General features: G+C 44.7%; 2 protein-coding genes across 6 annotated transcripts; one reads left to right on the top strand and one right to left on the bottom strand.

Annotated features, from left to right (window-relative positions):
• Positions 1–21,728: 21,728 nt before the first annotated feature.
• acadsb (acyl-CoA dehydrogenase short/branched chain) lies at positions 21,729–97,362 on the bottom strand. Of its 3 annotated transcripts, XM_085994606.1 has the most exons (11): positions 97,061–97,301; positions 54,324–54,492; positions 49,369–49,469; positions 40,538–40,744; positions 36,956–37,126; positions 29,485–29,610; positions 26,195–26,287; positions 25,654–25,743; positions 23,111–23,248; positions 22,481–22,580; positions 21,729–21,958 (listed from the first exon to the last, which is right to left on the bottom strand). In XM_085994606.1, the coding sequence occupies exons 1-11, from the start codon at positions 97,085–97,087 to the stop codon at positions 21,888–21,890; spliced, it is 1,293 nt and encodes a 430-aa protein (XP_085850732.1). In that variant the 5' UTR covers positions 97,088–97,301; the 3' UTR covers positions 21,729–21,887. The 3 variants fall into 3 exon arrangements, with proteins under 3 accessions (XP_085850732.1, XP_085850733.1, XP_085850734.1); XM_085994607.1 differs by lacking the exon at positions 26,195–26,287 and having other exon boundaries at positions 97,061–97,362; XM_085994608.1 differs by lacking the exon at positions 54,324–54,492 and having other exon boundaries at positions 97,061–97,287.
• A 166-nt stretch (positions 97,363–97,528) lies between these two features.
• On the top strand, positions 97,529–118,022 carry LOC147113470 (zinc finger protein Pegasus-like). Of its 3 annotated transcripts, none has more exons than XM_085994604.1 (4): positions 97,529–97,780; positions 100,338–100,502; positions 108,998–109,180; positions 117,051–118,022. In XM_085994604.1, the coding sequence occupies exons 2-4, from the start codon at positions 100,370–100,372 to the stop codon at positions 117,977–117,979; spliced, it is 1,245 nt and encodes a 414-aa protein (XP_085850730.1). In that variant the 5' UTR covers positions 97,529–97,780; positions 100,338–100,369; the 3' UTR covers positions 117,980–118,022. The 3 variants fall into 3 exon arrangements, with proteins under 3 accessions (XP_085850730.1, XP_085850728.1, XP_085850729.1); XM_085994602.1 differs by lacking the exon at positions 97,529–97,780 and adding an exon at positions 98,213–98,317; XM_085994603.1 differs by lacking the exon at positions 97,529–97,780 and adding an exon at positions 98,333–98,622.
• The last annotated feature ends 417 nt before the right edge of the window (positions 118,023–118,439 follow it).

Genomic DNA, 118,439 nt, shown 5'->3' with positions numbered 1-118,439 from the left:
GCCTCGGAAATCGCGGGGGGGGAGAACCTCGGGAAATCGCGGGGGGGGGAGAGCCTCGGGAAATCGCGGGGGGGGGAGAGCTCGGGAAATCGCTGGGGGGGAGAGCCTCGGGAAATCGCGGGGGGGGAGAGCCTCGGGAAATCGCGGGGGGGAGAGCCTCGGGAAACCGCGGGGGGGGTGGGAGAGCCTCGGGAAATCGCGGGGGGGGGAGAGCCTCGGGAAATCGCGGGGGGGGGGCGAGCCTCGGGAAATCGCGGGGGGCTCGCGCTGACCGCGCATGCGCCGCCCGCACTGACCGCGCATGCGCCGCCCGCCCGCCCACAGCGGCCGTTCATCAGCCGCGCGATACGCGGGGGACCTTAGCTCCGGACCTCAGGCGCTAGGCAGGGGGAGGGGCCGGAGAGAGGGACAGAGGGAGTGGGGAGGGGAGTGGGGGGGAGGGGAGTGGGGGGGGTGGGGAATGGGGTGGGGTGGGGGTGGGGAATGGGGTGGGGGTGGGGAATGGGGTGGGGGGGGTGGGCAATGGGGTGGGGGGGGAATGGGGTGGGGGGGAGGGGAGAATGGGGTGGGGGTGGGGAGGGGAGGGGTGGGGGTGGGCAAGGGAGGGAGACAGGGGAGGGTGCGGGTGGGCGAGGGGAGGGAGACAGGGGGAGGGGGACAGGGGAGGGGGGACAGGGGAAAGGGGGACAGGGGGAGGGGGACAGGGGGAGGGAGAGGGGGAGGGGGGACAGGGGGAGGGAGAGGGGAAGACGGGAGGGGGAGAGGGAGACAGGGGGAGGGAGACAGGGGGAGAGGGGAGGGAGACAGGGGGAGAGGGGGAGGGAGACAGGGGGAGGGGGGGAGGGAGACAGGGGAGGGGGGAGGGAGACAGGGGAGGGGGAAAGGGGGAGGGAGAGGGGGAGGAGAGGGGGAGACGGGGAGGGGGAGGGAGACAGGGGAGGGAGACAGGGGGAGGAGACAGGGGGAGAGGGGGAGGGAGACAGGGGGAGGGGGGGAGGGAGACAGGGGAGGGGGGAGGGAGACAGGGGGAGGGGAGGGAGACAGGGGGGGAGGGAGGGAGGGAGACAGGGGGAGGGAGGGAGGGAGACGGGGGAGGGAGGGAGAGGGGAGGGAGGGAGGGAGACGGGGAGGGAGGGGAGGGAGACAGGGGGAGGGAGGGAGACAGGGGAGGGAGGGAGGGAGAGGGGAGGGAGGGAGGGAGAGGGGAGGGAGGGAGACGGGGAGGGAGGGAGGGAGACGGGGAGGGAGGGAGGGAGACGGGGGGAGGGAGGGAGACGGGGGAGGGAGACGAGGGGGAGGGGGGGAGGGAGACAGGGAGACAGGGGGAGGGAGGGAGGGAGACGGGGGGAGGGAGGGAGGGAGACGGGGGGGAGGGAGGGAGGGAGGGAGACAGGGGGAGGGAGGGAGGGAGACGGGGTGGAGGGAGGGAGGAGACAGGGGGGAGGGAGGGAGGGAGACGGGGGGGAGGGAGGGAGACGGGGAGGGAGGGAGGGAGGGAGACGGGAGGAGGGAGGGAGGGAGACGGGGGGAGGGAGGGAGGGAGACAGGGAGGAGGGAGGGAGGGAGGGAGACAGGGGGGAGGAGGGAGGGAGACGGGGAGGGAGGGAGGGAGGGGAGAGACAGTGGGGAGGGAGGGAGGGAGGGAGACAGGGGGAGGGAGACAGGGGGGAGGGAGGGAGGGAGACAGGGGGGAGGGAGGGAGACAGGGGGAGGGAGGGAGACAGGGGGGAGACAGACAGGGGGGAGGGAGGGAGGGAGACAGGGGGGAGACAGACAGGGGGAGGGAGGGAGGGAGACGGGGGAGGGAGGGAGACAGGGGGGAGGGAGGGAGGGAGACAGGGGGGAGGGAGACAGGGGGGAGGAGACGGGGGAGGGAGACAGGGGGGAGGGAGACGGGGAAGGGAGACAGGGGGGAGGAGGGAGGGAGACGGGGGGAGGGAGGGAGGAGACAGGGAGACGGGGAGGGAGGGAGGGAGACAGGGAGACGGGGGAGGGAGGAGGAGCCAGGGAGACGGGGGAGGGAGGGAGGGAGACAGGGGGGAGGGAGGGAGGGAGACAGGGGGAGGGAGGGAGGGAGGGAGACGGGGGAGGGAGGGAGGGAGACAGGGGGAGGGAGGGAGACAGGGGAGGGAGGGAGGGAGAGGGGAGGGAGGGAGGGAGAGGGGGAGGAGGGAGACGGGGAGGGAGGGAGGGAGACGGGGAGGGAGGGAGGAGACGGGGGGAGGAGGGAGACGGGGGGAGGGAGACGAGGGGGAGGGGGAGGGAGACAGGGAGACAGGGGGAGGGAGGGAGGGAGACGGGGGGAGGGAGGGAGGGAGACGGGGGGAGGGAGGGAGGGAGGGAGACAGGGGAGGGAGGGAGGGAGACGGGGTGGAGGGAGGGAGGGAGACAGGGGGGAGGGAGGGAGGGAGACGGGGGGAGGGAGGGAGACGGGGGGAGGGAGGGAGGGAGGGAGACGGGAGGGAGGGAGGGAGGGAGACGGGGGGAGGGAGGGAGGGAGACAGGGAGGAGGGAGGGAGGGAGGGAGACAGGGGGGAGGGAGGAGGGAGACGGGGAGGGAGGGAGGGAGGGAGGGAGACAGTGGGGAGGGAGGGAGGGAGGGAGACAGGGGGGAGGGAGACAGGGGGGAGGGAGGGAGGGAGACAGGGGGAGGGAGGGAGACAGGGGGGAGGGAGGGAGACAGGGGGAGACAGACAGGGGGGAGGGAGGGAGGGAGACAGGGGGAGACAGACAGGGGGAGGGAGGGAGGGAGACGGGGGAGGGAGGGAGACAGGGGGAGGGAGGGAGGGAGACAGGGGGGAGGAGACAGGGGGGGAGGGAGACGGGGAGGGAGACAGGGGGGGAGGGAGACGGGGGAGGGAGACAGGGGGGAGGGAGGGAGGGAGACGGGGGGAGGGAGGGAGGGAGACAGGGAGACGGGGGAGGGAGGGAGGGAGACAGGGAGACGGGGAGGGAGGGAGGGAGCCAGGGAGACGGGGGAGGGAGGGAGGGAGACAGGGGGGAGGGAGGGAGGGAGACAGGGGGAGGGAGAGGGGAGGGAGACGGGGGAGGGAGGGAGGGAGGGAGGGAGGGAGGGAGACAGGGGGGAGGGAGGGAGGGAGACAGGGGGAAGGGAGGGAGGGAGACAGGGGAAGGGAGGGAGGGGAGACAGGGGAAGGGAGGGAGGGAGACAGGGGAAGGGAGGGAGGGAGACAGGGGAGGGGAGGGAGGGAGAGGAGGGAGGGGAGGGAGAGGAGGGGAGGGGAGGGAGGGATAGGACAGGGAGAGGACATGACAGGGAGAGGGGGACACACAGGGGCAGGGAGACCAAGTGCCCCAAAATTGCCCTCGCAACGCGGGGCTCCCAGCTAGTATATATATATATACTTTTATACTTTGTTTGAAATTTGGCTTGGAAATCAAGTTGATATTTTGAAACAGACACCAATTACTATGATGACATAATAAAACCAGATTAAGTACCGCAGACAATAATTAAACATCATATAACCTTTGAGCAATGTTTTCCTGTCCCCCACCCACCAAACAGAACCTTTATAGGTGAAATATTAAAAGATATTGGTATTATTGAACTAGAGATTTAAAAAAAATTTAAATAGGTGCCCTTCATTTCATGGATTTTTTATCACTCAAAATGGAGATGTAGATATGATACGGCATATGAGTGAATGTAGTTTAATCACTCAAAGGACACAATTTCATAATAAATTCTCTAAAAAATAAATCACTATCATTGGTTGTAGGGGAATGCTTCCTGTGACAAAAGCTAGCTCAGATCAATAGTGGGAAGAAAATGAGATGCATAAATTAAATTTTAGAAGCTAATTGAACCAGCCTGATCAAACATATCAGTAAAGCTTCTCCTAAAACCAGTCTAAGACTGTTAACATTATTGTTGAAATTAAAATATCACCATCTGACTGACACCATAGTTTTCAATGATTAAGTTGGTCATATAGCACAGAAAGAAAAACACTTGTATTTTTAAACATCATCATGTGTTTCAGGATGCCCCAAAATGCTTCATAGCCAATTAATGACTTTTTAAGTGCTGTTGTTATGTGGATAAATGTGGCAGATAGTTTGTACACAGCAAGATCCACAAACAGCAAATGTGATGAATGACTGGCCAATCGGAATTCCTGGTTATAGAGTCACCAGCAGTCTGGTTTTATACTGAAGCTGCAGCTGTTTCAAACAAACAAAATACAAGCAGTGAGCAATCAAGATTAATTTAATTGGCTGGGACTGTAAAGTAAACAAGTCCGCCTTCCATTACCAGATATGACTCAAAAGTTTGAATTATGTTTGCATGTAATTGTTAAATTTAACTTTCCACTGGTTTTTGTGTCCTCCTGTAAAATCATTTTGTTTGTTTTGGTTTTTGTAATCTATGCTTTATTGGAGTTTGTACCTTCAGTAATGTACAACACAGAGCTATCAATACACAGTCATCAGAAGCAGTACTGCTTGAGGGAGAAGGTGCCATTTAAACACTAAGGGAGATTGAATTCAGTTCAGATCAATAGGTCCAAACTGAATTCAATCACCTGTGTAAACTGGGTTAAAAATGCTTATATTGGTTTTAGTTAGAAACATCCTGTTTACTTTTGAAATACAGATTATCCCCTAGACTGAATGATTATTATAAATAATTAATTAAAATCCTATGGCGGCAAATATTAGGAAAGAATATGATTCTGTTTAGTTTCTAATTCACATTGGAAAGAGTGAAAAATGACTCAAGTTGAAAGTACTACAGGTAGACTATCCTTTATCCGAACTTCCGAAAACCTCTAAAAACCGAAAGTTTTTTCGTTCAGCGTAAGTTGTGCGCACGACCCCGACCCCCGCCGACCCCCCCGCCGACGCCGACCCCCGCCGACCCCCACCCCCGACCCCCCGACAACCCCCCCGCCGACCCCCCCGCCGACCCCGACCCCCACCCCCGAAACCCCGCCGACCCCGACCCCGACCCCCCGCCGACCCCCACCCCCGACAAATTTCCCAGTCTTATAAAATACCTTCTGAAATCCGAAATTTTCCAAAAACCGAAACACGGCTGGTCCCGAGGTTTTCGGATAAAGGATAGTCTACCTGTAGTTTATTATTACATTGTCATTGTCAAGTTATGTATTCTGCAAAGAATCTTAGTTTCATAACACTTTTCAGAGAAAGCTCAACGTAAGCTCGAGGAACAGCACCTCATCTTTCAATTGGGCACTTTGCAGTCTGCCGGACTCAACATTGAGTTCAACAATTTCAGATAATAATCCCTGCCCCCATTTTTCATGCAGTATGATTTTTGCCATTCCCATTTGCAACATTTTATCTTTCCTGCCTCTTACAAAAGTACAGGATGTTCTTTCTATTCCTTCCTCCCCTCCTAACCCCCCCCCCCCCCCCACCCCTGTCTCTGCACCTGCTTAATATCTGTTACATCTCCAGCTTTTTCCAGTTCTGATGAAGGGTCCCAGACCTGAAACGTTAACTCTGTTTCTCTCTCCACAGATGCTGCCTGGCCTGCTGAGTATTTCCAGCATTTTCTGTTGTTATTTCAGATTTCCAGCATCCGCAGTATTTTGCAATTATATATTATAGCCCTTGGTAGTGATTTGAAGAATTCCCATCCAAGTCTATGGCTTTTGGTAAGATACCAATCATTGAATCAGGAAATCGTAAATCAGTTCAAAGCTTTATAATTATCTGTTAATGTATTAAAATTTGAGGACCTGTGTTCTACTGTTAAATTGAGGCAAGACCAATGAGCTGATGGCTGAAGCATCAGCTTCATTCTTTTAAACTTTATATTTACTAACTGTGCCATTCTCATCTCAGGGTGAGAACACTGCAGAGTCATGTTCAATTGTACCGTTATGTGATGGTGTTGTCAAGATATCCTCAGTTGTGTGTGATAGGATGACCTGGACCCAGGCAAACCATAGGATCGTCTGCAAATCTGACAGAATAGCACTTTTCGAGCCCTACACATCCCATCATGGGTCACGTTGGAGTCACCACTGTTCAGAATTCTGCTATATACACGTAGTGCAACTCCAATCACCATTGAGCGCATGTAGAAAATGATATATAAATAATATATAAAATTGCAATTTAAATGACAGGACTGAAAGATTGTTGAACACAAAGATTATTTTGGACATAAATGATCTACCGCAATAGAGTTAAGCCATAGATTCACATCTTGACAATGGCCATTACAGAATTTCTACACTCTTGCTTGCCAAAAAAAGAGAGATCCTTCAAAGAAACGAATTTGTTTTTTGGAAGACATTTGTATATTAATAGTCAGCATAAGAACTTACCCAAGTCTTGCACATTTACAATAAATGTAAATGGTTCACTAAGATAAATCTTTATTTGCTTTTACAGAAGTGAAATTACAGTGCTCTATATATCACCTTTCCATCAGTTCAGTTTTATTAGTTAAAAGATATGGTGCATATTGGAAAGCTGAGAGTGATTACAAAATAACAATCTAGTTGAGTGGTTCAGGTGATATCATAAACCACAATACCAAAATCAGAGTGGTTTATATAATATATATCTACACTAAGATTAGATTACAGATTTTAATTCACACCCAGCCATCTTTTTTAAATCATACTGTATATACGTACTTTTATGGGTAGTTTTTAATTCCTTGTGTGTATTGTCACCAACAGCCAGTGTGCTCCATGTAGGGTTGCCAATCTTCCTGGATTATCCTTCAAAGAACTTTGCTCTTTAAATTTCCCACCGCAACCCCTACCCCCTCAGTGAAGTCCAAGCACAGATCAGCTCTGACTAAGGCTCCCAGTTCAGAGTTGTCACCTTCACACAGAACCTGAGTCCAAACCAGGGTCCAAGGAGATAGGGGGACAGATGGGGCGTGTTAAAAGTGGCATTGACCTTGTGCAGTGATGGAGGATTCTGGTTATAGTTACAGGGTGAATATCAGTGGATTATAGGATTACTACTAGTTACAGGCAGGATATTGAGGCGATACACTTATTGCTACCAGTTACTTATAGACTATCAGTGAGTTATTGTATTACAGTTGGTTATGAGGGGAATCTGAGTGTTATCAGTATTACTAGTTATCAGTGCAATTTCAGTGAGCTACTATTAGTTACTAGTGGAGTCAAAGTTCCTCCCATCTCTGATTTCCCGCATTTCCCCCTTGCGAATCGCTCTTCCACATTCGGTCTCCCCTCTTCCCTGCACTCAGTTTGTCTGCTTCAGCTGCTCGTGGGTGGTTTTCTGGTTCTTGGAACTTCCTGTACAACAGCTTCAACTGTACACAAGCAAAGGTATTCAGCTACAGGGGACCCGAACGTTAGACGGTAAATGCAATAACATTTGCAGATATCATGTGATCAGATGACACATGGCCAAACCTCCAGAAACATCTCCAACTAGAGTTGGCAACCCTAGCTCCATATCAATGATATATAAGGATATTCACATCAAAGGATGATACAATACTACAAATCTATTGACAGATAATTTGTAGTTACCAGGACATTCTATGTCCAATCTATACTGCATGAAGGATGCTCAGTGGGTAATTGTGAAATACTGTTTTTATTCTACTAACATGAAGGACTGTCGAGTTCACTCCTTTGTAACCCAGGAGAAGCCAGTAAATCAGAAAGTAAATATTGAAAATTATGCAAATTACTGATAGGAATATCTTTTTAAGTCATTGTGACATTTACTAAAGAAAATTATATAAGGCAAGAAGTTTCAGCCCTTTAGAGAATAAACCTTTCTGCCAGTCTTTAGTTGGCACCACTGCTGTATTTCCAATTTTCTTTAGCTGCCTCAGATTTTACACTGCCATTCATCTCATTGTGCTCCACTGTCACAGCACTAAGGTGCAGTATGTCTCACCTTTTTTATTGGACAGCCAGGTTCTCTTGTGAATTGTTTGGCTAGAGGCCAATTTTTGGCTTACAGTCCTGATGTTATCCCAATATGGACTCAGGACAATATCCAAATTTAGAATTCCAGTGTACTAAATCCAGCATTCCTGTTGGACCAAACTGATCCCTGTCAATAAGTAAAGCAATCGAGCAATTTAATCAAAGATAATAGCTGAAATGCCAGTCTGCTACAATTGTCATTATGGCTAGATTTTAGGGAGTTTTAAAGGAGCAAGGATGAATGAAAACAGCATGTGGCAAACTTTATTTCTCATCATTTTCTCCCCTTTCCTTCATTTCTTTCCTAAAGATGTTGGATGGAACTTTGAACTTTGGCTGGGGGTGTAAAACTGGTGGCATCGGACCACCCACCCGTTATACACCCCCACCTCATTTTCCATTCCAGTGACTATATGGAAGCGACAATCAGGTGGGGTGTGTAACGGGTGGGCGATCAGATACCACCTGTTTTGCCCCCCCTGCCAAAGTTGAAGGTTCCGTCCGTTGACTCCTTGTTGAGCTATAATACTAGGGTGCTAGTCATACGTGAGCCTTAACAGTGAGTGTCAACAAGCTATTCTATCACAGGGCACATCACTCCCACGCTCAACACTATCCTCACCAAATATCCGCACGTGCACTTTCCAATAGCAGTCACCGATTAGCAATCAGGAGTGAGGCACTTGGGCTAGTTGTAATTCTCCTACCACCACCTGAGTTAAGTCAAATAATTCAACACAGGTCAGGGATTGAACGCAGTCGGCATGGCTCACTTATTGTTGCTTTTAGAAGAATAGTCAGAAAAGACACCTATCATTTTACCATATGAATCATGACATTGTGCACAAGTTGTCGACAGCAGAACTGCATCAGAAAAACATTTTATGTGAAAAATCAGGGGTGAGAAAAGCCCAATCAAGTTGTCAAGCTCATTCTACGAGTGCACTAAAATGGCAATTGCACTGTCCCACTAGAATTTTGATACAAAATGGTTTCGAGTGCAGATTGCCATGATAGTGGCAGTATGACTCAAGAATAAAGTCCTAAACCAACACTTGAGGACACTAAAGCCAAGCAGTAACAGACCACCACCAGAAGGTCATCACACACCACGTTGTACTCTGTGGAATATAACTCTAGTCTAGCGTGACACCAGTTTTAAAAAGCACGGAGCTGTTTGTTGAAACTTCTATAAACTTAGTCCTGAGTCTTTAACTTTCTGAGAAAAAGGATGCTCCTGTCTGCACTTTCCCAACATTAAAATGACCCCTCTCTTCTGACAGAGTGTGAGTCAGAGCTTGTAGTATTACAGAACATGCATTTACACTGCAAGTTCAGCATTGGTGTAAAGCAATTTCAGGTTTGCACTAACAATAGTGTAACTTGGGCATTGAAGCTTGAACTGACTCTGAAGTGGAGTCAGAGTCCCTTCACACAAGACAGTTTTCGATGTTGGTTCAGGGATAAATGTTGACCAGATAAACATCCCTGCTCTTCTTCAAATTATGCCAAGGGATCTGTAAACCCATCTGCTGGAGCAGACTGGGTGGTTGATAATGAAGAAGCAAGCTGCAGACTGCAGGAAGATATCAATGAACTGGTCAGGTGGGCAGAACAGTGGCAAATGGAATTCAATCTGGAGAAGTGTGAAGTAATGCATTTGGGGAGGGCTAACAAGGCAAGGGAATACACAATAAATGGTAGGATAGTGAGAAATGTAAAGAAACAGAGAGGCCTTGGAGTGCATGTCCACATATCCCTGAAGGTAGCAGGATAGGTGGTTAAGAAGGCATACAGGATACTTGCCTTTATTAGCCGAGGCATAGAATATAAGAGCAGGGAAGTTATGCTTGAACTGTATAAAACACTAGTTAGGCCGCAGCTAGAATACTGCGTGCAGTTCTGGTCACCACATTACAGGAAGGATGTGATTGCACTGGAGGAGATTTACGAGAATGTTGCCTGGGCTAAGGGATTCTAGCTATGAGGAAAGATTGGATAGACTGGGGTTGTTTTCTTTGGAACAGAGGAGGCTGAGGGGAGACCTAATTGAGGTGTATAAAATTATGAGGAGACTAGAAGGATCTATTTCCTTTAGCAGAGGGGTCAATAACCAGGGGGCATAGATTTAAAGTAATTGGTTGGAGGTTTAGAGGAGAAATGTTTTCACCCAAAGGGTGATAGAGGCAAAAACCCCTCATGGCATTTAAAAAGTACTTGGACATGCACTTGAAGTGCCGTAAACTGCAAGGCTACGGACCAAGAGCTGGAAAGTGGGATTAGGGTGGATAGCTCTTTGTCAGCCGGCAGGGACAAGATGGGCCGAATGGCCTCCTTCTGTGCTGTAAATTTCTAGATTCTATGATTCAGTTAACATCTCATTCCAAAGAGGGCACTTCTGACCATATAGCACTCCCTCGGTATTGCACTGAAATATCAGCCTAAGTTTAGATGTTCAAATCCTGCAGTGGGGCTTAACAGTCACATACGTCTGATTTGCAGTGTAACGATGCATTCGGACTCCAATAATTTAACATCGGTGCAAAGCCTAGGCCTGAACCGATCTAAAGAAAGCAAAGCAGAGTGAGACTCGCACCGCTAGGGTCAAACGCGGACACCAGATTCACTGCCTTCACATTGTAACCGCGCCCTCGGTCTCAGAGCCACAATGTCATAAACGGTCCCTCACTCTTAATTACAAACAAGGTGTGCTCCATTCACAGGAGAGTGAGCTTTTGATTCGGGCTTGTTTAATTGCTAATATGCTCGTTAAATGGGATGAAATGATAAACGAAAGGCAGTTTGTCGAAGAACAGAGACTGGACGAAACAAACGTTTCTCCATCTAATGCAGAAGCATAAAGCAGAACAATTCGCAATCTGTTTCACAATAAGGCGATCTAGAAGTGTCACATCTCACAACCAGATCGCTCTGAGCCGGGGGATGCTCTATTTAAAGCGAGAAAATCGCTTCACTTTTGCGGAAATTAATCAGGGGAATGGGCTTTGTCGAGCGTGTAGCAAATCTAATCTCTCTTTTGTGTAAATTTGGCTTGCTTGAATTCGCAGTAATTGTGAACACCGTCTCTCTTTTGTTGAGGTGCCACTTAGTCCATGCATAATTAGAGATCGCAGTGGCTGTGTTTAAAAAAAACGTTTCGCATGTTCTGTGTGATCTAGATAATGGTATTTTCATCAAAGGTAGCAATTACATTCATTACCAAATCCGCGTGGCAATCAGGAAATTAAGTGGTAGCGAATGAAAAGCTTCTTATTCTTTTTATCTCTCCCTTTACGCTTTGAAATGCACCATGTTGAGCTGAAATGGGGGAAATAAATACTGAATCTGAAAAATAAAGTCTTCTTAACCTTTCGGTGTAATGAAGTAGCAGAAATCCCAGGGACAACCACTATTATGTACTTTTCAAAATGAATGGTTTAATTCCGAGTAATTTCTTATGCAAGTTTTGAATTAGCCCAACATATGATTCAAGTCTTTAAAAGCTGCAGGGCCCGCCGGATTAGTGCACTGTTCTTTTCACACGTAAATTAATTGTTTTGTGTCCTATAAATTGCAAACACCGCATAAATCAACCCGTTTACAGGAGACGTGATTCTTATTTCCTTCTAATTACCCCTTTAAATTTGAATTAGGGTAAGTGAATAACTCTACGACTTCCTGAGCAAACAGGTGTACAACAGGACTATTAATATTCAGAGCTGCACACCACAGAAGACACTCTCTCAAATCTGATCCAATTACTCATTTCAGACATACAGCCACAAGTATGAATCCAGACAAGATTTACTTGGTATTTGTTTCGTTAGGTGACAATTTAAATCGACCTGTCCCCCTCAATTTGCTACAGTTTCCTTAAATACACGCTATATGTAGAGGATATACAATGGAGACCAGTAGCGTACCACGCCTAGTTTGTGATTAAGGAAAACCCGAAAGATATGTCCTTGGTTGGAATGATAGGATATTCTACTATTCTCTATAGATCACAGATAACCAACCAAATTACTTCAGTCTATCCGAGTGAAGATTCCCCCCTTCTGCGGGTCCCATTCTCCAGCTCAATCTCTCGCTGTGTGAATACATTAAAATGAAAACTCCCTTCATTCCTTCCATATTCTTTGATAAACTCTTGATTTATTGTACCTTTGTTTCTGCCTTTTGATGTGTTAGACATTTGTCTCCCGGTATCTTCTTACTCTTATTTCTCCACCCTTGTTTCTCTCTCTAGTTTGCTTACATACCCACTGGTAAAGTTTTCACATCTGCCCTAATGAATGGTCTGACTTCCTCTGTCAATGTTCCTTTATTTTATTTCTTCCTCTGATTTCCATACCACTTTCACTATTACTTCTCTATCTTTTTCTTTTTAATTTTCCTATTTTCCCTTCTCTGATATACATTATTTTGACCTGTTTATTTTTATTTTATCGGTTATTTACTTGTTCTGTATTTTTAAACTTGCTCTTTTCCTCACTCTTTCATTTTCTTGCTTCTTTAACTTGCTGTATCTGGGTTAAAATGCCTAAATTCCCAAGAATTGTTTCCCTGAACCAAACATTTTCTGACTCCGTTAACCCATCTCTGAGCCAGACAGTGTCAATAAGTCTGGAGCATCTGTGACAAAAAATGTTTGTACTGTCCATCCAGGAAACATAGCGGTTCCAAGTGTGCAGAAACACAGTTCTCTCAGTCTCCACACATTGAGAATAGCAACCTTGGGTGCAGCCAAAATGCCATTTCACATTTCATTTTTATTATAAATTTTTAAAAAGTAGTTTAAAATCTGTAACATTATTTGGCAATCTATTGAGCAACATCATAATACAAGGCTGCAGCTATACCCCATCACTGGTCTGAGACCAGTAACTGTTGAGTGTGAAGCACAGGTGATAAGACTGAATTATACCGCAGGCTTTGCCTCATACTTTCTCACCAGGGGAGAGATCTGTGCGTGCCAGCCCCACCCCCACTCCAATGGCTATTAATGTTAGTGGTGGGGGGAGAGTGAGCCAACAGCAGCATTTGCTTTCTCATGATATTTAAAAGACTCAAATACTAAGTTAATAATTGCCCGAGAGACCCAACAGACTTGCCAGGGCATTTTTAAACCCAGCTTTACAGCAAACTGGAGTTATACTTTACTTGATGTAAAAGAGAAATACATACCAGTGTCTCTCAATCACCTTTTGCTACCCAGTTTTTATGCTCTAGAACTGATGGAAGGAAGTAGCATTGAAGCAGTACTGTCCCAATTCACGGCCCCCTATCTTGATATCAGCACGAGACAGCAGTATTGAGAAGTATTGGGGGTCAATTTATTTTTTAACAGTTCCTTTATCCGTAGGTCAAAGATGGTGGAACAAAACTAATTTTTACCAAAATAGTTTTTCCAGGGAGCTATAACTGAAGAAATAGAGAACAATGTATTATTGATCTGTTTAACATCTGAATTATGATGTTGTGCTATCCTTTTATTGAAAAATGTATAAGTATCTCCCTATGAAGAAATATATAGAGCTTTAAAGAATGTTATATTAGGGTGAGTTCTTTTAAAATGTAAACATTTTAACTCCCTCACGTACCAGAAAATGAAATATCTGACACTGCTGTTCTACTGTGTGTGAGGAAAGAATAAAAGTGAGAACTCCCCCAATTAATGTTCTGATTTGTTATGATGGAAGGGTACACATGGCTGAAGATTTTTAATTGATATATGGAAACAATTATCAGCTTGAGTAAATCTTCACTGGAATGAATGATTACTTGTTTCCTCATATATAAAATAATAATTCACACCCACAACATTTTTAAAAAGCTCTTTGCTGAAGCCATTCTTTAGATATAATATTTAGATCTTTGCATCATACATGGCTGAGAAATTAATCCATTTCACTTCTGGAGCAAAGGACAGAAAGTGTGTATAATGAAGGAACCTACCAGGTGATATGCAACTAGCCTGTGACCAAAAGCATGCTCCGTCTACAGTGACTGAGCGTGCGTTAATGTAATCGTATCCCTTGTATTTAATAAATTGTTTTTAACATTTGAAGTCGGTCAACTTTTTACAAAATTGACCTAATAATGTTGTGACATTTTGTACTAAATGATTACAGCACAGGCACTGTACTATCAGGATTCACAGGACACCACTGCATGTGAAATTGTGACATTTTAGGATTATCTATCTGTTTCCCTTGTTTATTTGCTAACAATTTGAAGTCAACTATGATACTTTTTTCATTTTATCTTCAAATACCACCACATAAAAGCTGTTTATACCATGGATAGCAAATCTGCCAGTTGTCACAAATTCATGGTACAGCAGCCACAGAGGTGGTGGAGATATAAAGGTGGCTGTCATTAGCATAGATGTTGAAGCTGACCCCATGTCTTTAGAAGATGTTACTAAGGGGCAGCATGTAGATAAGGGGAACTCTGGAGGTAACTGTGTGGGGGCAGGTAGAGAAGGCACTGCTGGAGATGCTCTGGATTTGACTGGATAGGCAAGAGTGAAACCAAGTGAGGGTAGTCCCACTGTGTTGGACAAAAGAGAGGTGTTGGAGATGGATGGCGTGGTCAACTGTATCAAAGGCTACAGAGAGGCTGAGTAGGGCCAGTGAAGTAAAGGGAGCAACCAAGATGAGATTGTTGATAAGAGCCACACTGGCACCATAGTGGTTTGGCAGGGCAGGTAGTGGAAAGTATAGTCAGGTGGAGAAACGTCATTAAGGGGCAAGGTGCTGTCACCTGTGAGGCAAGTTTAAATCAAAGCCATGATGTCCACAATGAGGTCAACAAGTATCTTGTTCACGAGTGAATGGACATTCTGGAAAGAAATGTGGAAAAGGGTGGTAATTAGAAAGTCCAAAGGGGCAGTGGTGTGTGGAATGAGTGGGACGGGAAAGAGGTTGCAGGGATTAGCCCCCAATAGGCACTCTGTACAACATGTTTGACAAGAGAGGAAAATGGGACAGTTGGGGTTGCTGCTCATAAGTCAGTGACAGGAGCTTTGATAGGCCCTTCAGAGAATGCCAAGGGGGTTACAGAGCATAGTTATGTGTTTATCCAAGAGGGGTTCATGGCTGGGATGGTGGCAGGTGAGTCAGTCTGCAAAGTGATAGTTATGAGTTGGGGTGAAATCAATGATGGCATGATTGGGTGACAGGAAGGGGAGGGTACAGGAGACAAGAACCTGAGGGGGGCCAAGAGAAAAAGCAATAGAAATAATAGGCTTGGGTACAGAGTGGTAGCCAAAATGTGCACACAAATGGAGGCAGAAATAATTCAGGTTACATAAGGCAAGGCAGGGATTAGGAGAAATATGTCCTGGTCATATATAAAGTACAAGGAGATGACGACAATAGAGAATGCAAAGTTAATGTCGAAGATCCAGATTTGCAGATAGGGTGGACTCAGCTTAGTGCATTGATGAATCAATCCAGGTCCAGGTTCGCAGACAGTTGTGGAGAGGCAGTGAATCCAGGAGGTGTTCAAGAGTTAGAATATCAGTGGACACAATGCTGGTGGTTATCCACTGGGAAGAAAATGGAGATTTGACCATGAGCCAGCAAAGGTTGATTCAGGGGTTCGCAGACGTGCTTGGTAACCTCAGGTGTTAGTGGTGTGCCACAATGGATCCAGTAGAACAGCAGAGGAATGAGGAGCAGGGGACGTGAAACCTATGAATCAATGCAGTGAAATCAAGGGAGCCAGGCACCTCCTTTCAAAGCATGTATCAAAGCATTTGTTGAATGTGAAGGAATAGAAAATTATCCATCCTCTTCTTCTGCATCTTATAAAGATGTGAATATAGCAACATAAATTGATGATACCATGCTGTATGCATCCACATCACATATATACTTAAATATATTTATGTCAGATTGGTATTTGATTTCCATTGGTTGAATTACCTTAATGTCATAAAGCATACACTGAACGTAATTCCTGGAGAGTTTCACAAACCAGTTCAGGTAAGCTGAACATTTTAATTAGTGCCACAATCATACTTTGATTTTGACTGTGCTAACTTTGTGGCTGGCTGTGAGAATTGTTGATATTAACTGGCATAACAGAGTGCAGCTAAATCAACTGTAAAGATCATAGATCTCCTATGAAAAAGAGATTTCCTGTGGTGCATTCAGAAAACTGAAACTTGTTTTAGTTGGAATTCCCCTTTAAGTTCTTTCTTTAAAAGAAGGAAAAAACTGGTAGCAGAGCTCTACCTACTTGTCACTGTGGTTGTGATGATTTGGCATTGAAGTCAGATTGTAAATTTCCACTACTCCCTAGGTCCTAAACATTAGACAGATTAATATATTACTTTACTTGCTAGTTGGATCAGTGTAATGGTGGCTCATGTATTTACTGTATTCTCCCATTGAATAGATGTACCGCTCATGTGCCTAGAAATTGTATCTTCCCTAGGACATGAATTTTGTTATGCTTTTGCAATTGTAGAACTAGAGTATAATTTAAGGGAAAGAATGGGGTTCAATTGAAAGGATCACTTGATATTAGAAATCCAAAAGGTATCCATGATTAAAAAAGGTGAGGGGTAAGGAATTTATTCATAGAACCCAGTGAGTCCTGTTGCTTTCCATAAAAGATCACTAATCTTAGAAATTAACTTCCTTCTATCAAGGTACCACTTTCATTGCCCATCTCAAGCAGTGACCAGCTGGGAATAACTGTGGCCAACATGTTCAAGTGAGACTCAAAATCCTGACAATACTGGTTATAAAGAAATGAGTTTTACCATTCTTCCAGGCTGGTATTCATTTTCTGCCTTGTTTTGTTTAGCTAAAGCACAGATAACAGTGCCATCTAGTGTTCAACTGCAGTCAAGAGACATAATTTCCAATATGAACTCAGTTACAAATTGATCAACCAACTACTGTGTACATAGAGCAGCGTATTGAACATGCTATTTACTGCCCTTTGTCATGATACTACTCACTTAATAGCACACACAGCGTATTGTAGTACTAAAATTAGTTCAGCTAATACCTGTACTGTCCAGAAAATGATTTTTTTTTTTTTAAAAAAAGGTAAAATTCCTGTTGATTCCCTGAAGAATTAACCTTAAGTTATGGACATTTAACCAAGATACTTTCTGTTTCTAAGGTACTCCTAATTTTGCATTTCTACTGTATATTAGATCTAGTTAATATCTTGACAGGCTATGGAAAACCAATCATTACAAAAACTGAAATCCCTCATTGTTTCAAGACATAGAGAAGAGTGGGATGCAAGGAGTTTAAAGAGTTACGGTCTTGCACTTCAATATAGAACCTAAGAGCAGTAATCTCAGAATTACTCCCAGCGTATGTTGGACCAGGTAGGCAGCAACAGCTTAGATAGGTTAACAGGTGAAGGCGATATAGAGGATCAGTTTTAAATTCCTCAGACATTGGAATACTGTTCAGACAGGTTCCATGCTACAGACAGGTTCCATGCTAGCTGTTATTGTTAACAGTTCCTCTCCTTTGGTACTATCTCCTCCCTTTCAAATCTGCCATTATCACCCGCATCCTCAAAAAACCAACCTTGACCTCTCTGTCCTTGCAAACTACTGTCCCATCTCCAACTTCCCTTTCCTCTCAAGTCCTTCAATGTGTTGTCGCTTCCTAAATCCATGTGCATCTCTCCTGCAAATCCATGTTTGAACCTTTCCAATCAGGTTTCCACCCCTGCCACAGCACTGTAACAGTCCTTATCAGTCACAAATTACATCCTATGTGATAGTGACTGTGGAGTACTATCCCTCATCTTTCTTGACCTCGTCTGCAGCCTTTGACACGATTCACCACAAGATCCTCCTCCAAAGCCGCCTCTCCGTTGTTCAGCTGAGTAGAACCTCACCTGGTTCCATTCTTATCTATCCAGTTGTAACCAGAGAATCACCTGCAATGGCATCTCTTCCCACTCCCGCACCGTTACCTCTGGAATCCCCCAAACGATCTATCCTTGGCCCCATTCTATATCTCAACTACATGTGGTCCTTTGACATCATTCGAAAACAAGTCAGATTTCACATGTACACTGACGACACCCAACTCTACCTCACCACCACCTCTCCAGATCCCGTCACTGCATGTGATTTGTCACGCTGCTTGTCCAACATCTAATATTGGAGGAGCAGAAATTTCCTGCACTACCAAAGCCATTTAATTCGACCCCCACCACAAATTCCATCCCCTAGTCACCGATTCCATCCCCCTCCCAGGCCACGGTGAGGCTGTACCAGACTGTTCACAACCTCGGCGTTCTATTTGACCAAGCTGAGCTTCTGATGCCATATTCTCTCCATCATCAAGAATGCCTACTTCCACCTCCATAATATCACCTGTCTCTGCCCCTGCCTCAGCCCATTTACTGCTGAAACTCTTATGCTTTTGTTTCCTCCAGACTCGACTATTCCAATGCTCTCATGGCCAGCCTCCCCTCTTCCACTCTGCATAAACGTCACTTCATCCAAAACTCTGCTGTCCATATCCTAAACCACACCAAATCCCGTTCACCCATCACCTCTGTGCTCACCGACCTACACTGGCGCCCAGTCCAGCAACGCCTCAAGTTTAACATTTTCATCCTAGTGTCCAAATCTATCCATTGCCTGGCCCCTCCCGCTCTCTCTAATCTCCTCCAGCCAAACAACCCTTCGAGAACATGGATTTCCTCTAAATTTGGCCTCTTAAGCACCCCTGATTTCCTTCGCTCCCACCATTGGCGGCTATGCCTCCAGCTGTCTAGGCCCCAAGCTCTGGAATTCCTTCCAGAAATCCCTCCATTTAGATGCTCCTTAAAAACCTACATCTTTTACCAAGCCTTTGGTTACCTGTCCTAAAATCTCCTCATGAGACTCTGTCAAATTTTGTCTGATAGTGCTCCTGTGAAGCGCCTTGAGAAGTTCTACGATGTTAAAAGGCGCTAAATAAATGTTAGTTGTTTTTTATTGTCTGGCTTTACCTAAACTAGGTTGGTACCCAGTGATAAAATAGGGAAATTGGGGAGGATTTTAACTAGTACAGCAGGAGAAAGGGGCAGGGAGGAGGAGAGAAAAACAGATCAAAAAGAAAGAAAATTAACAAAAGGTGAAATAAGGGGAAAAAAGAGCTTCGGTGCATATATCAGAGGCTAGGTATTCTGCAGCAAGTGTCTCACTTCCAGATCCCCAAAGCCTTTCCACCATCTACAAGGCACAAGTAAGGAGTGTGATGGAATACTCTCCACTTGCCTGGGTGAGTGCAGCTCCAAAAACACACCATCCAGGACAAAGTAGCCCGCTTGATTGGCAACCTATCCACCACCTTAAACATTCACTCCCTCCACCACCGGCGTACCGTGGCTGCAGTGTGTACCATCTACAAGATGCACTGCAGCACCTCCCAAACCCGCGACCTCTTCTACCTAGAAGGACAAGGGCATCAGGCGCATGGGAACACCACCACCTCCAAGTTCCCCTCCAAGTCACACACCATTCCGCCTTAGAAGTGTATCGCTGATCCTTCATCGTCGCTGGGTCAAAATCCAGGAACTCCCTACCTAACAGCACTGTGGGAGTACCTTCACCAAACGGACCACCACCTTCTCAAGGGCAATTAGGGATGGGCAATAAATGCTGGCCTTGCCAGCAATGCCCACATCCCATAAATTTTTTAAAAAATGAATGCTAGAATTGGCAATCAGATGACTGAACTCAACTGAAGTGTACCAATTGGAAACTACAAAGTAATACGATCGCAGAACATGTTTAATCTTTAGTGATGAAGACAATCACAACTACGAGGTTAGAAGAGTGTTCAGGAAGGACAGACTAAATAGGAAAGCAGGTGGAATAGCTCTAAACATTAGACCTTGGAGGTAAAGGAAGTATAACCATTGGTACATGATACATTTGCCAAATAGATAATCCAGCTGGAAGAATGTAGTCCGAAAGGAGCAAAGATCTGCTTTAGAACCACGGAGTGAAAACAAAAACAGGTTGCTCTACGAAAAGGTATGGAAGATGTGCGAACACAGGACCATTCTAATAGAGACTTTAACCAATCAAATATAAACTGGTTTAGAATCTGAGCTGGTAAATGTAATGCATGGCTGCTTTCTGACCCAGTGCATTAAGGATGCCATAAGAGAATTTGCATATTGACCTGGTAAAGGCAAGTGATTCAGATACCACAGTGACAATGGAAGAAATGGCACCCTAGACAACAGTGACCATAAACATGATCAAATTTGACAGTCTGGTATAAATACAGGAAACCAATGCTCAGGCATACAACTTTAAAGGATCCAACTATGTAGTAAGTGCTTAAACAAATCAACTGGGGACATGTAACAAAGAAAACTTCAGTGGAGGACAAATGAAATACCTTAAAAAGGACATAGTACTAAGCATGCAAGACAAGTGCACATCAAAAGCTAGTGAAGTGCAGATCAAAGCAACAAAACCTTAAATGTTAAATGAACATATATGAAGTGAAATAAATAAGAAAACTAAACTCTCAAAGCCTATAGGACAAAAGGACACAGGAATCTTCTAAAAAATGTAAAAAATATGGTCAGAGTGAAAAAGAGGGAACCAGAAATGTGTACAGCTTTAGAAACAATAATATTTTTTCCAGTATTACAACAGCAAGAGAGTTATCAAAGAAGAATTGAGATCCCTTAGGAAAGTAAATGGGTTTGAAATGGAGGATGAACTAAAGAGTGGAGTCTTTAACCTTACTCAAGGCGTATAAATTTTGTACTTGTGTCCTTTAGTCCTAGAGGCCCTCTGGTACCTCACTAATAGTCCATTCTTGATGGGAGAGTCTAAACAGGAAGTGTTGGCAGGCTGATCGATTGTCCTCTCCGGACTTCTACACAAGCACATTTTCCAGCCAGTCACTGAACAGCTAGTTCCCCTAGCCGAGGAGCTGCGGCCAAGAGCAGCACCCTGTCACCGTCATGACCAAGGCCAACTAATTCAGCACCAATTGGGGATTGAACTTGGAAACTTCTTGGCCTGTATGGCTTAATAGCAGTTTGTGCGCACCTACCCTTCTAACCGCCAGGGAGCTGCAGCACAATATTTATTCATCTTTTAATTTAAGTAGTTAGAATCATAGAATCTTACAGCACAGAAGGAGGCCATTCGGCCTGGGCCGACTCTTTGAAAGAGCTTCCAATTTAGTCCCACAACCCAGCTTTTTCCCCCATAACCCTGGAATCTGATTCCACCACCCTTTCAGGAAGTGTGTTCCAGATCTTACCAACTCTGGGCAAAAAAAAAAAAAATTCTCATTTCCTCCTTAGTTCTTTTGCCAATTATTTTAACCTATGACCTCTGGTTACCAATCCACTTGCCAGAGGAAACCCACTCATTTGAACCCAAAAGTGTATTTATTGCATCACTTTAGCATGAAAAATATTGACAGCTTTTATACAGATTGTAAATTGTCTCCACTTTGTGATTTTCTATCACTTTCAATTTGCCAAAGAGATGACAAAAACATATCAATAACCTCAAAAGTGACTTGATTTTGAGAACCATTCATGTGGACTGCAAAAAAAGTAATGCTTTTCTAATTTTCTATTATTACTAATTGCTGTTTATATAAGTACAGGTACTACCATAAATTATTTACAACATATATACTACAGATATTTCGTAAAATAAATAATTTATTGACAATCTCCATTCATGCAGGAACGGTAATGTCAAAAAACTCAGTGCACAACTATTCAAGGAGGAGCTTAGGGAATTGATCTTAAAATAACTCGACCAAAATGGTATTTGATTTTACCAGTGAAGCTTTATTTTAATGAAAAAACATTCTATACAGGAGGGAAAAATCAGTTTATGAAGCTGGACTTGTGCTTCCTTGTTGATGTGCAGTAAACTGTACGACATTAAGAAGGCATCAAAGGGACTGTTGATGACATACAGCAACATTAGAACCCTTGATCTATCAATTTTGCAATTGTATTCAGCTGAATGTTTGAGGTTCCTTCATATATTGAACCTGGAAAAGGACAATAAATAGGGTTACAGTTCATAAAGATAAAAACAATTCAAAAGCACAGACCAGATTAATATAAAAACTAGTTTTGGTGGTTGGTTTGGCTCATCGTAGCATTGTACTGAATACAACTGCATGACTATGAATTGAAGCTAGATAGGGCTAGCCAAGTCAATCTCAAAAAGTCAAAGTAAAATGATAATGATAGATATCCTAACCCATTACTATCAAACTGCTTTAATCAATCACTTACAAGGTCAATTTTTACTGAAAGTGAATTACCACTTAAGTCAGGGATTTGCCTATTGGACTTCATCTGCTGTCCCTCCCCTCCTCCCTGTGCCACCCTCTAAAAAGAAAATACAAAAAATACTACTCCATTTATGAAATTTCATGCAGTAGTTGGTAAGAGAACTCAAAATTCTTTACCACTTTGATGGTCAACATTCAATTTCAAGTCTTGAATGTACATTATGAGTATTCATGCAAATCATAAACATGAAAAGCAGTATAATTTGATTTTACCTATTTTACTATCTCGATAGTATTTTTCTATGGGATAATCTTTGGTAAAGCCAACTCCTCCCATCCACTCAATACATTTGGCAGAAGTCAAGGCTGCTATCTGTAAGAAAGAGATATAAATAGAGAAGTAGGTCTCATCACTTTAAAATAAGCTAGATCATATATACAGTATATGCAACTCTTCACTTGTGCATCCACAATAACTACATTGTTTAATATGCTTTGCTTTCTGTCATTAAGTTGAGCAAGCAGCCTATTGTCAGGCCCTCTAATGATGATGCCCTTTAAATTAACCACTGCAGAATGGTTGTCAAATGTGATGCCCCTTGTGATTTTTATTCCTCTCCCCCACCTGCCCCTAAAGGGAAATACCCAGCCTCTTTTCAGCATCACTCAAGTCCAAAGCTGAAAACTAGGTATGTTGAGAAATTAGGCATACAAACTTCTGTTCTTCTACTCTGTGGATAAGTGTATTGGAGCTCAAATGTTCTTCATCATAGTGTTGTCTTTGCTTTGCATATTTAGAACTACTGAAGGAAACATTCATTCAGTGTTAGATACATATACATCAACCTTACATTACCCGAGTGCTATTCCTCAATTCACCCGGTTCTATATTCAGTTTCTTACCTCAGAAGTGTAATATTTTGCCATGCACGCTTCCTTAATAAAGGGTCTCCCTGCTTCTTTTAGTCGAGCAGCATTGTATGTAAGCAGTCGTGCAGCTTCCAACTGGGTTGCAATCTGAGAAATCTGGTGTTGCATGCCCTGTACCAATGAGATTGGATGAATTTTTTTTTTTTTTTTTTTTTTTTTTTTAAAGCATTCTTTTGCTACTTGCAACACTACAGACATGTATTACTCAACTCTACATTTTAAGATTAGATGTGATTATCATCTTTATAAAAGTATTCCAAATCACATTCAATAACTTCCACCATTCTAATCTGTGCCCATTAATAACCCAGTGCATTAAGCAACTTGTTACAAAGTGTATCTTTTAAAAAATGAATGGCCTGGATTTTGTGGTCAGCGGCAAACGAACGGCGCTAGCCATTCATTACACTTACACTTGCCACAGACTTTCTATGGCCTTTTGCACTGGAACTTGCTCGATTAGAAATCCAAAACAGAGTGGCGCCCTCTACAGGCAATCTGGGACCTGTGTGAACAGGGCAAGCAACTGTGTAAACTCCTAAAGCAATCAGATTGAAGAATCCTTACTGAGACACGTAGTCTGAACCAGGAAGTGTAAGTTAGAATAGTTAATTCAATGCCAAATCATTACCGAAAGTGAAATAGAGAGAGGGGGAGAGAGAGATGGGATTAAGAGAGATAAAAGACAAACAAAAAGTGAAATGATTTTTATTTAAATTTTAAATAATTTCCAGCAATAATTAAAATCTGAAAGAATGAGAATCCACACTTGTAAAAGTTAATTTTCAGTGCCGGATAAGTTGTTTGGCAGTGAGCAAGACTTATCACACCATTAAAAATTCACTTACACTTGAATGGACAAGCCCCAACTTTTTCTGCTGTGTTTAGTGGGTATTTAACACGCAAGTACCCCAACTTCACGCCCTACCATGTATTTGAATGCTCAGTCTCTCGTTGTGATACCAGTATAGTGCAGCTGCTGGAGGAGCAGGGCAACTCAGAGTAACTTCCCGATTTCCGCATTTAACTGTGCATGTGCAGTCGCCAGAAGTTGCTGTCCGATTTACTCTCTAATAAAAGTTAGCCTCACTGCTATATTTAACCACAAAATCTGGGCCAATGTTCATCATAATTTGCTAGAGAACTAAGCAACAAATCTGTAAAGCATTAATGGTTGAACAACACTGCATTATAAATTGGTGGCAAGGGTCCTACATGAAATGACTCCTAAAGCAGGATTTATGTTCACCTAATAGATTTTAAATAGCCTCCACTATATTTGAAATGTTCATCTTCTGTAGCATGTTTTGCTTTGTTTGTTCCTCCCCTTCTCTCCCATTGTCTTCTTGTACAACTGACTATATTCAGCCAAGAACAGAGGCTAGCATCCTATCGTGAAGCCCTGATCAATGCTGTTCTCATCAGTAAACAGCTTCTCTGACTTTCTGTCCCATGTGTAGGAAAAAAGATGGCCTCCATCAGTGCCTTCCTGCAACTGAGATCACAAGTTCACCATATAGGCAATTATACAAAAATTCTTGTCCATCCAGCCTGTTCCACACAATTATGACACCTTGTGTATCACAATATATACACTCTCCACCAATGTTCTCTAATTTGTTTTTGGGGTGTGTGGCTCATTCAAAATACTGCATACGAGTGGTTTCCCCTATTTAATAGCCGGTGAGCGAGCTGCAGAGCGCTGTGCGGCCTAAAGGGAACATTGCTCTCCACCCTATCCAAAACCATGTGATCTCCTGGCAGAGGAGAAAAGATAAAAACCCAGGCCAATTTAGGGGGGAAAAAATCTGAGAAATTCCTCTCCAACCCACCTAGGCGATCGAAACTAGTGCAGATCACTCTGGTCCTGAATTCCCTGCAGTACCTACCTTTTGTAAGAGGTGATCTCTGCCTCAGCCAGAAATAGGTCCAGCCCTCGTTTGAAGGAATTCAGTGAATCAGCGCCCACTGCACAAGCTGGCAGCCTGCTCCAAAGGTCCACTATTCTCTGGGAAACAAACCATCTCCTATATCTAGCCTTATAGAATGTAAAATAGTGACCCAGTCCTGCCTAATTTATTGGAACAAACTTTCAACTCAAACACCATCTATTCCCTTCAACATCTTATAAACCTCCATCAAATCACCCCATAGATGTAAATCTATGATCTGTCGCTTAACCCAGCGAGTGCAATTCACAGCACAAAATTGCTCATCAACACTAAATTGTACATTATCTCTTTCAGGAAGACTTCAAAGATGACGATCACAGGAAGCTGAAATGTCACATGAGCTCAACAGTGGTCCTTTCTGGAGATCGACTTTCTACTCTACTAGAGCAGTACTCGATTTCCTGACTCATGACAGACTTCACCTTGATGAAGGCAGAAAAGTTAGGAATTGCTTTCAAAAAGGACAAAGAGGAAGGAAAGCTGAAGATGGTTTTACTTGGAACATACGATATTTGAGAGAAAATAAATCCCAGAATTATAGGAAAGCAGGTTTGACCAATGTACCTGGAAATCATAAATCCTTTTTCCAAATTGAACTCGCTGCTTCAAGTAAGGAATAGTGTTATCAAAGCATCCCTGTGCCAACCCAAGCATCTGTAGAAAACAGAATTAGAAACAAATATTATCTCCTAAAAGAGAAAGGAAAATTTAGGATGAGTACTTTTCATTTCCTATTTTATAGTTCAAAAAAGAAACAAAGTCTGGGTTCTACAATAGGAATGGTGACCAATTTTACGGGGTGGTTAGGCCTATTGACACCCCAACCAAGATCACGTAGCACAGCACAGACCAGGATTGATCCTGGAACTTTCCGGGTTGGATCAGCTACTCAATTCTTTAACTAGCAGAGCATTCACATTTTGTTTTGAGTATTTTTTTAAAAACTTATCATATGCTATAAAGTTCCTAGCAAGTACTTGCAGCTCAGCTCCCACAGCAGTCTGAAGTTGTAGCACCAATGTAGCCACTCTAGGAATGCTCTCCATCAGATGTCTGATAAAGGTTTATACAACTGCAAAAATTCTTGATGTATAGTTCCACAAACCTGTGCAGCAATCCCAATCCTGCCTTCATTCAGCATTCCAATGGCATATTTATACCCATGACCCAGCTGTCCCAAAATATTACTCTCTGGAACCTGCAACAGAAGTAGAATATGATCGAATCCAGAAGAGAAGAAAAATACATACTAATAAAGTAATACAGAAATACCAATCACATATAGTCACAACAATTAAAATATAGACTACTGATATTTGCAGATCTCCTGTGACATTGCTCACAGACAGTTAAGAAAGAAAGCCTTGCATTTATATAGCACCTTTCACAACCTCAGGACCTCTCAAAGCCCTTTACAGTCAATGAAGTACTTTTGAAATGTAGTCACTGTTGTAATGTAGGAAATGCAGCGGCCAATTTGCGTACAGCAAGCTCCCACAAACAGAAATCTGATAATGACCAGATAATCTGTTTTAGTGATGTTGATTGAGGGACAAATATTGGACAGGACACCGGGGATAACTCCCCTGCTCTTCTTTGAAATAGAGCCATGAGATTTTTTATGTCCACCCGAGAGAGCAAACGGGGCCTCGGTTTAATGTCTCATCTGAAAGACGACATCTCAAATAGTGCAGCACTCCTTCAGTACTGTACTGGAGTGTCAGCCTAGATTTTTGTGCTCAAGTATCTGGAGTGGGAATTGAACCTAGACAAGGCTGCCCTTTGACACTGTTAAGCTGTTGGAAGGGGGAGTGCTTTGATGGGGTTTGGATGAGCGAGCAGTGCACAATGAAGAATGCGAGAGGTGCGTTCATAGACCATATGACAGCATATTTCTTTTGTGCAATAGTGAAGGAGATGGGGGCCCAGTGGCAATGTGCTCAACGGATGATCAAGTTTACTAACATTTCAGGGCACCCTAGACACCTAAACCCAGTAAAAAGCAAACCCGAGCAATATTCCTCAGAATGGCGAGTGACAGAGGATTGAGAGGAATCAGTCTCTATGACACTGTTTTAATAAAAAAAAAAATTAAAAAAAAATTAATAAATAAACAGTCCATTAAATTCTATTGGAGGGGGGGGGGTGCAGTAAGAGATAAGAATATAGGCCAGAACCCAGAATCGCTGAGGTTCCACTCCATCACTAATACTGGCACATTTGGGGGCAGGCACATAATACGCCCTCCTGCAAATGGGATGCAAACAAGGATAACACATCAGATGACTTATTTTCCTCAGTTACATACTTAGCAATTCTGGACACCTACGAGTCTCTGGCACACAGCGTTACTAAGGCTATGTGGAGGGACGGGGAAAAGAGGGGAAATTCAAAATTTGAGAGTCTGTTCTTGCAATGCAGTGGTCACAGATTGGATTACCTAGACTGGAAGAAGAGGACAGCCACACTTTAATAAAAACCTAGAAAGTTCTTGACACTATGGCAAAGTGCCGCAACAAAGCTCCCCCGCTTCTGAGGAGGTCATGGTCACTGGTAGTGGGTGGGCAGGTTCTGTTCTCTCCCCACCCCCCCAGGAATTTCAGGGTTAAATTGTATAAAGAAACCCTTATGTATACATTATATTATACCTATCAAAAATTACCTCAAAAAAATGTGCTTTACATTTTGATGTTTAAATACAAAAAAATCATATTTCCTTTCGAAGCCATATCTCAATTCCAAAGTAAAGAACACATAACAACAAAATGGTTTATACCATTCGGTTTTCATTCTTGTCTTTTTTGAACTGTCAACAAAGATTGTTTATCTTTCCTCAAAAGGTTGAAAATTTGGTTAAAAAAAAAAAATCACTCCTGAACCATTTTTGGGGTCAAGGGAATTTTCTTTTATCAAAAAACTGAGAAACTGCATAAATAAACAAACTTCTGAACATTTGGGGTAATTTGTTTCTGGAATTTTTTTTTATTAAACAATGTATAGGTCAGTAAACTCACTAATAGTGCATTAGCTGCTTCAAGATAAAACATAAAAGACAGAAATTAGCAGACAACAGGGAAAGCAGTGAAGAGGGGTAAAATATGCCTGATGTGCAAAAGGATCAGGGAGAAGGCCGACAGGTGGGACTGCGGTTATGAGGTTGGGGCTTGATAATCTGTTCAGTTCCATTTTCCGGGTCCCCGTAGGCTGCTAAACGTTGGCTCCTCAATTAGTGTCAGATCCCAGAAATATCCAATTATGCCAAACTTAACCCCCCCGCCACCAAAAGATCCCAAAACCCCTCCCCAATCCCACCGTACCCCAGCAAACCATCTCCAGGACTCGACTGATTACACTCTTACCTCTCCAACCTAGCCAGAGTGTCGCTAACATTGCCTTCTCTTCCCGCCCCCAGTTACATCTGGAGTCCCCCAAGGGTTCATTCTTGGCACCCCTTCTTGCTCATCTATATGCTGTCTGTTGGTGACACCACCTGCAGAGATGGGGTCACCTTTCACATCATAGTCTGATGACCAGCAGCTTTACTTCACCACCTCTCTCAATTCTCCATTGTCAGACTGCTCGTCAGACATCCAGTCATGGATAATCCTCAATTTCATCCAGCAAAACCATCATCTTTGCCCCTGCCACACTCCTGCCACGGATTCTGGCTCTTGCGCAAAGGGATTGCACATAACCTCAATAGTTTATAAGTGGCTATAATTACCTGGATTTTCCTATTTAGAGTAGTGGCCTTAAGGCACAGACCAGGTTAACACCTGTGCTCTAGACAGGAGTTTACTTGTAAAAGTCACAGGAGATCAAATTTATAATTAAAGACAATTTAATATATATAAATTTAACATAATAAACACACATTAGATTACAAGGCTACTAAATAATAACCATATGCATTGCAAGATACAATACATTCAAGTATATAACCAAGTTCTCCCAATGGCTCAGTCGATAAGCTGAGCAGCAGTGCCATACAAACCAGAAGGTCCCAGGATCGATTTCTGGTCTATGCTGGGAATTGGCATGTGTTCACTTGTTGGAGGAGGATGGGGAAATTACCCAAGATTCTTGCTCACAATTGCTATCTACTGACCTTTGTTGGAAAAGTGAATGCATAGATGTCAGATGAAAATAGGATTAGGCTTGGTTGTGGTACCCCATGGTCAAACAGCCTAACAGTAAGGGTGTAGGCTCGTGCTGAAGAATGGCCACTTAGGCAAGATACCAGCGGGTGATTGGTATTCATGGAACTATATCTGAGCAGGAGTCAATCCCTCCAGCAAAGGACAGACGGAAATGGGCAAAACCAAAGTTTATAGCCAAGATTTCTTATACATAACACATTACAGCGTGTTAAATACGCATTTAAAAAATACATACCTTGACATTATCAAAATTGACTGCACAAGTAGATGATGCACGGATTCCAAGTTTATCTTCTTTTTTCCCCACTTGCAGGCCTTCGGTGTCTTTATCTACTATGAAGCACGTGATCCCCCTATAGCCCTGGAAATACAAGACAATAACCTAGGAGTATCAAACTGATTTAAGAATACTTGCAAGAATGAAAAACTGTAAGAGTGGTTAGTTTTGTTGTTTCACAAAATGCAGTTTCAAAAGGATAGCTGCACAAATGGTCATACATTTTTAAACGAGTACCTTTATTTGCCACACCATTTAAGGGCTGGGGGGTGGGGGATGGGGGCTGCTGTCTCGGTTTGAGCAATACATCATCAAAAAAACTTCATAAGAACAGAACTACAGCTTAACTTTTAGAATTAAAAGCAGCAATTCAATGCAAGGCAAAGACTGGTATTCAGTTTGTTTCTCCTAGTCATATTACTGTGCATGCATGCCATTGTTTAGTGGTTCAAAGTGGAGGGATAGATAGCAAAGGAAAACCTAGACATATTGCACTGCCAAGATGATGTAAATTTAATTTCTTTTAGTTGCAGTTTGGTTCATGCTCAGTAAGCCCCGGATGGAGGTTGAGTATTGCACTTACTACCCATTCTTGCAATGTTGTTGCAACCACTGAATCACAAGTAAAGTCCTCAAGCTGCAACCTTACCATGAATTGGAAGCTACAAATAATGCAGTGAAATGAATGACAGAAAATGGACTAACAGTCCAATTTAGGTTGTTACATGATTCAAAGAAATTACAACATGGAAACAGATCATTTAGCCCAACCAGTCCATGTTGGTGCTTATCTTCCACATGAGCAGTTGTCCTAATCCCATGAGCCTGCCGCATTTTCATATCCCTTTCTCCTTTCCTTCAACCACCTATCTAACTTATTCTTAAATGTTGACATGGTCTCTGCTTCAATCACATACTCTGCTGGTGCATTCCAGTCTCGCAACCTTCTGTGCAACAAAGAACATATTTTCTAAATTTCTTGCATTTAATCTTGTACCCATGTCCCACATTATTGGAAACAATCTATTTCTATCCAACCTGTCATAAGAATAGAACATAAGAAATAGGAGGTGTAGGCTAATTGGCCCTTTGAGCCTGCTCTGCCATTCAATAAGGTCATCTGTCCTCAGTGTGGAGCGATTCGATGCACAAGAGATATTCTGAAGCTGAATTTGGAGGCTGGTTGCAAAGGGTACAGTAGCTTTATACTTGTTGCATGGGGGCCGGGAAGAGAAGTTGAGTGGCCAGCAGCTTAGTGGACAAGGGGATGCAGCAGAGAAAGCTGAACAGGTGGTCTCAGTCTTGGCGACAAAGAATTCCACAAGTTCCTCGCACTTGTTGGTGGTGAGGGTGGAGGCAGCAGGGTAGAGGGGTTTAAGAAGACAGTTGGTAGTGGAGAAAAGAAGCCAGGGGTTAGCTTTGCAATCAAAAAGTGATGCCAATAGGATTTTGAAAAACATTTCTGCCAATGGGAGCTAAATAGTTAATTTAGTTCCTATAACAAACCCCCGCCCCCCCCAGTATATACTCAGTTATTGTCAGTTTTTTGGGTGGAATTTGAGGAGGACAAAGAGCTTGTGGAATTCTTTGTCACCAAGATTGAGACCATCTGTTCAGCCGCCTCTGCTGCTTTCCCCCTTCCCCACGAAGCTGATTTTGAGGGGCCCTTCAGATTTTGCAACGTTTTCAGCGGCCTGCACGCCTCTCCTGCAACACGGCAGCTAAATCTGGCGGTTTCACTGGCGGCCGCCTTCCTGACTGCTGCAGCTCCACCATAAAAGCGGAACTTTCACCAAGGATCACTTACAGATTGCATAACGTTGTATTTTCAGGTAGTGGAGAACTTTTTGCAGGCCTACTGATTTTGGATTTAGTGAGGATGAGATTCGTTTCCAGTGTCATCTCCTGGGAAAACCCTCTCCCCACATTACCTGAGCGCTCAGGCAGAGGTTTCCACCAGCAGCATGGGAACCATTTATCTCCTTTAATCGTGGACCCCAGCCTCGGACGAGGAGCACCCACGGCCGCAGCAGCACCATGAACAACAGTAGCAGCAGCACCAACCTCCTCCTCACCCACCTGATGCTGCACAGGGCAGAAGGCATCAATCAGCGCAGGGAAGCACGTCGTCGCAGGAGAGACCCCCAAAACAGGGTTTAGAGGCAGAGGATGACCTTCCCCCAACATGACTAAGCAGCAGCGTCAAAGGAGGATGAGAGTTTCATTATAGATAGTTGCAGACATCTGCGCAATGCTGCACCAACACCTGGAGCCCAGAGGAGCGGGTGGAAACCCCTCACCAATGGCTGTCAGTCATCACCGCACTCACCTTTTTGCTTCAGTCTCCTTCCAGGGATCATCAGCAGCCATCAGTGGCATCACCCAGTCTGCCGCAAACGCTTGCATGACACTTAGGTTGCCCAATCAAACTTGTGGCTGGCACCTTCTTACCACTCCATAGACAAGAACCTGTGGCTTCCTATCACTGTGACCACCATCATGACCAATCCAAGTCGCCCTGAGCCCTCAAAGGGGAACTTCTAGTTTTGAAATGACAAAGACCAGAACTGCAAGTTTGCCATCACTGCAGTTTATTAAAAATCAGTAAATGATGGCATATACCAACTGAACAGAACACCAAAGTGCGATAGCAAAATACTGCAGATGCTGGAAATCCAAAATAACAACAGAAAATGCTGGAAAAACTCAGCAGGCCAGGCAACATCCGTGGAGAGAGAAAAAGAGAGTCAACGTTTCCGATCAAAACCCTTTGTCAAGACTGAAAAAGCACAGGAAATGAAACAAATTAAAAGGCCAGTTTGGAGGCTGGGAAGAGAACAAAAGAGAAGTGAGGAGACATTAAGAGGTATTCAAAACGAGACGAGATGGTGATAGGACCAGTGGAGACAAAAGATGGCTCTAGATTAGGTGTGAAATGCGCTGGCAGAATGGGAGACAGCTGCCATGTCGGAGAAAAAAAGGGGGGGGGAGGGCCAAAACAAAGGTGTGGATCAAACACGAGAAGGAAAACTGAAAGTAATGAGGATGAACAAGGTTGAAGAGCCAAACGGAGATCCCGTCAAAGAGAAGGGCAGAACTTCAAGGTAGGCACTAGTCCTATCACTATCTCGTCTCGTTTTGAATACCTCTGAACGTCTCTTCACTTCTCTTTTGTTCTCTCCCAGCCTCCAAACTGGCCTTTTAATTTGTTTCATTTCCTGTGCTTTTTCAGTCTTGACAAAGGGTTTCGACCTGAAATGTTGACTCTATTTCTCTCTCCACAGATGTTGCCTGGCCTGCTGAGTTTTTCCAGAACACCCAAGTGACTACTAATACTTTATCTTCCTCTTACGCGTGCTCCTACGTGTTGGTTCCCCTGTAGCTTCAGCAGATGTGGAGGCACCTTGCTCACTTTCATGCTGCTCCTGCTTCGACACCTTTGGCAGGCATCCTCTAGGTTTGCGAACTTGCAATGGCTCAGCAAAAGTCTGCTCCTCCTGTGGCTGTGCAGGGGCTGAGACGCCCATCTCAGTTGGGTGAGGACTCTGGTGGGGCTCTAACCGAGGGCTATGCAGTGGCATGGGAGCGTGAGCGCCTGGAGAGGAGCCCCCACCAACATCCCTCTCATGGGTCAGCCCCACTTCAGTGCTAGCAAGTAGCTGGACAGCACCTTGCTGCACATCAGGGGGCCATGAGGACCTGTATCTACTCCAGAGGACTTCCACAAAGTTCTGGTTTCTCTGCTCAATAGCTGCCAATCGCTCCTCCAGAGATGTCAGTCTATTCTGAACAATGACCATGTTTTCAACACTCTGGCGCACTTAGCTCCTCCATGGCCGTAGCCATCCTCTCCTGTACCGTAGCCATCCTTTCCACGGAGGTTGCCATCCTTTCCGTGGTGATGCGTTCATGCGCCAATGACTCCACAAAGGCTTTGCTCATATTAGAGCTGGATTCCTTCATCCTCTCCACACTCGCAGTGACCCTGGAGACAAAACCTGCCAGAGACTCCTGCATCTGTTCCTGGCATTCTAGCACCGCTCTCCTTCTGTATGGACCCGGAGGCACAGGTTCTGCTGCACACTGACCTGCTGCTCACTTCCCTTGCAATCTGTAGCCATACAGCTTTTGTTTACTGGGGAGGCTTCTTCCTCCGCCAACACATTGAGGGAGTCGTCGCTGAATCTCGGGGCGGCCTTGGGCCTTGAGCTAGACATCGTTGAAGAAGGCAAGATTCCTAGACTTCCACAGCATCAAGAGCACAGGCAGATAAGGAACAAGGCTGTTTGGAGCCCTTAAATGCAGCTGGATAAGTGGCGTCAGCAGAGGAGAGTTTCGGTCCCAAAACACTAATCGGGCCAGAGGAACCCACACGCCTTGAATTCTTTGGCCAATTAGGGGAAAATCACACCCTTTTCCCAGCTGACAGCGGAGGCGGGTTCGGGACCCGCCGGCCACCTGACCCGCACCCAACCCGCCTCCAATGGGAAAAATCATGGCCAAAGCATCTGCAAAGGGATATAGATAGACTAAGTGAGTGGGCAGTAAGGTGGCAGATGGAGTATAATGTAGGGAAATGAGAGGTTATTCACTTTGGTAAGAAGAATAGAAAAACAGAATTTTTTTAAATGGTGAGAAACTTTGAAATGTTGGTATTCAGAGAGATTTAGGTGTCCTCGTGCAAGAAACAGAAAGCTAGCATGCAGGTACAGCAAGCAATAAGGAAGGCAAATAGCATGTTGGCCTTTATTGCAAGGGGGTTGGAGTGTAAGAGTTAGGAAGTCTTGCTACAATTGTACAGGGCCTTGGTGAGACCACACCTTGAGTATTGTGCACAGTTTTGGTCTCCTTATCCAAGGAAGGATATACTTGCCTTGGAGGCGGTGCAACGAAGGTTCACTAGACTGATTCCTGGGATGAGAGGGCTGTCCCATGAGGAGAGATTGTGTAGAATGGGCCTAGACTCTCTGGAGTTTAGATGAGAGGTGATCTCATTGAAACATACAAGATTCTGAAGGGGATTGACAGGGTAGGTGCTGAGAGGTGGTTTCCCCTAGCTGGAGTGTCTAGAACTAGGGGGCATAGTCTCAGGATAAGGGGTAGGCCATTGAAGACTAAGATGAGGAGGAATTTCTGCACTCGAGGGTTGCGAATCTTTGGAATTCTCTGCCCCAGAGAGCTGTGGATGCTGAGTCTTTGAGTATATTCAATGCGGTGATAGATTTTTGGACTCTCGGGGAATCAAGGGATATGGAGATCGGGCGGGAAAGTGGAGTTGAGGTCAATGATCAGCCATGATCTTATTGAATGGCAGAGAAGGCTTGAGGGGCCATGTGGCCTACTCCTACTTCTTATGTTCTTATATCCTATTCTGCAGTAAGTCCCACTCACCGAACACTCTTGTTCTTGCTGGCTTACACTGGCTACTGGTTCACCCCGTGCCTCCAATTTAAAATTCTCATCTTCACGTTTACATTCCTTCTTGGTCTTGCCCCTTCTTATCTCTGTAACCTTCTCCAGCCCTATAACCTCCCAGAACTCTCCGCTCCCCCAACTCTGCATTCCCCTTTCCTTCGCCCCAGCATTTGCAGCTGAACCCACCTCTGATCAAGCTTTCGGTCACCCCTCTTGATAGCTCCTTCTTTTGCTCAGTCCATTTTTGTCTTATTATGTCTCTGAAACACCATGGGACATTTTTTCTACTTTAAAGGCACTATATAAATGAAAGTAATTGTGGTTCTTAATTGAGTGCATTTGGTATTCTGGGTTTGTTCTGAATTCTATGAATTTTATCTGGAAGAAAAGACAACTATTCATTCTGGTACAGAAAAAACATCTGGATGATCTAAAATGAATTTGAGGGTACAGTCAGTGTCATTTAGTGTTGGAGGTATTAATGAATGCTGGTTTCAGTATATCTGCCAACATAGTGGCAGAGATCTAATGAGGAGTTCATTCAGGAGAGCTTTACACTAGTATTTATTTGATGTGAATTTCCTACATCATGACAAAAACCAGCAATGCAAGCAGTGTTTGTGCGTGGATTGGAATGATTCTTTTTCAAACAAATACTGGGGGTGTACCTGCAAATCGGATATGAATTCCCAAATTTAGCTGTAGGGTAGTAAGTACAGTCCAAGGGAGTGAGTTTTTTTTCCCCCCCAGAGCTATTCTTGCTCCGCTGCTGCAAGGCAGCAGCCTCATTCACATGTGTAAGCAGGGTTTCCGCTGAACATCTGCCGAAGTTGCGATGCCAAGAGTGGGAAAAGCTCCCAGGAAACCAACCCCCGCCCAATAATTTCCCACTGGGATGGAAGTTTTCCAAGAAGCTTATGTCGTTAAGATTTTGCTTTACCCATTGACCCAAGTCTACATCGGAGACAATATATTCGCCCAAATTTTGCTGTCAAAAATAACAGTGGGGCTAATGGCTCACCGTTCTTTAAGCGTAAATAGTACAGCAACTTCAGGCGAGGGGCATAACAACATGATAACGGTTAACTGCTGCCAATCAACCTCTCTGGCACTGAAAATTAACGAGTAAAATAGTGGAGTCTCATTCCTTCAGGCAGATGCCGTTAGATACCCTGCTACAGCAACATCTGGTCCATTATCATTGAACATCTGGGCAGATTTCAGTCTTAACCTTAAATATTTAAAACATATTCTTGTGCTCATTAGTCATTTACTGAAATAAGTAATATTATATTTGAACAGTTTATTTGCTGAAATTACTGTCATTACAAATATTAAGAACCTATGAAAATTAAATTGATATTAAAACTTATTTTTCAAAGGTAGATTGTAACTGCAGTGTGTACATTTCACCTAAAATTTAACACTCAAAATGGTTGGCCAATGGAAAGCAATTACAAGGCAGCTAATGGCTATTTTGAGAAATATTTTAGGCCATGGACTTAATGGTGTTCCCCACCTGGTGTACTTCAGAAATATAAATTATTTTGTATTCTTCTGGCTCCTTTCATCATTTCCACCATACCTGTATTCCCATCTGCCTTTTGGTTTCTCTATTTCTTTTGGTTTTGTTGCCTCTATTCCTAGAACCTGTGGGTCCTGCATCAGTTCAACAACACAGCCACATATACACTGCTATCGCTATAATGCACAACAGCTGCTTCTGCTTCCATCACTACACAGTACTGTTTTACATAGACTTTACTCTAATTACATTATATGTTTCACTGACAACCACTAGAAATTAATGGCAAAGTATTACTTTGCATCAGCTACATGGATGCAAGTTTTATATTAACTAATTAAAATACAAAATGTGTAAATATGACATACAAACAAATCTATCTTAAGTAAATTTAAGATTGCTTTCTTGCAGAAAGCCATTATATGTGGTTCTGCATTAACTCCTAATTCAGGCTTGCAATAAAGATACTTTATTTACTTTGATACTTACGGCTGAGGGGTTTGCATTTGCCATAACTAGAAATATTCCAGCACATTCAGCATTACTAATCCACATCTTGGAGCCACTGATCATATAATAATCTTTATGTTTTTCAGCACAAGTTTTCAAAGAGAACGCGTCACTTCCAGACTCAACTTCTGAAAGACAGAAACTGCCAACCTAAAAAAAGAGATTTTAAAAATAGTTATTAAGATGCCTGTACATGCTGACTGGTCAGAATATCCACCCGAGGGAGCAGACGGGCCTCGGTTTAACGTTTCATCCGAAAGACAGCACCTCAGACAGTGCAGCGCTCCCTCAGTACTGCACTGAAGTATCAGTCTAGATTTTGTGTTTAAATCGCTGGAGTGGGTCATGAACCCACAACCTTCTGTCTCAGAGGCAAGAGTGCTGCCAATAAGCCACAACGGAAGTCAAACAAGATGACCCACTGACATGGGGAAGTAGATCATATTCATTATTTTTAAGATTAGATATAGTTGAGTTGTACTGAGTGTTCATAACTGTTGCTTTGTACATTCACTTGCTGATGCGGACGGAGAAATAAAACAGCTTAATGTTTCATTCTGGCTTCATCTTATTCTGTGGTTTTTCAGCTCATCTTCGAAGAGTGAAGAGATGCATGCAGGAGCACGTGAAAGACACTGGGGTACAGCTTCCACTTTGGGCCCAATCAGTAATCCGGGTGCAAATTGTGCTAGTTTTCTGAATTGATTTTATGGTTCAAATTTTTGTTCAAAATCATTTGCATAATCACAAACATAAAATAGTCCATGAACCAGTGCAATTGGGTAGCGTTTAATTTTTTTGCAATAAAAAATATTCCAGTGATATATTTAAGAGTGGTAACCTGGAGCAGTTTTATTACTACAGCTGAAAATGGATTTATCACAAAAAATAAGCATTTTTAATCGGAGTGTCTAGTCCACCACCTGAGTAACCTGATTTTAAGTAACTGAAAATGATTTAAAAAAACTATACAAATCCATTTTTGTTTCATTGGCGTACAGTAATCAGTTTCTTTGTAAATTAAGTATTTAAAAGCATTAGTGCTCTTGCGCCTAAATAAAAACCCTAATTTTAAGAGCCTCCTCGAAGGCCTGCAATTAGCAGAAACTCGCCCTGGTGATTAATTTGATCTGGGAGCATGGCCAGTTTTATGGGTGGGACTGGCTTCCGGCACAATACTTTTTAAACCAGCACAAAAGATTGCAGAAACTTGATTTGCACTGAACGTAACTTGTGCTTGAAATTCCAATCTTTTGTGCTGGTTTGGCTGATTTGCATTGGAAATACCAGCGCAACCTAGCGGAAACTCCACCTCATTATACAGGAAACTTTCTGGTATCCGGCACGGACGGGACCGACGTGTTGCCGGTTCATCAACAATTCCGGATAACCGAACGCTATAGTAAAAGATACGGAGCTCAGAGCTCCGTATAAAGCAACAAACCCTGTGCTTCAAAACAATCGGCACAAGTTGCAAGCGTCTCTGTAGCTTAGCAACAGCTTCAGCTACACCCTTGCACAGCAACAAATGGAGTAAAAAAAGTCACCTGAACCGACTCCTGAATTTTGCCGGTGGATAGAGCGTTCCGGTTAATCGAAAGTTTCCTGTATCCAGTTTAGATCACAAGGGGCCGGGGGGGGGGGGCGCTATTGTTATGTCTCTGTGTTACACTAACGTATAGTTGGATATTGGGCAGTACAGGCATACTCATAAAAAGGTAAGCAGCTCAGACTCCTAAGGAAGTGACCAGCATTGCTGTACCCAAGAGAATATCTTGGGCAAGACCCAAACCTGTTGCACTTCCTAGAAATAATAGAAAGTGTCAAGAATCATGGGTAAACAGTAATTTTAGTATCTTGCAGGCAACTGAGGTTGTCAAATTAAACATAATGAATTTGAAAGACAAGTGAGCACTAAGGAGGTGGGGAAGATTTTTTAAAATGTTACTTTATCAAACACAGTTTAGCTAGCTTGCATGCAAGTTTTTGTTTGGCTATCTCTTGTTGCATACACAGATTCTTGACTATTTAAAGAAATACACATTGCTACTGCTCCAATTACACTACACAATGTGCTAGAATGTTGTAATGGTTCTAAGAATTCGACACATGGACAACGATGGTTATGCAACCTGTTCATTCTACAAGCAAAAATGGAAAAAGCAGAGCTCCACAAGTGTGCAATTAAATGCACGTATCAAGCTCTGCTCACCAATCTTTGACAGCAATGAAACATCTAATTTTGAAAAAGTGCTGTTGGAATAATCAGCTATTTTCTAGCATTAGAATTTTAAAGGCAAACAGCCGGAATACTTTTAAGTGTTACGTTTCGATTCGGAAAATTGTCTCCACAATGAACAAGCAATGCTAATTGTGCTTAGCATTCAGGTCACTTCACTAATTTTTCATAAATCAGTGTTACACTGCACATTTAGCATTGCTATAATGTGAAAGATCATGCTGTGTCAATGCCAAATATGCAGTATAACCGCTGCATATCTCAGCAAGCTAGCTCTAAATAACAACATGCGTATTTCTTGGATTCTTGCTGAAAACTAAAAAGACAGTATCTTTTGGCCATTCAGCCTTCCTCATGAAAAAATGTGTAGTAAAAGTTAGTTACAGGTTAGTAAGGTCATTAAAAAAAAAAGCAAAAACAAGCACTAGGGTTTATTTCTAGAGGTATAGAATTGAAAAGTAGGGAAGTTATGCTAAACCTGCATCAAAGCTTGGTTAGACCACACTTGGAGTACTGCGTGCAGTTCTGGTAACCATATTGTAAAAAAAGGATATAGGCACTAGAGAGGGTGCAGAGAAGCTTTACAAGGATGATACCAGAAATGCAAGGGTATAAATATCAGGAAAGGATGAACAGGCTGGATCTCTTTTCTCTTGAAAAAAGGCTGAGGGTGACCTAATGGAAGTCTTTAAAATTATGAAAAATGTTGATAGAATGGATACAGAAAGAATGTTTCCACTTGTGGGGAAGAGCATAACTAGAGGCCATCAATATAAGATAGTCACCAAGAAATTTAATAGGGAATTTAGAAGAAACTTCTTTACCCAAAGACTGGTGAGAATGTGGAACTGGCTACTACAGGGAGTGGTTGAAGCGAATAGTATAGATGCATTTAAGGGGAGGCCTGACAAACATACGAGGGAAAAGGGAAGAGAGGGTTATGCTGATAGATTTAGATGAGGAAAGACGGGAGGAGGCTCGTGTGGAGCATAAACGCTGGCATGGACTGGTTGGGCAGAATGGCCTGTTTCTGTGCCGTATATCCCATGTAATATAATCCTATGTAGGCAGAGAAAAAGAGCAGAATGTGTATAATTACCAATTTAACCAATTTCTTTGTGACACCCTAGACTACATCACTTAGACACAACCATCTTGTTTAATACATTTCCAAAAGAACCATTTCAGATCATTGAAAACTATTCACTAATACTGGGATTTTAATATGAAGATAACATTTTAGTTTTTGTTCCTTCTACAAGTACAGAAATGCATTATACTTGAGTATATTTGAAATTCCGAAACTTCCATTCACAGCTCACCGTGTCTTTGACAAGTCGAGGTAGATATTTTCTTTTTTGTTCCTCTGTCCCACATTTCCTCAATAATGTGTTGATCAGAGTGTTCTGTATGTCGCAGAGGACTGCTACGGATGGGTCCACTTTGGCCAACTCTTCTATAACAAGGATAGAGGAAAAGAAGGTCGATTCTGGTCCACCATACTGTTCCTCAATCTCAATTCCCATCAACTAGAAATTTAAAAAAAAGAGTATCACAAGTGAGGAACACACAAAAAAGTGTATATCTCTCTCCAATGGTGTTACCGTAAAAGATTGGAAATGTTAGAAAAAAGTGATTAAAGGAATGATATGAAATAAATAATGGTGCAGAAAGAGGCTGCAATTAAACAAGTACAGGAAGAGGATGGCATGAGATACATTTTATTATATTGAATGTAATTACATCAAGGATCCTTGTGGCTGGGGAACAGGAGCATAGAGCAGGCATTTTACTTATTTATGCATGAGTGGAAACCATTTAATAACGTAATTGCAGTGAAACTCCAAAATAAAAAACAGTTTTGATAAAGTACTATAAAGCAGCACAGCAGGTATGGAGCGTGTGAAAAATATCCAAGAGGGATGGGAAGCCAAATGCCAGCTGGGGATTTGGTGGCCATTTTACACTCAGTGCAGCATTAACAGATGGAGAGAAATTCAACTATTAAAAAGCACTATAGTAGCTATTGAAGCAACGTGAGAAATGCCAGGCATTGCTTGATGACCACTTGTAATCTTTCAAGCTGGTGCTAGTTCAGAAAGTAAAAATAAGAGTCAGAACAGTGGCAAGAGACAGCAACGGGGAGAGGGGGGTGGGGGGGCAATGGGGCAAGCAGCCAGATAGCACAGTAGTGAATAGTGACATCTATATTGAAGATGAAGCTTAGGAACTCAAATCACAGGAAAGATGAATACGTAAATTTAATTGTGATAGAAAAGCATAGATATTCATGACCGAAATAGTGTTATCGGAAAGCATTTACAAAAAGTGAGATACTTAAGGAAGTGCACAATCTGGGGGCTAAATTGGATAGCCCCCGAAAACGGGCACGTGGATTGCAATGCGCGATTAACCCGCGCCTGTTGATTGAAATGCAGGCAGCATGTCAACTTCGTGTTGCCTGCTCATTATAGTTATTTCAGTGTGTAGCCAGCTCTAACCACGTTGTTCATTGGCTGCACTTATCAGAAGGGGGCCCAAAACCGTAACTTCCTAGCACCATTTAAATCTAGCCTGCACTGCTTAAAGCTAGTCTGCACCTCTAAAGGGGAGGTGCGTTGTGGCTGGAGCAGGTGCCGGGAGTCATGTGGGAAGCAAGTCTGTCCTGGGCAACAGTGAGGAATGGCACAACATGGCAGAGTGAGAGCTCCAAGGTTTTCGGAAGCTGCACTGGACGTCTTGGTGGAGGAGGTGGACAGGAGGGGAGAGGCCCTGTATCCGCATGGGACCAGGAGGCCCTCCAGACACAGTCAAAAGGCAGTAGGAGCAGGACAGCCCTGGAGGTCAAAGCCAGGAGTCAAGCCCCAGTGCAGTGCAGGAAGAAGTTTAATGACCTCATGAGTGGTCAAGGTCATTAAACTTCAAATGCCACATCTTACCAACTGCACCACTAGCCTCAGCTCTATTCACCACACCATCACTCACCAACCAGCAATCTCCATCAATAAGGACTCAAAATAACATTCAGATGCTTCACCTCACCCTCACACACTTAGCACTGCTGCAAGTCTCACACCCACATCACACACACTGCCAGCTGTTCAATCATGACAGCCACATCACCCAAAAAGATTGCACGACACTCACTGACACATTTCCCTCTCTCTTGCAGGAGAAGGTGGCGCACAACCGGAGGTGGCAGGAGCTAACCGGAGTGGGATGCGCCTGCATGTCCTAACCCCCTTGGAGAAGACTGTGCTAGCCATAATTGGAACGGTCACTGCTGAGGCCGTGGCCAGTGGCGGGGCTGAAACCATTGAAGATGACAGTATGCTTATACCTAATCCTCCTTCTCACATCCCACAATCTCTTCTGATTTACAAGCTGCAGATGGTGTAAGCATGCACCTCTTACTTTCTGCCCCCCTCCCCTCACCACAACCTTACCCTTGTGCCTTTTTCCTTTCAGATACTTGAGGTGCAACCTGGCCAGGCAGTGGAGGAACACCAAGAAGAGAGCGATGATGAAGACACAGCACCGTCACTTGATTTCACACTCTCAGCCACCAGCTCAGATACTGACACTGTGCTCATCTTACAGGATAGGTTAGAGGCGGGATCTGCTCATGGCAAGACACCGGGTACAAGTGCGCTGTAGCCAGGGCAGGGGGAAAGGATAGCGTCATACACGGGTTCTGCTGCAAAGGACTCAGATGAGGTCTTTGATTGGGCAGCCTACAGAAGGACGCTGATGGGAATGCACAACAAAATGCTTGGTACATTGGGAAACCTGCCAGAAAGCCTGCGTTCAATGTCAAGGAGTCCAGCACCAACTTGGCATAGGGCTTTGTGCAGAGCTTGGAGCTCATCCTTTCCAGCATGGAAGTGGTGGCCAACTCCATTCGCACACTTGTGGAGCCAATCAGGATACAGCATCCGATGGCCGACGTCACAACTTCCATTGCAGCATAAGCAGCAGCCACCAAACGTCTGGGTGCTGCCATGCAAGCTCAGACTGCTGTCATCATGGTTGTGGATTACAGTATTCAAAGGGGCTTGCAGGGTGTCATAGCAGTCCAGCAATCTATCCTCCAACAGATTACTAGGATTGCTGAGGCGCCTCCCTGGGGGAAGGAGCAGTGGCTCCCTGGAGCACGAACCTGCTGTTCTCTTAGGATGACAGCATTCGTCCTCCCACCCCTGCCACTCCGCCAGTGCCCTTGCTGTTGCCCATCAGCCAGCCAGCCAGCCCGCCCAGACTACTGCTGTCCATGCTGAAGTGGTGCAGTCCGCAGCCGTGCCTTCTAGGCCCAGAGCTGCTCGAGGCCGTCCTCCTAGGCCATCTGCAGTCTCCCCCACTGAAAGTCAGCAGCCTCCACCAACCATACTGCAGCCACTGGGGTACTATTGCATAGGAGCACTAGGACAGGCAAAGGCACACGGAAGACAGGCACTAGGGAATGCACAAGGGTGATTAGTTTACATTTATATGCAATATGATATGATTCCATTTATAAATTTGGTTTGGAATGGTTACTTTGTCGTTGCTTTTATTTTTGCTTTGTGGCGAAGCAGACGCTGTGATGGTCAGTGACAGAGGGAAGGTAAGGTGTGGGACACTCACTCTCCTCTTCCGCCACTGGCTGGCCAGCTTGGATTTCTTGGGTCTCTGAAATGAGAAAGACACAAGGTGGGGTTGTGGTGAGGGTAGGGGTGGGGAAAGCAATAGGTGCATGCTTACACCATCTGCAGCTTGCAAGTCAGAAGAGATTGTGGGATGCAAGGAGGAGGATTAGGTATGAGCATACCGTCATCTTCAATGCTTTCAGCGCTGCTGCTGGCCACGGCATCAGTCACAGCCACTCCAATTATGGCGAGCACCATCTTTGTCAAGTAGAGTGAGGGTATGAAGGCACGCCTGTCCCCCCTCCAGTTAGCTGCAGCTGCCTCCTGTTATGCGCCACCTTGTCCTGCAAAAGAGAGGGAAGTGGGTCAGTGAATGTGGTTCAGTGTGTTTGGCTGATGTGGATGTCATGGTTGAATAGCTGGCAGTGTGCACAATGTGCGAGATGTGGGTGTGAGGCTTGCAGCAGTGCTAAGTGTGGGAGGGTGAGATGGAACATATGAATGTGAGGTATAAGTTGTGATTGATAAGATTGTTGCTAGGTGAGTAATGAGAATGTGGTGAATTGAGCAGTCTGTGCAGTTTGTGGAATATGGCATTTGAAGAGGAATACGGACCTTGACCACTTGTGCAAGGCAATTAAACTTCTTGCGGCACTTATCCAGGTCCTCGGGGCTACACTGCTCACATTGACCGTGACGGCTATCTAGTCCCAATGCCTTCTCATAGTTTGCCTGCTGGGCCTCCTGGCCCCCTATGGATAGAGGACCTCTCTTCTTCCATCCACCTCCCACACCAGGGCCTCTTGTGCTGCGTCTGAAAATCTGGGAGCTCACTCTCTGCTACGTTGCGCCATCACTCACTCAGTTTTCTTGCTCCTCTGTCAGTTTCCCAGCCACTTCTAGTACCTGCTACAGCCAGAATCCACCTCCCCTTCAAGAGGTGCAGGCTGCCTTTAAGTACAGGCTGGCTTCAATTGGTACTAGCCTCACACAAACTTGGGCCCCCTGCTGAGACGCTAAGCCACAGAACAGCACGTTTACTGCTTCCTTTATGCTGCAATCATTTTAATTAGCAGGCAGCACAAAGTTTGTGTGCTGCCTGCATCGGATTCAACGGGCGCGGGCTAATCGCGCATCGTGATACTTGCGCCTGTTTTCGGGCCTTATCCAATTTCTATGCCTGCGTGTCTCAGTGACAATTCTTCAATTGATTGGTTGAAGAGCCTCGCTGTTTCTTGACCTCTCACAGAAGCCACAGATCCCCTGTAGAAGGCACCGTGCTGGATCAGACACCGGATTAGAGCAAGTCTGTGCTCTAAAGCCCACAAAAACAGTGTGCAGCTGTCAGCGAGGTGAACAGCGAGCACTGTTCCTTCGCCGCTGACCATAGGAACAGGAGTAGGCCATTTAGCCCCTCAAGTCTGTTCCACCATTTAATGAGATCATGGCTGATCTGCAACCTAACTCCATATACCTGCCTTTGGTCTGTATCCCTTAATGTCTTTGGTTAACAAAAAGCTATCTCCGATTTAAAATGAACAATTCATCTAGCGTCAATTGCCTTTTGCGGAAGAGAGTTCCAAACTTCTACCATCCTGTGTGTAGAAGCGTTTCCTAATTTCACTCCTGAAAAGTCTGGCTCCAATTTTTAGAATATGCCCCCCCACCCCTAGTCCTAGAATCCTCAACCAGCGGAAATAATTTCTCTATCTACCCTATCTGTTCCCCTTAATATCTTGAAAAATCCAGACCAATATGTGTCTGATTCAGAAATGTTACAGACCATTAACATTACTAAGGTTATCAAGTTGCTCGAGATTTGACCTCAATCTCATGAGAACCTACCAGTCTTCTACATTCATATCTCTTGTAGGTTGTTTATGCGGCTAAATCATATCAATTAGCATTAAACATTCTTGTACAAACATAAAGTGTTTTAGATCTAAATATTATATGTTAAATGTTTTTTGGCCATTATCTAACTCTTTTTCTCCAATTTTGGTTCCTTGAAACCATCCCTCAAGAGAGAAGATACTTTGTTTGCAAACCTCTGCCAATACCATCTGTAACCAGTTACAGGAAGTGCACATTAGAACATCAAGCTGCTGCTCCCTGCAATATATCTATTTTCTGTAACTATCAAAATTACCCAATTCTACTTGGTAGTATTTAGCACAAGAAAGCTGCACAAACTCATACAAAAGAGCAAATGTACAGATTATTAAAATTGCAAATGATGTTAAAAGAAGAGGGCTTTACATTTCACGTCACTAGAGTTCACTGGACAGTTAGGCAGTTTTAGTGTATTTTCTTCCACTAAAATGTTCAGTATATGAAATATTTTACCCTAGTTCAGCCAGACAGAATCAAGAATTTGTTGTCAGATACAAGACATATTTGATGTTGTGTAGAGCTCCCAACAGCGCCACAGCAATATGCCTCAACCCTGTAGCCAGTGTATCATGTCCGGTTCCTATCCATCATGACTTCTTGGAACAAAACTGCACAATGAGTGCAGAAATGCCATTAGTATTGTAAAAGGTTAATATCTTCACTGAGGCAACCATCACAAGAACTTTCAGTTTCCTGGCCCCAACCGCCTCCTTTTCACCATGGCCATACAATCCCTCTACACCTCCATCCCCCACCAGGATGGCCTGAGGGCGCTCCGCTTCTTCCTTGAACAGAGGCCCAACCTGTCCCCATCCACCACCACCCTCCTCTGCCTGGCTGAACTTATTCTCACATTGAACAACTTCTCCTTTGACTCCACTCATTTCCTCCAAATTAAAGGTGTTGCTATGGGTACCCGCATGGGTTCTAGCTATGCCTGCCTTTTTGTGGGATATGTGGAACACTCTTTGCTCCAGTCCTACTCAGGTCCCCTCCCTCACCTCTTTTTCCAGTACATTGATGACTGTATCAGTGCCGTTTCCTGCTCTCGCCCTGAACTAGACAATTTCATTCACTTTGCCTCCAATTTCCACCCTTCCCTCACCTTCTCATGGTCCATCTCCGATTCTTCCCTTCCTCGACTTCTCCGTCTCCATCTCTGGGGATAGGTTATTGACCGACATTCACTACAAGCTCACTGACTCCCACAGCTACCTGGACTTCACTTCCTCCCACCCTGCCTCCTGTAAGGACTCTATTCCATTCTCCCAGTTTCTCCATCGCATCTGCTCTGACGATGCCACCTTCCACACCAGTGCTTCAGACATGTCTTCCTTTTTCCTCAACCGAGGATTCCCCTCTACCGTGGTTGACACGGCCCTCGACCGTGTCCGTTCAATCTCCCGCACTTCTGCCCTCACCCCTGCCCCTCCCTCCCGGAACCACGATAGGGTTCCCCTTGTCCTCACCTTTCACCCCACCAGCCTCCACATTCAACGGATCATCCTCCACCATTTCCGCCACCTCCAACGCGATCGCACCACCAAACGCATCTTCCCCTCCCCTTTCAGCATTCCGTAGGGACCGCTCCCTCCGAGACACCCTAGTCCACTCCTCCATCACCCCCAGCACCCCTTCCCGTGCAAGCACAGGAGATGCAACACCTGCCCTTACACCTCCCTCCTTCCCACTGTCCAGGGCCCCAAACACCCCTTCCAGGTGAAACAGCGATTTACTTGTACTTCTTGCAATCTAGTATACTGTAGTCACTGCTCACGATGTGGTCTCCTCTACATTGGGGAGACCAAACGCAGATTGGGTGACCGCTTTGCGGAACACCTCCGTTCAGTCCGTAAGGGTGGCCCTGAGCTTCTGGTTGCCTGTCATTTCAATTCACCACTCCATTCCCACTCAGACCTCACCGTCCGCGGCCTCTTGCATTGTTCCACGGAAGCTCAGCGTAAGCTCGCGGAACAGCACCTCATCTTCCGATTAGGCACTTTACAGCCTTCCGGACTCAATATCGAGTTCAACAATTTCAGATCATAACCTCGGCCCCTATTATATTTTTATATATTTTTTATCCACACCTTTGGTTTGTGCCTTTTCCTTTTTTTCTCTCCCACATGGCAGCTGTCTCTCATTCTGCCAGCGTATTTCACACTTCATCTAGAGCCATCTTTTGTCTCTTTACCTGTCCTATTACTATCTCATCTCGTCTTGAATATCTCAATGTCTCTTCACCTCCCAGACCTTCCCTTTTGTTCTTTCATCCCCTCCCCCAGCCCCAAACTGGCCTTTTAATCTGTTTCATTTCCTGCGCCTTTTTTTCTCAGTTCTGAAGAAGGGTTTCGACCTGAAACATTAACTCTGTTTCTCTCTCCACGGATGTTTCCTGGCCTGCTGAGTTTTTCCAGCGTTTTCTGTTGTTATCATAAGAGCCAGTTTGTTAATGGCTTTACTTCCTGGACCATTATAAATTGTGCGTGTTAAGTTAATTTGTTAATGGCCTTACGGAGTCAGCTTTGTAACTATGCTTGCTAGTTAATGCTCTCTGTCTGGAAGATACCATACACAACGCCAGAGATGGAACCTAATCATGAAATTTAAACACAATGATCCAGTCATCAACTAAGCAAAGTGAGGCCCAGACAGCCATCAACAGGGAATGTGACTAATGCATATTGAAAAAAGGTATAAGAATGTTAACATCCAAACCCCAAGACACACAGAGGAGACGACTTCAAAGGAGATTGAGAGAGAGAGAGAGTCCAGCGAAACCTTCCACGTCAGTGCATTCCGTGTCCTTGGTTGTACGGGAAGTAAAGCTTATATTTTAACCAAGTCATTACTGTCCAAGTTTGTATAATGCATGCTGTGCGTGTTTAATAAACTGTTCTGGCTTACTAAAGCGAGTACCCTTTGTCGTCACCATTTATTCCAGTCAAGTCCAAGTAAATAAAGCATTTAAAACTGCTTATAGTATTGTGCTATGGATTGATTTCCATAGGGAACTGGAGTGGGTGCTTACTCATTTCACTGAGGATCCTGACTGGCCAGGGTTAAATAATGTGTAATAAAAACAGAAAATGCTGGAGAAACTCAGGAGGTCAGGCAGCATCTGTGAAGAGAGAAACAGAATTAACGTTTCAGGTCGATGACCTTTCGTCAGAACTGGTTTCAGATTGATATCAAGGAGTTTTGTTTGGTGGTCAGAGAATCTCACCATTTTTTTTTCTGGTAAGTTTTACTTGTGGTTAAGCCCCTCTCCCAGCAAACTACATAATTAAGGCAGAATCCACAATAAGGAAAATTGTCTGTATGAGAAATAGGCTTTGCCTGCTCCATACTTAACTTTTCAACTTTCAGAGTAGATATGTGCATCTCTTCTGTTTGAGCTGCACCAAGGCCAATATCCCAGAGGTGAAAAGGGAGTCTTCTAATTTACTGCTCTACCTAGTCTTTAACAGAAGACAAGTACCACCAATTTGCCAAATTATGTGCAAAAACTTTATGGCATTGAAAAATGTCCTAAATATGATCAGTTAATGCTTACAAAGTTAATCTCCATGGCTTTATAGTTATATATCACAAGGTAAAGAAGTACAAGATTCCTAAAACAAAATATTACTAACCCCTTGTTCAAACAATCCTGCAATGACAGATTCATCCATGTGAGACTGTTCATCCATTTTGCGGACCAGTGGTGCAATTCGCTCCTGAGCAAACTTAGCAACTAAAAAAAAAATCCAAAACTGTCAGCAAGAAAAAAATGATATTTCACAATACTGAAAAAGTAAAGATTCTGAAATAAAGTATACAGTATTTTTCATAGTTTACAGTTAGGAATTTATAACATCCATTTCCTTTTCATGTGCTTATCTACTTATCAAAGTGATGGATGTCACTGGTAGGAATGACTTTTTTCTGCACTGCACCCAGCGTCAGTATCAAGTATTCTGGGGTCGATGCAGCACATCAGCTACAAGAGAAATACGCTTCAACTAACCCCGCAGGGGAGCAAACCTTCCTGCAATGTTGGTAGGTTTCTATTTCCTACCCTCTATCCTTACGGCAAACTGTAAGGTAGTTAAAAGGAGAAAAAAGTTAATTCCCAACACTTACATTCCTCGTCTTGGGAAGTAAAAATCAAATCAAATGTTAAAAAATGTTGAAACAACAAAACCCATCACAGATACACACCCATATAATTCCATACAGCCAACCACCATGGAATAAGTTGGGTAACCCTTCCTGCATACCTGCCCAAAGAATGGAAATTTCACTTTGCTGATTTCGTAGAGACTGGTTCTAGAGAGATATTCTTGTCCCACCCCTCAAGACTCCACCTAGTATTATCTCCAGCTTAAAATGCAAATAGACTTGTATTGAACTGAATGGGTCTGCCTCACTAAATTAGCGAAGAACCAGTCATCACAGAAAGGAGTTTTATCCTTTATATTTCCCTCAAAACATGGTCAGTAGAGATGGAAAGTAATCCTAAATAACTATTTTCAAGAGACCCACACAAAGTGCCTAGATTCTCTTCACAATAATAAATACAGTATGATCTGTTTAATCTAAACATCAACAGCTTATATTAATATATTTGTATTTGAAACATTATGCTTACAGTAAATATGAACAAATTTGTAATACAACATAGAATTATTTAATTTTTATCATTTGCCAGCTCTTGGCCATCCCAATCATTCATATACAAAGCTTCCATTTGTTATTATTTAGTTAGAACTTTGGTTCTGGTAATATGATGGCCTGGATTTTGCGGTAGGAATAATGGTGAGGCTATTAGCGCTCACCGTTATTAAGGAGTAAATCGGACATGAATTTCCGGCGTGTAGTGTGCAGTTAAACGCAGAAATCAGGAAGTTGCTGTCCGATTTGCCCCGCTCCTACACCGGTACCTCGCTGAGAAATTCACCATTCAAATACATGAAAGATGTGGAAGTTGCGGTGCTTGCCCACTAGATACCCTAGAAACATGCCAAAAAATGTTAGGGCTTGTCCATTCAAGTGTAAAGTGAATTTTTAATGTCTTGATAAGTCTTTGTTACTGCCAAACAACCTCTCTGGCCCTGAAAATTTACTTTTACAAGTGTGGAGTCTCATTCCTTCAGATTTTAATTATTGTTGGGAGAGTGTTTTTAAAAATTAAAAAATTAAACTTTTAAAAAAACTTTTTCTTTGTCTCTTATCTATCTTTCTTAATTCCATCTTTCTTTTGCTTTCTGTACATGATTTTACATTGAATTAAATATTCTAACTTACACTTCCTGGTTTAGACTCTGTGTGCCTCAGTAAGGATTCTTCAATATGATTGGCTGAAGAGACACACTGTTGCTTGCCCTGTTCACTCAGGTCACAGATCCCCTGTAGAGGGCACCGTGCTGCATCAGACTCCCGATGACCGTAAGTTGCCGCTCAAAAGCCCACAAAAAGTCTGTGGGCAGCTGTAAGCGTAATGAACAGCGATCGGCGTTTGTTCGCTGCCGACCACAAAATACGGGCCATTAAATTTTAGAAACACATTTTAAAATTAAATGTTTTTCACATACATTTTATGCAAGGAGAGTATAATAAACCTTAATTGGGATCTGAAAGGATTAATAAATTTAATCCCCGTGCTCAATTTTCCTACTGACTGACAATCCCCCATCAGTGGTAAAGTGTTGCTACAATTTCAACCCCTCTCCTTTATTAATATGTCATACGTTATAAACAGATGTTTGTGCTCCCCCAACTAACGTTGTTCATGCAAGACATTGAGCAAGACAAGCAGCTTACTTTAGCGAAAACAATCCAATCCATTGTAGCTCATGCTAAATTCTATCTTACCGTCCATAACACAAGCTTATTTCAGCCATTTATATCCTGCATTTAATTTACCCAATATCAACCTGGTTCCCCCTAAATCACCATACTTCTTATAACACACAAGAATGACCACACAAAAATCACTCAAACATCATTAAAAACTCCCACAGAGATATCAGATAAAGATAGATTCTGGCAGCTTTAGGATGTGCACTACAGCACCAGTTGTAGCTCTAACATACTAGACTGGACACAAGCGAAGAATTTGTACACTTCTCAAATTTTAGCACATCACGACCTTTGTTCCACAACATGTCCCATTTTGTTCCTCTCATTTCTCCCTTTTCTTTTGCTATTAATTCCTATCTAGCTGTATTTATTCTTTGTCTCTTTCATTTCTAACATCAGTTTGTTTTCTGTCTGCCCAGTTTGTTTTTGATTACCTCCTGTGCATGTTTCCCAATAGACACAACGTGAGCAGAATCAGAGAAGTGCATAGTAACAGCAGGACAGATTCAAGATCGATTCTGGAGCTACTGGTAATTGCTGAAGAGGGTTTCCACATAATCCTAATAATTGCTAAGGTCATACAATTGAAAACAACAAGTCTTTCAGAAAGACAGTGACAGATTGCATGGTGATTGAAAAGACTGGAGCAGATATTATATTTTTCCCCCCAAAATGAAAGCCACAGAAATAAATAACATTTGTAACAAAAAAAAAGTGAATCTCGACAGGTACACTAGCCCACCTCTTCCTTTACTGCTATTTAAACTATATGTATGTATATTTATTGTACTCATCAGGCTTTTGTTTATTCATTTTTATTAATTGCATTTTAAATAAGGAATCAGTTTCTTAAAGTAAAAAAGAGTGATGTGTGTGATGGAGAGGCATTGGCACGGATATTTACAGGGAGGGAGTGGAGAGGCTGGAAGCAGCCAAAGAATCCAGGAATGTTGGAGGACCTGCCAAATTTGATGGCAGGACACCATTATCATATTCCCTGGCAATCGTATGGCAAGGCAGGCTGGATATCGGGGCTTGGGTGGGAGGTCGCTGATCAAGGCAGGGGCTACAGAGAGGCCGCAATTGGCAGAAGGGAGGCCAAAGGCTTTCTTGAGGGGCCCGAGGGGGTGGCGGCGAACACTCCTGCTCCTCCTAACCTACAAGGAGTGCTATAAAAAGCACTTACCTTCTGGAGCCGGCAGCTCCCACCACGCTTTTATTGCAGGGTTTCCCCCGAGCCCTAGGAAACCAGCCAGCAGCAGTTAAATTTAAATCAGACTCCCAATTGCACTGTGGTAGCCCGATTTAAATATGCCTCTCCAAGCTCTCCAAGACATGATACTCGCAAGGCAGGCTGCCCACCGGCGTAAAAATGGTGGCAGGACACGTATGCGTCGGGTTGGAGTTGTGTTTTTTAGTGTTCAACGCCCCCGCCCATCGTGGCACGGGGGGGCGGGGGGGGGGGTCAATATCGAGACCACTGTATCCATCACTATACTGTACTATGTACACCTGAGTAATGGAGCCAGATAGCAAAGAATATAGTTGAAAAAAGCAACACAAAAAAAACAAGCATTTAAAAAAACACAAAAAATCCTCATGCAATCCTACCATGTAACTGACGACCTGCCCACCTGATAAGTGGCAAATTAGTTGGACAGATTACTGGTGCCAGAATGGATATGGATATAGATATAGATATATCTATCATCAGGGTCAGCAGCAACAACTCCCAAGCCAAAGATAGCATAGATCATGTAAACGAGGTAAAGCTCCCTCTATTCTGCCCCAAACTGTCTTGGTGCTTTATCCCCAACCTCAGAAAAGGAGGTACTATCAAAAACTGCATCTTCTTCCATTTTTTCCATTTCCCATCTCTGATCAAGGCTGTCAATTTGCAGAAATATAGGCTTGAATCTGCTATTAAGAATAACCAAAATAATTTCATTGTCACAACATTAGAGATGAAGTGCAGGACTTTCAACTTTGGCAGGGGCGTAAAACAGGTGGTAAACAGATCAGCGGCCTGCTATACACCCCATCCACCCAATTTTCCTTTCAATTAACTTCTAATTGGAAGTTACATTCACTATTTCCAACCAAACAGTTGAAATCCAGTTCCCACAGATGAAAGTATTCTAATCCTGCCCATTATCCAAGCCCAATAAAGCTCCCTTGATACAACAAAACAACCAAAATAATTGAAGGTAGCGAGTGATTTGTCATGGTGTCACATTCAATCATAAATCCTATGATTTTGCTCAGAAGTGGTATGAATTTTAAAAATCAAGAGGGAGAGAAGAATAGGAGCCAATACTAAAGTTAGGAATCAGGTGGGAGCGCACACTAGAACCCAGTACTAAAGTAAGGTGTTGAACGATCAACTAGATTCAGTACTAAAGTCAGGAATAGGGTAGGAGAGAGCAACAAGAACTAGTCGGGAGGTAGAGCAACAACATCCATTTAAGAAGTTTTTTTTTGCCCAATCTATTGAACTGAGCTAACTGCCAGAATTGACCAAACTGGCTTGCAGAATGCAAATAACTGTAATACAGCTGCAAGCTATGGAGCTACAGCAGCGGGATGAACCGTCACTCAGCCCTAATTGGGCCTGGCTTTCAAGAAATGTGGTTTTTCAGATTTACATGCAACTGGCTTGTCATTTTTGGCTAGAATTCCCATGACAAATCACTAGTCTTAATATTGACCAACAAGAACTAGTACAAAAACAAACAAACTAATTTACCGGTTTCTTTCATCATTATCTCTTCTTCAGTGAAAGTCTGTAGTGGTGCATAAAGGTTGCCACCGGCAGTGCCATTATCCAAGGCAACCTTTGCCGTGGTAGATTTTGAAAGCCATTGTTGAGCCTTTGGAACTGCTTGACACCAGGGTCTGAAAAAACTTCTTCCCAGCTTTTGGTTATTTATGCAAGATATACAGTAGAACAGAAAGAAAAAAAGTGTTATTTAACTGTTCTACTTTTAAAATAAAACTACTTTTTTCCTGATTTATATGTAATTAACTATAGTTTACCATCTTTAATTGACACCCTTACCTACTCACTTTTATTTGAAACCAATATATTATTTTATACTACAATAAAAATGTTAAAATTGAACCTAACATAAGAACCAGGAGCAGGAGTAGGCCAATCGGCCCCTCGAGCCTGCTCCGCCATTCAATAAGATCATGGCTGATCCAATCTTGGCCTCAACACCACTTTCCCGCTCTCTCCCAATACCCCTCGACTCCCCTGTAGTTCAAATGTCTGTCAATCTCCGCCTTGAATATATTCAATGACTCCGCCTCCACAGCTCTCTGGGGTAGAGAATTCCAAAGACTCACGACCCTCAGAGAAGGAATGCCTCCTCATCTCCATCTTAAATGGGCGACCCCTTATTCTGAAACTATGCCCCCTAGTTCTAGTTACCCCACTAGGGGAAACATCCTCTCAATCCCCCTCAGAATCTTCTATGTTTCAATAAGATCACCTCTCATTCTTCTAAACTCCAATGAGTATAGGCACAACCGGCTCAACTTTGTCACAAGTCAACCCTTTCATCCCAGGAATCAACCTAGTGAACCTTCTCTGCACTGCCTCCAATGCAAGTATATCCTATCTTAAATATGGAGACTAAAACTGTACGCAGTACTCTAGGTGCAGTCTCATCAGCGCCCTGTAAAGCTGCATCAAAACTTCCCTACTTTTATACTCCATACCCCTTGCAATAAAGGCCAACATTCCATTAGCCTTCCTAATTACTTGCTGTACCTGCATGCTAACTTTTTGTGTTTCATGTACTAGGACCCCCAGATCCCTTTGTACCGCAGCATTTTGTAGTCTCACTCCATTTAAATAATAATTTGCTTTTTCATTCTTCCTTCCAAAGTGAATAACCTCACATTTTCCCACATTATACTCCATCTGCCAAATTTTTGCCCACTCACTTAACCTATCTATATCCGTTTGCAGACCCTATGGGGGCGATTTTGCCACCACTGGGGAGGCGGGACTGCCGGGAAAATGGCAGAATCTGGGGCGGGTACACATCCTACCCCCAACCCACCGCCGTGCCATCTTCCCAGGAGGCGGGTACCCAACCCGCGCCGGGTCCCGTTTCCTCGAGGCAGGAAGGGGATTAGTGCCAATTAACTGCCTGTCTACAGAGCAGCAGTGATACCTGCCCTGCTGTATGCTTCAGAGACATGGACCATGTACAGCAAACACCTCAAAGCACTGGAGAGGTACCACCAACGCTGCCTCCGCAAGATCCTGCAAATCCATTAGCAGGATAGGCGTAACAACGTCAGTGTTCTCACTCAGGCCAACATCCCCAGCATCAAAGCTTTGACCACGCGCGATCAGTTCTGATGGACGGGTCACATCATCCGCATACCCGATAAGAGACTCCCAAAACAAGCGCTCTACTCGGAGCTCAGACACAGCAAGAGAGCCCCAGGTGGGCAGAGGAAACACTTCAAGGACACCTTCAAAGCCTCCTTGAAAAAGTGCAACATCCCCACTGACACCTGGGAATCCCTGGCCCAAGACCGCACAAAGTGGAGGAGAAGCATCCGGGATGGCGCTGAACACTGAGTCTCTTCGCCGGGAGCAGAGCAAGCGGAAGCCAAGTGCAAACAGCGGAAGGAGCGCACATCAACCCAAGCACCCCACCCACCCGTCCCTTCAACCAGCGTCTGCCCCACCTGTGACAGAGACTGTAGATCCCGCATTGGACTCATTGGTCACCTGAGAACTCATTTTTAATGTGGAAGCAAGTCATCCTCAGTTCCGAGGGACTGCCCAAGAAGAAGAGAAGTTAACAGGCAGTTTTTGGAAAACAGTGACAGGATCGGACAAAATCAACATGGATTTACAAAAGGTAAATCGTGCTCGACTAATCTACTGGAATTTTTTGAGGATGTAACTGGTAAAATAGATAAGGGAGAACCAGTGGATGTGGTGTATTTGGACTTTCAAAAGGCTTTCGATAAGGTCCCGCATAAGAGATTAGCGTGTAAAGTTAAGGCACATGGGATTGGGGGCAAGGTATTGACTTGGATAGAGAACTGGTTGTTGGCAGACAGAAAGCAAAGAGTTGGAATATACGGGTCTTTTTCCGAGTGGCAGGCAGCGACTAGTGGGGTACCGCAGGGGTCGGTCCTTGGACCCCAGCTATTCACAGTATATATATATCAATGATCTAGACAAGGGAACTAGATGTAATATCTCCAAGTTTGCAGAGGACACAAAGCTGGGTGGGCGTGTGTGCTGTGAGGGGGATGCCGAGAAACTCCAGGATGATTTGGGTCAGGTTGGGTGATTTGCATCTGCCATGCTTCTGCCCATATAACGTGGATAAATGTGAGGTTATCCACTTTGGTGTCAAAAACAGGAAGGCAGATTATTATCTGAATGGCAATAGATTGGGAGAAGGGGAAGTGCAATGAGACCTGGGTGTCCTTGTGCACAGTCGCTGAAGGCAAGCATGCAGGTGCAGCAGGCGGTTAAGAAGGCAAATGGTATGTTGGCCTTCGTAGCGAGAGGATTTGAGTACAGGAACAAGGATGTCTTGCTGCAGTTGTACAGGGCCTTGGCAAGACTACTGAGTATTGTGTGCAGTTTTGGTCACCTTATCTGAGGAAGGATGTTCTTGCCGTGGAGGGAGTGCAGCGAAGATTCACTAGACTGATACCTGGGATGGCAGGAATGACGTATGAGGAGAGATTGGGTCGATTGGGCTTATACTCGCTGGAGTTTAGAAGAATGAGAGGGGATCTCATTGAAACTTATAAAATTCTGACAGGACTGGACAGACTAGATGCAGGAAGGATGTTCCCGATGGTCAGGGAGTCCAGAACCAGGGGTCACAGTCTAAGGGGTAAGCCATTTAGGACAGAAATGAGGAGGAATTTCTTCACCCAGAGAGTGGTGAACCTGTGGAATTCTCTACCACAGAAGGCAGTAGAGGCCAATTCATTAAATATATTCAAGAAGGAGTTGGATATATTTCTTAAGGCTAAAGGGATCAAGGGATATGGGGAGAAAGCAGGGACATGGTACTGAATTTCGATGATCAGCCATGATCTCATTGAATGGCGGAGCAGCCTCGAGGGGCTGAATGGCCTACTCCTGCTCCTATCTTCTATGTTTCTATGTTCTGAGAATCCCTATTTTCAGCACTGAAGTGTGGCCTCCCCGACGGCTCCGAACCACGCCAGGGTCAGCGAGGCGTGCCGTCGGTCTGCGGGGGTCGAGATGTCCGGTGTGCAGGTGAGTGATGAGTGCAAGTGTGGAGAGGTAAGTGTGTGAGGTGAGTGTAAAGTGCTTTACCTTTACTTCTTCCTGCAGGCTTCATCCGTTCAGGTCTCGGAAGTCCCTCAGCTCACCGGCACAGAAAGCAGAATGACCGCTGAACTGTCAAAAGCTGCAGCCTTCTGCTTTCTGCTCAGGAGAGATCTCTAAGTTGAGCCCTTCCACTCAGGCTCAGTTAAAGGACAGATTGTTAGTGTTTGACAGCTTCACAGCCGTCAAACGCAGACATTTCATCTGTCAAAAAGCTCTTGACAGATTGAAATGAAGAGTAGGTTGCCTTTCAAAAGCTAGGCTTTATTAACCTTAAAAAACCAGTACATATTAAACACCCAGTCTCCACCAAACTGTGGAGAACTGAATTTAAGATGGCCACCACCGGTCACATGACATCAACTAACCAATAAGTTTACAGCATATATCTCAAGGCAGGAAAACAGGCAACCAATTACAATGCTTCTTATAAAACAAGAATAATCACCCCATTCACCCCTCCTTTTAAAATATACTTCAACCTAGGTAGCCTTTACAGTTTACAATTAATTATTTATGACTAAAACAATACATGTATAATACCTTCAACAATTTTAAAATTTTACTATTAAATTATTTTAAAAGTCCATTTTTAATTGGTCGACCGGATATCTTGTTCGTGTCGACCTTCTTAGCCTTGGTGGAGTTCCTTGCCCTCCCACACCAGGAGACACAGAAATATCTTCTGCAGGGAGGCTATCAATATCCCGATTATCAACGGTATCCGGATTGGAAGTCCCATTAGAAGGTAAACTGGGAGGGTCATGAACATCCATCGGAGGCAGACTAAGAGAATTGTAAGTGTCTGCAATAGGATTGGAAATATTCGTAGTATCTGTGACGACATCAACATTATCTGAATTATGGCTATTGTTAATGTCCTCAGAAGAGGGCTGGCCACCACAAGGAGCTAAATCTTTAACTGAAACCGTACTTTCTTTCCCATCTTGGAATCGAATGTGAGCATATTGGGAATTTGCCTCCAATAGCTCCACCTCCTCCACTAAAGGATCATACTTTGACAGTCTAACATGGCGTCGGAGCAGCACAGGTCCCTGCATAGTAAGCCATGAAGGTACTGAATATCCTGTAGTGGATCTCCGCGGATAGTTGAAGAGCCTTTCATGGGGAGTCACATTAGTAGCCGTTGAAAGCAATGATCTAATGGAATGCAGGGCATCAGGCAATACCATTTCCCACTGTGTATTCTTAAGGTTCCGGGATGTCAAAGCCAACATAACTGCCTTCCAGATCACCCCATTGTATCGTTCGCACTGTCCATTACCCTGGGGATTATACGGGGTAGTTCTGCTAGTAGAAATTCCCCAACTCTGGAGGTATTCCTTCAACTGGGAAGACATAAAAGAACTTCCCTGATCCGAATGGATATACGCAGGCATCCCAAAGATGACAAAAAGTTGAGTCAGACATTTAATAATTGTAGCAGCTGATACGTCTGCACAAGGAAAAGCAAAAGGGAACCTTGAAAACTCATCCACAACAGTAAATATATATCGATTCTGAGTCGTTGAAGGAAGAGGCCCCTTAAAATCAACGCTCAGACGTTCAAAGGGAGAAGTAGCCTTTAGAAGATGAGCTCGTTGAGGCTTAAAGAAATTCGGTTTACACCGGGCGCAGACAGAGCATGACGAAGTCATCCGCTTGACGTCTTCAACTGAAAAGGGCAAATTCTTACTGCGTACGAAGTGTATCATCCTCGTAACACCAGGATGGCACAAAGCATTATGAAGATTAATAAGCGTATCTCCGTGAATCACAGAACAATAAGCCCTCGACAGCGCATCAGCGGCAACATTATCCTTCCCCGGACGATAAACTATATCGAAATGGTAGCATGCCAACTCAATCCTCCACCTCATTATTTTATCATTCTTAATCTTTCCAAAATGTTTGACATCAAACATGAAGGACACAGATTTTTGGTCAGTTACTAACGTAAAATGTCGCCCAGATAAATAATGTTTCCATTTACGCAGTGCTTCTACTATTGCGTACGCCTCTTTCTCTATTGATGAATGTCTCTTCTCACTATTGTTCAGAGTACATGAGAAAAAGGCCACAGGTCTTCCATTTTGGTTCAGGGTAGCCCCAATTGCAAAATCGGAAGTGTCCGTCTCAATCACAAAGGGAACCTGCTCATCAATAGAATGCACAACTGCTCCAAGGATATCCTTTTTAAGATTATCAAAACACATCCTGGCCTCCCATGATAGAGGATATGTCGTAACCTGAATAAGGGGCCGGATCTTCTGCGAGAAGTTTGCAATCCAATTAGAATAATAAGAAAACAGTCCAACAACTCGTTGCAAAGCCTTAGAATTAGTAGGGCAAGGTAAATCAATCAGTGGTCGCAACCGTTCTGGATCTGGTTTAATCTTGTTTCCCGAGATAATATACCCCAGTAAATTTACCTCGGTGATCGAAAAGATACACTTCTCTTTATTGAAAGTTAAGCCAACTTTTTCCGCAGCTTGAAGGAATCTTTCTAAATTAAAATCATGCTCCACCCTTGATTTGCCACACACCGTGATGTCATCTAAATATGAAAAGGTGTCAGAGAGAGAGTTATCACTTATAAAAGCATCCATTGCCCGTTGAAAACAGGCGACACCGTTAGTAACACCGAATGGTACTCGGCAAAACTGGTACAGCTTTCCGCCAGCTTCAAAGGCCGTATATGGTTGGTCCCTCTTAGCGATAGGAATCTGATGATAAGCACTCTTCAGGTCAATAGTGCTAAAAACATTATATTGAGATACTTTATTGATAAGCTCATCAATCTTAGGCAGGGGGTACGCATCTAATTGAGTATACCCATTAATAGTTTGAGAGTAGTCTATCACCATTCGCTTCTTATGTCTCTCATTAGTGGTGACAACTACCTGTGCCCGCCAGGGCGAAAAACTAGGTTCAATGATTCCTTCCGATAAAAGACGTTGAACTTCAGAATTAATAAATTCTTTATCCTGACTGCTATACCTTCTTGACTTGGTAGCAATTGGCTTACAGTCCGGCATCAAATTGGAAAAAAGTGATAATGGAGAAATGGATAAAGAAGTTAATCCACAAATAGACAAAGGTGGCTTAGTTCCTCCGAAAGAAAGACTGAGAGACTCATGTAATTGAAGCACATCATGACCAATCAAAATATCCGCACAGAGATTAGGCAGAACAGATAGGCGTATATCAGTATACGTATTACCTAGGAGAATTAATTTCACAAGGCAACAGCCAGCTACTCGTGAGGCGAGAGTCGTCTGAGCCATACACACCTGATAGGAAACAGGCGAAATTTTCAAACGCTTCTCCCTCACAAACTGAAGACTTATAAAGCTCTCAGTACTGCCCGTATCTATAAGGGCCTTCACTTCTAACCCATTAACTTGGGCCATAACTATAGCTTTGTTTAGGCCATGGGCAAAGGCGGCAGAAACTGATGCAATAAACGCCCTATCTAAAGGCTGAATGGTCGCAGAGACCGATTTGCAAACACGTGCGTAATGACCTCCCTTGCCGCATTTACTACACACAGCCTCCCGGGCAGGGCACTTCAGACGAGGGTGCCGGGCGTTCCCGCAAAAATAACATTTCTGAATCCTAGAGGCAACAGCTGCCGAAGTAGAAACTGTTTCGGAATCTGGTAAACCACTCCTATTAAGTCCACATAATTCCTTTTCATCCGGAACTGCCGAAACCACAGTCGCAGGCTGATCAAAAAGAGCATAAGAATCCAAACTTCTCTGAGCCAAATCCAACGTAGAGGCTTGCTCAAAAGCACTCTTAAGATCCAAGGTCTTATTTTCTAATAACCGCTGACGAATTGATCTAGACAGTAATCCATTAATAAATGCATCCCGTACCGACTCTTCCTTATGTTCTTCTGCAGACACGGCCTTATAATTACAATTAGCACCAAGGCGCCGGAGTGCCTGTAAATAAGCATCCAAGGATTCTCCCGCCTGCTGCCTACGGGCAGATAAAAGATGACGTGCAAATACCTCATTTTTGGGCTTAACAAAAAAAATTTCCAACGTAGCAATAGCCAATTCATAAGTTTCACAGTCCAAAATATACTTGTACACATCCGGAGCAATGTAGTTGATTAGTATATCCAACTTTAGAGATTGCTGATCCAACACACCCAAAAAGTTTTTAAATGTACGATACCAATGTTTCCATTGATCATCCACTCCTGCAGAATTAGGGTCAGCATTAAATCGTTCCGGTCGAAGATATCGTTCCATTATAGCAAAAGGTTAATAAATTGAAATGAAGAGTAGGTTGCCTTTCAAAAGCTAGGCTTTATTAACCTTAAAAAACCAGCAGTACATATTAAACACCCAGTCTCCACCAAACTGTGGAGAACTGAATTTAAGATGGCCACCACCGGTCACATGATATCAACTAACCAATAAGTTTACAGCATATATCTCAAGGCAGGAAAACAGGCAACCAATTACAATGCTTCTTATAAAACAAGAATAATCACCACACAGATGAAACATCACTCGCTGACGTCACCTGTAACCGGCTTTCCCTGAATTGGCCTGCTAAGCCCGCTGGGTGGGCTTAACAAGGTCAATCAAGGGAAAATAGCGTGGGTTAGCAGGACTAAAACCCGACAAGTGGGAGTCCCGCCTCCAAAAGCTCCCCATTGAGAAAATCCAGCCCTTTGTGTCCTCCTCATAACTTGTTAACCCACCTATCTTTGTATCATCAGCAAATTTGGCTACAGTATACTCAGTCCCTTCATCGAAGTCATTAATATACTGTAGATTGTAAATAGTTGAGGCCCCAGCACTGATCCCTGTGGCACCCCACTAGTTACTGATTGCCAAGCGGAAAATGACCCATTTATCCCTGTTTTCTGTTAGTTAGCCAATCCCCTATCCATGCCAATATATTGCCCCCAACCCCGTGCTCTCTTATCTTGTGCAGTAACCTTTTATGTGGCACTTTATCGAATGCCTTCTGGAAATCCAAATACACTACATCTACTGGTTCCCCTTTATCCACCCTGTTTGTTACATCCTCAGAGAACTCTAGCAAATTTGTCAAACACTATTTTCCTTTCATAAAACCATGTGCACCCAATAAATCCCAAGGGTGTGTGATATATTTGGCTATATTCGTCATTCTTGCAGTGCTTATGCTCATTGTTTTCCTTCCTATATTCAACACTTAGTATAATCTGCCATTGTTCTGACCACTTGTATGCTTTACTCCACTCATTGAGCTTTCTATTCAGATTCAATGTGCCCTCCCCCAAGTTTGATAATGCAAATTTGATCAATTTGCATTAAGTTTCAAAAGTTTGTCATAGATATAAAATTAACAGCACAGCTCCCAACACAGATCACTGTGGCACTCGAATCATTAATTCTACCCAACTAACAAGTGTCTGCTGCTTTCTACCTTCTTATTCACCCAAAGATTTACTGTGAATCCTCACTGCTTTCAGCTTAACTTTTGTGTTGAACTTGATTAAATGCTTTTTAGAAGAATAGGTACACCATATTATAGAGCTTTCCTCAGTCCACTTGAGATGTCACTTCCTCAAAAACGTTAAAGAAATTGGTCAGGTAGGATGCTGTTTACTTGGTTATTATCCTAAGTTATTCTGCAATTTACTCTTAATAATCAATTCCATTATTTTATCCTGTAATGATCTTTGCCTTAACCACTCCGTGAGAATTCCATGCTCCAGCAACTCTGTGTAAAGAAATTACTCATAACCTCTCTTCTCATTCAGTGACAATTTAAAATTGATGGCCCCTCAACACTGACTGTCCAAACAAACAAAATAGTCTTTCCCTATTCACACTACCAAAACACTTCAATTTTAAAAACCTATTAAATCTCCTATGTTTGAACAAAATAAATAAATTAATTGGCCTCTTTGGGCATCCAAAGCTAGAGCTCTCTGAATGAGACGAACATGGTGGACAGGACATTGGAAGAGATCAAAGATATAAAGACATTGACATTTAAGATAGAAAAGGGGGGGGGGGGGGGGAAGAAAGAGAGAAGATAATTGATGAATTAATCAAAGAGAGAGGAGGGTGTAGTTAACACAGAGGAGGACGATGACAAAATACAGGAAGACATTAATAAATGCAGAAAGGCATGTAATTGGCAAATGAACTTCAATATAGATAAGGTGGGACATTTTGGTAGGAAGAATAATGAGGCCACCTACTCCTTGGAAAATAAGTGCCTAAATGGGATAGAGTAACAGAGGGATCTAGGGGTACAGATACACATATTAGTCTGCATTGCTACTTTTAGTGATAAGGCCACAAAAATAACAAACAAAGTTCATTTCTAGAGGGATACAATTGAAAAGTAGATAAGACATGTTAAACTTGTACAAAACCTTGGTTAGACCACAGTTGGAGCAGTGAACAATTATGGTCTCCAGATTATAAAAAGGATATAGAGGCACTGGAGAAAGTGCAAAAAAGATTTACCAGAATGATACCAGAACTGAGAGATTATACCCATCAGGAAAGATTGAACAGTTTGGGTCTCTTTTCTAGAATAAGAGAAGAGATTGAGGGGTGACCTGATAGTGGCTTATAAGATTATGCAAGGGTTTGATAGGGTAGATATGGAGAAGATGTTTCCACTTGCAGGGAAACCAGAGCTAGGGCCCATAAATACAAGATAGTCACTAATAAATCCATTAGACAATTCAGGAGGAACTTCTTTACCCAGAGTCTGGTTGGAATGTGGAACTCGCCACCACAAGGAGTAGTTGAGGCGAATAGCTTAGATGCACTTAAGGGGAAGCTAGATAAACACATGAGGGAGAAAGGAATAGAAGGCTATGTTGATGGGGTTGGATGAAGATGGGTGTGAGGAGGCTCGTGTGGAGTATAAACAATGACATGGACCGTTTTTTTAATTATTCGCTTATGGGATCTGGGCATCGCTGGCAAGGCCAGCATTTATTGTCCATCCCTAGTTGCTCGAGAAGGTGGTGGTGAGCCGCCTTCGTGAACTGCTGCAGCCCATGTGGTGAAGGTACTCCCACAGTGCTGTTAGGTAGGGAGTTCCAGGATTTTGACCCAGCGACTATGAAGGAACGGCGATATACTTCTAAGTCAGGATGATGTGTGACTTGGCGAGGAACTTGGAGGTGGTGGTGTTCCCATGCGCCTGCTGCCCTTGTCTTTCTAGGTGGAAGAGGTCGCGGGTTTGGGAGGTGCTGCCGAAGAAGCCTTGGCGAGTTGCTGCAGTGCATCTTGTAGATGGTACACACTGCAGCCACAGTATGCCGGTGGTGGAGGGAGTGAATGTTTAAGGTGGTGGATGGTGTTCCAATCAAACGGGCTGCTTTGTCCTGGATGGTGTCGAGCTTCTTGAGTGTTGTTGGAGCTGCACTCATTCAGGCAAGTGGAGAGTATTCCATCACATGCCTTACTTGTGCCTTGTAGATGGTGGAAAGGCTTTGAGGAGTCAGGAGGTGAGACACTCGCCGCAGAATACCCAGCCTCTGACCTGCTCTTGTTGCCACAGTATTTATGTGGCTGGTCCAGTTAAGTTTCTGGTCAATGGTGGACCCCCCAGGATGTTGATAGTGGGGGATTCGGTGATGGTAATGCCATTGAATGTCATGGGGAGATGGTTAGACTCTCACTTGTTGGAGAAGTCATTGCCTGGCACTTCTGTAGCGCTAATGTTAACTGCCACTTATCAGCCCAAGCCTGAACGTCGTCCAGGTCTTGTTGCATGCGGGCATGGACTGCTTCATTATCTGAGGAGTTGTGAATGGGGCTAAACACTGTGCAATCAGTGAACATCCCCATTTCTGACCTTATGTTGGAGGGAAGGTCATTGATGAAGCAGCTGAAGATGTTTGGGCCTAGGACACTGCCCTGAGGAACTCCTGCAGTTGGGTCGAATGGCCTGTTTCTTGCTGTAAATACTATGTCACTATGAAATAAAGGTTAAAATAAAACAGAACAAAGGAGGTTTATGACAAATGTCAGGTACAGAATACAGTAGAAAACCAAGCAGAATACAAAGAGTGCAGGGGGAAATTGAAAAAGGATACAAGAAGGGCAAGAGAATGAGAAAAGATTAGAAGGTAACGTAAAATCTTTTATAAACATATAAAAAGTAAAAAGATAGTTAAAAAGGAATGGTGGGGCCAATTGCGGACAAAAGAAAAAAAGAGACTTACATTTATATAGCGCCTTTCACAACCACAGCCAATGAAGTACTTTGAGTGTAGCCACTGTTGTAATGTGGGAAACGCGGCAGGTAAATTGCGCACAGCAAGCTCCCACAAACAGCAATGTGATCTGTTTTTGTTATGTTGATTGAGGGATATTGGCCAGGACGCCAGGGATAACTCCCCTGCTCTTCTTCGAAATAGTGCCATGGGATCTTTTACGTCCACCTGAGAGCAGACGGGGCCTCGGTTTAACGTCTCATCTGAAAGACGGCACCTCCGACAGTGCAGCATGTCCTCAGCACTGCACTGGAGTGGGACTTGAACCCACAACCTTCTGACTCAGAGGCGAGTGTGCTACCCACTGAGCCACAGCTGACACTAAAATCTTCTTATGGAGGCATGGGCATGACTGAGGTACTAAATGAGTACTTTGCATCTCTCGTCACAAAGCAGGAGGATAAAGTTAATGTTTCAGTAGAAGAGGAGGGAGTAGAGATATTGGATAGGCACACAGTGTTTACCATCTACAAGATGCACTGCAGCAACTCACCAAGGCTTCTTCGACAGCACCTACCAAACCCGTGACCTCTACCACCTAGAAGGATAAGGGCACCAACACCTAAAAGTTCCCCTCCAAGTCACACACCATCATGAACTATATTGCCGTTCCTGCATAGTCGCTGGGTCAAAAATCCTGGAACTCCCTCCCTAACAGCACTGTGAGAGTACCTTCAGCACATGGACAGCAGTGGTTCAAAAAGGCGACGCACCACCACCTTCTCAAGGACAGGTAGGGATGGGCAATAAACTCATTGCTTTTCCTCCCAAAATGTACTAACTCACTTTCTTGAACATTCTATATTTCTGTATGCTGCATTCACTACCATCCTCTGGGGTCATGTTTCTGATATTTCTACTACACAATAGTTCCTTACTGCCACAATAGCTACCAGCTCAGTCATCTTATTCCCAATGCTTCTAACATTCATGTATATATAACTGATTGTAAACTTGCCTTCTTTTAGTCCCAAGTGTCTTGTTCCCGAGTAACTAGGTTCATACCCATCTGTATACAACATTCCACTCAATAATCAATGTCGTCTGGGATCCAATACCCTCTCCACTTATCTTTCTAGTTTAAATGATTCTCGATAGCTGCCTCAAATGCTCTTTGCCAGTTTTATTATTCCTGCTAATGTTTTTGAGCGGCTGAGCGGACCTGCGAGGAGCGGGAGCGGCGGCAGTACAAAAAGCGAGCCCCAGGACCAGGTAGGCTTACCAATCCGAGAGCGAAGTAAAAAGTAATCGAAGTGTGACATCACCAGAAAGCAGGTAAGTGATTGGTTGGTGAGTATTTCTCTCTTTTTTAAACTTTAACTCTCTGGTTTATAGTTTCTAAGCTCTCTGTGGTGTAGCGGGGACTGTTTGTAAACCAGGGCCCTTAAATATATCATTTAACTGTAGTGTAATTGGTGGGATTGATTTGATTTAATTTAATTGCAATTAATTAAAGGGTAAGTCATGACAGGAGAGCTCGGCCCTGTGGTATGCTCCTCCTGCATTATGTGGGAACTCAGGGACACTTCCTGTGTCCCTGACAACCGTGTGCAGGAAGTGTATCCAGCTGCAGCTACTGGCAGATCGCATTACGGCGCTGGAGCTGCGATTGGATACATACGGGACCATTCGCGATGCTGAGGACGTCGTGGATATCACGTTTAAGCAGTTGGTCACACCGCAGGCAAAGGTTGCACAGGCAGAAAGGGAATGGGTGACCAAAAGGCAGAGTAGTAGGCACAGGCAGGTAGTGCAGGAGTCCCGTGGCCTTCCCCCTCTCAAACAGATATACCACTTTGGATACTGATGGGGGGGATGGTTTACCAGGGGAAGGCAGCAGCAGCCAACTTCCTGGCACCAGGGGTGGTTCTGCTGCACAGGACGGGAGGAAAAAGAGTGGGAGAGCTATTGTGATAGGGGATTCTATTGTAAGGGGGATAGGCGTTTCTGCGGCCGCAAACAAGACTCCGGGATGGTGTGTTGCCTCCCTGCTGCATGGGTCAAGGATGTCTCAGAGCGGCTGCAGAACATTTTGGAAGGGGAGGGTGAGCAGCCAGTTGTCGTGGTGCATATAGGTACCTACGATATAGGTAAAAACCGGGAGGAGGTCCTAAAAGCTGAATATAGGGAGTTAGGAGGTAAATTAAAAAATAGGATCTCAATGGTAGTAATCTCAGGATTGCTACCAGTGCCACGTGCTAGTCAGAGTAGAAATAGAAGGATATTTCAGATGAATACGTGGCTAGAGGAATGGTGCAAGGGGGAGGGATTCAAATTCCTGGGACATTGGAACCAGTTCTGGGGGAGGTGGGACCAGTACAAAACAGACGGTTTGCACCTGGGCAGGGCCAGGACCGATGTCCTAGGGGGAGTGTTTGCTAGTGCTCTGGGGGAGGGTTTAAACTAAAATGGCAGGGGGTTAGGAACCTGAGCGGGGAGACAGAGGAAAGGGAAACAAGGATAAAAGCAAAAGACAGGAAGGAGAAAAACAAAAGTGGCAGTCAGAGAAATCAAGGGTTTAAATCAAACATGGCCACAATAAATAATAATTCTAAAAATCTAAGAGCGTTAAAAAAACAAGCTTGAAGGCTTTGTGTCTTAATGCGAGGAGCATTCGTAATAAAGTAGATGAATTAGCTGCGCAAATAGAGGTAAACGAATATGATTTGATTGGGATTACGGAAACATAGCTCCAGGGTGGCCAAGGCTGGGAACTCAACATCCAGGGGTATTCAATATTCAGGAAAGATAGGCGAAAAGGAGGTGGTGTAGCATTGCTGGTTAAAGAGGGGATTAACACAATTGTAAGGAAGGATATTAGCTCTGATGATGTGGAATCTGTATGGGTAGAACTGAGAAATACCAAGGGGCAGAAAACGTTAGTGGGAGTGATATATAGACCTCCAAACAGTAATGCGGAGGTCGGGGATGGCATTAAAAGGGAAATTAGAGAAGTGTGCAATAAGGGCACAGCAGTTATCATGGGTGACTTTAATCTACATACAGATTGGGCTAACCAAATTAGTAACAATACTGTGGAGGAGGAATTCCTGGAGTGTATACAGGATGGTTTCCTGGACCAATATGTCAAGGAACCAACTAGAGATCAGGCCATCTTAGACTGGGTATTATGTAATGAAGAAAGGATTAATTAGCAATCTTGTTGTGCGAGGCCCCTTGGGTCGGAGCGATCATAATATGGTCGAATTCTTCATTAAGATGGAGAGTGAAGTAGTTGACTCAGAGACTAGGGTCCCGAATTTAAATAAAGGAAACTACGATGGTATGAGGCGCGAGTTGGGTAGGATTGATTGGGGAATGTCACTCAAAGGGTTGACAGTGGATAGGCAATGGCAAACATTCAAAGATCGCATGGATGAACTAAAGAATTTGTTTATCCCAGTTTGGCATAAAAATAAAACAAAAAAGGTGACTCAACTGTGGCTAACAAGGGAAATTAGAGATAGCATAAGATCCAAGGAGAGGACATATAAATTGGCCAGAAAAAGCAGTGAACCTGAGGATTGGGAGCAGTTTAGGATTCAACAAAGGAGTACAAAGGGATTAATTAAGGAGGGGGAAAATAGAGTATGACAGTAAGCTTTCAGGGAACATAAAAACTGACTGTAAAAGCTTTTATAGATATGTGAAGAGAAAAAGATTGGTGGAGTCAAGTGTAGGTCCCTTGCAGTCAGAATTAGGGGAATTTATAATGGGGAACAAAGAAATGGCAGCCCGATTAAATACATACTTTGGTTCTGTCTTCACAAAGGAGGACACAAATAACCTCCCAGAGATGTCGGGGAGCATAGGGTCTAATGAAATGGAGGAACTGATAGAAATCAGTATCAGTATTCGTCCAATAAAAGGCGACGAGTTAAGAACGTAACTAAAGGTTTTTATTGACTAAATAACAGAGCCCACCCTCGTGGGTGATCGGGTCCAACAAGGAGGAATACCAGCCAGTCGACTACCTTTATACCTGGGCAGGTAGGTGGAGCCATGGGCGGAGTCGGAGGTGGTCAGCCCAGGTATAACAGCGCGACAAGAGGCGACCTCGTATCGTGATACAACGGTGATAACAATACAACAGTGATAACTATAGTGTAACGATAAAGTGGTTTACCACATTCACCCCTTGTTTAGATTTGAGTCCGGCGGGGTGAAGTGTACTACCAGTTCTGGTATGTCAGTCTGTCCGGAGGCCTCGTAAGCCTCTCCGATCGTCGCAGCGGCGGTGCTGCATTATCCGGTGTTAGTGCTGGTGTCTGCGTGGTCGGCGAAGGCTCGTGGGGTTCCGGCATGCCGTCTACCTGGGCTGGAATTGGGGGGGTGGTGGGGGGGGGTAAAGGTGGTGTCTCCGGAGTGCCCGAGGGTGCGAGGTCTCGTAAGGAGACAGTGTCCTCCCGCCCGTCTGGGTAAGCCACGTAGGCGTACTGGGGGTTGGCGTGCAGGAGGTTCACCCTTTCGACCAGGGGGTCTGTTTTATGGGCCCTCACGTGCTTTCGCAGCAAGACGGGCCCCGGAGAGGTCAGCCAGGTTGGTAGAGTGGTTCCCGTAGTCGACTTCCTGGGGAAAACAAACATTCGTTCATGGGGGGTGGCGTTAACGGCAGTGCAAAGTAGTGACCGGATGGAGTGCAGCGCTGTCGGGAGGACTTCCTGCCAGCGGGAGGTTGGGAGGCCCTTAGACTTTAAGGCTAAGAGGACGGCCTTCCATACCGTCGCGTTCTCTCTTTCCACCTGGCCGTTCCCTTGGGGGTTGTAGCTGGTGGTCCTACTTGCTGCAATACCTCTCGCTAGTAGGAACTGACGGAGTTCCTCGCTCATGAAAGAGGAGCCCCGGTCACTATGTATATAGTTTGGGAACCCGAACAAGGCGAAGAGGTCGTTCAGGCATTTAATGACCGTGGTACTGGTCATGTCTGGGCAGGGGAAGGCAAAGGGGAAACGGGAGTACTCATCAACAATGTTGAGGAAGTACACATTACGGTCAGAGGACGGGAGGGGCCCCTTAAAGTCGATGCTCAGGCGCTCGAAGGGGCGGGTGGCCTTGATCAGGCTTGCTCTGTCCGGCCTAAAGAAGTGCGGTTTGCACTCGGCGCAGGTCTGGCAGTTCCTGGTTATGGTCCTGACCTCCTCGATGGAGTAGGGCAGGTTGCGGGCCTTGATGAAGTGGTAAAGTCTGGTGACCCCGGGGTGGCAGAGGTCGTTGTGGAGGGTCTGAAGTCTATCACTTTGCGCGCTGGCGCATGTAATTCGTGACAGAGCATCGGGGGGTTCGTTCAGCTTACCTGGCCGGTACAAGATATCATAATCGTAGGTGGAGAGCTCGATTCTCCACCTCAAGATCTTGTCATTCTTGATTTTGCCCCTCAGCTTGTTATTAAACATAAAAGCGACCGAACGTTGGTCGGTAAGGAGGGTAAATCGTTTGCCTGCCAGGTAGTGCCTCCAGCGTCGTACCGCCTCCACAATCGCCTGGGCCTCCTTCTCGACCGACGAGTGTCGGATCTCAGGGCCCTGTAGGGTCCTTGAGAAGAAGGCCACCGGTCTCCCCTCCTGGTTAAGGGTGGCGGCTAGGGCGAAGTCGGATGCATCGCTCTCGACTTGGAAGGGGATGGACTCATCCACTGCGTGCATAGTGGCCTTGGCAATGTCTCCCTTAATGAGGGAGAAGGCTGCGCACGCTTCCTCCGTAAGGGGGAAGGATGTGGACTTCATGAGGGGTCTGGCTTTGTCCGCATAATTGGGCACCCATTGGGCATAGTAGGCGAAGAGCCCCAGGGTTCTCTTAAGTGCCTTAGGGCAGTGGGGGAGGGGTAGCTCCATGAGGGGGCGCATTCTTTCGGGGTCGGGGCCGATAAGTCCGTTCTCTACTACACAGCCAAGGATGGCAAGGCGCGAGGTGTTAAACACACATTTCTCCTTATTGTAGGTGAGGTTCAGCCGTTGGGCTGTACGGAGGAATTTCTCCAGATTCACGTCGTGGTCCTGCCGGTCGCGGCCGCAGATGGTGACGTTATCTAGGTAGGGGAATGTGGCCTGCAGTCCGTTCTGGTCAACCATCCGGTCCATCTCCCTTTGGAAGACCGAGACCCCGTTGGTGACACCGAAGGGGACCCTAAGGAAGTGGTATAGGCGCCCATTCGCCTCGAAGGCGGTGTACTGGCGGTCCTCGGGGTGGATAGGGAGTTGGTGGTAGGCCGACTTAAGGTCGATGGTCGAGAATATGCGGTATTGTGCAATCTGATTGACCATGTCAGATATGCGGGGAAGGGGGTATGCGTCCAGCTGGGTGTATCTGTTTATGGTCTGGCTGTAGTCGATGACCAGGCGATTTTTATCGCCGGTCTTAACGACCACGACCTGGGCACGCCAGGGGCTGTTGCTCCCCTCGATGATGCCCTCCTTCAGGAGACGCTGCACCTCAGAGCAAATGAAAGCTCTGTCCCCAGCGCTGTACCGCCTGCTCTTGGTAGCGACGGGTTTGCAGTCGGGGGTGAGGTTAGCGAACAGGGAAGGTGGCGGCACCTTGAGGGTGGATAGGCTGCAGGTGTTACGCGGTGGGCGGTTTAACCTTCGCTGGTTGTCGACTGTGAGTGGGGGGAGGGGTCCACCGTATGCTAGGGTTACACTTTGGAGGTGGGATTGGAAGTCCAGCCCTAGTAGGACGGCAGCGCAGAGCTGGGGGAGGACGAGGAGTTTAAAGTTTTTATACTCTGTACCCTTAACCGACAAGGTCACAGCACAGTAGCCGCTAATGTCCGTGGCGTGGGACCTCGATGCCATCGAGATTCGGTTGCGCGTTGGCAGGACAGGGAGGGAGTAGTGGCTCACCGTGTCTGGGTGGATGAAGCTCTCCGTGCTTCCGCTGTCGAACAGGCAGGTCGTGGCGTGGCCGTTTACTTTGATGTCCATCATCGACTTGGACAGGTGGTGTGGGCGGGCTTGATCCAGAGTGACGGAGGCTAGCGTGTAGGTAAGCGAGTCGTTGTCGTCTGCGGGCGAGGCGGTCGTCGGGTCCGGGGGCCCGGTGGCAGTCGGGCGTGGTGGGTAAAATGGCATCTCCCACGAGGTAGGACAAAATGGCGGAGAAGATGGCTGCCCCCATAACTCACATGAGGCACTATTGGGGTCGGTTGCCTTGATCAAAGATGGCCGCCCCCATGACTCACGTGTGGGGATACTGGCCTCAGTTGCCGTGAAAGAAGATGGCCGCCCCCACAGTTCGCATGAGGCACTGCTGGCCTCTGAAGATCCGCTCCTGCAGGCCTTAGAGAAATGGCCTTTCTTCCTGCAGGTTGTGCAGGTAGAGTTCCTGGCTGGGCAGCGCGACCTCGGGTGCTTCTCCTGGCCGCAAAAGAAGCAGCCGGCGGCCCGATCGCGGGTGCCCGATGTCGGAGCCGGTACCGGGGGTGGCGGGCCCGGTCGGGTCCGGGACGCCGACGCTGAGGTAGGTCCCGGGGGCGGCGCTGCGAAGGGTATTGCGGTAGGGGTCGGGCCCGAGTCCCAGGGTCGCGAGCAGTACCTGGAAAACGCCTCCTGGTCCTGATGGGCCACCTCCAGGGAGAGAGCGAGGGCTTCAGCTTTGTCCAGGTCGAGGTCTTTAGCTTCAAGCAGTCTTTGCCGTGAGTAGTCGGACCGTAGGCCTTTCACAAAGGCATCGCGGATATTATCTTCCGTATTTTCAACAGCCGTCACCGCTTTAAAGTCACAGTTCCTGCCGAGTGCTCTTAGCGCCCGTAAAAATTCAGCTACAGACTCTCCTGGCTGTTGCGGGCGGGATCTTAGGAGGTGCCTGGTGTACATGTAATTTACCGGGCTGCGGTACTGCTGTTTCAGTAGGTTGATAGCGGCCTCGTACGTAGTCGTGTCCTGTATGAGTGCGTATACTCTCGGGCTCGCTTGGGCGTTCAGAAGTCTTAGTTTGGATCTCTGCGGGGCGCCGGATTCTTCCAGGTAGGATTCGAAGCAGTCCAGCCAGTGTTTGAAGTTGAGGGCTGCGTTTGCTGCCTGTGGGTTTAGATCCAGGTACGGTGGTTTGAGGGCTTGCAGCCAAGCCGGCTGGTGTGGCTGTGCTTCTGGGAGGGCTTCTGGCTGGCCAGTAGTAGACATCTTTAAAATTTAGTCAATAAAATTGATATACCTATCAATTCGTCCAATAAAAGGCGACGAGTTAAGAACGTAACTAAAGGTTTTTATTGACTAAATAACAGAGCCCACCCTCGTGGGTGATCGGGTCCAACAAGGAGGAATACCAGCCAGTCGACTACCTTTATACCTGGGCAGGTAGGTGGAGCCATGGGCGGAGTCGGAGGTGGTCAGCCCAGGTATAACAGCGCGACAAGAGGCGACCTCGTATCGTGATACAACGGTGATAACAATACAACAGTGATAACTATAGTGTAACGATAAAGTGGTTTACCACAGTAGGGAAATGGGGTTAGAGAAATTGACGGGATTGAAGGCCGATAAATCCCCAGGGCCTGATAATCTACATCCTAGGGTACTTAAGGAAGTGGCCCTAGAAATAGTAGATGCATTGCTGGTCATCTTCCAAAATTAGATAGACTCTGGAACAATACCCATGGATTGGCAGGTAGCTAATTCACTGTTCAAAAAATGTGGTAGAGAGAAAACTGGGATTAACAGACCCGTAAGCCTGACATTGGTAGTGGGGAAAATGCTAGAGTCCATTATAAAAGATGTAATAGCAGAGCACTTGGAAAACAGTGACCGGATCGGACAAAGTCAACATGGATTTACAAAAGGTAAATCGTGCTTGACTAATCTACTGGAATTTTTTGAGGATGTAACTGGTAAAATAGATAAGGGAGAACTAATGGATGTGGTGTATTTGGACTTTCAAAAGGCTTTCGATAAGGTCCCGCATAAGAGATTAGCGTGTAAAGTTAAGGCACATGGGATTGGGGGCAAGTTATTGACTTGGATAGAGAACTGGTTGGCAGACAGAAAGCAAAGAGTTGGAATAAACGGCTCTTTTTCCAAGTGGCAGGCAGTGACTAGTGGGGTACCGCAGGGATTGGTCCTTGGACCCCAGCTATTCACAATATATATTAATGATCTGGACGAGGGAACTAGATGTAATATCTCCAAGTTTGCAGACGACACAAAGCTGGGTGGGCGTGTGTGCTGTGAGGAGGATGCCGAGGAACTCCAGTATGATTTGGACAGGTTGGGTGATTGGGCAGAAGCATGGCAGATGCAATATAACATGGATAAATGCAAGGTTATCCACTTTGGTGTCTAAAACAAGGCGGCAGATTATTATCTGAATGGCAATAGATTGGGAGAAGGGGGAAGTGCAACGAGACCTGGGCGTCCTTGTGCACCAGTCGTTGAAGGTAAGCATGCAGGTGCAGCAGGCGGTTAAGAAGGCAAATGGTATGTTGGCCTTCGTAGCGAGAGGGTTTGAGTACAGGAACAAGGATGTCTTGCTGCAGTTGTACAGGGCCTTGGTGAGATCACATCTTGAGTATTGTGTGCAGTTTTGGTCGCCTTATCTGAGGAACGATGTTCTTGCCATGGATGGAGTGCAGCGAAGATTCACCAGGCTGATACCTGGGATGGCAGGAATGACGTAGGAGGAGAGATTGGGTCGATTGGGATTGTACTCGCTGGAGTTTAGAAGAATGAGAAGGGATCTCATTGAAACTTATAAAATTCTAACAGGACTAGACAGACTAGATGCAGGAAGGATGTTCCCGATGGCGGGGGAGTCCAGAACCAGGGGTCACAGTCTAAGGATAAGGGGTAAGCCATTTAGGACAGAGATGAGGAGGAATTTCTTCACCCAGAGAGTGGTGAACCTGTGGAATTCTCTACCACAGAAGGCAGTAGAGGCCAATTCATTAAATATATTCAAGAAGGAGTTGGATATATTTCTTAAGGCTAAAGGGATCAAGGGATATGGGGAGAAAGCAGGGACAGGGTACTGAATTTGGATGATCAGCCATGATCGCATTGAATGGCGGAGCAGGCTCGAGGGGCCGAATGGCCTACTCCTGCTCCTATCTTCTATGTTTCTATGCTTTATTTTGGAGCAGCCTGCATCGCCTGTGCCAGTTCTTTGTCGTGAAAATATTTCCAGTTATTTATGAAAGTAACATTATTATATCAACTGGTTTATTTGAACTCCCATCCTTTGCTAAACAACTGAAGTACACATTACGTTGCATTCAAGATATTCCTCGCAATGCAAGGTTGCTGGTCCTGTTGTTTACTTATCACAAATCTCCCAATTCCGTCTCCAAGATGGTGGCCCTATAGCTTTGCTGTCCACATGTCCAAAGTTGCCTTCCCACCTCCCTGCAGGTCACCTTCCCTGCCAGATTCCTCCTCCTTACCTCCCCGAGTAGCAAAAGCTGTGTTTCTGGTTGATGCGGGATCGGAGAAAAGAATTCTTCAAATATTTTCTCCAGCAGTGGGGAAATTAATGTTATTTAAAATATCTGCTCGTCAGTATTTAAACAGGCTTTCCCCAATCACTGCTGGGGAAATCTTTTTAAGAATTCCCCCCCACCATAATTGAATTTCCCTGCTGCAACTGATCCCATGCCATAACACTTATCCTGAAGGATTGATTGTGGCAAGGATACAGACTGGTCATAGGGGTGGGGGATTTGTTCAGTGACTTGGGGAAACCAATGTTATATTTAAAATACTCAGCTGGATTTTAACTAATACAGATTTCCCCAACTCAGTACTCCGGAATAATGTATCCAGTTTTAGCCTCCTCACATGGTGGGGGTTATTGAGGCTTTAGAAAGGATACAGAGGAGGACCACAAGACTGATCCCCAGTTTAAAACACCTTCGTTACTCAGATAAGCTCAAAGAGCTTGGTCTGTATACTTTAGAGTGTAGACTCAGGGGCGATTTGATCGATGTTTCTAAAATAATGTGAGATTAAAATGGTGTTTATGCGGACCAGTTATTTCAACTAGTTAAGTTAAGGATGACCAGGGGGTCATGCTTACAAGTTCAGTAAGGACAGAATTAGGTTGGATGTTAGGCAGTTCTTCTTTTCCCAGAGAAAAATTGACCTGTAGAGCACGTATTCCTCGCAGTGCTCCTGCAAATCTGTTCCTGGTTCTGCCAAACCTTTGCAGTCTCGCAATACTGCCACACCCCATGATCCTCATTCTAAAACATCAGGATCAGCCTCCCCCAACTCCTTTATGCATTTCCTACATCCATCTTCCATACCATCTTCCTCTGTATCCTTGGCTTTAAACAACTGAAACCAAGCACAAACTTTTGATAATCAAGGACAACTGATTTTGTTCACATGCAAATAATCATACAATTTGAGCCTCAAAATATCATCCACACTGACTGATTCAATGACTGCAAATCAGTTGCCATTATTATATATTAAAAGTAGCAAAAACAAGACATCTTCCGACTCACTACAATGCCACAGGAACTCCCCTAGTCTTCAAAGAAAGTAAAACGCTGATCTATTTCCTGACCATTAGATACCTATAGGAGGGGTGAGGTAACAGGGAGAGCAGCCCACCAGTTGCCAAGCTAGAGAAACTTCCTACAACAATCTTTAACTGATCCCATTTACACAAGTTTATCACAGGGAGTACCTGAGCAGTCAGTCCCCTTAAAAAGAGATAGGCCACGTTGATGTCTAAACATATACAGTACAGCCATACTCTACTTGGTGAGTAATACCACAGGTCATCAGCTAATCTACAATATGAAAAGTTTTGCATATATAGCACAAACTTCCTGTATTTCCAGGAAGTAACCAATAGCATCACCATCACAAAGACTGCCCCCCTGTAAAATTGACCTTGCCTCAGCCCATCTGCTGCTGAAACCGTCTTTGTCAGCTCCACTATTCCAACACACTCTTAGTGGGCCGCCTATGCTCCACCCTCCGTAATCTTCAGCTCACCAAAATTCTGCTATCCGTATCTTATCCCACACAGTCCCACTCACCCATCATCTCTGTCTTCACTAACCTATATTGATTACAGGTCTCCCAATGTCTCATATAAAATTCTCATCCTGGTGTTTAAATTTCTTCATGGCCTCACCCCTCCTCAAACTCTCCGTTCCTCTGACTCTGGCCTTTTGTGCATCTACTCCACCCCACCATTGGTGGCCGTGCATTCAGCCGCCTAGGGCCCCCACTCTGGAATTTACTCCATAAACCCTTGGCCTCCCCACTTCCCTCTCTTCCTTTAAGACCATCCTTAAAACTCAGTTCTTCGGTTAAGCTTTTGGTCACTGCTCCTAATAGCTCCCTCTTTGGCTCAGTGTTCATTTTTAAATATTCTGGGGTCCTTTACCCCCCTTTCATTTGCTCCTATTCATACCTACTGAATATCCTTGCCTTCCTCTCCTTTCCTACTATCACTAGCAACACCCACTTTGAGTGGCTATGCCTTTCTCTCCCTACCACCTCTCACTACTCCACTCACCCAGAACACCGAAGCTTTCCTACAGCTCCAAGTGTCTTTGCCATACCCGATTCCTTCATGTTGCTTCTACAGCCGCCTAGGACCCACTACGGAGTGGCAGTCACCAAGCACCCATACTTTTCCCCCCTCAACAGCCCATCTGTCCGCAACAAAAAAGTACTTACTGCCATGCCACTCCCTCCATATCTCAGGGATCCCACATCCCAATACTCCACCCCGGCTCATCCTTCTCTAGGGCTACTAGATGCGGCAACTCTCACAAGCGATCACAAGTCCTTACATCTAGCCCAATGTTCCTAGACCCCATGTACCCCAATTCAAATGTCCCCAAACTCCAACCCCATTACTACACCACCACAGGTTCCCTTCATAGGAACAGGAGTAGGCCATTAAGCCCCTCAAGCCTGTTCACCATTCTATTAGATCATATCTCAACTGATCTGTACCACAACTCCATTTACCAACCATTGTGCCATAACCCTTGATACCCCAACCCAACAAAAAATCTATTGCTCTCAGTCTTGAAAATGTCAACTGACCCAGCACCCAACCTTTTGGGAAGAAAGTGTTCCAGATTTCCACTACTCTGTGCGAAAAAGTGCTTCCTGATTTCATTACTAAATGGACCATCTCTATTTTTAAGATTATGTCTCTTTGCTCTAGATTTCCCAACCAGAGGAAATAGCTTCTCTATCTACTCTCCTGAAACCCTTTATCGTTTTAAAGACCCCGATTAGATCACCCCTCAACCGTCAAAACTCAAGGGAATACAAGTTTATGCAACCTTTCCTCATAATTTAGCCCTTTAAGCCCCAGTACCATTCTAGTGAATCTGCACTGTACCCCCTACAAGGCCAATATATCTTTCCTTAAGTTCAGTGCCCAATAAACACAGTACTCCAGATGGGATAGGACCAAGGCTCTAAAACTGAAGCATCACTTCCTCATTCCTAACCCATTAGACTTTTTGATTATTTTTTGTACCTGTGCACTAGATTTTAGTGATTTAAATTTTTTATTTTTTATTTATTCATTCACGGGATGTGTGCATCGCTGGCAATCCAGTATTAATTGCGCATCCATAATTGCCCTTGAGAAGGGGAGATGAGCCCCCTTCTTGAACCACTGCAGTCAGTATGAAGGTAAGGAGTTCCAGGATTCTGACCCAGTGACGATGAAGGAACAGTGATATATTTCCAAGTCAGGATGGTGTGTGACTTGGAGGTGGTGGTGTTCCCATGCGCCTGTTACCCTTGACCTTCTAGGTGGTAGAGGTCTTGCGTCTGCGCTCACTTGGAGGTCGAACTCCAAACCATCGTCAACACCTTCACTGAAGCGTATGAGAGCATGGGCCTTACACTAAACATCCGTAAGACAAAGGTCCTCTACCAACCTGCCCCCACCACACAGTACTGCCCCACCCCCCCCCCCCCGATTATCAAAATCCACGACAAGGCCTTGGACGTGAACCACTTTCCATACCTCAGGAGCCTACTGTCAACAAGGGCAGACGTCGACGACAAAGTCCAACACCGCCCTCAGTGTGCCAGTGCAGCCTTCGGTTGCCTGAGGAAGAGAGTGTTTGAAGACCAGGACCTCAAACTCGGCACTAAGCTCATGGTCTACAGAGCAGCAGTGATACACGTCTTGCTGTATGCCTCAGAGACATGGACCATGTACAGCAGGCACCTCAAAGCACTGGAGAGGTACCACCAACGCTGCCTCCGCAAGATCCTGCAAATCCATTGGCAGGATAGGCGCACCAACCTCAGTGTTCTTGCTCAGGCCAACATCGAAGCTTTGACCAAGCTCAATCAGCTCCGATGGACGGGTCACATGGTCTGCATGCCCGATACGAGACTCCCAAAACAAGCGCTCTACTCGGAGCTCCGGCACGGCAAGAGAGCCCCAGGTGGGTAGAGGAAATGCTTCAAGGACACCCTCAAAGCCTCCTTGAAAGAGTGCAACATCCCCACCGACACCTGGGAATCCCTGGCCCAAGACCGCACAAAATAGAGAAGCATCCGGGAAGGCGCTGAACACCTCGAGTCTCTTCGCCGGGAGCAAGCGGAAGCCAAGCGCAGGCAGCGCAAGGAGCGCACGTCAACCCAAGCACCCCACCCACCCGTTCAACCACCGTCTGCCCCAGCTGTGACAGAGACTGTAGGTCCCGCATTGGACTCAGTCACCTGCAAACTCATTTTTAATATGGAAGCAAGTCATCCTTGGTTCCGAGGGACTGCCTAAGAGAGAGAGGTAGAGGTCACAGGTTTTTGCACATGGACACTCCTCCACAGCTCTGAATCTATTAAGAAAATATTCCTATTTGTCTTTTCGGATCCAAAGTGGATGATTTCCCCACATTGAACTCCATCTGCCATAATCTTTTGCACTTATTCTGGGTGTGTTACTTTACAACTTCCTGCTCCCATCCACACAACTTACTATGCCTCCTAACTTGGTGTCATCTGCAAACTTGGATATACAACTCTATTCTTTCATCAGTCATTTATCCTTACACTCTGTCTCCTGCCTTCCAAACAATTACCAACCCATGTCACAGGGTTATGTCTAATTCCATGTGCTTTCATTTTTGCTAATAACCTCTTCTGCGGAACTTTATCAAATGCCTCCTAGAAGACCACATGGACAACATCCATATTACACTCTCCTATCTACCATGCAACTGACCACCTCAAAAATTCAACTAAATTAGTCAGATATGCCCTATCCATCACACATCCATCCTGACTCTCTGATGCGCTATCAATTACTCATAAAAGACTGAGAGTTAAGAGAGTAACTAAAGGCTTTTATTAACAAAAGAATGAAGGTCTGCCTCGAGTGGTCGACCGGTCCAGAAATACAAAGGGCTGGGGAGCAGTCACCTTTATACTAGGACTTGTGGGAGGAGTCAGCCGAGGCATGTCCAGGCATGTACACAGTGGAATACAAACAAACAGTGGTTTACCACATTCACCCCTTGTTTAAAATTGAGTCCGGCGGGGTGAAGTGTATTAAAAGTTAGTGTATTGGAGTCTCTCCGGAGGCCTTGTCTGCCGCTGTGATCGGCGTGGCGACGGCAGGGGTAGTGGAGCTTCCGGCGTCGAGTCCTGCGTGGGCTGTGGCACAGGCGTGTCGTCCTCGTAGATGTCGAGCGGGTCGCGGGGCCCAGGCCTGCCGTCTGCTGGGGCTGGATATCGGATCGTGGGGGGGGGGGGGGGGGGGGGGTGGTAGTGAGTAGTGGGTTACTGCGGCCCCCGAGGGTGGAAGGTCTCTTATGGAGACTGTGTCCTCCCGCCCGTCCGGGTATGCAATGTAAGCATACTGGGGGTTGGCGTGGAGGAGGTCGACCCTCTCGACCAGGGGGTCCGTTTTATGGGTCCTCACGTGCCTTCTCAGTAGGACCGGCCCTGGGGACGTCAGCCATGGCGGTAGCGATGTCCCCGATGTGGACTTCCTTGGGAAGACAAACATTTTCTCATGAGGGGTGGCGTTAGTGGCAGTGCAGAGCAGTGACCGAATAGAGTGGAGCGCATCGGGGAGCACATCCTGCCAGCGGGAGGTTGGAAGGCCCCTAGACTTTAAGGCTAGCAGGGCGGCCTTCCAAACTGTCGCATTTTCTCTTTCCACCTGTCCGTTCCCCCGGGGGTTGTAACTGGTGGTCCTGCTTGTGGCAATACCCCTAGTTAGCAGGTACTGACGGAGTTAGTCGCTCATAAACGATGAGCCCCGGTCGCTATGGATATAGCTGGGGAAACCGAACAGGGTGAAGAGGTCGTTCAGACATTTAATGACCGTGGCACTGGTCATGTCCGGGCAGGGGATGGCGAACGGGAAACGGGAGTACTCATCAATAATATTGAGGAAGTACACATTGCGGTCGGAGGAGGGGAGAGGCCCTTTAAAATCAATGCTCAGGCGCTCGAAGGGGCGAGTGGCTTTTATCAGGTGGGCCCTGTCTGGTCTATAAAAGTGCGGTTTGCACTCAGCGCAGACTTGGCAGTTCCTGGTCATGGTCCTGACCTCCTCAATAGAGTAAGGCAGGTTGCGGGCCTTGATGAAGTGGAAGAACCTGGTGACCCCCGGGTGGCAGAGGTCATTGTGGAGGGCCCGCAGTCTATCGATCTGCGCGCTGGCGCAGGTGCCACGCGATAGCACATCCGGGGGTTCATTGAGCTTCCCGGGCCGGTACAAGATCTCGTAATTGTAGGTGGAAAGTTCGATTCTCCACCTCAAGATCTTGTCATTTTTGATTTTGCCCCAGGGAAAAGAGGTGGGCTTGATCAGCGGATGGGCCTTGTCCGCATAGTAGGGGACCCACTGGGCATAATAGGAGAAAAACCCTAGGCACCTCTTCAGGGCCTTGAGGCAGTGGGGTAGTGGGAGTTCCATAAGGGGACGCATCCGGTCGGGGTCGGGGCCGATGACTCCGTGTTCCACAACACAGCCAAGGATGGCGAGGCGGTTTGTGCGGAATATGCACTTCTCCTTGTTATATGTCAGGTTCAGGAGTTGGGCGGTGCGGAGGAATTTTGAGAGGTTTGCGTCATGGTCCTGCAAGTCACGGCCGCAGATGGTCACATTGTCCAGATATGGGAAAGTGGCCTGCAACGCATTTTGATCTACCATCCGGTCCATCTCCCTTTGGAAGACGGAGACCCCGTTGGTGACGCCAAAGGGAACCCTAAGGAAGTGGTAGAGGCGGCCGTTTGCCTCAAAGGCAGTATACTGGCGGTCCTCAGGGCGGATAGGGAGCTGGTGGTACGCGGATTTCAGGTCAATGGTCGAGAAGACGCAGTACTGCGCGATCTGGTTGACCATATCAGCTATGCGGGGGAGTGGGTAGGCGTCCAGCAGGGTGTAGCGATTTATTGTCTGGCTGTAGTCGATGACCAGGCGCTGCTTCTCGCCGGTCTTAACGACCACAACCTGGGCTTGCCAGGGGCTGGTGCTGCCCTCAATAATCCCTTCCTTCAGGAGCCGCTCCACTTCGGTTTTAATGAAAACCCTGTCCCCGGCACTGTATCGCCTGCTCTTTGTGGCGATGGGCTTACAGTCGGGGGTGAGGTTAGCAAACAGTGGTGGGGGGGGGTGACTCTGAGTGTGGAGAGGTTGCACCTGGTGCGCGGCGGGCAATTTGGGAGCTGCTGGCTGCGGACTGTGAGTGGGGGTAGGGGTCCACCGTACGCCATCGTAACACTTTTAAGGTGGCACTGAAAATCTAACCCCAGCAGGACGGCAGCGCAGAGGTCGGGCAGGACCAGAAGTTTAAAATGATCGTACACGGTCCCGTCTACTACGAGTGTCACTACGCAGTAGCCGCCGATGTCCGCCGACTGGGACTCGGAGGCCATAGAAATCCGCTGGTGCGCAGGCAGGACTGGGAGAGAGCAACGCCGCACCGTGTCGGGGTGGATGAAGCTCTCCGTGCTCCCAGAGTCAAAAAGGCAGATTGTATCGTGGCCATTTACCTTAATGTCCATTGTGGAACTGGCCAGCTGGTGCGGTCTCGCTTGGTCCAGTGTAACGGATGCCAGCGTAGGGGTCGGTGTGTCGCTGCGGGTATCAGATGAGGCGGTGTTGGGGGCCTGCTGCGTTCCGGCTGTCATCCAAGATGGCGGCGTCCATGATCCCCATGTGGCTGGAGGCGTCCAAAATGGCTGCTGTACCGGTGGTTTGCACATGGCCGGGGAGGCCCAAGATGGCGGCCCGCATGGCCCACACGCGGCGCTGCTGGGGTTCGGGGTGGCTTTGGCCCTGCAGACGTTAGCGTAGTGTCCGTTCTTCCCGCAGCCCGAGCAGATCGCGTTTTTCGCCGGGCAGCGCGCTCTGGGGTGTTTTGCCTGGCCACAGAAGTAGCATTTCTGGCCTTGGGGCACTGCTGTCTGGCCTTGGGACACTGCTGCGGTAGTTGGGCCGTTGCTGGGGTGTGGCTGGGGTGGCACGGCGCTATGAGGCGGTCCTACCGTGTCCCAGGCTGTCATTCCCCGCGGCGTCCACGGTGCAGAGGAGTAGGCATCCATGCCCCGGTAGGCTGCATCCAATGATAGTGCGAGTTCAGAGGCCTTGTTGAGGTCGAGGTCACTCTGCTCCAACAGTCGCTGTCGGGTGTAATTGGATCTGTGGCCCGCTACAAAAGCGTCCCGGATAAGTTCCTCTGTGTACACGGCGGCCTTTACATCCTTACAACCACAGGCCCGGCCAAGCACAGACAGTGCCTGAAGGTATTCCACGGTCGATTCCCCAGGTTGTTGTTTACGACTCCCCAGAAGGTGCCTGGCGTACACTTCGTTCACTGGGCGCATGTACTGGTCCTTGAGGAGCTTGATAGCGTCCGCGTATGAGGTCGCGTCTTGGATGACCGAGTACACTCGGTGGTTCACTTTGGAGGTCAGGACATCCAGTTTGTCCTCGTCCGATTTGATTGCTGCGGAGGCGGTCAGGAATTTTTCGAAACACTTAAGCCAGTGAGTAAACTTGGTGGATGAGTCCGCCTCCCGATGATCTAAGTCCAGGCATGCTGGTGTGAGGATCTTCTCCATTATAAAAATTGTGTTAATAAAATTGATGTGCTATCAATTACTCATAAAAGACTGAGAGTTAAGAGAGTAACTAAAGGCTTTTATTAACAAAAGAATGAAGGTCTGCCTCGAGTGGTCGACCAGTCCAGAAATACAAAGGGCTGGGGAGCAGTCACCTTTATACTAGGACTTGTGGGAGGAGTCAGCCGAGGCATGTACACAGTGGAATACAAACAGTGGTTTACCACACTCTCTTTGATCAGCTCATACATTTCCAAGTGCTCAGTTGCTCTGTCTCTGATGACAGACTCTTGCAACCTTCCCACCACTGGAGGTTAAACTGACTGGCCTGTAGTTACCTGGTTCCTCACTCCTTCCCTTCCTAAATAATGACATTTTCAATTTTCCAATTCAAAAGGCACAATTATTGAATCTAGAGAGCCGTCCCTCATACTCCCAGATCCAAACATATTCACACTGAACCTTCCCCACTAGTGCACACCCCAACAAATTTCCCATGATACACTTCCACCACCCTACACTTCCACCACCCTACACACTAACTCCCTTCTTCCAGTAATGAAACCCTGATACTTCACGCCCAGCACACACTCACACCCTAATATGCCTGTCCTACTTTCAATATTTGTCAATTTTTGGGCTTTGCATTACTATTTAAATAGTAATAGGAAGCAGAAAAGTAGATTTGGTAAGAGGGTACAAGATTACATTAAATTCAGTAAGATTACAAATGAATTAATGGTTAATCGACAAGCTATTCAACTTTGCAAGAGATTGTACAAGTCAAGGTTCAATTATGGAAACTGCTACGAAAGTGTTGCAAGAGAAGCTAATTTAATAACAAAAATTATAACACTACTGCAATTTGGGAGTTGACAGAGACAAGGACCCCGGTAATAATGGAAAGGCGGGAAGGTTGCGGGGGAGTCCGGCAGGAAATTAGCAGTAGGACGCCGTAGCCGGGGACCCATGGGAACGATCCCCAGCAGTCCGGGGGGTGGGGGGGCGATGTACGGCAAGGAGCCGGACATCATGACATCACCAAAATGTCTTTAAGAGACTACCTCCATAATGAATCTCCCAATAGTAACCTAGGTACCACTGGTGCCGTGGATAACACTGAATGAACAAATATCAATTCAAGTAACCACAGCATCAGTAAGAATATCAGGTAATACAATGGGCTAGAACGTGCCAAGATTTCCATTTCTACTGTAGCAAACAGTGATTGCAAATATTTGTTTCAGATATTCCTTTGCATAATTTTTAAATGACATATGTTGAAGGGGTGGGGGAACGAGAAGGGTTGGTTCTCATCGATTTAAAATGTGCATTTACATTACAACTTGGTGTCATGTCAGTGTGAAGCCAATAGGGATTGACCAAATTCTGGAGACATTCTCTCACCCAAAACCATTAAAAAAAAAATAATTCTGACCATTTGTCTCAGTACAGTTTGTCGGACCATGCAGTCTGCAAATCGACTTCTGTGTTTGTTTCCATTGCAACAGTGGTTACACTTCAAAAAGGTGCTATATAAATAAATGATCTTTTTCTTGCATTGCTTGGAATTAATTTAAGTGTTTACAATGTGGACGCTGCCACTTGGACTATCTAAATATTTTTTTTTAATTAACTGCAGGAGAGGAACTTTATGCAAGTTGCCTCATGGATAGAAGAAATAGCATTCCAGTTAGGCAGTGTAAATAGGGTACTGCATGACTCAACCTATACTTAAGTTAAATCAGTATTATTGTATGCTACTTGACGAGCAATAATAGTATTGGCTAAAATTTTACCACTATAAGGAGTAAACAGTAATGATGTAAAAATATATTTTAGAAGTACCTATACATTATTTACAAAATAATTTTATTCCGAAAAAATTGTGCATGGATTCTGAATAATCATCAAGGCAGAAGTGAAACAATTATTCTGGGGTCCACTACAATTAGAGAAAATCTGCTGGAGGTTACAGTACAACACGGTGGCATTATCAACTAGTCTTTAAACAAAATTAACTGTTCAGTTTAGCAATGGCAATACATTTTAAAGTGACAATTCACAGGATTTCCCAGCACTTGGGTTTGTGAACTGTAAAGAAAAAGTATGAAGTTAGGACCATCAAGGTGGTTAGTATTAAAAACAGTGGGGAAGAGGTCTAGATTTTAACAAATACCTACCATTTGTACACTCCTGCCTTAAAAGGAATAATTTACTATAAATTAAACCCTGCTTATCTAAAATTCATCTATAAAATCAGGATTAACTGCTACCATTGAAAAAGGATGGTAATTGGTGTACAGATCTATAGCTATAAAAAAAATATCAGCAGGCCTTGCAAACAGGAAAAACGTATAATTTGCGACCTGAAATATTAAATGTATATGAATATAAATACTGAAACAATTATCAACTGAATACTTCTGTCCATTACACAAGCAAATCTATAGAAACATAGAAAAATAGGAGCAGTAGGCGGCCATTCGGCCCTTCGAGCCTGCTCCGCCATTCAATATGATCATGGTTGATCCTCTATCTCAATACCATATTCCCGCTCTCTCCCTATACCCCTTGACGCCTTTTGCGTCTAGAAATATATGTATTGCACAAACCAATTAGATATTAAATTTATCACTGAACTTGATGCAGAGAACGAACATCATAAAAGAGAGGCAAGGAATTTAATTGATGGGCATTTTACAATACAACTTTTGATAGGTGCAATGGCTTGAGTAAGAAAGACTATACAAGGAATAGGCTGTTTGGCATAGTTATGATAAGAGTATTTTGAACTAAGAATCTAGATGGGAGGGAGATTTTTTTTGAAAATGTTCTTGCCCTCAAAAAGCACAATATGTTTTAGCCATTATTCTGAATGCTAAATTCTATTGGCTGGGATTTTCCTCTTTTATGCCCCCAACCTAAAATTTTCAGCCCATTTATTTTAACGGTGCATACTTCAAAAGATTGATTACAGCAATAGATAAAAAGGTAAATCTTTACTAATATAGTCTAAAAAATTGGGTAACCTATATCAAAAGGACTGTCTTAATTAAGTGGATGACTCCTTTTAAAATACTATACTGCCAAAATGAGGGTGGTCTCTGGATAATTTTGATAAAGTGTTACCCAAGGTTCTTTTTTCTATCTACTGTATATTAAAGAGAATGTTCCTTGACATCCACATGGTAAACATTCTCTATCATATAAAGTCAGCGAATTCTGACATTTTCATGTAGAAAGGACATCTACGCCTTTCTGGAACATGAAGTAGAAACATAGAAGATAGGAGCAGGAATAGGCCACTCGGCCCCTTGAGCCTGTTCTGCCATTTAATGAGATCATGGCTGATCATCCAAATTCAGTACCCTGTCCCTGCTTTCTCCCCATATCCCTCGATCCCTTTAGCCTTAAGAAATATATCCAACTCCTTCTTGAATATATTTAATAAGTTGGCCTCAACTGCCTTCTGTGGTAGAGAATTCCACAGGTTCACCACTCTCTGGGTGAAGAAATTCCTCCTCATCTCTGTCCTAAATGGCTTACCCCTTATCCTTAGACTGTGACCCCTGGTTCTGGACTCCCCCGTCATCGGGAACATCCTTCCTGCATCTAGTCTGTCTAGTCCTGTTAGAATTTTATAAGTTTCAATGAGATCCCCTCTCATTCTTCTAAACTCCAGCGAATATAAGCCCAATCGACCCAATCTCTCTTCATACATCATTCCTGCCATCCCAGGTATCAGTCTGGTGAATCTTCGCTGCACTCCCTCCATGGCAAGCACATCCTTCCTCAGATAAGGCGACCAAAACTGCACACAATACTCAAGGTGTGGTCTCACCAAGGCCCTGTACAACTGCAGCAAGACATCCTTGCTCCTGTACTCAAACCCTCTCACTATGAAGGCCAACATACCATTTGCCTTCTTAACCGCCTGCTGCACCTGCATGCTTACCTTCAGCGGCTGGTGCACAAGGACACCTAGGTCTCGTTGCACTTCCCCTTTTCCCCAATCTATTGCCGTTCAAATAATAATCTGTCTTCCTGTTTTGGCCACCAAAGTGGATAACCTCGTATTTATCCACATTATACTGCATCTGCTATGCTTCTGCCCAATCACCCAACCTGTTCAAATCATACTGGAGTTTCTCTGTATCCTCCTCACAGCACACACGCCCACCCAGCTTTGTGTCGTCTGCAAACTTGGAGATATTATATCTAGTTCCCTCGTCTAGATCAGTACCCCACTAGTCACTGCCTGCCACTCGGAAAGACCCGTTTATTCCAACTCTTTGCTTCCTGTCTGCCAACCAGTTCTCTATCCAAGTCAGTACCTTACCCCCAAATCCCATGTGCTTTAACTTTGCACGCCAATCCAATCTCTTATGCGGGACCTTATCGAAAGCCTTCTGAAAGTCCAAATACAACACATCCACTAGTTCTCCCTTATCCTACCAGTTACATCCTGAAAAAATTCCAGTAGATTAGTCGAGCATGATTTACATTTTGTAAATCCATGTTGACTTTGTCCGATCCTATCACTGTTTTCCAAGTGCTCTGCTATTATATCTTTTATAATGGACTCTAGCATTTTCCCCACTACCGATGTCAGGCTTACCGGTCTATAGTTCCCCAATTTCTCTCTACCACCTTTTTTAAATAGTGGGGTTACATTAGCTACCCTCCAATCCATGGGAACTATTCCAGAGTCTATAGAATTTTGGAAGATGACCAGCAATGCTTTTACAGTCAGTTTTTATGTTCCCTGGGACTACTGGAGCAAGGAGTTTATTAACTGAGACCAGAACTAGATGCGTTTTCCATGGCAATCCTTTTAAGTCTACGGAATTGAAACAGTCAATATTTGCGCAGCATGAGATTAAGATCACATATTATGATCACGGGCCGGGGAAAATAATGGAGCTGGTGTACCAAGCATCTTTTATGAATACAATTACCTTACTTCATTACTTATGTAACAAGAATGCCAGTTTCTGGTGGTAACCTCAAGTAACCTTGTTATCCTAGAGTGGTGCCCAGTGAGATGGATTGACAGCTGTATGTCCAGGAAGAGATACATCTTGGGCTACCTCTCTTAGCTTGTCAGTGCTTCTTGTATCACTATACAGGTAGACTATCCTTTATCCGAACTTCCGAAAACCTCAAGTTTTTTCGTTCAGCGTAAGTCGTGCGCACGACATGACCCGAGTGGCGCAAAACATGGCAGGAGTGGTCCTCCGGGGCCCAGAACAAGAATTCCTGCAGATTGTCGACACGCCGGCCTTCGCTCTCGATGTTAAGTGTGACTGAGGGAGCTCTGCCTTTCCCTGTGAGCAGGGCAGAGGGTCACAGAGTTCCTTCCTGGGTAGGAGATTGCAGGCCGAGCCGGGCAGTGTGAAGGAGGTACCGGGAGAGTGAACCCAACAATACAGCGACCCGTCCGATAGCTGCAGTGGCCCGTCCGATATTCTTTTCGCCCCCCCCACCCCCCAACCTGATTTGCGGGCCAGCTTAGCGTAGGAGTCAGCCAATATCCGGCTTTCCCACAACTGGCGGCGGCAGTCAAGCCCCAGACCCCCGCTAAGTCAAGGAATTCAGAGAAGCAGGAAGGGGAATGAGACACGGAACAGTCGCAAGAGGTAGCCTGAACTTTTAAAATTTATATTAAATACAAATACTAATTACCAAATTAATTTAATGTTCAGTTTCCCAGTCTGAAATAATACCTTCTGAAATCCGAAAACCGAAACACAGCTGGTCCCAAGGTTTTCGGATAAGGGATAGTCAACCAGTACCACAGTTCCTGTGTAACTCCATGGGCTATTACAACTCTTTCCCTAACTAGATTGGAGAAATCTGGAAGCAAAAGCACCAGTGCCACTAGTATTGCTCTATTATGGTCTTGCTAGAAGTCCACATCAGAGCAGAAACACAGGAAATGCCTCAAAAGAAAATGTTATTACCTCTCTGTAGTGCAGTCTCTGCATCCTTAACTAGAGATTCTGAAATTATTTTATACTTAAAATGTTTCACCTATCCAGCTTCCAAACAGCTACTTATCAAGTGGTAATTTATACAACTAATGGCATATTGTTATGTAATCCAAATACAGAAAGCTAGATGGGACAGTTTAAGCAAGCTACCCAAATGTCAGACTGAATAATTTATAGGGATAGGAGGGTGAATTTCCACAGAGCTTCTCCCACTCATTTGGCTGAAGAACCACGGAAACTGCGTACGGCACTCATGCCATATTTCTGGGTTTTCTGAGGCTTTTGCATTGAAGTGGTGACAGCCAACAGGGAGATCCCCCACAGAAATTCCCCTCCCCACCCAACTACCATCCCAGCTCCACACTCTCGCTCATCTCTTTAAAGGACCTTGAAATTGCCATTGCCTCCTAGATCCATGCCCACCTCTCCCTATCTGAATCTCTTCAGGTTCTGACCCTCTTACATTTAAAAAAACTGGTTAACGGATGTAGGCATTGCTGGCAAGGCCGGTATTTACTTCCAATCCCTAGTTGACCTTGCGACGGTGGGCTGTCTTCATGAACCGCTGCAGTCTGTATGGCGAAGGTGCTCCTATAAAGCTGTTCGATAGGGAGTTCCAGGATTTTGACCAAGCGGCGATGAAAGAACTGCAATCTATGTCCAAATCAGGATGGTGTGTGATGTGAAGGGGAACTTGAAGGTGCTCGTCCTTCTAGGTGGTGGAAGTTGCGGGTTTGGGAGGTGCTGCCAAAGAAGCCTTGGCGAGTTGCTGCAGTGCATCATGCATATAGTACACTGCAGCCATGGTACGCCAGTTACGAACACTATTCTGTGTGATTATGAATATGCTGCAATACCCCTCCTCGGGATCTATCCTTGGTCCCCACCTCTTTCTCATCTGCAGCTGTCCCCTGCACTATCATTCACAGACACATGGTCAGCTTCTACATGCTTGCTGAGAACACCAAGCTGTAGCTCTCCAACTCTTTTGACCACCTCCAGTACCTCCGTGCTGTTGGACAGCTCGTCAGACATCCCGTCTTGGATGAGTCATAGCTTCCTCCAGCTAAACATTATCCACATACTCATCTATGGCCCCCACAAAAAAAACCAGACGTTCACCACCAATACCATTCCCCTCGCTGGTCACTGTCTCAGGATGAACCAGACGGTTTGCAACATCCTGTTGGGCCCAAAACTGAGGATCAGACTGCATATGCTCTGCATCACAAAGACCACCTAAGTAACATCACCCATCGCCACACCCGCCTCAGCCCATCTGCTGCTGAAATCCTTATTCATGCTGCTGTCACCTCCAAACGGCACGGTGGCATAGTGGTTAGCACTGTTGCCTCACAGCGCTAGGGACCCAGGTTCAAATCTGGCCTCGGGTGACTGTCTGTGTGGAGTTTGCACATTCTCCCCGTGTTTGCGTGGGTTTTCTCCGGGTGCTCCGGTTTCCTCCCACAGTCCAAAGATGTGCGGGTTGATTGGCTATGATAAAAATTGGCCCTTAGTGTTAGGGGAGATTAAATACGCGGGGTTACGGGGATAGGGTTTGGGTGGGATGGTTGTTGGTGTAGGGACCGGGTGCTAGGGTTTGGATGATCAGCCATGATCTCGTTGAATGGCGGAGCAGGCTCGAAGGGCCGAATGGCCTACTCCTGCTCCTATCTTCTATGTTTCTAAACTCCAACACTCCTGGCTGACCCCAACCATGCTCCCACTCCCAATCTTCTCCCCTCTAATCTTCAATTTATCCAAAACTCTGCTGCCTGTATTCTATTCCACACCAAGTGTCATTCGCCCATCACAATTAGTACTCATTGATCTACATTGGCTCCTGGTCCTCCAACTTTCTCATCCTTGTTTGCAAATTCCTCCATGGCTCTGCCACTACCTCCGTACTCCCCCACAAATCTCTGCAACCTGCTCAAGCCCTACAACCTCCCTGCTCCAATACTCACCATTCCTGGCTCTGGACTCTTGTTTATCCCCCACACTGTCCCACAATTAGCAGCCATCCTTTGCTCTGGAATCCCCCTCCCCCAAACTGCTCGGCTTCTCCACCGATTCTCCTTTAAGATTATCTTTAAAATCCACCTCTTAGACAAAGCTTTTGGTCACCCCAGCTAGTCTCTCCCTCATTAGCTTGACATCCGTCTTCTTTACAACTCGTGAGGTTCTCAATTTAAAAACATTGTGCCAGAATTTACTGTAGCCAGCGAATTATTGGCACCCGCTGTTCGTTAGAAATTAAATAGGCATGAGCAAGTCTATGACCTTTTAGCGCTAGAAGTTGCTGTAAATTAGAGATCCTCTACAGGGTATCTAGGACGTGTGTGAACAGAGCAAGTAACTGTGTCTCCTTAACCAATCAAACTATTACAATAGCAAAATACTGCGGATGCTGGAAATCCAAAATAACAACAGGAAACTCTGGAAAAACTCAGCAGGCCAGGCAACTTCCGTGGAGAGAGAGAGAGAGAGAGAGTTAACGTTTCAGGTCAACGACCCTTCATCAGAACTGAGAAAAAAGCAGGAAATGAAACAGATTAAAAGGCCAGTTTGGGGGCTGGGAAATGGGGATGAAAGAACAAAAAGGAAGTGAAAAGACATGAAGAGATATTCACGACAAGACGAGATAGTAATAGAACAAGTAAAGAGACAAAAGACGGCTCGAGATGAAGTGTGAAATGTGCTGGCAGAATGAGAGACAGCTGCCATGTGGTGAGAGAAAAAAAAAGGGAAAAGGCACAAACAAAGGCATGGATAAAAAAATATTAAAATGTAATAACAGCCGAGGTTATGATCTGAAATTGTTGAACTCGATATTGAGTCCGGAAGGGGATTAAATACGTGGGGTTACGGCTCGGGTGGGATGGCTGTCGGTGTAGGGACCGGGTGCTAGGGTTTGGATGATCAGCCATGATCTCGTTGAATGGCGGAGCGGGCTCGAAGGGCCGAATGGCCTACTCCTGCTCCTATCTTCTATGTTTCTATATGTCTATGTAAGGCTGTAAAGTGCCTAAATCGGAAGATGAGGTGCTGTTCCTCGAGCTTACGCTGAGCTTCCGTGGAACAATGTAAGAGCCCGAGGACGGTGAGGTCTGAGTGGGAATGGGGTGGTGAATTAAAATGACAGGTGACCGGAAGCTCGGGGTCACCCTTACGGGCTGAACGGAGGTGTTCCGCAAAGCGGTCACCCAATAAACTATTATATTGTATTGACAGCACAGAAATAGCCTATTTGGCCCAACAGGCCCATGCCGGTGTTTATGCTCCACACAAGCCTCCTCCCACTCTTCTTCATCTAACCCCATCAGCATATCCTTCTATTCCTTTCTTCTGCATATGTTTATCTAGCTTCCCCTTAAATGCATCTATGATAGTCACCTCAACTACTCCCTCCTTGGTCAATTGAAGTATTGTTAATGAACAGCACAGGGTTTGAATTAGGGAGTGAGGAGTGCAAGTTAGAATAATGAAATTTAACATCAAATCAGGTACAGAAAGGAAAAAAAAAGTTTTAAATCTCCAACAATTAAAATTTGATGGAATGAAACTCCACACTTGTAAAAGCAAAATTTCTGCACCACACAGATTGTTTGGTAGTAATGAAGACTTATCACACTGTTAAAAAGGGTACTTAGGCTGAAATGGGCAAGCCCTAACTGTCTGTGGTTAGTTTCGTCCGTATCTATGATGCAAGTACAGGAACTACACGTCATTCCCTATCTCTAATCTCCTTCAGTCCCACAAAAGAGATATCTGCGTTCCTCTAATTCTGCCCTCGAGCATCCCTGATTATAATCGCTCAACCATTGGTGGCTGTGCCTTCTGTTGCCTAGCCCCGAAGCTCTGGAATTCCCTGCCTAAACCTCGCCGTCTCTCTATCCTCCTTTAAGGTAAGGAGACCTACATCAGAATGCTGTTCATAGACTACAGCTCAGCATTCAACACTATCGTCCCCAACAAGCTGGTCACCAAACTCTTGGCCTGAACACTTCCCTCTGCAACTGGACCCTGGACTTCCAAACAAACAGACTCCAGTCTGTCAAATTAGGTAACCACACCCCCACCCCCCCACCCCTGACCCTGAACACAGGGGCCCCACAAGGATGTGTGCTGAGCCCCCTCCTCTACTCCCTCTTCACCCACGACTGTGTGGCTGTTAATGGTTCCAACACCATCATCAAGTTTGCGGATGACACCACGGTAGTAGGCCAGATCACCAACAACGATGAGTCAGCCTACAGGGAGGAGGTCCAGCATCTCGTGAAGTGGTGCGCCGATAACAACCTGGCCCTTAACACCAAGAAAACAAAAGAAATCATTGTGGACTTCAGGAAGTCTAAAGGCGGAAGTCACACCCCCATCCACATCAATGGGGCTGTGGTGGAAAGGGTGGACAGCTTTAAGTTCCTCGGAGTCCACATCACGGAAGACCTCTCCTGGTCCCTCAACACCTCCTCTCTGGTGAAGAAGGCCCAGCAGAGCCTATATTTCCTAAGGAGGCTTAAGGGATGTAACCTATCACCCCTGATCCTCTCTAACTTTTACCGCTGCACTATAGAGAGCATCCTGACAAACTGTATCACAGTATGGTATGGCAGCTGTAGCTACTATGACCGGGAAAGCCCTGCAGCGGGTAGTCAAAACTGCCCAACGCATTACCGGCACCCGGCTACCGACCATAGAGCACATATACCAGAAACGCTGTCTACAGAGGTCACGGTCCATCATCAAAGACCCTACTCGCCCCAGCCACAGTCTGTTCGCCCTCCTGCCATCTGGGAGACGCTACAGATGCATTCGCACCCGTACGACCAGATTTAGGAACAGCTTCTTTCCCAGGGCTGTCATCCTACTGAACTCCACAAATAAACTCTAAAGCCTGCACATCTACCAATGCACTTTATTATGGTTATATTTATGTTAATATACTACAAGCCAAATGTATGTTGAATGTTTAAATGTCTTAATCCAAATGTACACTCTCGGGAGCCTCAAGCCTACATTTCGTTGTACTGCACTTGTGCACTAACAATGACAATAAAAGTTGATTTGATTTGAAGACGCTCCTTAAAACCTACCTCTTTGACCAACATTTTGGTCACCTGTCCTAATTCCTCCTTATGTGGCTCGGTGTCAATTTTTTTGTCTTAATACTCCTGTGAAGCGCCTTGGGGCATTTTACTATGTTAAAGGCGCTAGGTGTTATATAAATACAAGTTGTTGTTCAATACGTTAAAGGCAGTACATCCTCGAAGGATGCTGCCTGACCTGCTGAGTGTTTCCAGCATTTTCTGTTGCTATTTCAGATTTCCAGCATCCGCAGTATTTTGCTATTGTCTAAATACAAGTTAGTCATTAAATTAGGGAGCCAGATGGTGTGATGCCATTTTTGTGCAGTTTACAGAAGAGTGGCACATCTCAGATAGTAACTTTTGGATTTTCTCATTTAACTACACAGCTGTGCTTGCCTGAAATTGCTGTCAGATTTGTGTATAAATAATGCTGAGCGTTGTTATTTTTACAGTAAATTCTGGCCCGTTATATAAGTACAAGTTGTTGGAACTGTAAACACGTTAGACGTCTGCTTCAACATGTACAACCCAACTGCTAAAACTGCACTTATCAAATGAAACGGACAAAAGAAATCATGCAAACAAAAAAAACAGTACTTATGTATGTTAAATATATAATGAATATAATATGAAAGGAAGCGAATTTATTCGAGCAACAGCACGGAAGCAATATTCGCTATTATTACACAGCCAACCAAACAAACAATCGTTATGCAGTTACTAAATACCTCTGGTATGTGTTGCTAGCACCAACTCACTACATATGTCATACTCTGCTCACCTTGGAAAGCAACAAGCAAGTCGCCATTTCGTCTTTCGTAACTGATACACCGCGAGAATATCTGGGACTAGCTAGCGTGCGACTGCTTTCTGTTGCCGTTTGAAGGGCGGTGATGTTGGAGGACACACGGCACCTTATCCAAGTTTAAACACCAAGAATGATTTATTCAGCTGAGCAGAAGACGTCACTTAGCCCGCCACCATGTTTTTTTTTAAAAACCTGAAGTATGCTTTGGTTTCTAAACTTGGTTGACATTTAAATAAAATTCCGTTTATATGTAAAAAAAGTTACTTTACAGAATGGAAAAAGGTAACCGTTTCAAAAAATGAAAATTAAAGCCGCGAGCAATTTCTTTTCTCTCTTCACGATACAGCGATTGGCGTCTGGCAACCGGGCCGCCTGCGCCAAGTTGCCTGGTTATAGGAGAGCAGCCGCGGCCCCGCCCGCTGATGTCACTTCCATCCGGCTGCCTGTGTGTGTGTGTGTACACCCCGGCTGAACTGTGACATAGTCGCTGGCCTTTTGTTTCCTCGTCTTCGGGACTGCGGCTGAGGAACAAACGAGAGAGAGAACGGCTTCCTCCTCCGGTCATCATCACCGACACATTACCCCTGTGAGCCCGCTGGTGTCTCCCAAGCGCTGCTTTCGACCCACACCCCACGAAGCCGATATGTTTTGCTGTTTAAAGCGGCTGTCGCGTGGATAAGAACTAAGCTGAAGGTAGGAAGGGGGGGAACTTTTTTTTTCTCCCCTCTCTCCCTTTTCGGGCCTGAGGGGCCGCGATCGGTTTCTTCAAAAATCTAACAGCTCGCGGGTGGACCCTGTTTGAAAAAAAAACCCAGTAACCGAAAGGGCTCGAGACGTCTGTGCCTTTGGCTGGAAGCAAAAACTTGCGAGAAGCATTTGCAGTGTGGGAGGGAGGATAAATTCACCGATGACCTGTCTAATCCCGATACCGAATTCTTTTAAACCTTTTTTTCTTGTTTTTATAATTAATGGGGGGGGGGTTGTGTCTGGATATTTCAAAATAACGCGGCCCGGTTCGATCATTTTAACTTGGGAGCTGTGATTGACGTTCCCACCGACCAATGGGAGACGGCGCTGTAGCGACGTTCCCTCGGTTGAACCAATGAGCGCGAGGGAGGGGCGGGATGTTGGTCGAGGCCGGGTTCCGGGATACTCCAGCGGAGCCATTTATAAACCACAGCACGGAGAGTTGGTGCACACACACAAAAAAAAGGATTACTCTCCCGCCAGGTAGCTTCACAGAGTTGATTGTGGACGACTTGAATTTTAAGCTGATCCGTTTTTAAATGTGTTTTAAAAAAAAAAATTGGGACATTGTATTTTTGAAAAATGCGAGTGGTTGGTCACGAAGCCACTGGTGATTCCCCCCAGGATCATCTTTCGTCTTGGTCTCCGAGTGGTTAAGGAGTGAACGGAGACCAGTCACTTCCAGTGAGACGGCAAAAGTGCAGCAGTTAATCCAGCCCACAAATCTATGTATGTACAAGGCTCAATATTAGGCCCCCAAAGCCCATCGAACGAGCCATCCAACGTAGGTAAACAACATCACCATTATTTTTTTTAAAAAGCGGGCACAAACCAAGTAACTGCAGGCCAGGTAGCAAGTAGCGGGGAGATTAGTTGAATCCACTGTCAGGGTTAGAGAAAAGTATGAACTGATCAGGGAGAGCAAACATGGTTTCATAAAAAGATGGATAAGTCTAGTTTTCCTAGCCCTCTTCTACGATTTTTCAGTGCGAACATTCAGGGACGCGCTCTGTCATATCCCCGCCTCTGCGCCCAGCTATCCAACATTGAGGTCTGTGAAGGGGGTATAGAAATGGTTATGGCAGCCAGTGCCTTATGAAAGCAATAGCAAAATACTGCGGATGCTGGAAATCTGAAATAACAACAGAAAATGCCGGAAGCACTCAGCAGGCCAGGCAGCATCCGTGGAGAAAGAATTAACGTGACACTTCACCTTATGAAAGCACTCGTGTTAAAAGCTAGCACAAAGATATATTTTAAAAAAACACAAAAGGGCCAATGTATAAAATATGAAAGGGAGGAAGTACGCAACAGTTACACAGATTGCTGGTTAACTACAGCGGCTTGCATTTATATAGCACCTTTTAAAATAGTAAATGTCCCAATTCCCCTCAGAGACAAAAAGTTGTAATGGAAGAGTAAAGAAAATGATTGAATACATGGTTGAAAAGATAAGTTTGGAGGCTGCTTTTAAAGGTGGTAGCAAGTAGAAGTAGCAAAACAGTTGGGTTTAGGGAGGGAATGACAGACAATAGGACAGTACTGAGGAAGGCTCTACCACCATTGGGCAGGGAGGATGCACTGGTTGCAGTGGTATACTTGGTTCATGAAGTAGAATTATGTAACTAATTCTTGGTCTGAATTTCTGGAGCAAATCACAGTATGGTGTTGCATTTTATTATACATTACTGTGTTTCAATTGTATTTCACTATATTCAACAAAGGAGTAAAACATTTCCTGAAATCATTGTACAGGTATAGTAAATTTTGAAAAGCAATTTTGTTAATAAGGTGCAGTTATATTGTTTCATTTGTGTTACAGCATGGTAATTTCTGCTTGCAGTGATATAAAACCCTACTTGGGTTTGGCACCACTTAGTATAGCTCCAATATGGGTTTAAAAAGTGCTGGGGAAGAATCTGTTTGACCATTTGGGCACTTTGAATAAGCTCTGTGCAAGTTTTTTAAAGTCGTTTGCAAATGGAGATGTTCATATTCACAAAAGCATTAAAATTTACCAGAGGAGTAAAAGAAGATAATTTGTAGCCAGGCAATGTAAATCAGGAGGCAAAATACTGTGGATGCTGGAAATCTGAAATAGAAACAGAAATTTCCAGCATTTTCTGTTTATATTAATGTAAATCAGGTATTGCTTAAAATTGCTGTAAATAATGTAATACAATTACAACCTTAATTTTAAAAACTACAGTGTGAGTTACAGTTTGGAACTTGATGTTCTATATTTGCAATTTTCAGAATTTGGCTCAATCCTGGAAGGGGGAGGAGATAGAGATGGAAAAAAACTGTTATGTGGTAGAACCAGAAAAGTGATTAAAAATGAATGGAGCAATTTACTCTGGATTTCAGCTGTTTTAATAAAACAGCATTTCAGAATACTGTATAATCAGATGTGAATAAAACAAGTATGCACTGAATTGCTTAGTAATATTGTGTACTACATTGTGGATATGAAACACTTAATATTGGAACTTTTTTTCTTAAGGAATTAAAGAAGCTTCAATCAAGAGTAAGAATATGCGAGAAAAGAGAAATGACTCTGTAGACTTTGTCAAGGATTTTCAAGAGTATCTCACTCAGCAAACACAGCATGTAAACATGATTTCTGGTTCAGTTTGCAATGAAAAGGAACCAGAATTACTTCAGCCTGGTAAGGAAATGTATAGAGTACTAACTTACAAGGGAATTTAACTATTCAAACAATTATCTAACATGCTGTCCCTACCATTTATATTCAAGATAATGTTAATATCCAAGATATTGGATTAAAATCTCCCAAATATCTGCTTCAAAATTGAACTAACATTTTTAGAGAGAATTGGATGTTTTAGAGTGTGTCACATGTAGCACAATGCAAAGGTTCAGATGGTTCCCTAAACTGAGAGGAAACCTTGATTGGTCAGTTTGTACTTCAGGCATGTAACAAACAGCCAAGAATCTTTGTGCATGATGGTAAATAAAAAAGAACCGTCAGTACACTTACACTGAATTTTTCTGTCATTTGGCAGAGGTGTGGTACATGGAAGAAATTTAAAAATGCAAACTTTTCATGTATTTTGTAATACTTGGATTTACTGAATCTTTGAAAAAAGCTCAGTAAAAAATGGATGTGTCTTACCATGCTGAGAAGAGTTTTATGACACAAGTATGTAAGCATTCCTAGTTTATGCAATTTCATCATGCCTGATTGGCTATATTTTACTCTGTGCCAATGTGCTATTGATACCATATTACCGCCTGTCCTTGAGTTCCTGGTGTTTAGAAGGATTAGCTTTTAATCAATTTAAATTACCCATCAATTAACAATTAAATGGTTTGTGCATAGTCAATATATCTGTTGCATTTAAAAACATCCTTTCTATGAAGAAACCTAAGATTTTCAAATGCAGTTGACCTTGTATTTCTCTGAAGTGCATTTTAATGTGTATTGTATAATATGACGATGGATTGAATATGCACATTTATTTTTCCAATTTTCTCTTGCTCCTGGAATTAATGGCCTTATATGAGTTCTGACAGCCATTCAGTACTTCACTCGTGACTATTCTTCATGTGTGAGTCTCGACAATGAGCTTTGCTGTTCAACTGCAGCCAAATTCAAAGCTATCCTTGCGCAAAATCCGTATGCAGATTCCTACAGGAGTTATTGAACAGTGATCAGAAGTAGTCACCCTGACCAGTTATTACATCCCACTACCAGAACAGACCACTGATTGAACCTGAGAGCTACCTGGTCTGAATTGTTCTGTGCCTTTACCCACTGAGATATTAGGGAGGTGTGTAATAAATAAATAAAAACTGTAAGCATGTTGTAGTAGAAGCAAATGAGGGAAGATAACATTGAGAGCTTTTAGCATATTGAAAGTTTAGTGAAAGGCAGGGCCACTATTTTATAATGGTTGATTTAACTACCGTTTCTCTCCAGTCCTTGAACGTGCTTTCACCTCCCAAATCCGTGCCCATCTTTCCTGGAACTCCATGTCTGATTCCCTGCAATCTGGTTTCTGCCCCTGCCACAGTACTGAAACGGCCTTTATCAAAGTCACAAATTACATCCTCTGTGACTGTGGTAAACTATCCCTCCTCGTCCTTCTCAACCTGTCTGCAGCCTATGATGCGGTTGACCAGACCACCCTCCAACACCTCTCCTCTGTTGTCCTGCTGGGTGGGACAGCACTCGCCATCACCTGCAATTGCTTCTCTTCCAGCTCTTTCTCGACCCTTCCACTGTCTCTAATTTGTCACATTGCTTGTCCGACATCCAGTATTGCATGAGCAGAAATTCCCTCTTAACTAAATATTGGGAAGACCAAAGCCATTGTCTTCGATCCCTGCCAAAAACCTCGTTCCCTAGCCACCGACTCCATCCCTCTCTCCGGCAACAGTTGAGGCTGAACTAGACCGTTAGCAAACTTGGTGTCGTATTTGACAGAGATGAGCTTCCGACCACATATCTGCTCCATCACCAAGACCAGCTACTTCCACCTCCATAACATCACCTGACTCCGCCCCTGCCTCAGCTCATCTGCTGCTGAAACCCTCATGCATGGCTTTCTTACCTCTAGACTTGACTATTCCAACACAGTCCTGGCCGGCCTTCCATCTTCCACCCTCCATAAACTTGAGCTCATCCAAAACTCTGCTGCCCGTATCCTAACTCGCACCAAGTCCTGTTCACCCATTACCCCTGTGTTCGCTGACCTACATTGGCTTACGGTTGAGCAATGCCTCAATTTTAAAATTCTCATACTTGTTTTCAAATCCCTCCATGGCCTCACCTCTCCCTAGCTCTCTAACTTCCTCCAGCCCTACAATCCTCCAGCCCTACAATCCTGCAAGATATCTGTGCTCCTCCAATTTTGGCTTCTTACGCATTCCAGATTTTAATCGCTCCACCTTTGGCGGCTGTGCCTTCCTAAACCTCTCCGCCTCTTTTTCTTCCTTTTAAGACTCACCTTAGAACCAAGCTTTTGGTCATTCCCCTAATCTCCTTGTGTGGCTTTGTGTCAAATTTTGTTTGATGATGCTCCTGTGAAGTGCCTTGGGATGTTTTACTATATTAAAGGCACTAAAGGGTAAGTCATGCCAGGAGAGCCCAGCCCCGTGTTATGCTCCTCTTGCTCTATGTGGGAATTCAGGGACACTGCCGGTGTCCCTGGTGACCACGTGTGCCAGAAATGCATCCAGCTGCGGCTACTAGCAGACCGCATTGCGGCGCTGGAGCTGCGGATGGATGGGCTTTGGAGCATTCACGATGCTGAGAGGGTCGTGGATAACACGTTTGATGAGGTGGTCACACCGCAGGTAAGGGCTGCACAGGCAGAAGGGAAATGGGTGACCATCAGGCAGAGCAGTAGAGGCAGGCAGGTAGTGCAGGGGACCCCTGTGGCCATCCTCCTCTCAAACAGGTATACCGATTTGGATACTGTTGAGGGGGATGACTTACCAGAGGAAGGCAGCAGCAGCCAACTTCCCGGCACCAGGGGTGCTTCTGCTGCTCAGGAAGGGAGGAAAAAGAGTGGGAGAGCAATAGTGGTAGGGGATTCTATCGTAAGGGGAACAGATAGGCGTTTCTGTGGCCATAGACGTGACTCCAGGATGGTTTGTTGCCTCCCTGGTGCCAGGGTCAAGGATGTCACTGAACGGCTGCAGGGCATTCTGAAGGGGGAGGGTGAACAGTCAGAGGTCGTGGTTCACATTGGGACCAATGACATGGGTAGGAAGAGGGATGAGGTCCTGCAGCAAGAATTTAGGGAGCTAGGTAGCAGATTAAAGAGCAGGACCTCAAAGGTTGTAATCTCTGGATTACTCCCGGTGCCACGTGCTAGTGAGTATATAGGAATAGGAGGATAGAGCAGATGAATGTGTGGCTAAAGAGCTGGTGCAGGAGGGAGGGCTTTAGTTTCCTGGATCACTGGGCCTGCTTCTGGGGAAGGTGGGACTTGTACAAGTCGGACGGGTTGCACCTGAACCAGAGCGGGACAAATATCCTTGCGGGGAGGTTTGCTAGCACTGTTCGGGGGGGTTTAAACTAAAATGGCAGGGGGTTGGGAACCTGAGCAGGGAGACAGAGGAAAGGGAAACAGGGATAAATGCAAAAGATAGGAAGGAGAAAAACAAAAGTGGCAGTCAGAGAAATCAACGGTTTAAATCAAACATGGCCACAGTAAATAATAATTCTAATAGGTCTAAGGGCGTTAAAAAAACAAGCCTGAAGGCTTTGTGTCTTAATGCGAGGAGCATTTGTAATAAGGTGGACGAATTGGCTGCGCAAATAGAGGTAAATGAATATGATTTGGTTGAGATTACGGAAACGTGGCTCAAGGATGGCCAAGACTGGGAACTCAACATCCAGGGGTATTCGATATTCAGGAAAGATAGGCAAAAAGGAAAGGGAGGTGGGATAGCATTACTGGTTAAAGAAGGGATTAATACAATTGTAATGAAGGATATTAGCTCTGATGATGTGGAATCTATGGGTAGAATTGAGAAATACTAAGGGGAAAAAAACGTTAGTGGGAGTGGTATATAGACCTCCCAACAGTAAGGCGGAGGTTGGGGGTGGCATTAAAAGGGAAATTAAAGAAGTGTGCAATAAGGGCACAGCAGTCATCATGGGTGACTTTAATCTACATATAGGTTGGGCCAACCAAATTAGTAACAATACTGTGGAGGAGGAATTCCTGGAGTGTTTACGGGATGGTTTCCTGGACCAATATGTCGAGGAACTAACCAGGGATCAGGCCATCTTAGACTGGGTATTATGTAACGAGAAAGGATTAATTAGCAATCTTGTTGTACGGAGGCCCCTTGGGTCTGAGCGATCATAATATGATCGAATTCTTCATTAAGATGGAGAATGAAGTAGTTGACTCAGAGACGAGGGTCCTCAATTTAAATAAAGGAAACTACGATGGTCTGAGGAGCGAGTTGGGTAGGATTGATTGGGGAATGTCACTCAAAGGGTTGACGGTGGATAGGCAATGGCAAACATTCAAAGACCGAATGGATGAGCTACAGAATTTGTTCATCCCAGTTTGGCATAAAAATAAAACAAAAAAGGTGACTCAACCGTGGCTAACAAGGGAAATTAGGGATAGCATAAGATCCAAGGAGACGACATATAAATTGGCCAGAAAAAGCAATAATCCTGAGGATTGGGAGCAGTTTAGGATTCAACAAAGGAGGACAAAGGGATTAATTAAGAAAGGGAAAATAGAATGAGAGTAAGCTAGCAGGGAACATAAAAACTGACTGTAAAAGCTTTTATAGATATGTGAAGAGAAAAAGATTGGTGAAGTCAAACGTAGGTCCCTTACAGTCAGAATCAGGGGAATTTATAATGGGAAACAAAGAAATGGCAGACCAACTAAATTCATACTTTGGTTCTGTCTTCACAAAGGAGGACACAAATAACCTCCCAGAGATGCTGGGGAACATAGGGCCTGATGAAAGGGTGGAACTGAAAGAAATCAGTATTTGTAGGGAAATGGTGTTGGGAAAATTGATGGGACTGAAGGCCGATAAATCCCCAGGGCCTGGTAATCTACATCCCAGGGTACTTAAGGAAGTGGCCCTAGAAATAGTAGATGCATTGCTGGTCATCTTCCAGAACTCGATAGACTCTGGAACAGTACCCATGGATTGGAGGGTAGCTAATGTTACCCCACTATTCAAAAAAGGTGGTAGAGAAAAAGCGGGGAATTATAGACTGGTAAGCCTGACATCGGTAGTGGGGAAAATGCTAGAATAAGTACTTTCACTTTCATCTTTGAAGATCTTAAAAGGTAGAAATGTTGCCCGGCAGCAGATTCACAGAGAGACAGGGCCGAAAGCCTGGGACTCGATTTAAACCGCCCGGCCCAAAACAGCCCTGGCAACGCCTGGCTCCCCCAGCTAGTCTATTATAAAAGATGTAATAGCAGAGCACTTGGTAAGCAGTGACAGGATCGGACAAAGTCAACATGGATTTACAAAAGGTAAATCATGCTTGACTAATCTACTGGAATTTTTTGAGGATGCAACTGGTAAAATAGATAAGGGAGATCCAGTGGATGTGTATTTGGACTTTCAGAAGGCTTTCGATAAGGTCCCACATAAGAGATTAGCGTGCAAAATTAAGGCACATGGGATTGGGGGCAAGGTATTGACTTGGATAGAGAACTGGTTGGCGGACAGAAAGCAAAGAGTTGGAATAAACGGGTCGTTTTCCGAGTGGCAGGCAGTGACTAGTGTGGTACCGCAAGGATCGGTCCTAGGACCCCAGCTGTTCACAATATATATTAATGATCTGGACGAGGGAATTGGATGTAATATCTCCAAATTTGCAGATGACACAAAGCTGGGTGGGAGGGTAAGCTGTGAGGAGGGTGTCGTGAAACTCCAGTACGATTTGGACAGATTGGGTGATTGGGCAGAAACATGGCAAATGCACATAATGTGGATAAATGTGAGGTTATCCACTTTGGTGGCAAAAACAGGAAGGCAGATTATTATTTGAATGGCAATAGATTGGGAGAAGGGGAAGTGCAAAGAGACCTGGGTGTTCTTGTGCACCAGTCGCTGAAGGTAAGCATGCAGGTGCAGCAGGTGGTTAAGAAGGCAAATGGTATGTTGGCCTTCGTAGCAAGAGGGTTTGAGTACAGGAACAAGGATGTCTTGCTACAGTTGTACAGGGCCTTGGTGAGACCGCACCTTGAGTATTGTGTGCAGTTTTGGTCGCCTTACCTGAGGAAGGACGTTCTTGCCATGGAAGGAGTGCAGCGAAGATTCACCAGGCTGATACCTGGGATGGCAGGAATGACGTATGAGGAGAGATTGTGTCAATTGGGCTTATACTCACTGGAGTTTAGAAGATTGAGAGGGGATCTCATCGAAACCTATACAATTCTGTCAGGCCTGGACAGACTAGATGCAGGAAGGATGTTTCTGATGGCCGGGGAGTCCAGAACCAGGGGTCATAGTCTAAGGATAAGGGGTAAGCCATTTCGGACTGAAATGAGGAGGAATTTCTTCACCCAGAGAGTGGTGAACCTGTGGAATTCTCTGCCACAGAGGGCGGTGGAGGCCAGTTCATTAAATATATTCAAAAAAGAGTTGGATATATTTCTTAAGGCTAAAGGGATCAAGGGATATGGGGAGAAGGCAGGGACAGGGTACTGAATTTGGATGATCAGCCATGATCTCATTGAATGGCGGAGCAGGCTCGAAGGGCCGAATGGCCTACTCCTGCTCCTATCTTCTATGTTTCTATGAATGCAAGTTGTTAAGTCAAATTCATTTTCATTACTTGAATTTTGGAATTTTTACTAAGTTTTGGGGATCGCATTCCACAATTTGCCATTGTTAATGGTATTCCCTCTTCGGGTACTCTCTCTCTCTCTCTCCCTTTCAAAACAGCCGTTATCACCTCCCTCCTCAAATTCCACCCTCAACCCCTTTATCCTTGCAAACTACCGTCCCATCTCCAAACTTCCTTTCCTCTCCAATGTTCTTGAATGTGTTGTTGCCTCCCAAATCCATGAATCTCTTCAATCAGGTTTTTGCCCCTCCCACAGCTTTGAAGCAGCCCTAATTAGTCACAAATGACATCTTCTGTAACTGTGGTGTAGTATCCCTCCTTGACCTTCTCAACCTTGCTGCAGCCTTTGACATTGTCAACCACACCATCCTCCTCCACTGTCAAGCTGAGTGGGACTGTCTAGCTTGGTTCCTCTTACCTATCCAATTGTAGCCAGAGTATCTCCAGCAATGGCTTCTCTTCCCTTCCTGCACCGTTACCTCTGGAGTCCTCCCAAGAATCTATTCTTGGCCACCTCTAAGTGTTTGCCATGGCTCAGTGGCAGCACTCTCACCTGAGTTAAAAGGTTGTGAGTTCAAGTTCCATCCAGGGATATAATCTAGGCGGACATTCAGTTCAGTACTGAGGGGGTTCTGCACTGTCGGAGGTGCCATCCTTTGCACGAGATGTTAAATCAAGGCTCCCGTCTGTCCTCTTAGGTGGACGTAAAAGATCCTATAGCACTATTTCGAAGAAGAGTTTTGCCCGGTGTCCTGGCCAACATTTAGTGATGTTGGTTGAGAGATAAAACCGATTAACTGGTCATTTATCTCATTGCTGTTTGTAGGGCCTTGCTGTGTGCAAATTGGCTGCTTTGTTTCCTACATTACAATATTGAATGCGCTTCAAATGTACTTCATTGGTTGTCAAGTGCTTTGTGGCATCCTGAGGTGAAAGGCGCTATAGAAATCCAAGTTCTCTATCACTTCTCTTTCTCTTCTATATGCTGCCTCTTGGTGACCTCATCTTCCCTTCTCCTTTAAGACCCTCCTTAAAACCTATCTCTGACCAAGTTTTTAGTCACCCCTCCTAATATCTCCTATTTTGACTTGGTGTCAGCTCTGTCTGGTTAAACTTCTGTGAAGCGCATTGGGATATTTTCTTCTACATTAAAGGCGCTATGTCAGCTGTGGCTCGGTGGGTAGCACTCTTGCCTCTGAGTCAGAAAGTTGTGGGTTCAAGCCTCACTCCAGAGACAAAAATCTAGGCTGACACTCCAGTGCAGTACTGAGGGAGTGCTGCACTGTCGGAGGTGCCGTCTTTCGGATGATACGTTAAACCAAGGCCCCATCTGCCCCCTCGGGTGGATGTAAAAGATCCCATGGAACTATTTTGAAGAGCAGCAGGGGAGTTATCCCCAGTGTTCTGGCCAATATTTATCCCTCAATCTGTTTTTGTGTTGATTATCTGGTCATTGTCACATTGCTGTTTATGGGACCTTGCTGAGCGCAAATTGGCAGCAGTGTTTCCTACATTACAACAGTGACTCCACTTCAAAGGTATTTCATTGGCTGTGGAGCGCTTTGGGACATCCTGAGGTCGTGAAAGCTGCTATATAAATCCAAGTCTTTTTCTTTCCTTTCGTTTTGCTGGTATCAGGAATTGTATTCTGTAATTCTGTTCATTTTTTCGTGAAAACCTCAACGGTGGCCTTGGTTATTTATAGTCTTTTATGTTTTTATGTATACCTCAGATATTCTATGGTCTATTAATATTACTTTATTTTTGTTTATATAATTATATTTTAGACTACTTTTTAAAATTTGTAAAGTTGTTTTAGTCAATACTGTTGTTTTTATTCGCAGCTGGGACAGAAAATCATCAAAATGGAATCCACCATGCTTCTGTTGAAGTTTCTCTTGATGATGGCTCTGGAATAATAGGAGAAGGGCCAGAAAGAACAGCTGATGGAAAGCTGAAGTGTCAGTACTGTAACTATGCTAGCAAAGGGATAGCACGACTGATGGAGCACACCAGAATGCACACAGGTAATAGACTGTGCAGCAGATTAGCTTGCACAATTAAGCACCAACTATAGAGTATTGTTTGAGCTCATCAGCGAACTAGTTAGATAAAATAGTGAGTCTACCCACATGCAAATGATACAAGGCCCTGAAACATCTTCCATCAGTTCCTTCATATTATTGAATTTAGTATTCCCTTCTAGCTAATATCCCTGTTGTTAAGCATTTTACTGTGAAAACAAAATGCTCAAAAACAATGTAAAAATGTTAAAGCTAACTGTACCCTTTAAAAGAAACATTGGTGACAGTCCTGTTTTCAAAAATCCTGTGATACACATTTAAAAGATTTTTAAAGTCTGGTTTACACAAAATTTTCTATTTCGGCTGATTTTTAATGTTCCTGAATTATGCTATTTACATATCATTTCTTATAGTCCGAGTGAAACTCTGACTTAACTGCAGAACAGATTCATGCCCTCTAGCAACTGGATTGAGACTGCATAAATTCACTTCACCCAAGACCATTTCAGCTAGTTCACTCAATCTGGTTTGGATGCACTCTGCTCCTCGAGGTGAAAAGACGTTCTACTAGCCTACAGCACTACACAGCACCCTTGATGATACCAATTCTTAATGCACAGAGGGGTAGGGTACAGTTGCTTTTACAGTGCATTCTAGTTAGCATATTTTCATGGATTTATGCTACATAATGTACCACAGAATGCTGTTTTATTTTTGTTGTAAGCAAACATTTATCCAATATATAATATAGATAGACTCAGGCAGAGTTCCCATGGATTCGAGGGTAGCTAATGTAACCCCACTATTTAAAAAAGGTGGTAGAGAGAAATCGGGGAATTATAGACCGGTAAGCCTGACATCGGTAGTGGGGAAAATGCTAGCGTCCATTTATAAAAGATGTAATAGCAGAGCACTTGGAAAACAGTGACAGGATCGGACAAAGTCAACATGGATTTACAAAAGGTAAATCATGCTTGACTAATTACTGGAATTTTTTGAGGATGTAACTGGTAGAATAGATAAGGGAGAACCAGTGGATGTGGTGCATTTGGACTTTCAGAAGGCTTTCGATAAGGTCCCGCATAAGAGATTGGCGTGCAAAGTTAAAGCACATGGGATTGGGGGTAAGGTACTGACTTGGATAGAGAACTGGTTGGCAGACAGGAAACAAAGAGTTGGAATAAACAGGTCTTTTTCCGAGTGGCAGGCAGTGACTAGTGGGGTACCGCAGGGATTGGTGCTAGGACCCCAGCTATTCACAATATATATTAATGATCTAGACGAGGGGACTAGATGTAATATCTCCAAGTTTGCAGACGACACAAAGCTGGGTGGGTGTGTGTGCTGTGAGGAGGATGCAGAGAAACTCCAGGATGATTTGGACAGGTTGGATGATCTGGCAGATGCAGTATAATGTGGATAAATGTGAGGTTATCCACTTTGGTGGCAAAAACAGGAAGACAGATAATTATCTGAACGGCAATAGATTGGGAGAAGGGGAAGTGCAATGAGACCTGAGTGACCTTGTGCACCAGTCGCTGAAGGTAAGCATGCAGGTGCAGCAGGCGGTTAAGAAGGCAAATGGTATGTTGGCCTTCATAGCGAGAGGATTCAAGTACAGGAGCAAGGATGACTTGCTGCAGTTGTACAGGGCCTTGGTGAGACCGCACCTTGAGTATTGTGTGCAATTTTGGTCGCCTTATCTGAGGAAGGATGTTCTTGCCATGGAGGGAGTGCAGCGAAGGTTCACCAGACTGATGCCTGCGATGGCAGGAATGACGTATGAAGAGAGAATGGGTCGATTGGGCTTATATTCGCGGAGTTTAGAAAAATCAGAGGGGATCTCATTGAAACTTATAAAATTCTAACAGGACTAGACAGACTAGATGCAGGAAGGATGTTCCCGATGACGGGGTAGTCCAGAACCAGGGGTCACAGTCTAAGGATAAGGGGTAAGCCATTTAGGACAGAGATGAGGAGGAATTTCTTCACCCAGAGAGTGGTGAACCTGTGGAATTCTCTACCACAGAAGGCAGTTGAGGCCAATTCATTAAATATATTCAAGAAGGAGTTGGATATATTTCTTGAGGCTAAAGGGATATGGGGAGAAAGCAGGGACAGGGTACTGAATTTGGATGATCAGCCATGAGCGTTGAAAAAACAAGCCTGAAGACTTTGTGTCTTAATGCAAGGTGCATTTGGAATAAGGTGGATGAATTAGCTGCACAAATAGAGGTAAACGAATATGATTTGATTGGGATTACGGAAACATGGCTCCAGGGTGGCCAAGGCTGGGAACTCAACATCCAGGGGTATTCAACATTCAGGAAAATAGGCAAAAAGGAAAGGGAGGTGGGGTAGCATTGCTGGTTAAAGAAGGGATTAACACAATTGTAAGGAAGGATATTAGCTCTGTTAATGTGGAATCTGTATGGGTAGAACTGAGAAATACCATGGGGCAGAAAACGTTAGTGGGAGTGGTATATAGACCTCCAAACAGTAATGCGGAGGTTGGGGATGGCATTAAAAGGAAAATTACAGAAGCGTGCAATAAGGGCACAGCAGTCATCATGGGTGACTTTAATCTACATATAGATTGGGCTAACCAAATTAGTAACAATACTGTGGAGGAGGAATTCCTGGAGTGTTTACAGGATAGTTTCCTGGACCAATATGTCGAGGAACCAACCAGAGATCAGGCCATCTTAGACTGGGTATCCTATAATAAGACAGACTTAATTAGCAATCTTGTTGTACGAGGCCCCTTGGGTCGGAGCGATCATAATATGATAGAATTCTTCATTAAGATGGAGAATGAAGTAGTTGACTCGGAGACTAGGGTCCTGAATTTAAATAAAGGAAACTATGATGGTCTGAGGCGTGAGTTGGGTAGGATTGATTGGGGAATATCACTCAAAGGGTTGACGGTGGATAGGCAATGGCAAGCATTCAAAGACTGCATGGATGAACTACAGAAATTGCTCATCCCAGTTTGGCATAAAAATAAAACAAAAAAGGTGACTCAACCGTGGTTAACGAGGGAAATTAGGGATAGCATAAGATCCAAGGAGAGGACATATAAATTGGCCAGAAAAAGCAGTAAACCTGAGGATTGGGAGCAGTTTAGTATTCAACAAAGGAGGACAAAGGGATTAATTAAGAAGGGGAAAATAGAATATGAGAGTAAGCTTGCAGGGAATATAAAAACTGACTGTAAAAGCTTTTATAGATATGTGAAGAGAAAAAGATTGGTGAAGTCAAACGTAGGTCCCTTGCAGTCAGAATCAGGGGAATTTATAATGGGTAACAAAGAAATGACAGACCAATTAAATACATATTTTGGTTCTGTCTTCACAAAGGAGGACACAAATAACCTCCCAGAGATGTCGGGGAACATAGGGTCTGATGAAGGGGAGGAACTGAAAGAAATCAGTATTTGTAAGGAAATGGTGTTAAGGAAATTGATGGGACTGAAGGCCGATAAATCTCCAGGGCCTGATAATCTACATCCTAGGGTACTTAAGACGGTAGATGCATTGCTGATCATCTTCCAACATTCGATGTAATCTGGAACAGTACCCATGGATTGGAGGGTAGCTAATGTTACCCCACTATTCAAAAAAGGTGGTGGGGAGAAAACGGGGAATTACAGACCGGTAAGCCTGACATCCGTAGTGGGGAAAATGCTAGAGTCCATTATTATAAAGGATGTAATAGCTGAGCACTTGGAAAACAGTGACAGGATCGGACAAAGTCAACATGGATTTACAAAAGGTAAATCGTGCTTGACTAATCTACTGGAATTTTTTGAGGATGTAACTGGTAAAATAGATAAGGGAGAACCAGTGGATGTGGTATATTTGGACTTTCAGAAGGCTTTCGATAAGGTCCCGCATAGGAGTTTAGCCTGTAAAGTTAAGGCACATGGGATTGGGGGCAAGGTATTGACTTGGATAGAAAACTGGTTGGCAGACAGAAAGCAAAAAGAGTTGGAATATACAGGTCTTTTTCCGAGTGGCAGGCAGTGACTAGTGGGGTACCGCAGGGATCGGTCTTTGGACCCCAGTTATTCACAATATATATTAATGATGATCTAGACAGGGAACTAGATGTAATATCTCCAAATTTGCAGACAACACAAAGCTGGGTGGGCGTGTGTGCTGTGAGGAGGATGCCGAGAAACTCCAGGATGATTTGGACAGGTTGGGTGATTGGGCAGAAGCATGGCAGATGCAATATATCATGGATAAATGTGAGGTTATCCACTTTGGTGGCAAAAACAGGAAGGCAGATTATTATCTGAATGGCAATAGATTGGGCGAAGGGGAAGTGCAATGAGACCTGGGTGTCCTTGTGCACCAGTCGCTGAAGGTAAGTATGCAGGTGCAGCAGGCGGTTAAGAAGACATGGTATGTTGGCCTTCGTAGCGAGAGGGTTTGAGTACAGGAACAAGGATGTCTTGCTGCAGTTATACAGGGCCTTGGTGAGACCACATCTTTGAGTATTGTGTGCAGTTTTGGTCGCCTTATGAGGAAGGATGTTCTTGCCATGGAAGGAGTGCAGCGAAGATTCACCAGGCTGATACCTGGGATGGCAGGAATGACGTATGAGGATTGATTGGGTCGATTGGGCTTGTACTCCCTGGAGCTTAGAAGAATGAGAGGTGATCTCATTGAAACTTATAAAATTCTGACAGGACTGGACAGACTAGATGCAGGAAGGATGTTCCTGATGGTCGGGGAGTCCAAAACCAGGGGTCACAGTCTAAGGATAAAGGGTATGCCATTTAGGACAGAAATGAGGAGGAATTTCTTCACCTAGAGAGTGGTGAACCTATGGAATTCTCTGCCACAAAAGGCAGTAGAGGCCAATTCATTAAATATATTCAAGAAGGAGTTGGATATATTTCTTAAGGCTAAAGGGATCAAGGGGTTTGGGGAGAAAGCAGGGACGGGGTACTGAATTTGGATGATCAGCCACGATCACATTGAATTGCGGAGCAGGCTCGAGGGGCCGAATGGCCTACTCCTATCTTCTATGTTTCTGTGTCTGGGAATGCAAGCTGACGGGGCCTCATCTTATTCAGGATTCATTACAGTAGGAATATATTATATTTTTGTGTTACTGGAGAGCATTGGATCTCCACAGAAGGAAGGATATAGGGTTTTTCCATCTGTGGCTATTAAGAGTGTTATTGACAGGAATAGATCCCAAAATGTCCTTTTTGAGATGATGTGATATAGAGGAAGTGGATGAAATCTAAAATATCCAACAAAAATATTTTTTTTTTTTAACCTAAATGAAGCCGTAGGAGTAGGTACTTTACGATATATTGGCTTGGATTTTGCAGTCAGCGGCGAAGATACGATGCTCGCCATTCACTACGCTGAAGGCTGCCCACAAACTTTCAGCGAGCTTTTGAGCAGCAACTTGCACTATTTAGAGATCATTTCCAGCACGGCGCCCTCTCCAGGGGATCTGGAGCGTCTGAGCAGGTCATGAAAACAGTGAGGCTCTTCAACCAATCAGGTTGAAGAATCCTCACTGAGACATACAGTGTCTAAAGCAGGAAGTATATATTGGATTTAATTCAATGTAAAATCGTGTACAGAAAGTGAAATAAAGATTGGGAAAGTAAGATGGAATTAAGAGAGAGATAAGAGACAGAAAATGTAAAAAAAATATTTTTTTAAATCTCCAACACTAATTAAATTCTGAAGGAATGAGACTCCTTCACATGTAAAATTAAATTTTCAGGGCCAGAGAGGTTGTTTGGCATTAATTATCATTTATCACGGCGTTAAAAATTCACATTCCTGAATGCACCAACCCTAACTTTTTCTGACGTGTCTAGTGGGCAAGTACCCCAACATCACGCCATTACATTGATTTTAATGCCAAGTCTATCGGTGCGGACTGTTACAGCGCAGCCTGTGGATGGGTGGGGTATCCCTGACAGCAACTTCTGGATTTCCGCATTTAAATGCACATATGCGGACGCCAGAAGTTGCTGCCTGATTTATGGCGTAACCTCACCGTTATTTCTTAACGCAAGATCCGGGCCATTATGTAGTCATTTTTTAAAATTTGTTTTGTTTATTAAATTGTCACAGTTAATTGTTACTATATGCCTCCCTTTGGTAAAATGGAGAGCATCTGTGTAGGTACTTTCAGTTGAGGAAGTTAATGATTGCTTCTGAAGATCCTTTCTCTTAGTTTCTGTTTTTGGTTTACAAAACCTCAGTGGATACTGGGGGGACGAGGAAAGGAACTGTTCATGATTGTAGTGACACCAGTGATGGGAAGAAGACATTCTCTCAAGGGATCTGCACTGCTATTTACTGAAATGTAGGGCATGCAGAATTATAAATATGAATATTTAAAAATAACTAATTACAGGCTATATGTGGTGTTAGTACTTATTATTAGTCCAAGACTTTTATTTTCCTTGCTCAGCAATTCTCTCAATTTGTCAAAAAAAATTGGATAAAAAATTTTAAATTTTTTTATCCAAAACTGTATGCAATTAGATGTTTAAGTGTGATTTTGTTGTGAAAAGTTCAGTTCAGAGACGATTCACTCGGTTGATTCCTGAGATGGGGGGGTTGACTTATGAAGAAAGGTTGAGCAGATTGCGCCTATACTCATTGGAATTTAGAAGAATGAGATCTTATTGAAACATATAAGATACTCAGGGGGCTCGACAAGGTAGATGCAGAGAGGATGTTTCCCCTCGTGGGGAAATCTAGAACTCGGGGGCACAGTCTCAGAATAAAGGGTCACCCTTTTAGAACTGAGATGAGGAGGAATTTCTTCTGAGGGTCGTAAATCTGTGGAATTCTCTGCCCCAGAGAACCGTGAAGGCTGGGTCATTAAATATATTTAAGGTGGAGATAGACAGATTTTTGCAAGATAAGGGACTGAAGGGTTATGGGGAGCGGGCAGGGAAGTGGCTTTGAGCCCAAGATCAGCCATGATTTTATTGAATGGCGGAGCAGGCTCAAGGGGCCAAGTGGCCTATTGTTGCTCCTATTTATTATGTTCTTGTGTACATTTATTCTGTGTTGCTATTATGGGACATAATTTTTTTGTTTAATTTGTTGCACATTACTGCTCAAAATTGAGTTCTTTATAATGTGATAGCAGTAGCAATATTTCTTTTTACGCACTCTGTGGTCATGAGACTAGTTTTTAAATGGTACAAATGAATACCCTAGTAGTCATGTGTGATGAAGCCATTTTTGATTGGGCTACCAGGATGAGATCACTACAGAATGAAAAATAGCCTTGGTAAAGCAGGAGATGCTGATGTGCTGTTCACACTGATGAGTATATTATCTATCATAAGATTAAGTGCAACTTTTACATTTTTTTTCCATTTTCCTTCCCCTTTCCTGAATACAATGGTTCTGCTGGAGTGCAATTCCATAGGTGCCCATGGAATCACATCTCATCCAAGTGTTAATTCTTTACATGAGCCTAGTCAGGTCAAGTTGACCAGCTGACTGGCCCTCTCTTTATATCTCCATATACTTGCACTTTCTAGCCTGGGTCACTGGATAACAATGAAGAGTGGTAATCTGGCCATTTTTTTTCTTTCTTCCTTCCTAGCCCAGCAACACACAGGTCATTTATACTGCCCCAGCTGAGATCAGCTAACTCAGCACTGACGAGGATCAATCCTGGAAGCTTAGGTCTGCTTGGCTCAGTATCAGATACCCACTGAACCATTTGGGGAGCTGAGTGGTATTTGTATTCATGAAGATTATTTGAAGGAGAGATACCTTCAACCAAATCTGAAAGTTAATACAAAAATAAGTTAAGTGGAGAGGAAAAATAGACAAACTTTGTTGATCTGTTCTTTCTGATGCAGGTGAGAAGCCCCACAGATGCCATCTATGTCCATTTGCTTCAGCTTATGAACGTCACCTCGAAGCACATATGCGCTCACATAGAGGTGAAAAACCATATAAATGTGAGCTTTGCTCCTTCCGCTGCAGTGATCAAAGTAATTTATCCCATCATCGCAGGCGCAGACATAAACTTCTTCCTCTGAAAGGACGCAGGACATCACTGACCAATAAGAGAATGATGGGAATTTTGCAGAAAAAGTCCAGCTACTCCCTGAGTTATGGAAGAAGACCTCTCATTAATTTCAGTCCTCCTATGTTGGTGCAGAAGACAGATTACCTTGATGAGTTTTCTCATAACATCTCAGCTGAATCTTATGAGGGTCTGACAAAAGCTCAGACTAGTGGAATCTCGAGGGATGTACAGGACATGATGGTGGATAATCCATTAAACCAGCTTTCTGCCTTAGCTGGCCAGCTTTCCAGCCTTGCACATGATGACCAAGCTCCAGCATCTTCTGATGTGGTAACATGCAGGGATGAAAAACCATATGTGATACAACAGTCTATAGCACCAGTAGTTACCACTGTAGTTTCTAGTGTGGCTCAAAGCTCATCCAATGCTAGCCCTGATAGACATCCTATGCATAATCCGAGAAACTTCAGTCCTGTGGCAGGCCCCAATAGTGAGCGCAGTGCTCACATGAGCTCACCCTGCATGACGAACAGCCAACCTAGCACCCCTGCTCCTCCAATTCAAGTCCAGGATCCCCAGCTTCTGCATCACTGCCAACACTGTGACATGTATTTTGCAGACAATATCCTTTATACTATTCACATGGGGTGCCACGGTTATGAGAACCCATTTCAGTGTAACATATGTGGATGCAAATGTAAAAACCAATATGACTTTGCTTGTCATTTTGCCAGGGGTCAGCATAAGCAAATTTAATGTTATTTGTATTAATAAAGCTTTTAAAAATTAATTAAAATAATCTTGGTTTTTTTTAATGGTACTGTAACTGCTTTATCACACACAATTCTGTGTAAAACTATAATGAAAGTCAAATTAGTTTACAATCCATTTGTTTAAAGGAAACTTAAAATATATATAAAATAGAATAATGAATTTTTCTCATCTTGCATTTTCCAGGTTGCCACTGTCCTAATTATGCCATTGCTTGGTCTATCATTTCTGTGCTTAGAAACATGAACAAGCTATTAAAAATATGTATGAGACTGAAAGAAAGATGACACATAAATGAGAGTTGATGGAAAATATGAACAATTGCAAATGAAACAAACAAAAAGGATGATAAAACAGGAAAATGGTTTACTTTTCCACCCTAAAGGTGCTCGCATGGTGCAGTGTAATTCTACTTCGAGTGGCTCATGTTCAAAACAAGACAGTT

The sequence above is a fragment of the Somniosus microcephalus genome, chromosome 8 (genome assembly GCF_052327205.1).
Source record: "Somniosus microcephalus isolate GS21.2 chromosome 8, FLI_Smic_1.0, whole genome shotgun sequence".
NCBI classification, from domain to species: Eukaryota; Metazoa; Chordata; class Chondrichthyes; order Squaliformes; family Somniosidae; genus Somniosus; species Somniosus microcephalus.
This window is presented reverse-complemented; position numbering and strand designations above follow the sequence as displayed.

Coding starts and splice junctions, on each gene's coding strand:
- acadsb (XM_085994606.1), bottom strand. CDS start 97,087: ATGGCGACTTGCTTGTTGCTTTCCAAG. Junction 23,249..25,653: donor AAAGGATTTATGATTTCCAG/GTACATTGGTCA, acceptor TCATTGGTACAG/GGCATGCAACACCAGATTTC. Junction 21,959..22,480: donor CTATCGAGATAGTAAAATAG/GTAAAATCAAAT, acceptor GTCCTTTTCCAG/GTTCAATATATGAAGGAACC.
- LOC147113470 (XM_085994603.1), top strand. CDS start 98,562: ATGTATGTACAAGGCTCAATATTAGGCCCCCAAAGCCCATCGAACGAG. Junction 98,623..100,337: donor GAACGAGCCATCCAACGTAG/GTAAACAACATC, acceptor TTTTTTCTTAAG/GAATTAAAGAAGCTTCAATC. Junction 100,503..108,997: donor ACCAGAATTACTTCAGCCTG/GTAAGGAAATGT, acceptor TTTTATTCGCAG/CTGGGACAGAAAATCATCAA.